The sequence below is a fragment of the Haliotis rufescens genome, unplaced genomic scaffold (assembly GCF_023055435.1).
Source record: "Haliotis rufescens isolate VD_foot unplaced genomic scaffold, xgHalRufe1.0.p SCAF_20, whole genome shotgun sequence".
Taxonomy (NCBI): domain Eukaryota; kingdom Metazoa; phylum Mollusca; class Gastropoda; order Lepetellida; family Haliotidae; genus Haliotis; species Haliotis rufescens.
In genome coordinates, this window is record NW_025963891.1 from 13,740,279 (window position 1) to 13,884,457 (window position 144,179).

A 144,179-nucleotide genomic window follows, 5' to 3' on the forward strand; every position below is an offset into this window, starting at 1 on the left:
AATTTTTGTGAGTGATCTAAAATAGTATTTTCTGAACAAATATTTTCTATCAACTCAGACAAAGCCTTAACTTAATTATTTTACGCTGCCTACAGCCACTTGGCATATTGACCAAAATAACTTGTCCAAGAAAATGTTAAACCTATCTGACCTAAGAAATACTGTCAGAAAGGAATACAAACAGTCCAAATGTATCAGCCTTTTGTTTGGGCATAGCTCAACAATAATAATTGTCGATCCTTACAGTAGCCAACAGCTGGGAGGTATACATGTTATTTCAATACACGTTAAATTCGGACTATCCTCCAACATTAAGCTGACATGCCACGATATAACTGTAATACTGTTAAAAGCTGTGTTAAACCCAACTCACTCACTCACTAATACACGTTAGGCAAACTAAATGCTTTCATGCAGAAAACCACCCTAATCACTGTGTTCAGAGATCGCATGAATCTTAAACAGAAATAAAGTGAGATTTCCCCTACAGATCCTTTTCCCTTTCAGTGCCACAATTTGGTACAAGGGCAGGTAACTCTAACCACACTTGAGTGGTATGGTGTCATGTCTGACAAGTGATCCATGTCAAGTTTAGTATTTCAGAGACAGATTTGGTCTGGACTGCCGGCCAAGTCAGGTTTGAGATATCAGGCTATTTTTTTTTAGACTGAAATATATGTCTTTTCAAAACTCACATACATCCTTGTTGCAGGGAATGACAGTCTTGAGACACCTATTACTTTCTCATTTTAGTTAAGTTTTCATTTTGTGGTGTAAATGAGTTGATGTCATACAAGTTCATTTGAACTGTGTTTGATTTCTAGGCTATCGTGTTGTTAATCATGTTAATAAATCAACAAGAGTGATCCCAAAATAATTCTACAGAAAGGTAAAATAAAATAAAATACTTAACACTAATGTTTAATAAATTTGTTTTAATGCCTTATTGGTGTAGAGCATTCATAAATGGAGCACTTAGGTACTATGAAATTTGTAAAAAATGTATGAAGTTTTGGCTAAGTAAAAGTGAATTTTCATATTCCTATTTGAAAATATTTATTATGTCTGGAAAGGATCGAATCAAATAAAATTTTATGAAACAGCATTCCAACATGGAATCTGCAGCCAGCGATTCATTCATGGGACTCCATAGTTTGAACTTTAACATAGAGGTAGGGCTGTCACGATTCATGGACGCATCCTCACTTCACCCAGCGTTACAATACATGAAACGCCTGACAATGTACTAATTCATAGTTCTGTATTGACTTTCACAAAGTAATATTTACAAAGCATTCTTTTGGGCTAGTCAATTCATGCCTATCATGAAACAAGCTGATGAATAAAACTGCAGAAACCAGCAAGAACAGAGCAGGTACATCCTGCCATGTAAACACGACCGCCTCTGTGGGCTAGTGGTAGAGCGTCCACCCGGAGAGCGGAAGGTCCGGGGTTCGATCCCCGGCTGCGTCATACCAAAAGACATTTAAAGATGGTACTTGTTGTTACCCTGGCGCCCGGCATTACGGGGCTAAAACAAGGACTGGTCGGCTCGGAATCAGTATACTGTGTCTGAGTCAGGTATCCATGTTATTGTTAAACTGCGGCATGGTATCTCAGTGTGCTAGCACTATAAATCGGCATCATTCCGGACAAGTACAAGCAGCCACACACACACACACACACACACACGTGCATGCACGTCGATATACAAGTGCAATAATCTTGGACGCGACATTAAACCCCATTTCACCTCACCTCACCATGTAAACACATTCATAGCAATAACCTCATTTGCCGGACCACAAGGAAAACGGAGAATTTCATGCAGAAATGGCACAAGTGAGTGAGTGAGTATGGTTTTACGCCGCTTTTAGCAATATTCCTGCAATATCGAGGCGGGGGACACCAGAAATGGGCTTCACACATTGTACCCATGTCAGGAATCGAACCCGGGTGTTCGGCTTGACGAGCGAACGCTTTAACCACTAGGCTACCCGACAGCCCCAGAAATGGCACAAATAAAGTATCACAATACTAATTGTATCTTGGCAAAAGTATCGTGATATGTATCGACATGTGAGGTCGCTCATCGTGACATCCCTACATGAAAGCACCAAGATGTCTCTCAGCATTGTTTTTCTGATCACAGTGATAAATACAAACAGAGAGAAATAGCATCAATATGCAACAGTTACCCAATATAACAGTTCAACTGTAGTACCCATGTTTCACATCTCCATGGTCTGTTTATGCCAATATCAAGGTAGACAGGAGGGAAAGCTTGACTAGAACAGAACTAAATGCACAATCTAACAATCCAAATTAAAATAATAACATTACTAGAAAAGTCAGCAAAAACTGTACATCTAGCATTCCTTTGTTCATCCTCATCCTCATCATATTTCAGTTGTACATACTCTCTTCATTTCAGATTCAGTCTTTCAGTCGCAGTAAGTTCCCTGACGTTGTCTGTACGCTGAAATCAGAAGCAATCATACACAAACAACTTATCAGCATGTCATGTGGATGTATCAACTCCTAAAATGTATAAAATTTACATTTGAAAAAGGCAAATTTTAGTAGTTAGTAACAGTAACAAGAGCAACCTTCCATTTAGAATTATATTACACCTAGTGATGTACATACTTCAATGAATTGTTTCAAAAATATTCATATAGTCTAACGATGTGTAAATAGTGCCACGACACAAGAGTTTAAAAAACAATGACACCCACTGAAAAAAAAATGCAGTCAGCATTGATCAATGTTTGTATTCAAATACTTTCTACATATTGGTAAAATCTAAAAACTAACCAAAATTAAATAGATTTTAGAAAATATGACGTCCTTTTATTTATAAGTAGAAATATACAGGCTCCCCTCATCTGGCAAATTTCTGAGAAGAAACTTACAGAGAAATGCATTTTGAGAGTATTTAGCAGCATAGTCAAAACAGATCGGGGCAGTCGGGTAGCCTAGTGGTTAAAACGTTCGCTCGTCACGCCGAAGACCTGGTTCGATTCCTTGGAGATGTTTACGATGGATGAAGCACAATTCATGATGCACACCGGACAAACAGGCCACAACATACGAGGGGTGTTCAATAAGTTTTGCAACTTCAATATAAGACCAAGTCGCAGAATATCTTTGGCACTTTTATTTTTCAATATAATCTCCATTCACCTCAATACACTTATTCCATTTGTCCTTCAAGCTTTTAATACCACTTTTATAGAAATCCCTCTAACCACGCCTCTGTGGTAGCCTTTATGTCCTTGTCATCCTGGAAGCACCTTCCACGTAGGGCAGATTTCATTTGCCGGAACAGGAAAAAGACACTGGGGACTAAGTCTGGGCTGTAGGGTGGGTGATTTAACTGTTCGAATCCACATTCACATATGGCACCCTGTGCAATTCTCGACTTTCGAACCGGATCATGTAAGGAACTTTATTCCAGCGCGTTGTTCATGTTTGAGAGAATCCATGATCGTGACCACCCTTAGGTGAATGAAGCCATCACATCTAACTTATTGTTGTGTCTGGATCTTGTTATGACACGTGTCAACCTGATGTTATGACTAGTGTCACACCTGCCACAAGTTGACATTGTTTGTGTAAACACAAATGCCCAAGTTGCAAAACTTATTGAACGCCCCATGTAAGCTCACTTGACTTTTACTCAGGTGAGTTAAAAATCAAGTTCAATAAATGTCTTTTCACCAACAATAAAAGAAGTTGCTTCAGAAACATATAATTTGTTTCAATATATTTATTCTATTCATATTAACGTCCTTACTGGATGAGTATCAGGAGAGGTGCATGTTTTGATAATGAAATGTTAGGTATCTCTGTATATGACAGCATGAGGTGAAGTGAGGTGAAATTGGGCTTAACATCGGACTGATGACTAGTCTAGACTGATGCCGATTTATAGTGCTACACTGAGATACCATGCCGCAGTTTAACATGAATACCCTACTCAGACACAGTATACTGACTCCGAGCTGACCAGTCCTTGTTTTAGCCCCTTAATGCCGAGCGCCAGACAGGGTAACAACAATCTTTTAACGTCTTTTGGTATGACGCGGCTGGGGATCGTACCCCGGACCTTCCGCTCTCCAGGCGAACGCTCTATCATTAGACCACGGAGGCGGTTATGTCAGCATGAATACCAAATACCTACTTCCAAATTGAGCAAGAACTTCCAAGTAAGTCAACAATTCTGATGACAGAGTAACACTTTTACGGCAAGAATGGGTTGCTGGAAGTTGTATGTGAAATCGGGGAGTAACTAGTGGGAGTAAACCTCTTCTCGTAGTGCGTACATTGATAGCACTATATCTGTTTGTTGTTTTACACCACACTCAGCGATATTCCAGCTATATGATGGTGGTCTGTAAATAATCCAGTCTGGACCAGTCAATCCAGGGATTGACATCATGAGCATCGATCCACGCAATTGGGATACGATGGCATGCATCAACCAAGTCAGCGAGCCTTACCACCCGATCCTGTCAGTCTATAAGTACAGTGCACTGTACACACAAACAGATGGAGCCATGGTGGCAAAGTCTAGCCCAGGTCCAGGGCCTGTGTAACTCATGGAGTGAGTGAGTGACTATTGTTTTACACTGCTTTTAGCTTTATTCCAGCAATATCATGGCAGGGTTCATCAGAAATGGTCTTCACACATTCAGAGATGAGAAGGGATATTTTCCATTTCAGCTGAAACATCTTTGCAATGGAGCTAGTCCATAATTTGGGAGTATTCAGGGGGAAGCTATGAGATTTTAACAAATTTGTTGTCACTAAAATTTGCGGATCCGCGGAATATTCTCACCCCTGCACACTGTACCCATGTGGGGAATCGAACCCGGGTCTTCGGCGTGACGGGCGAACACTTTAACCACTAGGCTACCCGACCACCCCTTGACTCATGGACATAAAGACAGCTGGTAAACATGCTCCTTAACTCATTAATTCAACATGTTCTAACTTGGTATGTAATAATGCAAATGACAACACCTATCAGTATCAAAATGGTAAGCCTCTCCATACCTCTCCACCAGGTCAGCTCCGATAACATCATGTATGTGATACAAGATCCCAAGGCGAGCCAGCTTTGGCCACTTCCTCTGTTCAAGATCCTTCAAAGTAAAACAACACAAAACATTTTTTATTTTTTTTCATAATGCATATCCACTTTGCATTGGTTAGATGTCCAAATTAAGAAAAAACAACAAAGCAATTGAAAAGTTTCTAATTATTTTTATGAATGTCATAACTATGATAACCAATCATTATCATAAAGTTTACAAACCTTTCAAAAGAGCTATTTAGTCCTTCATCATACGTGATGTATTGTTTCAGTTGGTAATTTATGAAAACCTTAACCTACATAAATAAACATGTTTTTCCATCAGTTTACCAAACAGAGTAACTGCCCTTTATTGAAGGGAAGCTACCTTAACCCTAGTCTATGAGACATCACGTCACAGTTAGCCTTTGTTGACAGTTGGCCTGTCCTACTATAGAAGTGCAGTCAGATGTAGAGACAGCGACAAAATGAAACAAGGTAATAATTCGGACATATTTCGTCCAAATCCAACTGTTTTGATTTGTTTAAAAGGTTCCAAGCCACAGAGCACAGACATGGAAACAGATCCCACTTGGCTAGTGTCCTCACAATTTGTATCTCCAAAGTTGCCAAAACTTGTAAAATGCCTTAGATACGTCACAGTTAGACACTGAAGTATATTAGACTATTCTTTTGATAATGATAGCAATTACCCCAGTAGTTTTTTCCAGATTCCTGTTGGTTGATTCTGACTAGATCGTTGAATGACAAGAGTGACGCCATGTTTGTTTATAAGCACTGAAAGTAGTCCCTACTTGACCTTTGATATTTGCATCTCTATCCGCATATCACCCCATCGGTTATCGTTTTTATCCGTTGGCTTCATACTGCTGAGAAACCTACCCATTATATGATAAACATAGATAACAGACAACATAATATCAAACTAAACTATGATCTGGGCTATGCAGTACAAGAATTATACAATCAAACATAACTCGAAACTTCTCAATATTCCCATGTTACTACATTTACATGTCATATCATATTCATATGTTCAGTCATATCATATTTATTGTGGAATAACACCACTGCCACAGGCTAATTTGCATATCACGTGACCGGACTTTTCTCTTGTTTGTAAACAAACGCGCTTTTTTAGAAATCAGTATAGAACAGACTAATGCAAGAATTTGGGGGCGCTTTACATATTGTTTTGCACAACTACATAGATATGCTACTACAACTGCGACAGTGAGTTGCATGACAATATATATTTATGCATCAAAGTGACCGTGTCGCTAGCTCTCCGTTGGGCTTCGATGACAGCACGTGGAGCCGTACAACCAATGTAAACATAGGATAACTACGCAAAAACAAGTAGATTTTTACGTATTTGCATACTTTCTCAATGAAAGTTAACCATTCTTTGACATTTGTTTATGAAAATGTGTAGACTTGTCAAACATGAAACGGATGAAAAGCATATGCAATATCTTGAATGGACTGTGAAAGATGTGACGAATCGTCACATTGCGCTGGCCTGTGGCAGAGGTACTATGGTAGCTGGCTGCCGGCCGAATGGAACTGTGGGTAGGAGAGTGCAAATTAATGTGTCACTAGTTCTCTTCAGCTTGTGTTCTTCAGCTTCAAATGGCAAATACCAACACAAGCCTTTTTCTTGTATGTCGACATATTAACATCTTTCCGAGGCAAGAGAGTTAACTAACTGTAAAAGTCCAGTTTCCACCCTTGTCGAACAAGGCTGGAATTCCTGGAGCAACTAGTGGCTTTTTCGAGTTATGTCCCTTCTATGCCTCTCCTATGGACCAATCAGATTCCACTTCTCGTATCACTTGCATTTGCTTCAAACAAAATGGCCGTGCCCAGTCAAGAAGATCTGATCGATAATCAAGATCTACATTGCGATAAAACGGGTCTTAAATCGCAAAATGCATCATGTGGGCACCTTGATTAAAAACATGAAAAGATTTGGAAAATATCTGTTGACAATGAGTTGGCGGTGCACATGCTTTGGAAATCCTGCATTTGACCAAAATCTGCACAACGGTTTAAGAGCCGGATTTTGATTTCAGTGCGGGATTTTGATTGCATAGACTCGTAAGTCCAGCCAAAATCTAACTCCACAATACCAGCCTAGTTCGGGAAGGGTGGAAACTGGACTTTTATGGTTAGTTATCTCTCTTGCCTCGGGAAGATGACATATTAAGTACATGGAATCCAGTTGACCTGTATGATTTGTGACTCATGGCAGATTGGTTCTGATTGGTACATTAAAAGCAAATTCATGAAATTTACACAAGTAAATTTCAATTGTGGGCAAGTGAAAGGTAGGGTTTCTCTTGCAATGGGGGCCAGTAGTTTTCAGAATTTCATACCCCCTAAGACAAGCACTAACAATAACACAACAATCAACTTGAATCAAGAAGCAAGGTTCGTACCTGTTGGAGTATTTCCCTGTATTTGCATTTGCGTATCATTGTCAACAGAGCTTTCCTTCCTCTCATGAAGTTCTTCATAAACACACCAGCATTGGGGATGGACAACCACCAGCTGCCAACATCTCGGACTGTGAGCACTGACGACTTGACAAGTTGCCTGGTGGGGGTGAGCAAATACAGACATCATTCTTCATACAACATACAGCTCCAACAACAAACACTGTACACTCGCATGAAGGATACAATACAATCCAATTATAACCTCTAAAATACATACAAGCATGAAAATGGGTGTTCTAGCATCTACAAATACAAAAATGTGTGGGCAAACCTGTTGCGGAAGTGTATGTGTCAATGAATGTTTCAATGATTAGTTTGGGTTGTTACTGAAGATATCAGTTTGTGGAGGAATGTGTTGCTAAGTCAGTGAATGTGTCAGTCTGTTGGCAAAAGTGTCAGTTTGTGAGTGAATGTGTCAATGAATGTGTCAATGAACGTGTCAAAGAATGTGTCAATAAATGTGTCAAAGAATGTGTCAAAGAATGTGTCAATGAATGTGTCAAGGTATGTGTCAGTCTGTCAGTGAAAGTGGCAGTTTTTTTTCAGGGAAGTCAGTGAAGAGGTATCAGTTGGTCAGTTAGTGTGACAGTTAGTCAGTGAATGTGTCAGTTTGTCAGTCATTGTTTCAGCAAATATGTCAATGAATGTGAGAATATGTCAGTTTGTCGGTAAAAGCATACCATGAAAACTTACGTGATTTCTTCATCCTTAAAGCGGAAGTCCTTCATCAATGTATCCTTGTCAAGACTCACATCATTACAGTTCTTCACAACCCGTAAGAATTTTTCTGAAAACAAATTTCCCTGTATGAAATAACTTTCCTTTTTGCCTTTCATCATGTAGGAGGAAGCAGTTTCAATTAATGAGTGAGTGAGTTGGGTTTAACGCCGCTTTTAACAGTATTCCAGTTATATCACGGCGTGTCAGCTTTGTGTGGGAGGAAAGCCCGAAGTGATGCAGGTCTCAGACGTTTACCACTTTGGTGAAACTCACGAGCACGGGTATGGTGCTGACAAACCTAGAAACATAATCGGAGCATACCGGGATTCGAACCCACGTTCATAGGTTTCTGGTGTGCCCAAAGGACGCAACTCTGCACAGGGAATCGCTGGGCCTTAGACGACTGGGCCACCCGTGCCCCCTTTCTATTAATGAATGTAAAGAAGTACATACCACAGCCTTGTGCGACTAAACAAGGCTAAAGGTGACCTGTATCTGTCTACCTCCTATTTCAGCTTAGACAACATACACAAGGATCAAACTAGGATTCCAAACTAAGAGCCAATTCAGAATATTTTTGTTCTTTTGTAAAAAATTGGGATTGTTTTAAATTTCCTATTTTCATAAAATTCAGACTAAGATTGTATATTAACATTAAATTCATTAATGTAAGACAAAGAATTAAAACCTGTTCCTTTTTATTGGTCCTGTTATCTGTGAAATACATGCTGACCCAGCCAAGCCATCACATTAGATATAACTACATCAACGCAAACTGAGAATGTTTATATTCCAATTTGGAAATATACTCAGACATTTTTTGATTATTGAGATTATACTTAAAAAAATTATGCCTGATAGTGCTTGAAATGAATGGTTTTGCTACTCCTTTCAGAATATGTATGTTTTGAAGCTCTGACTCTGAGTTGTGTGATCTATCAATTATTTCACATACGATTTCGCCAAAATGAAAGTAAACAATATTAAACATGTTGAATGAAATTTAGAATAAAATTCATAAAATAGATTACAAACATAAGTCCAGATACATGTATATACAATGAACATATTTTTATAAGCAGACAGTGTAAGTACATGATTAATTTGTGTAATTCAGTATGGATTTGTTGACATGCAGTTTCCTGAGTTACTAGCTCCAGTAATGTATTTGTGTTTGGGAAAAAACCATCAAAACTCTTCAACCCAGTGTATAAGGCGACCCTCCTTGAAAGCTCCCCTAATTTTAAGTATGAAATTTTGCCTTATACACAGTGATATAAGGTAAGTATTATGTCACAAACAAAAAACAAGAATTTTAAATGTGTAAGCCTTCATTCTCAACAAAATCAGATCTTTTACTCAGATATGATACCCCTCTGGGTGAAGATCTGAGGACAGCCCCATAGGTTGTGTCAGGTGAGCTTTCCAATCAGCCTCTCAGTAATGACGCTTCTTAGTTCCCGGTACAACTACCGAGCAAGGCATTCAGCCAAGCATATCGTATATCTTTAAAATGAAAATAATTGGGAAGCCCCATTTGCAAATTACTAATCCATGATAGTATCTATTGTGGATATGTTATAGATCCTGTGTCATTTTAAAGGGGCATGGCATCTCCAGAATAAATGGCGAGGGTTTGTAATATCTGTATTCTGTATGTCTTTTTTGGTTGCTAAGATCAAGATTTTCGAATCGTTTAGAAAGCTGACATTTGAATGGCTATTGAATCAAAAATTTGTTTGGGCGATCCAAGTTCAGTGAGGGTTTAACCCCCCAATACCTTCTATGACCATGTCCTTGGATCTTCACACAGAGAGTTATCATATTGAAGTCAAAGATTTGATTCGAACAAGATTGCTAAGCCTTATGATGTGTGTGAACGATCCACCATATTCTTACCTATTATATGATTATGTACATGCAGATCTTTCATGACGTGGAGAATGTGAGTTTCATAGTCATGAGCAAACACAACACACAGGTCGTTGGCATCAGCGCCCAGTTTAAACACTTTGATTTCCCCACTGCTTCGGAGGTCACCCTGAAGAGAGGACAATCACTCATTACTAAGTCACAACAGAGAAAAGTTATACGACTTGAACCATGCACATACCCCACTTACGGTTATTGATGATGATAGACCATACAGCATGATACAGTGCATCTTCCTGAGCAAGAGAGTTAACTGACTATAAAAGTAAGTTTCGAACTAGGCTGGTATTATGGAGTTATATTTTGGCTGGACTAACGAGTCAATGAATAGTTCAATCAAATTCCTGCAACAAAATCGAAATCCTGGCGTGCAGCTTTCGGTCGATTGCAGGATTTGAAGAGCATGTGCACCGCAAACTCGTCAACAGTTATTTTCCAAATCTTTTCATGTCTTTAATTAAGGTGCTCATATGATCTGATGCATTTCACGATGAAAGACATGTTTTATCACAATATAGATCTTGATTATCGATCAGATTGTCCTTACATTTTGTTTGGATCAAATGAAATGATACGAGAGGTGGAATCTGATTGGTCCATAGGAGAGGCTTAGCAGGGATATTACTGGTAAACAGCCACTGGTGGCGCTACGATCGATCCCAGGAATTCAAGCCTAGTTCGGCAAGGGTGGAAACTGGGTTTTTAAAGTCAGTTAACTCCCTTGCCTCAGGAAGATGGATACAGTGTGGGCATGATAATGTTCAGACCCAACACCTGTCAAACTGCATATTGATACATGCATAAATTACCAAGAGGGTCTAAAAGGGATTCTCGACCAGGACATGGTGTGTATCAAGCCATGTGGTTCCAATCAAAGAAGTGAGTTTTGTTCAGTGCCATTTTGAACAGTATTCAGTCATATCACTGTCAAAGTCAAAGTGATGTAGGTCTTTGATACTTACAACTTTGGTGAATTCCACGAGCATGTGTTTGGTGTTGACAAACTTAGAAAATTTCAGACCAAATCTGGAATTCGAACCTTTTAGATGGGTTTCTGGCATGCATAAGAGATACAACTCTTCACAGTAAATTGTTTGCCTTAGATGACAAGGTGACCCCCCTTGAATATCTTCAGATACTGAATCAATGTCCGTAACCTCCATACTTAAACTGCTATTCTCAGTAGTGATACTCACCACATGCTTATCAACTGTAGTCCTGTTTTTCACAATACTGTACAACTGGTGTTTGAAAATTATTGGTGGAAGACGGTCATCAAACTTGTCACCAGGAAACAAATTCTTCAGATAAAGTAGAGATGCTTCTGTATCCGTTGGCAACCCATTCACTGAAAACAGGAGTGTATATGTGAATGAGTCACTCATGCACCATGTATATCAAAACATCTTAAAGATCAACCGTTCCGAAACATTTTCCTGTCAGCTAATACGAATAGGAATAAACTGTACTTTTTATCCGTGAAAAATCTATTGGAAATTAACAGACCAAATTGTACATTTATCCAGTAAGATTATGTGTACAACATGTTTGTTTGTCTGTTGTTTAACGTCACACTCGGCAATATTCCAGCTATCTGACAGCGGTCTGTAAATAATCAAGTCTGGACCAGACAATCCAGTGACTGACATCATGAGCATCGATCCAAACAACTGGGATCCGATGACATGCAACAACCAAGTCAGCGAGTCTGACCACCTGATCCCGTTAGTAGCCTCTTACGACAAGCATAGTCACCTTTTACAGGAAGCATGGGTTGCTGAGAACTTCACGGGTCTGTACAACATGTACAACACAGGCAATCTATAGACCAGTGTTCGAAATACCTGCCTGCCCGACCGTCCGAGACGGGTTGATTTCAACTCGGGCTGCCAGATTTTCAAATCCCCATGCCCGACGGTCGGGTTATATTTCATATGTAAAAATATTCTAAATATTTCCCGATGATAAGCATTATTTACATGATGTATTCTAGCATATTAAATACAAATCTGACCTAAAAAGTGTTTGCTATTTCTTTTCTTGCATTACTTCATGTTCAATGAATTCGATTTAAAGTTTTAATTAAATTATCCTGAGAAACATATGATTATTGTGGGCAGGCAGGTTTTGGTCAGGGCTGGCAAGTATTTCAGCTAGCCAGTCCTGTGGTCTGGCTGAAAATTTTGGGAGTTTCATACCCTGTACAGACATGTCGATACCTATGATAGCATGTCAGCATTCTCTTACACCCATATATACAAGACAAGCTCTTGCAAAACCATCACGCTAACATGATTATCAAATATACTCAGCTTATATTCTGTTAACACACACAACACTATGGAAGATGAAATCTAATAAATACTTACTGAGGGCATTGTCACTGAAATCTCCATTTTCTTCAGACTGAGCTGGTCGAACACATTTTTTCTTGTGTTTGTATATATCTGGCAGAAGTGTTCTTTTGCGACTCATCTCTGAGGATAATAGAACATATATCAGAAATTATTATTAACATTGAAGTATTTTAACATGTTTTAAAGTTAATTATTTGGGGGCAAAGTATTTCTTTCTGTCAGGTCTCACTAAATTGGTTGGTTGGTTGGTTGGTTGCAATATTCCAGCTATATGACGGCGGTCTGTAAATAATCGAGTCTGGACCAGACAATCCAGTGATTAATATCATGAGCATCGATCCACGCAATTGGGATCGATGACATGTATCAACCAAGTCAGCGAGCCTGACCACCGGATCCCATTCGTCGCCTTTTACGACAAGCATAGTCGCCTTTCACGGCAAGCATTGGTTGCTGAAGACCTATTCTACCCCGGAATCTTCACGGGTCATCTCACTAAATGAACTAGTTCCATTGTCAGTGCTTCATAGTCTTTGATACAATGTTGTGTATACAAAACCATGAAGCATTGACATATGAGGGATGATGGAGGATTGTGGTGTATACAAGACCATGAAGCATTGACCATAAGAGGGTTGATGGAGAAATGTGGTGTATACAAGACCATGAAGCATTGACCATATGAGGGATGTTGGAGGAATGTGGTGTATAAAAGACCATAAAGCATTGACTCTAACATGATAAGAGGGATGGCAACGGAATGTGGTGTATACAAGACCATGAAGTATTGACCATAAGAGGGATGACAGCGGAATGTGGTGTATACAAGACCATAAAGCATTGACCATAAGAGGGATGACAGCGGAATGTGGTGTATACAAGACCATAAAGCATTGACCATATGAGGGATGATGGAGGATTGTAGTGTATACAAGACCATGAAGTATTGACCATATGAGGGATGATGGAGGAATGTGGTGTAAACAAGACCATGAAGCATTGACCATATGAGGGATGATTGAGGAATGTGGTGTATACAGAACCATAAAGCATTGACCATATGAGGGATGATTGAGGAATGTGGTGTATACAGAACCATAAAGCATTGACCATATGAGGGATGATTGAGGAATGTGGTGTAAACAAGACCATGAAGTATTGACCATATGAGGGATGATTGAGGAATGTGGTGTATACAGAACCATAAAGCATTGACCATATGAGGGATGATGGAGGAATGTGGTGTAAACAAGACCATGAAGTATTGACCATATGAGGGATGATCGAGGAATGTGATGTTTACAAGACCATGAAGTATTGACCATATGAGGGATGATGGAGGAATGTAGTGTAAACAAGACCATGAAGCATTGACCATATGAGGGATGATCGAGGAATGTGATGTTTACAAGACCATGAAGTATTGACCATATGAGGGATGATGGAGGAATGTAGTGTAAACAAGACCATGAAGTATTGACCATATGAGGGATGATCGAGGAATGTGATGTTTACAAGACCATGAAGTATTGACCATATGAGGGATGATGGAGGAATGTAGTGTAAACAAGACCATGAAGTATTGACCATATGAGGGATGATTGAGGAATGTGGTGTAAACAAGACCATGAAGTATTGACCATATGAGGGATGATCGAGGAATGTGATGTTTACAAGACCATGAAGTATTGACCATATGAGGGATGATTGAGGAATGTGGTGTAAACAAGACCATGAAGCATTGACCATATGAGGGATGATCGAGGAATGTGGTGTTTACAGAACCATGAAGTATTGACCATATGAGGGATGATTGAGGAATGTGGTGTTTACAGAACCATGAAGCATTGACCATAAGAGGTATGATGGAGGAATGTGGTGTAAACAAGACCATGAAGCATTGACCATATAAGGGATGATTGAGGAATGTGGTGTAAACAAGACCATGAAGCATTGACCATATGAGGGATGATGGAGGAATGTGGTGTATACAGAACCATAATGCATTGACCATATGAGGGATGATGGAGGAATGTGGTGTATACAAGACCATAAAGCATTGACCATATGAGGGATGATGGAGGAATGCAGTGTTTACAGAACCATAAAGCATTGACCATATGAGGGATGATGGAGGAATGTGGTGTAAACAAGACCATGAAGCATTGACCATATGAGGGATGATGGAGGAATGTGGTGTATACAAGACCATGAAGCATTGACCATATGAGGGATGATGGAGGAATGTGGTGTAAACAGAACCATAAAGCATTGACCATATGAGGGATGATGGAGGAATGTGGTGTAAACAAGACCATGAAGCATTGACCATATGAGGGATGATGGAGGAATGTAGTGTTTACAGAACCATAAAGCATTGTCCATATGAGGGATGATGGAGGAATGTGGTGTATACAAGACCATAAAGCATTGACCATATGAGGGGTGATGGAGGTATACAGTGTATACAGAACCATAAAGCATTGACCATAAGAGGGATGACAGCGGAATGTGGTGTATACAAGACCATAAAGCATTGACCATAAGAGGGATGACAGCGGAATGTGGTGTATACAAGGCCATAAAGCATTGACCATATGAGGGATGATGGAGGATTGTAGTGTATACAAGACCATGAAGTATTGACCATATGAGGGATGATGGAGGAATGTGGTGTAAACAAGACCATGAAGCATTGACCATATGAGGGATGATGGAGGAATGTGGTGTATACAGAACCATAAAGCATTGACCATATGAGGGATGATGGAGGAATGTGGTGTAAACAAGACCATGAAGTATTGACCATATGAGGGATGATCGAGGAATGTGATGTTTACAAGACCATGAAGTATTGACCATATGAGGGATGATTGAGGAATGTGGTGTAAACAAGACCATGAAGCATTGACCATATAAGGGATGATGGAGGAATGTGGTGTTTACAGAACCATGAAGTATTGACCATATGAGGGATGATTGAGGAATGTGGTGTTTACAGAACCATGAAGCATTGACCATAAGAGGTATGATGGAGGAATGTGGTGTAAACAAGACCATGAAGCATTGACCATATAAGGGATGATCGAGGAATGTGGTGTAAACAAGACCATAAAGCATTGACCATATGAGGGATGACAGCGGAATGTGGTGTACACAAGACCATAAAGCATTGACCATATGAGGGATGATGGAGGAATGTGGTGTAAACAAGACCATAAAGCATTGACCATATGAGGCATGATGGAGGAATGTGGTGTATTTAAGACCATGAAGTATTGACCATATGAGGGATGATGGAGGATTGTAGTGTTTTCAAGACCATGAAGAATTGACCATGTGAGGGATGATGGAGGAATGTAGTGTTTTAAAGACCATAAAGCATTGACCATATGAGGGATGATGGAGGAATGTGGTGTAAACAGGACCATAAAGCATTGACCATATGAGGGATGATGGAGGAATGTGGTGTAAACAAGACCATGAAGTATTGACCATATGAGGGATGATCGAGGAATGTAGTGTTTTCAAGACCATAAAGCATTGACCATATGAGGGATGATGGAGGAATGTGGTGTATACAAGACCATGAAGTATTGACCATATGAGGGATGATGGAGGATTGTAGTGAAGACAAACTAAATCCTGAAAAGAAGTGAAGAACCTATGAGAAATGTTTGTCAAAATTTATTTTGAATACTTTGAAAAATATTGTGTCGATTTTCAAAGGACATTTTGATGACAATACATTTTAAACGGCAGAGACGGGGTGTTTGTACCGTTACCTATTGTACAGTTGTCTGATTTTCGATCACGAACATTGTCACTACTTAATTTCGTTTATCCGACATACTCGTTAATCCGACATAATCATATGCAACAGTGTTAGAACTTGGCACTAGTCCTGTTGTCCTTGCAAAAGTGCCCAATAGTTAAGATATCATAAGGACTAGTACAAATTTGCCATTTTAAGGGTTTTGCTACATGTTATCATTATAAGGACTAGTGGACTAAAACAGTTAGTTTCTATTGCTGTGCAACCAATGATGTTGTATAAACGGAATTTGGCTGTATTTGGGATAACATTTTCTTCGTAAAGTACAAATTCAAGTACTTTTGTTTAGTTGAGTCATATCCAGGATTTGAACCCACACTCTAAAAGTGAGGAACCTAATCACCAGCACACAAAGTCAGCGATCTAACCCACTCAGTCACTGGGGCTTCCACAAAATGGAAGTTTGACAACTGGTAGTCTAGATCACGTACTTTATGTACGTCTCTGAGAAGTGTTAAGTGGCACAGCTCTCACTGCCGAAAGCTATGACCACTCAATGCTTTTTAGAAATGATCAGATGTAACAAATGTTATATCTGGGATAACACTTTATTAGTAAAGTGTAACAATTTGTTAAAATGATCTATGATATTTTACAATTTTTTGAAATATTGAGTGACAAGGTTAAACATATAAGGTCCAATCTCAATCGTATCTGTTGTCTCTTTTAGTTGTCATTTTCACCAATGACGTATGGGGTCGTTTTGAAAGCTAAAAACAGTTCCGTTTTGGCAAAAGGACATTTCAGTCAGCACCCAGAGAAACAAGTAACCAAGATCTGGATTATTCTTTTCAGAATATTTTGCCAGAACTGTCCACCAACCCATCCCATCACCCCATTTCTGTGATAAATATAATCAGTTTCAGTTCGACAACTATCGCTCAGATGACAGATTTGTTACTGCCTACACACCATGATTTTCAATTAGCCAAACGTTCATTATACGACGTAACTGTTTAAGTGACACATGACGTACAAGTCAACCAGTCAAATAAAACACACTTTGAATAAAGAGATTGTCAACAGATAAAACGCTGACCGAAATCTCACTTCTCCGCCTGATGCCCTCGACACAGAACTGTGCTAGGTCATTCTGTCACTGAGCTTGCGCAGACAGTCGAAGTAAATATGTTGTTTACTAAGTTTCAAAATGTGATAATTCATTCGTTCCAGAAACATAACAAAATAACTGCAGCCTTTGAAATGTGATCGGTGGTACAAACTTCAATTACAGACGAATATTTACGTAGTTTTGGGCCATCTGTTTAAATAAACTAGGTTACCGGTAAACAACCACTTGCTCAATTCAACGGCAACAGGAGGCTGACATCTTGGTAATAACTGCGTACAGATGATTGGTTAAGATATGACCTTAACCTTGTTCGCTAGTGTTTCCGGTTAACAGTATACTGCTTTCAGGTGCACATGTTAGCTATGATTTCAAAAGGACAGTTATGGCAACATTAATAATGTATACGATTTCGTAAAATAATTTATAAATGTTATCATATGGTACCTTTATACAGATATAATGTCGTGTACAATACTTATTAATTACGACAACTGTCATATCGCAATGTTATGAGACAATAAACAATTAGTTGTGACAGATGCAGTTTCTTTCAGAATGAAAACATCCGATTTTGTCATATGGAGGGTATTGCAAATGAAATGAACGATGTCTTGTGAATCCAAAGGAGATAACAGGACTTTAAAGCGTAGTACACATGCATTACACCGGATACCTACCTTTCATATTGGATTAGATCACGTGATATTAATATACTAGGATAATCACGCGCAAAAAAAAAGAGAAAACGAAAACGGAGAAAACTAGGTAAAAATTAACATCAAATTTGAGCTCTATGCACCACTTCCGGTCTAGTAAAACTAGATTTTAATTCTGTTGAAATTGAATAAAAACGAAAAATGTAATGACTTTGTATGTTTTTCTTACTGTGGAATTATGGGATGCTGAACATCGGACCGTGAGAAAATTCTGAAGGTAAGTGGTTCCTGATTTGTCAATTCAATTCTGACGTCAGTGCATAGTAAGTGCCTTATTTGGTAAAGCTACTACTCAGAGCTTACCATGAGCGTCTCTTTGACATGAAGCTGTTTGAACTATACGGAATAACGAGAGAAAAAGAAGTATTTTTTAGGTATTTGCGTGTAAATAACATTATTGGAAATTGGGACGGACAAATTTGTGCCAAGTGCCGGACAGGATCCTTTTATTTGTGCAAAGACAAATCATACAGTACCGACGAGCTCTGTTGGAAATAAAACAGGAAATCTTGTGGAAAAAAACTGTCAATAAGACACAATTCCTGGTTTGAGGGCAGCAAACTCAACCTTGCGAGTATGTGTGTGCGTGGCAGACGAGGACAGTGAAGTGATCGGTGGAGAAGGGAAGATTGTAGAGATAGATGAAAGCAAATTTGGGAAAAGGAAAGAGAGTTGAGGGAAAGTGGGTGTTTGGGGGAATTGAGAGAGACTCAAAACGTTGTTTTTTTCAGGTGGTCGAGGAACGTAGTTCAGCCACACTCATTGCGATTATAAAGAAACATATAAGACCAGGCACTGCAATCATTAGCGATTGTTGGAGAGCGTATACTTGTTTGAAAGATGAAGATTTTGAACATTTAACAGTAAATCACTCTCTCAATTTCAAAGACCCATTTAGGCCTACAGGCGCCCACACCAACACTATAGAATCATCGTGGGGGGCACTGAAGAGATCACTACCCAAAACGGGAACAACCACTGACATGTACTGTTCATATTTTGAGGAATTGTGTGTGCGCAGAAAATACTTAGATCAAAGACAAGATAAATTTGAAGGTTTTCTGGAACTTATTCGACGTGTTTATAACCCACACGCTAGAGATGATGAAATCATCATTCGCCGAAGGCCGCGAAACTTACCCTAACCCTAAAGAAGATAATAAAACGGGGATCCAAGGGCTAAAGAAGTCAGTGTAAACAGGTAAGGATACTTGTAGCGGCAGTTAAATGGCGGCGATAATCGAGACGCCTTGGTTGCTAAGGAAGTAGTTCGCGCACATTTTGTGACCTACTTGCGCCCCCTTTAAAAGATGGCGGAAGGTATCCGGTGTCATGCATTTCGCACACAACCAAGGGATCAGTTGTTCAATAAGGCTTTTCCTTTCTTCAGAATCCCCGAGGAATATGGCTACTTCTCTCAAGATTCTCGGAGACAGTTCCGGTCTGATAGAAGTCAAATACGTTTTTATGTTCCGCCAGCAAATATTAATCGGGTTAACTACGATCTTACACATGGGTGGTCCAATTTCATACGGAAGGATGAAGATAAGAAGGAATATCTTGACGACTTAATCAAGTGGGTCGTTGAAAACAAGATGAAATTCCAAATAAAAACAACAAAAACTAAAGATGCAGATCAAGACACTCAGTCACAAAGTATCACAAGGCAAGGTCGTAAACTACACATTGCACGACTTTTATGTAGATCTACCACAATAAAAACTGACATTAACTAAGCACAACCATGTACATTGGGAAGCATTAAGGTTTCGACTTTTTTCTTTTACCACCAATGCACTTATTTTTCAACCACATGATGCTTGTACATCTTATCATATCAGGTATATCCTTAAGGTTTCGACTTTTTTCTTTTACCACCAATGCACTTATTTTTTCAACCACATGATGCTTGTACAACTTGTCATATCAGGTATATCCTTATTATTTGGGATGGAGCTGTTCCTGTTTTTACATGTGATGCAAACACAACAGTGATAAACATAACAATTGATTGACTATAATTTGAGAGGAATATTAATATTATCAATGATCATGACATATTTATTCCTTACCTTTTACCAATGCATGCTTGTCTGTAATAAAGTCTTGATTATGGACTAACTTATAATGTCAAGATTTCCAATCTGAAGAGTGTCAAGATACATCATAACATGACAACAAAACTGACGATTAGACATTCATATGTTTTTCACATGACTGTTAAGGAAATGATGTAAGCACTGGTGGACTATTCATTTCGATGTTCCTGGTAAAACCACTGGTAACATGAATGTATGATAGTCAATTCTTAGATGTCATGATTGTGGAAAGATAGTCCTATCAAGTGTCTACTTCAGATGTTCTACAGAGTACATGTGCATCCATTCATGTCTGTGCAAACCAACAATAGCAGTAAATTGAAAATAAACATCTTTCTTCTTTTGACTTTGCACATGAAGAGTGATCATGGTGATGGACAAGCCAATATATTTTTTCAATTTTGATGGTAGTGAGTGACTTCCCTTAGATGAACACTATTACTGTCATCATGTGGTCACTGTCTTTCTTTTCCCGATGAACGTCAGTATGATGTCACGTGACGATCAGATGCATCATTTTAGGACGATGTCTTAACCTACATATATATGTACCTAAGTGTTATGATGATTCTGACATGGGCATTACCAAAATCATAGCACATATGCGTCATGGGCTCTACCCCTGCAGAAATAGCCGACTGGGACACTGAAGATGAATTGGCTACAGTGGGAATTCACCTTCCCCAGGAATATCTATGTAAAAACAGACAGAGGCGATTAAATTTTGCTACTGAGGATGAGGCAGACAATGTTTATGCCAGGGCACCAAAACAAAGCTTCTATTGAATTTACAACAGAATTTGCTCCACTTATCAAAACAAATGTCTCAGTTCTACACTGTCTTCTATTGCCTCGGGAAATCTCTCAACATTGCCACGAGCGGTAGTCCAAGTTAGAAACAGCTCATCTTGATTTTGAGTTTGCAGAAGTGTGTGGTTTTATTACTTGCATCAAATTGGCAAGGACTCATTCACTAGAGCATAGGCCCCTTTTGAGACATAGGGAATGGACGATTAAAGGTCTGGCAGTGTTATGGTAGGATCTTGCAAAAAATGTGTTTGCTAAAGTGTTTTCTGTATTTGATTGTTACAGTCTTAATACAGACTTCGTGTGTTGGCGGGGACTGCTGACCAGGCTTTTGTGTACACAATATGAGAGCCGGGACGGATGGATCATTGCTGTCACATTGTTCAAAGGGACATACTATTTATGTGAATTTGAGACAGAGGAGAAGAAACACCAGCGAGACACAACCACAGAGCGACAGGACCAGATCTGTTACGGGGGGTGGAAGTTTGAGCAGTATCTAACTTCAGGTACATCCATATGCAATAACGAATCAATGACTTGTCCTGATTATGATCCTTGGTCAGCTGGCAACATTCTGGTGCTCACAGTTTTACCAAAGTTATATACCTGTGCAGCACTCAGGTTTCCTCACACCAAAAACTAACATACCTTCACATGCCATGGTGATGTAATGAATACTGTTCAGTATGTTCAGTGCAGCATTAAACCCAATTAAGTCACTTGCTATGCATCTTCCTGAGGCAAGGCAGTTAACGTAATGTGAAAGTCCAGATTCCACCCTTGCTCGATCGTAGCGCCACCAGTGGCTATTACTAGTTATGTCCCTTCTATGTTCCTCCTATTGACTAAAATATGTAAGCCCATGATATTGCTGCGGCGTAAAACCATACTCAGTCCTCCTCAGTCCTCCTATTGACCAATCAGATGCCGACTCTGATTTCACTTGCATTTGCTTCAGACAAAATGGCAGCACCCAGTGAAGACCATCTAATCAATAATCAAGATCTAAATTGTAATAAAAAGGTCTTACTTCACAAAATGCATCCAATCACCTTTGCACCTTGATTAAAAACATGAAAAGATTTGGAAAGTATCTATTGACGCAGTTTATGAACTGGATGTTGATTTCGTTATGTGATTTTGATTGGTCTATGCATAGACTCATTAGTCTATCAAAATATAACTCCTAATTCCAGCCTAGTTCGGCAAGGGTGGAAACTGGACTTCTATAGTCGGTTAACTCGCTTGCCTCAGGAAGATGCTCGGTATGTAATACCCATAGTATTACAACGATTTGGTAATGATTACAATATTACATATATCGTGATAGTAACACAATACAATATTACATGTATCGTGATAGTAACACAATACACTATTACATCTATCGTGATAATAACACAAGACAATATTACATATAGCGTGATAGTAACACAACACAATATTACATGTATTGTGATAGTAACACAACACAATATTACATGTATTGTGATAGTGACACAACACAATATTACATGTATCGTGAATAGTAGTGAGAGTGAGTGAGTGAGTATGGTTTTACGCCGCTTTTAGCAATATTCCAGCAATATTACTGTGTGGGACACCAGAAATGGGCTTCACACATTGTACCCATGTCGGGAATCGAACCCGGGTCTTCGGGGTGATAAGCGAACGCTTTAACCACTATGCTACCAGAGCCTGGTGCCCCTTTAGAGGTACTGCATATATATGGGAATTAAGGAATCGTTGTGGCTTTGATTCTGTAGGTCCATAATGACAAAAGTTGGTTCCCATTCAACTGCTTTATTTATTCTTTATTTCCTCAATAATATGTCAACGACCACACTAGGTCACCCCGTCACATGATCTTTTACAACCAATCACTAAAGATAATCACATAATACATGTCATAATATGACATGTATTTTCCCTGTCCGGAGTTGATGCCATTAATGATGTCCGGTGCCTATTACTTTTTTAACGGTAGGTAGAGGTATAGTACTTTCTGGCATTGAGCTTGTCTCGTCAAAGACCTGCACCACTTTGGGCCTCCCTCCTATAATCAATCTGACATGCCGTTACACTGGAAGTGATGTCATTACAGCAAAATTGCATATGATTTTTGTGTTTAAGTGTTGGGAGGAATTGGAGTTTGTGGTTTCAGAAATGCATTAGGTTCTTTATTATTTAGGCAATAACCTTAATTTGGTTTGAGGTTGGAGTTGGCATTAAGCTGAAGGTATTTGTTTACTAGCATGCATGGTGTAGGAAAACTTCACAAGTTGTGTATGTGTTCGACTGTTTTGACAGATGTTGAAGGGGGCAGCCCAGACACCAGCGTTCCGGTTAACAACAATGAAGGATTCTGCTCAGTGGTGAGAACCAGGCTGAATAAACACTCACTAGGTAACTATGCATCTTAGGATCCCTCACAAGTGAGGAGACAATAACAGATGCCATCTTCCCAAGCCAAGGGAGTTTACTGGCTATAAAAGTCCAGTTTCAACCCTTGCCGAACTCGGCTGGAATTTTGTGGCTCGATCGTAGCGCCACAAGTGTCTTTTTTGAGTTATATCCCTTCTATGTCCCTCCTATTGACTAATCAGATTCGACCTCTCCTTTCACTTGCATTGTTTTTAAACAAAATGGCGGCGCCCAGTCCAGACAATCTGATCAATAATCAAGATCTTTATTGTAATAAAATGGTACATGTACATCAAATCATTTGAGCATCTTGATTAAAAACATGAAAACATTAGTAAAACGTCTGTTGACGCCCAGTTCCTAATACACAAGCTCTGCAAATCCTGCAATCGACCGAAATCTGCACGGCAGTCGCCATGTTGTTTGTGAACCGAATATCAATTTTGATTGGACAATGCAAAGACTCGTTAGTCCAGCCAAAATATAACTCCATAATTCCAGCCTAGTTCGGCAAGGGTTGAAACTGGACTTTTACAGTCAGTTAACTCCCTTGTCTCAGGAAGATGAACATTTGCATGCATGTATTGTGCAGTGAACTGACTTCATGCATAACAGGGACCATCAGGATACCAGTTATTACGAGGTTAGGCCATTTTGAAATATTGCTTTACAAGTGTTTCTTGACTAAGATAAGAAAATAAAAAAAATGAAAAAGGTGCACAGGATTGACATCAGAGATTTGCCCTTATTATGTTTCTAGGTTTGTCAGTATCATACCTGTGCATGCTGCATGTCAATGAGTTGTTATTTATTCGGAAGTGATGTCATTTGACTGAAAGTGCTTACTTAGGGTACCGAGAGGCATCGGACAAAATTGCACTGCAGTTGACACCATGGAAGATGACTAAAGCTGTCGCCTGATTTCAAAAGTCAAAATGGTTCATGATGCATTTTTCTGGTGGCAACTTTGAGACATTCAGGAAAAAAACATGGGCATGTGGCTGCTTCTGTTTTTGGATGTAATACAAACACCTTTCTAGTTAAAGGTGACGTGAAAGTTGAACAGAATACCATAGTTGGGCCTTGCTTTCTGTTTAAGAATAGAATTGGCCATCACATGAATAAAGAATGTACTGGTAAACCTGACAGGAATTGTTGCTGTGACACAGGTTCTTTGGACTAGACCCATGAAGATCTGGGGTAGAATAGGTCTTCAGCAAACCATGCTTGCTGTAAAAGGCGACTATGCTTGTTGTAAAAGGTGACGCACGGGATCTGGTGGTCAGGTTAGCTGACTAGGTTGATGCATTTCATCGTATCTCAATCGTGGATCGATGCTCATGATGTCAATCATTGGATTGTCTTGTACAGACTCGATTATTTACAGACCTCTGTCATATAGCTAGAATATTGCTGAGGGTGGTGTTAAACAACAAACAAACGAAAAACAAATCTTTGGACTGTATTTCTTTGTTGGCAGTATTCGGAGGAGAGGTGGACTGTGTTGATCCGACGCTAAGCTCCAAGAACAAGTATGTAGAGTTGAAGACATCCCGAGAGATGGACAATCCGAGACAGAGGGAAAACTTTCACAGGTTTGAATACTTGTTTTATTTCAACATTGTGTTTAATAAGCATCTGACAGAAGATTGATAATCGATAAATATATGTGCAGACTGTCAAGATTGAATTATTCAATCAATCGTTCAAGTCCTAACAATATCACGACCCTTGAAGATCAGGGATAGAATAGGTCTTCAGCAACCCATGCTGGTCGCGGTGAAAGGCGACTATGGTTGTCATAAGAGGTAACGAACAGGATTGGTCAAGCTCGCTGACTTGGTTGATGCATGTCATCGTATCCCAATTACGTGGAATGATGCTCATGATGTCAGTCACTAGATTGTCAGGTCCAGACTCAATTATTTACAAACTGCCGTCATATAGCTGGAATATTGCTGAGTGCGTCATTAAACAACAAACAAACAATATCAGAGTCCGATATGTGGTATAAGAGAGAACAAGGAAACATGGTATAACGTCCCAGTAGTCACACAGATGGCCTAGTACATGACAAAACACAGATTCATTGTTTTGAGAGGATACCTGGTACAACTTTGCATTGCCTACAATAAATCTCAGATGTCTTGTGTAACATTACAAAAGTCAGATACATCATTGTACATTTTTTTTGGGTACTGACATTGAAAGCCATGGCATAAATGGAGAATCTTACCTGAGTGTCTTTGGATGTAAAATATATCTACATGAGTCAATACAAGTTTGAACTCTGAGGCTTACTTTTAAGGAGTTTAAAATTTTGTCAACAAGTGTTGTAATGTAACCAGTGTTCCCATTTACTGGTAATTACCTGTCTTTTACCGGTACAATTAGGCTAACTCATGTGACTGCCAGTCCCTGTGGACTGGCAAAGAAAGTACCTCATAAATCTTTGTTTTTGAACAAAACATTGTCTATATTCATATAAGTATATGTTTCGAATCAAGTCAGCTAGTCTGTTACCATCAGGGTTTCCACTTGTCTATTTATAGTGCAAGCAAATCACATTTTGCTTTGTTTCGAGGTTAACTATATATTTGTAGCAATTTTAGCTTGAAAAATTTAACCAAAAAAAGCGAAAAATGTGACTGAACTTTATGTAAATGACATGTTGATGTAAGTTACTTCAGAGATGACGTCGTTGCATTGAACATGATGTTAAAGAATTAAAAACAGGTAGTTTTTTTATTTTTTCATATTTGCTTAAAGTTGGGACTGACAAAAATTAGGGGGACTTTCAAAAGTCAATGGGAACAATGATAACTGATATAAAAAAACAAGAGGGTTAAATTTTATCTATCATCCAAAATCTTTCTTCCAATTTTGTCAGTTTGTAAACAGTGTCCTAAGTGTAAAAAGTACAGCTAGCCATGTTTCAGTGGCAGAGAGGTTAGAGATGTCATTTGATTGCGAGTTGATTTGATATGATGTCACAATGGTGTTCAAAATGATCTCACACAAGCCATGTCTCCTGTGGAAGCCAGTTTGGGATGATTCTTGAGAAACGATGAAGACACGTTGCTACAATCCCGTCTGATGAGCAGTCTGTGTTCTTCCTTGTCCAGGTACAAGCTCATCAAGTGGTGGGCCCAGAGTTTCCTTGTTGGGATTGAGAAGATCATCTGTGGATTCCGAGATGATGATGGAATAGTTCACAGGCTTGAGGAGTTCCCAACACTAAAAATACCTGACATGGTGAAGGTAGAGTTTCACACTGTGTCATGTTCCCTACACATGCAGACACACACAGACACACACGCAGACAGACACAGAGATACAGACATGCATGCACACACACTGACACACATACAGACACATGCACCCACCCACCCACACACACACACATGCACACGCATGCACTAACATACACACTCAAACACACACAGACACATGCACACACACACACGCATACACACACACATGCATGCACACACGCTAACATACATACTCACTAACATACACAGTCAAACACACACAGAGACACATGCACACACACACACGCATACACACACATGCACACACACTAACATACATACTCACACACACATACAGAGATACAGACATGCATGCACACACACTGACACACATACAGACACATGCACCCACCCACCCACACACACACACATGCACACGCATACACTAACATACACACTCAAACACACACAGACACATGCACACACACACACGCATACACACACACATGCATGCACACATGCTAACATACATACTCACTAACATACACAGTCAAACACACACAGAGACACATGCACACACACACACGCATACACACACATGCACACACACTAACATACATACTCACACACACATACAGACACATGCACACACACTCACTCTAACATTACCACACACAGAGAAAGACACACATTACCACAGACATGCATGCACACACACTAACACACACACAGACACATGCACAGACATGCATGCACACATACACATGCATACAGACATGCATGCACACACATTTACATACACACACACATACACACATACATACACATGCACACACAGACATGCATGTACACACACACACACTCACTCACACACATTACCACACACACACAGACAGACATGCATGCACACACAAACATACAGACACATGCACAGACATGCATGCACACACACAAACATGCATGCGCACACACACACTCACTCACACACATTACCACAGACACACATACAGACATGCATGCACACACACTCACACAGATACACATACATTACCACAGACACACATACTGACATGCATGCACACACACTCACACAGACACATTCTGATATGCACACACACACACACACACACAGCCATACATTCACGAACACACACACACAGACACATTACCACAGACACACATACAGACATGCATGCACACCACTAACACACACATACAGACACATGCACACACACACACACTCTCACAGACATTACCACAAACACACAGACAGACATGCATACAGACATGCATGCACACACACTAACATACACGCTCACACAGACACACACACATTACCACAGACACACATACAGACATGCATGCACACCACTAACACACACATACAGACACATGCACACACACACACACACTCTCACAGACATTACCACAAACACACAGACAGACATGCATACAGACATGCATGCACACACACTAACATACACGCTCACACAGACACACACACATTACCACAGGCACACATACTGACATGCATACACACACACTAACACACACACATACAGACACATGAACACACACACAGATATGCATGCACACACACACACACTCTCACACACATTACCAGAAACACACAGACAGACACTCATTCTGATATGCACGCACACAGACATACATTCACGAACACACACACAGACACATTACCACAGACACACATACAGACATGCATGCACACACACTAACACACACACATACAGACACATGCACACACACACACACAGATATGCATGCACACACACACTCACACACATTACCACAAACACACAGACAGACATGCATGCACACACACTAACATACACACTCACACAGACACACACATATTACCACAGGCACACACACTGACATGCATGCACACACACTAAAACACACACTCACACAGACACACACATATGCACACACGCACGCACTCACACACGCACGCACACACACACACACATTCACGAACACACACAGAATAGCAGACATGGTCATGGCCAAAAGTAATCTGTTACAAGAAAACAAAGTAGCACTTCATTATGGATGTATTATTCTCACATCTGTCTTTGGAATTAGCAACATTTTAGGCACTGATTTAACCTTAATAATTTGACTTGGGTAACAAGAAGTTGTCCTATTTCAGGGAATTCGGAATCCATGGAATGCAGCCGTGTGCTTCAACTTTCTTGACAAGTTCCTTGATTTTGTCAAGCAGACAGTTACCACAGATGATCCAAGGTTTGTGTAGAAGCTGACAAAGATGACATATTTTCTTCATCCATTTTATTCCTCCTTTTATTACTCCTCACCTCCCAGTGGTTAGAAGTGAACCCTATCCTTGGCTGGATGCAGGTGGCATCTGAATGCATTGGCGGTCAGACTCGGAGACTTATTTGATTGCATGTCATCATCACTGTTGCTCACACTATCGATCACTGGTTGATTATTTACAGACTGCCGTCATATAGCTGGAATATTGCTGAGTGCAGTGTTAAACAACAAACAAACAATATTACCAATCATCAATGCTCAGCAGGTTTATATCCACTACATTCCTCTATCACCCGTGAACACATGTGACTGTTATGAAATGAAAATGCTATTTGTCACCTGGTGGCTGTCTACTCTACACACTTCTTCAATATCAGTGCTGTGTCTTGTGTCTACTCTACACACTGCTTCTATATCAGTGCTGTAGCTGTCTACTCTACACACTGCTTCTATATCAGTGCTGTGTCTTGTGTCTACTCTACACACTGCTTCTATATCAGTGCTGTAGCTGTCTACTCTACACACTGCTTCTATATCAGTGCTGTGTCTTGTGTCTACTCTACACACTGCTTCAATATCACTGCTGTGTCTTGTGTCTACTCTACACACTGCTTCTATATCAGTGCTGTGTCTTGTGTCTACTCTACACACTGCTTCAATATCACTGCTGTGGCTCTGTTCTACACACTGCTTCAATATCAGTGCTGTGTCTTGTGTCTACTCTACACACTGCTTCAATATCAGTGCTGTGGCTCTGTTCTACACACTGCTTCAATATCAGTGCTGTGTCTTGTGTCTACTCTACACACTGCTTCAATATCAGTGCTGTGGCTGTCTACTCTACACACTGCTTCAATATCACTGCTGTGGCTCTGTTCTACACACTGCTTCAATATCAGTGCTGTGTCTTGTGTCTACTCTACACACTGCTTCAATATCAGTGCTGTGGCTCTGTTCTACACACTGCTTCAATATCAGTGCTGTGTCTTGTGTAAACTCTACACACTGCTTCAATATCAGTGCTGTGGCTGTCTACTCTACACACTGCTTCAATATCACTGCTGTGGCTCTGTTCTACACACTGCTTCAATATCAGTGCTGTGTCTTGTGTCTACTCTACACACTGCTTCAATATCAGTGCTGTGGCTGTCTACTCTACACACTGCTTCAATATCAGCGATGTGGCTGTCTACTCTATACACTGCTTCAATATCACTGCTGTGGCTCTCTGTTCTACACACTGCTTCAATATCAGTGCTGTGTCTTGTGTCTACTCTACACACTGCTTCAATATCAGTGCTGTGTCTTGTGTCTACTCTACACACTGCTTCAATATCAGTGCTGTGTCTTGTGTATACTCTACACACTGCTTCTATATCAGTGCTGTGTCTTGTGTCTACTCTACACACTGCTTCAATATCAGTGCTGTGTCTTGTGGCTGTCTACTCTACACACTGCTTCTATATCAGTGCTGTGTCTTGTGGCTGTCTACTCTACACACTGCTTCAATATCAGTGCTGTGTCTTGTGTCTACTCTACACACTGCTTCTATATCAGTGCTGTGTCTTGTGTCTACTCTACACACTGCTTCAATATCAGTGCTGTAGCTGTCTACTCTATACACTGCTTCAATATCAGTGCTGTGTCTTGTGTATACTCTACACACTGCTTCTATATCAGTGCTGTGTCTTGTGTCTACTCTACACACTGCTTCAATATCAGTGCTGTAGCTGTCTACTCTATACACTGCTTCAATATCACTGCTGTGGCTCTCTGTTCTACACACTGCTTCAATATCAGTGCTGTGTCTTGTGTCTACTCTACACACTGCTTCAATATCAGTGCTGTGTCTTGTGTCTACTCTACACACTGCTTCAATATCAGTGCTGTGTCTTGTGTCTACTCTACACACTGCTTCAATATCAGTGCTGTGTCTTGTGTATACTCTACACACTGCTTCTATATCAGTGCTGTGTCTTGTGTCTACTCTACACACTGCTTCAATATCAGTGCTGTGTCTTGTGTCTACTCTACACACTGCTTCTATATCAGTGCTGTGTCTTGTGTATACTCTACACACTGCTTCTATATCAGTGCTGTGTCTTGTGTATACTCTACACACTGCTTCAATATCAGTGCTGTGTCTTGTGTCTACTCTACACACTGCTTCAATATCAGTGCTGTGGCTGTCTACTCTACACACTGCTTCAATATCAGCGCTGTGGCTGTCTACTCTACACACTGCTTCAATATCACTGCTGTGGCTCTCTGTTCTACACACTGCTTCAATATCAGTGCTGTGTCTTGTGTCTACTCTACACACTGCTTCAATATCAGTGCTGTGTCTTGTGTCTACTCTACACACTCCTTCAATATCAGTGCTGTGTCTTGTGGCTGTCTACTCTACACACTGCTTCAATATCAGTGCTGTGTCTTGTGTCTACTCTACACACTGCTTCTATATCAGTGCTGTGGCTGTCTACTCTACACACTGCTTCAATATCAGTGCTGTGTCTTGTGTCTACTCTACACACTGCTTCAATATCAGTGCTGTGTCTTGTGTATACTCTACACACTGCTTCTATATCAGTGCTGTGTCTTGTGTATACTCTACACACTGCTTCAATATCAGTGCTGTGTCTTGTGTCTACTCTACACACTGCTTCAATATCAGTGCTGTGGCTGTCTACTCTATACACTGCTTCAATATTAGTGCTGTGTCTTGTGGCTGTCTACTCTACACACTGCTTCAATATCAGTGCTGTGGCTGTCTACTCTACACACTGCTTCAATATCAGTGCTGTGGCTGTCTACTCTATACACTGCTTCAATATTAGTGCTGTGTCTTGTGGCTGTCTACTCTACACACTGCTTCAATATTAGTGCTGTGTCTTGTGGCTGTCTACTCTACACACTGCTTCAATATCACTGCTGTGTCTTGTGTCTACTCTACACACTGCTTCAATATTAGTGCTGTGTCTTGTGGCTGTCTACTCTACACACTGCTTCAATATCAGTGCTGTGTCTGTCTACTCTATACACTGCTTCAATATTAGTGCTGTGTCTTGTGGCTGTCTACTCTACACACTGCTTCAATATCAGTGCTGTGGCTGTCTACTCTACACACTGCTTCAATATCAGTGCTGTGTCTTGTGTCTACTCTATACACTGCTTCAATATCAGCGCTGTGGCTGTCTACTCTACACACTGCTTCAATATCAGCGCAGTGGCTGTCTTCTCTATACACTGCTTCAATATGAGGCAACAGTTAAACTGATTTGACTTCCTTGAGTAATAAATGGCCCCATTAGTACACTACATATTGGCTGTATGTACTCACGGGTGATTGAGAAACATAGTGCATATAAACTCATAAAGTACTGACAATGTTGATTACGTATTTTTACACCATAGAGTCAATGAAACTAGGGCTGTAACATAAATAATATTTAGTGATCTCTTTTTGGAGTGAACTAAAGACCCAGTTTCTATTTGAAGGACTTATAATGTGTTTCCTTCCTTTCCATAATGACTGGTTTTTCATATCTAAAATGAAACAAGAAACAAAGAAAAACATGAGAACTTTTCTGTTATTCCCAAGGCAGATAAATTAATTAAAAAGAAACTAACTTCTAGATTTTGGAGTCATTTTATGTGCAAATTGTTAAAGCAGATTTACATGTTTCTATTGTTTCAGAGTTGTCTATGTGTGTAGATGGCAACCGAGGCAGGATGTCAACTGTGAGAAAATGGCACCCAACTCGGAGTTTGTCTTTCTTCCAGACTGGTTCACCCATGATGAAGTCTGGGGTTGAAAGTGGGGTGGTGTAACACCAACTGTGTCAGGACAATGAGATAATACTAATGGAAAATAGAGTAAACCTGTTTGGGAGCAGGAAGTGATTCTCACTTTGCCAGCAGCTATTGTTCTAGTTTAAAAATCAGTAGCCCATGATAATCCCTACAACAATGGGGATTAACACTATAGACTGTTTCACTTTCACTGACTGACTAAAGCCAGACTACAGCCTGTGTAGGTAGATATAACACAAAACATGTATGTAGTAGTATAGGTTTTTATTAATTATTAATTAAAAATTACATTTATGTACAGATGTACACATTTTCAAGACAATATAATATAGCTTAATATCTGTTAAGCTGAACACAGTTCACTTCATTAGTTAAGTTTGGCTCACAGTGGGTCACAGCTAAGTCATCAAGGAGCTCAGATAATCAGAACAGGCTATAGTTGGCAAGTCACAGGACTGTACATGTTAATCTCCCCAGCCTGCTGGCAAAGTGAGAGTAAACCATTTTATCATGAGTGTTGCGTGTATTGTTTTACTCATTATCAGCAATGTCACAACTATTTTACAACTATTTTACAACTATCTGTATATAGGGAGGCTCTGTTGATTGATTTGTTAAACTCAACCAACTTGATGATCTATCTGTTTGTGCCCATCATTGATATAATTGAATGTGGATACAATTCTTTTAATTTGTACATAATAACATTAGGAGAAATAAACTCATTCATCATCATTATCCAACCATTTCTGGAATAATAGTCTTGAAATATCAAATCAAATCATTTGACTCATAATTACTGGAAAATTCAGACAAAATAGGACAAATGATTATGATTCATGATTGATGGGTTAGAATCGATTTGGACCCGTGAAGATCTGGGGTAAAATAGGTCTTCAGCAACCCATGCATGTTGTAAAAGGCGACTTGGTCAGGCTCACTGACTTGGTTGATGCATGTCATCGTATCCCAATTGCGTGGATTGATGTTCATGGTGTCAATCACTGGATTGTCTAGTCCAGACTCGATTATTTACAGCCCACCATCATATAGCTGGAATATGGCTGAGTGCGGTGTTAAAACAACAAACAAACAAATGGAACTGAATTGTGAACATTGAGTAACTGATTCCTAACACTGCCTGTAAATACTGCCTGTATACAAGAGCAGCCATCCACACCATTGATGTACAATGCACACCATCTGCCTGGTCAGACAATATAACAGGTTGTCCAATTGTAGCCGATCGCCTCTTTGTTGTAATCGATGGGGTATCTTCCCAGAGAGGGGAAGGTTGATAGTTTGTTCACTGGCCCATCATACCAAAAGATGTTAAAAGATGGTTCTTGTGTTACCCTGCCTTGGCATTAAGGAGAGACTGGACTTGTTGGCTCGGAGTCAGTTTAGTGTGTCTGAGTTTGGTATCCATGTTAAACTGTGGCATGGTATCTCAGTTGGCGAGCTTGTACTAATACAAGCTAAAACACACACACACACACACACACACACACACACACACACACACACACACACACTATCAATTCAATTGCCTTGAATCTAACATAAAACCCCATTTCATTTTAGTATGGGCAATAACAACAGGTGGCTGGTATTTCCTGATGTCAATGGCCTCTTGTAGTTCCCTTTGTCACCACTTGTTGGTGTTGGACAGGACTTGGTAGCTTCCCATATGATGGTATGGTCTTGGTTCCCTCTAATGCGTTCGGAAATTGTGGATTTCTGGTGTAGTTTAACAGAGGTCTGATGCTTTTTGTGTCTGGTGTTGGGTCTAAGGGTTTCTCCAACGCATTGGTGTCCACAGTTGCAGGGAATCTGGCATATACATGCTCTGGCGTTGTTGTGACCCTTGCTCTTCATTTTTCCATTGCTTATTACCAGTCAATGCTTATTTAACACTCGTCACGATATGGCTGAAATATTGCCGATGTGACGTAAAGCATAAACTCACTCACTCACTCACTTATTTAACTCTAGTCCAGCGCTAATTAACTTTTAGCTGCACTTGTTGATGTTTCAACCTATGTTATGTTATTACTTTTGTTGTTTTTACATGTATATATACATACATATATATGCTCTCAACATCCTAACATTCATTCCCCTCATGAAGAATTAATCAAGAAACGTTCAGTACCTCATAATTACACAAGCTGACATCAATAATTTCTGTTATATATATATATGTGTATCACTTCTAAATGCCATTCAAAGACTCTTAATCTGTTGTTAGGCAGACTGTCTCTCTGTGACTAGTGCTTCTGCAAACGCGCAATGCGGTATAACAACACTTCATTCCCGTCTGTGGTAGAGACCACTGTGATTATTAACAGATTTTGCAAAGTAGTACTTACCTGCTTGATTTTATCTGGAATTAAGTAAATATTGTAAGTGGACTTGGGGGAGTATAGACAATCCGGCTCCATCGTTGTCTGTCATCTGCTCAGGGTGAAGCAAGTTCCAGATCCCCCTTCCTACTTGTTGCTTGTGCAGTGACTTACTTAATTGACATCTGTTTTGGGAAGATGTTTGAAAAGCAGACAAGTTCATGGTGTCAGAGGTAGGTAGCTGTCTGACCATTTAAAACTTATCACAAACAAACAAAGTGTTGTAGTTTTTCTCTTTCATTGTTCCGTAAGTTATAAAACCACAAACGTGATTGGTAATGAGAATAAATTGAATGAAACTGTTTGTTTTTTTATATCACTCTAATCCATGCCTATACCCATAATTGGAACAATCCATTGTTTCCAAGAAATGGCTGCATTTATTCAATCTCAAGAAGTTGATGGTGATAAGATACAGCTATGGAAATGCATTGAAGTCAGGCATTGTGTGCATTAATATCTATTCAAAGTAATTTTCATGGTAGCATGAAAATAACCTGTATGTTTCTGATCTAAGCTTTCAAACCTCATTTTCGAATTCAATTTTGTCAGATTTTATTTTTGTAGCTAGGAACTCGTATACCACTAAAATTGAGATACATTGTCACAAGGCGGCTCGGTCCAGTTGTTTAAATAAGTATCTTGGATATTAGCCGACTTATACTTTCTAACAGCAGTGTTCCAGCAGCTCCTGCCTTTAGTGTTTACATTTCAACACTTTTCAGATCTGATCTGTCCCAAAATTTGTTTTATCATGGTTCAAGACGTCAGTAAAGAATTCAAAACGTTTTTAAATAACAAAAAATAAAGTCTGATGCAATTTTGGCATATTTTCAGGCGTTATTACAGGTGAACCATTGACCTGCCTTTGCATGTGTTTGGGACAGGTGCCACCGGCGGTGCAGGCTATACTCCCCTTTTCACAGAAACCTTGTTTCTTCACTATTTGAAAGTGATTCATAAACACATGCTTATGATGTAGTCTGATTCGTGCAATGGACATATTTCTTGTGGTACTGAGGTCCCCTTTATTTAATAAAAGCGTGCCCATTAATTCTATACACGCACTGAAAACAGACTACGATCATGTAGAAGAGTGGTAGACTACAACGGTTTTGACTTTCTGAAAAGTCTATACTATAAAGTACAGGCATTTCACTGGGATGGTGATATACAGTCTGCCGTAGTGTAGCTGGTATCTCTGGCCAAAACAACTGTTCGCTCTCCAGGAACGAGTTGGTTCATTATTCAATTGCTTGTCTTAGAAGGTGATTAAAACCTGAGTCGGTGGCTTCAGGATGGTGGAGATGTGCCATGATGGTATGGCCATATCTGACTTTGTGGCTTGAAAATTCTCTGCTTTCTGTTAGCTGTACTTGACAGCTAGGACATCAGCGGTCACCATCGCTGGGATTGTCCATTGCGGCAGTCGCTTAGAAACGATCGTCATCACTCGCCCCTTCCCGTAATCTGCGAGAAGACTCGTCCCCCAATCGATGAATGTTATGTGCGATAATACGACAAACTAATCAGAAGGCGCGTATGGCTAAGCTCTTTAATCAAAGAATCCATCATGAATAATTTTTCATTTTGCATATGTCTTGCATCTAAAAATACGCCAAAGAGACTGTTATATGTGTTCAATCATACTGTATAATTATGTGAGTCCTGATGTGTTTTAAATAGCATCTGGAATACTTATGAAATATGGGTGAAATAAACGTGAATCATAACGCAAAGAGTTGACATTTCTTTTAGTTATGCCTGATTACGCTTAGACGGAACCCAGTCGCAAAAACCGCCACGAGAGGGGGCACGAGTCGCAATGTGTACTTCAACCATCACTGACTAAGATAGACATCCTGTAGACAAAGATCGCAGAACCAACATGACACATTCTTAGGAATTAGACATTTATTAATTAATTAACAGTTTAGCCGTTTCTTAAAAGTATCACACGGAAACAGACTTCTTGTCATAATACTCATTACCACACACATAATCGAGTTTCTTATCACAGGCTTGCGGAGATTGACCATTTAAGTCAACACGTTGTCTATGTACATTAGAAGCAACTTTCAACAATAACAACACAGATAGATATATCCACTGTACATTGATCTCTAACGTTAACACAATTATACCTGTAACGTCAACACAAAGAACAGTAACGTGGTTAGCCACAGTATAAGCAGTGAACATGTTCGGCAGGGCTCTACATAGGGACATTCATCGGAACAAATGTACTTAAATCTTTAATTTGTTTCAAAAATTTTCCAAATAATCTTAAGTTTGTTTGTTTGTTTATTTGTTGTTTAGCGCCACACTCAGCATTATTATGCCTCAAAGTCAGATTGACCAATCAGAGAGCAGAACTACTGACCCCACATGAGCCCGTATACTGTCAGTAAAAATACAAGATGGTTGTCACAGACCTATTATGAGACCGTATACCGTAACAGCCATTTTGGATTTTCCAACACCCACCTATTTCACATGAAAGTTCTGGTACCGAAATTCGTTATTTGACACTGTTTTGTGTTTTACTATCATTAATTGTGATATGCAAGGACATTAATCTGTTGTTGTTTTAAATCACGTTCGTGACTTTATTGATAAAGATTAAAGTTAAAAATGTCAACAAGGTTTGGCCTCTAAGGTTTGAAAAGTAGTCTCCCTTTGACCCTTAACGTCAACGTACGCTTGTAAGTGTCAGGTTTTCATTTTGACATGACGTGCGATGTGGATACCAGAGAATGTAAAGTTTTCGGCATAATGATGTGTTATGGTGTCTTACGTTGCCGTATACGGTGTCATATTAGGTTAACAGAAAAATATATTTCTGCTAAACTAATATAACACCGTATACGGCAACTAAAGACACTAATGATATTCTGCTGTAAGTGATCGTTGTAGGCATGGATTAAGGCCAATGCATCAAGAACTGTATATGCCTGTAACAATATAAAAAAAACATTACGATATACTAGGATAACCACACGAGTTCCTGTTTTGAATTTCTAAAACAGTATTTCACTCCTAATATACAAAGTACAAACACGTAAGAGATATACCAAATATTACCGTTATAAAATAATCCTCGCGTACTCTTTCTTCAGATCATTTCCGGACGATTAGAATAACCAACATTTGGCTATTAAACTTTATATATCTTTAAGCTGAGACTTTGCGGATTTCTTATAGTACAGATCAGTGGAGTGGGGAGGGAGAGGCATCCAGTAGTTGTTCCCATCTAGCGGTTCTGGGGAGAAACGGTCAAGGTCATTCTCTGCGGCCAGCCAGCGTTCCACGGGTACTTGAAGGGTGTCTGTTCTATCCTTGACTTTCTCCTTTTGATCTGAAGTGACAAAAAAGAGAAGTAACAAAACGGTTCACCAAACAACGTACTTCGGAGAAAATCACGCTCCCAGAACAGGGGACCCGTGAAGATTCCGGGGTAGAATAGGTCTTCAGCAACCCATGCTTGCCGTAAAAAGTGACTATGCTTGTCGTAAAAGGCGACTAACAGGATCGGGTGGTCAGGCTCGCTGACTTGGTTGATGCATGTCATCGATCCCAATTGCGTGGATCGATGCTCATGATATTAAACACTGGATTGTCTGGTCCAGATTCGATTTTTTACAGACCGCCGTCATATAGCTGGAATATTGATGAGTGCGGCGTTAAACAACAAACCAACCAAATCCCAGAACAGGGCCGATATCACTGGGAACGGTACAGGCCGGACAAGTTTTAATTCCTGGTATTTTACAAGATTAAACTTTCTTTTTAAATGTTTCCATTGAAACTATTTAACATTTTCGTGATAGAGATATTTTATATTTTTCTATGATACACAAAACTGATTTTCATTATGTATCAAGTGTATATTGAAATACATCTGACACAACTGATTATCCTCATCAAAAGTTGAGTAGAATAGTTTGAAATTGCCAATGCTGGCTAAAATGCGGTTTTCGAGATGGCAACTGCAAAATCATAGTTGCATGCTGTATAATGAAGCCATGCTACTTGTATCCTCATACTCAGTTGTTTCAGCAACCTATGCTTGCCGTAAAAGGCGACTCTGCTTGTAAGAGGCGACTAACGGGATCGGGTGGTCAGGCTCGCTGACTTGGTTGATGCATGTCATCGTATCCCAATTGCGTGGATCGATGCTCATGATGTCAATCACTGGATTCTCTGGTCCAGACTCGATTATTTACAGACCGCCGTCATATAGCTGGAATATTGCTGAGTGTGGCGTTAACAAACTAACAAACAAATCCTACTCAGACGCCAAGAATTTGAAAGGCCTACCATTTGCTGCCTGTGAAACACCGATGATTCTCTTTAACTCATCAAACATGAATTCCACCATCTTAGGGTCATCGGGACGACATCTCGTGTCCAGTCTGACCTCCGTGAAGACCTCGTTGAGGATACTCAGCAGCATGTTGAGGAGGATGAAGACAACGACGAGGATGAAGGTAAAAAGAAAGAGTGGTCCGAGGATGCTGTTAGCCATGATTACCTCTTCAACGTTCACCTTCATCAACAGCATGGAGAACAATGTTTCCAAACTGGTGAGAAATGAGAAGTACTCGCTGCTCTGGGGGCCGAACACAATATATGCAAACTGAGTGAAGGCAACGAATACAACACTGAAGACCATGAGGAAGTTGACGACAGGGCCAACTGACTTTTTCAGTGTTGTGCTGAGTTGCGTGACCTTGGCATTGAATCGGATGAGACGAAGTAGTTTCAGCATGGCGAAGAAGAGCAGGAAGCCCTGCATGCAGCTGAACACTTCATCCCACAGGACGATACGCTGAAAGTTCACGAACTCACCTGGAAATGGAATTGGAAAGATAGAAGGATACAAAAAAAGACATTCACGGTGAGCATCTCGACCCGAAACCGCTAGGTAACACAGACTTACGTAGATCTTCAGATCGTTATACTCTCATTGTCTATATACACATAAATGCTACAAATTGTCCTCAGGACATTTAATGATGTCTCGCATTCAAAATCAATAAGATTACTGTATTGATTTTGGTTCTACCAAATGAAAAGGTTCCAAACAAAATGGGTGTGTCGAATTCATAATATTTGTTTTCATGACTCAAGTACTATTAAAGGGCACAAATACCAATGTTTTACTGGCTAAATCTATCCAGGTAACAAGTGTGTGCAAGGGAAATGTTCATGAGTCAAGTATATACTCAGCGTCATTGTTGACGGTTCACGCAGATAAGACAACAAACATATTAAAATAGATTGTATTTACAACTGCCAAGAGTGCAGCTCCATTGCGTCTGGAACAATTTTATACCCACATATACTTTGACTTGTCATGTATTGCAAGTGCGTGGACCTTTCCACTGGTTGCGTTTTGGCGTACGTTTTGGGAAGCATTTTCTAATACCTCGAATCTTGCACTTTTCATTGTCATTAAAAGTCATTTTCCTTTTGTTCCCTGTTTTCACAAAATCAACCAATCAGTGTGACATAGGCATAACCAACGTGTTCTTCAGCTGTTAATCACCGTTGCCAAAATCATCAGACCTATTGACGCTAGACCCTTCAATAATAATGGTGCTGAGTATAGACACTGAATGACATTAACACATCATACATTTGAGACTGATGTCAATGCACTAAGGAAATACACCTTGATGAAATTATTTCAACTAACCTGGATGTTTTTGGAAGTCAGAGAGTGTTAGAGATGTCATAACAAAGTGCATTCCATAGAAAGCACAACAGAGTATAGCTGCCATCACAATCAGGAACTCCACAAAGTTCCAGAAGTCGTACAAGTACTTTCTCCCTCTCACTTTCATCTGTTGAACGAGTTTCACTATGAAATATATTGTAAATGCCACGAATATAAGATCCGTCACCACCATGAATAGAGCGCTTGGCCCAACATACCTATACATTCGTAAAGGAGAGATACTTGCATAGCTTATTGCACTTCCGGTTGGAGGAAATTCAAGCATGAGTGATACAGCACAGAATAAATTCACATAGGGGTTGTACACATTGGTTTCAAGAATTACTGCCCTGGTTTGTCGATCCAACCAGCGATTTTCTTTTAGGTGAAGCAACATATTTGTTGCTGTGACGTCATCGTTTCCAAGTACAGCAACATAGCCACCGCCGCCATATGTTGCAAAATACCCAACCGATGGGATGCCGTTGAGCTGTGAGACTTCCTGGTAGAGCCAGGGCCCAACTGGATTGTTTGTACCGGATGTGTTCAGTGGAGTCCATTTGACGTCATAGCTTACGTCATCATAGTTCGTCAATCCATATTCGGCGATGCAGGTTTTTATGAGACGATTCAAAGGGGATTGTGTTTTGCATGAATCTGAAACAAAAATGTATAAAATATCAGAATAAGCGAATTTATGCACAAAATGTTAATCTTAAACACCAACTTTCTGATGACATTGCTGCACGAAATGAGTTATTTTGTTTGTTTGTTGTTTAACGCCACACTCAGCAATATTCCAGCTATATGACGGCGGTTTGTAAATAATCGAGTCTAGACCTGACAGTCCAATGATTGACATCATGAGCATCGATTAACGCATTTGGGATACGATGACCACTCGATCCCATTAGTCGCATCCTACGACAAGCATGGGTTGCTGGAGACCAACTCTAACCAGGAACTTCACAAGTTCTTCAGGGAATTGGGGGCACGGGTGGCCCAGTCGTCTAAGGCGCCGCTATTCGCTGTGCAGAGTTGCGTCCCTTGGTGCGCCAGAAACCTATGATTGTGGGTTCGAATCCCGGTTCGCCCCGATTATGTTTCTAGTTTTGTCAGCACCATACCCCTGCTCGTGGGTTTCACCGAAGTGGTAAACGTCAGAGACCTGCATCACTTCGGGCTTTCCTCCCCCATTTAGCTGACACGCCGCGATATGACTGTTAAAAGCGGCGTTTAACCCAACTCACTCACCCACTTCAGGGAATTTATTATCACATGGTGGAACACAATTCTGTATTTTTTATAATACAACTGCAGGTGCAGCAATTCAGTACACATGATCTAACGATATGTTCGATGTTAGAATATACGGCTAAAGTATTTTTATCACATTCAGAAGGGTACCCAACCTACCCGGCAGAGCTCTAGCTTGTCGGAGTCGCGGAGGTCCAACCCTGTAGTGTACGTGGTCACTCAGGAGAGACAGCTTATTGTGTGTGACATTGTCACCATTGAAGTTGGTCTTCAGGTACAGGGCTGGAACCAGGCGGTCGACTGACCAGGACCAGAACTCCTCAAACGAAGACACCTGGGAAACACGACACACACCGTTATACTTCATCACTTGCTCAACAGCTGCAGCTGTACCATGGAACTGCCAGTATTATGAACATACAGTCGAACCCCGTTATCTCGAACCTAACGAGACCGTGTGGTAACTTTGAAATATCCGGACAACGAGGCATGAACATTGAGACAGATCAAGTTACAGTATGATATATACATAGCAATATGATTGCATACACAACGAATTAAGAACACTTATGTATATTTACAGACTTGTTTATGTATTTATGAAGCCAAGATTCGATCTTATCCAGTTTGCATTTAGCGGTATGGATGGCACAATTTACTATGCCGAATTGTGTCCCTGGATCCGCTGAATCCGTATCATGGTTTTTCTACCACCTGCGCCACTTCGGTCTTTACTTCCATATTAAGCCATTGTATGTTGAGTTCACAGAAACGTTAAACACAGTTCGGTCATTCAATTGATTGGAGGTGAGGTGAGGTGAAATGGGTTTAACGTCGCGTCCAAGATTATTGCACTTATATAGCGATGTTTATACACGTGTGTGTGTATGTGTGGCTGCTTGTACTAGTCCGGACTGATGCCGATTTATATTGCGTGCTCACTGAGATACCATGCCGCAGTTTAACATGAATACCCCACTTAGACACAGTATACTGACTCCGAGCCGACCAGTCCTTGTTTTAGCCCCTTAATGCCGAGCGCCAGACAGGGTAACAACAAGTACCATCTTTTAACGTCTTTTGGTATGATGCGGGCGGACGCTCTACCACTAGACCACGGAGGCGGTCTCAATTGATTGGACAAGAAGAGATATGTCCATTACTTTGTTGTCAGGATGCAATAAGGCAACGGTTCATAATGAAGAAGGGGCACGGGTGGCCCAGTCGTCTAAGGCGCCGCTATTCGCTGTGCAGAGTTGCGTCCCTTGGGCACGCCAGAAACCTATGATTGTGGGTTCGAATCCCGGTTCGCCCCGATTATGTTTCTAGGTTGTCAGCACCATACCCGTGCTCGTGGGTTTCACCGAAATGGTAAACGTTTGAGACCTGCATCACTTTGGGCTTTCCTCCCACATTAAGCTGACATGCCGCGATATAACCGGAATACTGTTAAAAGCGGCGTTAAACCGAACTCCCTCGTTCATAATGAAGACTATTTAAGGTGTCAGGCAGACGTTTGAAGATACATATCCACTCACCCCCTCAAACCCCCTGATGAAATTAGTCCCGACCATGTGTTTGTCCTTCACCATCATGTTACGGATGTTGTTCACTGTGAGGAAGGATTTCTCATCTCTGTTTTCATAACAGATGATAGCGATGATGACAAGATAGAACACGTAGCTCCCAATGTCCTTGAGGATTTCTACCATACGGTTCTGCTTCTTTCTGTACTTTCTCACTTTGTCCACGTTGGAGAAGTCCGGTGGCTTTTCAACATAAGGCCGACGATGTGCTGAAACAGATGTATACTCTCTGATGATGCATCACTTATTCCAGTATCTTTGTGCTAGCTCTCTTTGTTTTTAACATAAAATGCACATCTGTGATAGATTGCCATCAACAAGTATCGAAGTAATGAAAAACATGAATTAAAATATATATCATAGGTAAAGTAAGTAACTGAGGTTGGTTTTCTGCCACTTTTAGCAATATTCCAGCAGCATCACACATTTTACCAACGTCGGGAATCGAACCAAGGTCTACAGCGCGACGAGCAAACGCTTTAACCTACTAAGCTAAACTAGCGCCTCATATGGATGGACAATCCTTTCCTATATATTAGAATAGATTACACTTAATGAGGAAGGAGATTACACTTAATGTTATTTGTCTATTTGGAAATCTCTTTCGGCAGCTTAAACATAATAAAGTAGTTAAATTTGACCATACCTGGTTTCATCGGGCTTGCGTAACTGGAATAGCTCCTTTTCCCAGACTGGCTATACTGGGTTATCTCCCCCTGTAACTCTTGGGTTGGCGCCTCCTCCATTTCTACTTTTTTAAAGATGAGAGCCAACACCATTGCTACAGCCAGGACCTTTGATTTACAAAATATACATTAAATTCTCTAGTGACATGTAAACAGTAAGCAACCCTATTATTCTAGTTCATCAAATCATCTAAGTCCTTTCCTTTTATGTGCTATGTCCTTTCAGGCTATTTGATGAGATAAGAAAGGGAGTGAGTACAGTTTTGGATCGTGATAAGCAATGTTCCAGACATATCATAGCGTGGGACAGGTTTCACACACTCTACCCATGTGGAAATTTGATCGGAATCTGGAATAGTTTCGTTTGTTATTATTATCCATAGATAAACATTGTAACTTGTATGTATTTAAGAGTGTATATCAACTATATTCTGTAAACTTATTGTTTGTGTACTCCAAAATGAAATAATTTGGTTTTTTTTAAATTGAACCTGAGTTTCAGTGTAACAATTGGTCAGTCCACCTCCTTGCAAGAGTGAAAAGAGGTCATGAATATATTTTCTATATCATTCTTCTAACTCTTGAAAATTCAAATACAAGTGTAGAAACGTCGCTTCATACAAAGTTGCTGATATCTACCTTGACTGGTTGAACGAGCAGGACTGACTCTACGAATGACAGGACGAAGCTGGTGAGCCAGCGCGATGACTTGTCAGCTCCCCACTCGAGACTGTACAAGACCGTGAAGAAGGCCGGTGCAGCGATCGACAGAACGACCAAGAACCAGGCTATGTATGTGAACCAGTACGGCCACACACAACACGATTTCTTTGCCTCAGGAGTTCTGGTTACCACTTTTGGAGACTTTTGTTTGTCATGTTCTTTCTGGATAGGTTCAACGGTAAATATTCCATCAGAAGACCACTGTTTGGATAGATGTCCTGTTTTATTCGTATTGTAAAGAGCATCACTGCTTTTGTTTTTCTTGGGAGGCTTGGGACCAGCCTTTCTGAAAAGCGTGACAATCAGCAGGTTAATGGGCACCACGATCAGGCTCATCATAAGACTTGTCGTCAGCTCCTGAGGGGAGAAGGTGAAGGGGCCGAGATGGACGTCCTGGGTTCCCTGGGAGGGAGTGGTTCCATACCACATAGCATTGGCCACCATTGTGGTGAAGAGCAGCGACAGACAGCAGGACAGCCTCTGGACTCGGGTGAAGGTGCTCCAGGTAGGGCGAGATAGTACAGAAAACCACAGGTGACCATCTGTGAGGTCTTGTCGAGACTTGAAAGCAAATATGTGACCGAAAGATGCAAGTTCTTCATCAGTGGACACGGGTATGAAACGTTCTATAAGACCATCATCCTTGTCGACAGCCATCCATCGATCACAGAGAAACACATGCCTGTAACAAAGGAAAACAATCCGTGTTATGTTGTATTTCGATTGATATAAGTTTACGTAGCGTTGTAATATACATGAAGTACTCAATTTTTGAAAGGGTTGTTTTGAGCAATATTCCACCAGCTCCAGTCTTTGGTGTTTACATTTCGCAACTTTTGAGATACAATCGAGCATGATCTCAAAGTCATACGACTCTTGCTCAGACGTTGTTTGATTAAGGTTACAACGTTCAATGCCTCAGTAAAGCTTTCTAAACGTTTTATAGTGGACATGTGGAGGATATTTCCAAATTTGACGCATCAGTGACAAAAATTATGTCCGATGCAATTCCCTATTTTGACTTGTACCATATGTGCCCATGTTTTTTTAGGTGAACAGTTGACTTGCCCTTGCATGTGTTTGTGACGGGTGCCACCGATGGGGCAGCATACGCTCACCTTTTCGCGAACACCTGGTATCATTACTATTTGATAGTGATTCATAAACACTTGCTTATGATATAGTCGGAATTGTATAATCGACTCTGCTTTAATGCAGATATTTCTTCTGGATATGGAAAGGGTTTTGTCACTTTATTGAATGACAAGGCTGGGGACCGATATGTAGTCATATGAAAGATATTTGTTTTTAGCATTTCGGTTTTAGCTTCAACAGTCAGTAAATGTGATAGCGTGTCACTGGACTGTCAGGTCCATCACAAGAGTACTGCTGTGTGGTGTCTGACAACAAACGCATTCATTTTTATGCAAATTGTGTGAATGGCGGGTGCAACTTGTAGAGCAGGGCATGCTTAACCTTTTCGCGAACACCTGGTGTCATCACTTGTTTTTAGAATCCATTCACACAAATTAACGAATACCGGGATTCACATAATGTTCACCACAATCTCATTAAAATCATATCTTAGTTCTCGCTACCGCTAAACAAAGATCTGAGGACATCCCATTACGGGTCACGTCAGACCGACCTATGGAATGACCAATCAGAAGGCAGCTTTCTCGTGCTTTACGGCACTAATTTCAAATTGGCGACTACGCTTCGAAACATATTTTGACAAATTCTCGATTACAAATTTGAAACCTGAACAAAAAAAACATTCTATAATGGCTAATAGATGGTGTAGATTGTACAGATTTAGTCGTCAAACCCGTAACTATCGTTCGGAATACCCAATGTTAAAGTTTTCGAGGCTGCATGATTAGAAATCACATTCCGACTGTCACTTTCATAATAAGCTTGATATCAAGGTACAACAAGAGTTTGCCACTAACGTGGCTATATCCCCCGCCCCTGTTGCAGAATTTATGACATAATTAAATCTAAACAAACCCTAAACTTTTTTAACCGAGTAGGAACTTGTCATGGAAATTGTTAAAAAAGAAGAGTTTGGAACCTAAGTCCATCTTGTTGCCATGGAAACGTAAAAAATTATATTTAAAAAATTTCTAAATAGCAAAAGGCACCAGTTCAACATGTACATGACAGACCTGCAAAGTTTCATGAACATTTTTTGAACGGTTTCTGAGTTATGCTCCGGAAACGAAACGATACGGACGGACGAACGGACGGAGCCCGTTTCTATATCCCCCGCCAACTTTGTTGGCCGGGGGATAATTAACCTTTCTGAGTTGTTATCCTCTCAGTATATCATAGGATGCGTAGTATACAATAATGGAAAAATGAGGCTGATGTTGTACTCGGGAAATGAGATATCTAAAAGTTGTCAAGTAAAACTATATTAAGTAAATAGCCCAAAATATGAGTCGTACTTGATGTCAGTCTGTATATCCTTCACAATCACCATATTGAGGTACCAGTCGGAGTCTATGCCTTTCCCAGAGTTGTCATGCCAGATTCTCAAGAACAACAGTGATCCAAGAGACTGGGGCACACTAAGGACATAGCTGTTGACGCTGCCTCGGTCCAGTCTCTGAAATAATAATGTGGTAAAACACAGTGATGTGGTTATTAGTTTGCTATAAAACGATGTACACTGTCATGAACATGTTTGTTTGTTGTTTAACGCCGCACTCAGCAATATTCCAGCTATATGACGGCGGTCCCTACATAATCGAGCCTGGACCAGACAATCCAGTGATTGACATCATGAGCATCTATCCACGCAATTGGGATCGATAACATGCATCAACGAAGTCAGCGAACCTGACCACCCGATCCCGTTAGTCGCCTTTTACGACAAGTATAGTCGCCTTTTACGGCAAGCATGGGTTGCTGAAGACCTATTCTACCCCGGATCTTCACGGGTCACATGAACATGCAATGGCAACTTACCAAAACCCTATTCTCATCTATATTTCGTAACATATACACAAAAAGTGTTTCAGATGGCCGAACTATATATTTCAAAAAAGAGGATAGAGAATAACAACACTTTCATTATCAAGGAGAATAACGTGTGCCAGATACTAGTGCTCATCTGAGAGTGTTTCTTGTCAAAGAATAGTTAGCGCTTACGTATGTAGTGATGTTTGAAAAAATACATTGAAGAAATAATACATCTGTTAGTTTAAGATATTTGCGAAATTCAGACAGCACATTTTTTGACCCGATAGATACAATTGGTATCTAGATTATATTAATGGAGAGACCACTCACCCGTTCCTTCTCGTCTTCTAGTGAGCGTATCTCCGTGTCGCCGTGTTCGCCTCCAAGAACCAGATACACCTGGGACTTGGTGCCAGCATTCCGCCTCAAGCCAGTGAACACAGTCACCTGGTAGTGGTACACGTCGGACGGTAGGTTGTCTCTCAGTGGGACAACACTCCACTGGAATAGGAAGTTGATCATTCTCATCTTTCACAACTTCATTCCTAGAGAGTCCCAACATTACAACTCAATTGAAAATGATTAATTGTAAAAAAGGATTAAATCCGTAGTATTATAAGAAGTCATGGTGTCATGATATTCTTTTCGAAAATACAGTAAACTACGGTGAAAACGAACACGCTTATAACGAACTGACGGATATAACGAACTTACTTTTTGGTCCCGACTATTTGCTGTAGTTATGCTGTATATATGCATATAACGAACTACGGTTATAACGAACTAAAATTAGTAGACCCTTTGAGTTCGTTATAATCGTAGTTTACTGTAGGTGTATGGTATGATATTTCTGCGATTGACAATATATTGTCTAAATAATTACACTTTACTAAACCTTAAACCGCCAATATCTATCAAAAACTTTTCCAAAACATGACGCGTAATAAATATGAACTGTATGAATTTAAAGTCACATATTGCCCTACCTTCTCAACATCCTTCTTGTCCGCCCTCCGGACAAAGAAGACGACAATGAGGTACAGGACGATGACGACAATGATGGTGGAGAAGACAGCAGCATTTTCTGCAAGGTTTGCAAACTTGGCAAACACGTTCTTAAAGTCAATGGTGTTAGGCGGCACGAAGAAGCTGGCCCCAAAGGATGTCAGATGGCTTGTCAGGCATTCTATTTTCGTTGCATCCGTCTTTTTGCCTATCTGAATTGTGAATTGACAATATGCAGGATAAAAAACTTCAAATCAACGCAATGGCCAGCAATATTCCAGCTATACACACAGGCTGTAAATAATCGCGTCTGGGACGCAATATCATCTAGGTACAGGGACATGTAAACCACTAAGTTAACCCATCCCATCACCCAATGAATGGATCCCTGGTGGGTGTTGTCAACATTCCTTACTCTGTACTCTTTGCTTGCTTGAAGATCCGGATTAGAATAGGTCTTCAGCAACCTATGCTTGCCATAATAGACGTCTGTGCTTGTCGTTAGATGCGACGAACGGCATCGGGTGGTCAGGCTCGCTGACTTGGTTGATGCATGTCATCGTATCCCAATTGCGTAGATCGATGCTCATAATATCAATCACTGGGTCGTCTGGTCCAGACTCGATTATTTACAGACCGCCATCATATAGCTGGAATGCTGTTGAGTGCTTCGTTAAAAAACACACAAACATACATCAAGGCTAATTAACCCAACTGGCTTTCATTTGTCCATTGCTAATTAACAACCAGTGCTAATTAACCCCTGCCTTTTTTTTCTCCATTGCTTATTACCAGTCAGTGCTAATCTAACTCATGTCCTCCATTTGTACAGCGCTAATTAACTTTTAGCTGCCCTAAAAATATATGGATGAGTCACAGAAACGCAGTGATGAAACCAGGGCCCACTTGCACAAAGCGATCTTAGCGCTAAGATCATCGTAACCCCCATACTTTAACATAGGCTTACAATAGTTGTCGCACTAAGATAGCTTTGTGCAAGTGGGCCGAGGTCTTCGCCAGGTGCATGCTTGTAACTGGGATGGTTTTCTTACATATCCATCTACATGGGGGTCAGTATGTGACGGGAAAAAACTTATATTTTTGGTGTTGTTAGATTCAGTTGAAATTGGAAAACAAGGTTTCTTACTTTCAGTCCATCATGTTTCCAACTGCTAGACTGTGAGTCATAATACTGACACCCAGCAGAGAAGATCGTCACGTTGAGCACCGAGGATGTCACATTTGTATCTGTTCAAACAAAGCATATACAAATGTCAGCTTTTCTGATTTTGATATTTATGTATGTTGGGAAACTATTCTAGCAACAGTAACTGGGTATCTTATGCTGAGAAATATCCTCTACTATTATGGTCAGTGTAAGTTATCATAAGCTGGGCAATGAGAATACTCACCGTGTAAGGGAACGATCCCAATGTACACTGATGGCTTCATCTCTTGGTTTTTCCCGTCACTATAACTGGAAAATGATGTGACGTCGAATGTCAACGCCCACTGTTTTTCAGCCTCCGTTTGATCTTCCAGTGGCATCGTTCCATTAACTTCACTACTCTGATTGGTTGGTACAGAGTTATAGCTTACGAAGTATGCAAATGAGGCGTTTTCAGCATCTTCGGGCTTGAACTGAGCGGCAACAACAACATCTGGTCTTTCTAGAGCGACCTTGATGTAAAATGGATCACCAGTGTAATTTTCAGCCACATCTATTGTATCAGTGGCAACGTCATTGGTTGGGTACACATACACACTGATGGCGTCTGTGAGCTGGTTGATGTCTATCTCGTTGCCATGGTTATACAGAGTGACAGATGTTGTACGTGTCTGGACACTGTCCGTATCATCTATCTGTAGTTTGCTCGATTCCATCACCTTAAAGAAAGGAATCAGTGATCACAGCTTATGTTTGTTTGTTTTTTAACGCCGCAATCAGCAATATTCCAGATTTATGACGGCGGTATGGAAATAATCGAGTCGGGGCCGGACAATCAAGTGATTGAGCATAAGCATCGATCCACGCTACTGGGATACGATGACATGCATCAACCAAGTCAGCGAGCCTGACCACCCGATCCCGTTCGTCGCCTTACGACAAGCATAGTCGCCTTTTACGGCAAGCATGAGTTGCTGAAGACCTATTCTACCCCGCATCTTCACAGGTCTCACAGCTTTTGTGGGCTAGTCTAAGTATGTTACAGACAAAGGGCTATAGATATTATTCCAACACAAAACTAAGGTATTCAAACAAGTAAGGTAACGTATAAAACATAACTGCATTTTTAGAATTGAGCTATTATATATTCATTCATGAATGACACAAAACGTTTGTACGTGCGGGTGACCAATATGTTGATAGATACTCTCTGAGTTCATAATATTAGAACTATCAGGGTATTCGCTGAAGATAAAACCATTATTGTCATGTATTACTATTATGTCACAGGAATATGGCAGCTAAATATTATAATTTAGTAAAAATAATATGCTTGCAAATAAATATATTTTGGCTAAGTGTACGTTTATTCCTTTTCAGTACAATCATCTCCGTGACATCTGCTTCTTTTTAAGGAAATAATACAGTCGTATTTGCTGAAGATTTCAACATGGTTCACAGTCCTGCTCCTCCATTACTAAATTCTTTTATGAACGTCACACTGAACAAATGTGGACGCAATATAAAGTGCCACGTGTTAGTCCTACGCAGTCTGGACCGGACAATCCTGTGATTGCTATCATGAGCATCGATCGACACAATTGGGATCGATGACATGCATCAACGAAGTCAGCGAGCCTGACCACCCGATCCCGTTAGTCGCCTTTTACGACAAGTATAGTCGCCTTTTACGGCAAGCATGGGTTGCTGAAGACCTATTCTACACCGGAACTTCACGGGTCCTGTAGGCTAGTATTCTAGTAATATCCTAAATTTAATATCCAGTGAGAACTTGTGTAACGTTCAGTGGCTTCATCAGAGGTTATTGGGAATGTGCGCAGACATCCTCTGGGTTGCAATACATTACACAGAAGGATGGATGTACCATTAAGAATACCCGGACCTACCTCCACGTCTACACTTGCAGCACCCGCTTTCATCAACGCTGCTGTGATGTTGGGGAATGATGCTGCCTCTTTACCAGATCCGGTGCCAGTGGAGGAGTTCAACATATTTGATGCCATTGTCCGCTGCAACTTGTAAGTGAGATCACCGCCGGTGCTGGTAATGATTGTTGCTTCCTCGCCAGCAACACTTCCCTTCAGCAGCATCTTCACCAACGAGTCCCTGGCTTTGAACACGGACTGGGTCGAGGCAGCCTGAAGAAGAGGCAGAAGGCGGGGATGATGATACTAACCCACATAATGGTATTGGTTACGGCTAAAATTTAATTCGGTTCTTAAGATCCAGATTCAAGTTGACCTCGGATGGAACATACCTATACGTTTTGCAATAGTATTAATTCTGAATAAGTATAGTTTATCTCTTGAAACAACCAAATTGTAGTTCACTTGAGAGGGTTAAAAACATTTTTTTCACGACAAAACGTATGTCATTTTATCATTTTCGTTCAGCTGTGGTCATTTCTTAATTTTACCAATTCCAAGCAGCATCCAGTGAGTGAGTGTGTGAATGAGTGAGTGAGTGAGTGAGTAAGTATGGTTTTACGCCACTTTAAGCAATATTCCATTGATATCACGGCGGAGCACACCAGAAATGGGCATCAGACATAGTACCCCTGTCGGGAATCGAATCCGATGCTTTAACCACTAGGCTACCCGACCGCCCCAAGTAACATCCAGATACCATATTTGGGCGAAAACTCCAACATATATATGATAAGACACAGAAAGAACCATAATAATAACTCTCTATCAGGCATGTACTAGAGGTACGTTCAGCAAGTGAGTAAATACTAAACAAAGGGATATATGGCGTGACCCCGTGGTCACAATGGTTTCTGAGTGTAAATAGTCCGAGTGACCACTGGGCAGGATTCTCAGACGTCACTTGTCAGATTGTAATGGTTCCCGCAAGGCGCTCATCATTGCTCATGCAAGCTGATAGCCCGCCATGATAGCCTGGGTATGATGGTTTGTCATTGTGACGAAGTAAATGCAACCATTAATTAATCAGCTTCCTGAAGCATAAGTATATCGCAAATATAAACTATATCTTCTAGGCCTTCAAGGGAAAGCGAGATGATGTAAGTCATATGTACCAGAGCCTTCTTGTTTTCGCAGTCAGTCTCACACGTCGAGTTGAATGTGTTGGACAGCATCAGATCAAAAAACGATTCGTACAATCCTGAAATGTGACAGATTTACTGTTTGTGATTTAATTGCAAACTGAAAGCGTCATTTTATTTTCTATTTTTGAAAGTGTAGAACTCAAAATATCAACACAGAGACACAGTACTCTGTAATAGTGATAAAAATTCGCCATCTAGTGTAAATTACAAACATCACTTGTATTCTCACTCAGATAGTCATTTGTGTCAAACTGATTCTCAAAGTGCGGGTAGCTAGAAGATGTTAACAAATCTCATTGAGAATTTTTTAGGAATTGTGTTACGACATTACATAAATAATATTTCACCAAAAACAACCAATATAACACATATACCCCAACTAATTGTAGTTGTGAAAAGTTATTTTAATATAATTATGCCTATTGTTGTACGCAAAGTTGCCATGGCAATGTGATAGGCAAGGTCAAGGCCATAGGCGAGACGAATCTAGGACTGGAACTATCGACATTTTGACAACATGGCCACCCTTGCTCCTCTCTTCATGAAGATAGTGGAATCATTTACTTCCCACATATGTGCTGTTTTGTCTATCAGTCAATCATTACCTACACACATATGATGTATCAAACTGTAGTATGTAGTATCAAACTCACTCACCTTTTGCCACTCTCTGCTGTGTGACGGTGTCGCTGGACTCATTGAAGGCGCTGTCTAAAGAGCCGAGGAGTGTGTTGTACACATGCACCGCCTCTTTCTGGTTAACAAAACATTGGCCAATAGCCACGGTCAAAAATATTCAATTGACAGAGCATAACAGATCCGCGTCGCTACAATAATCTTGATTTGATTTGTGTTCCTCATAATAAAGAAGTTGACATCCATAAATTCTCTTCCTGATGTGTATCACTTCCAAATGCCTTTCAAAGACTTAATTTGATCAGCATAATTTATGGTACTCAAACAAATTGAAATGCACAAGTATTCATCAACATATCCCGAAGGTGAACTACACTGTATAGGGCATGTTCTCCAATATATTCATAAGATAATTCATATTAAGATATCCCCGAAGGTAGAACTTTATATGGAATCCAAGCGGATACAAGGGAATGGCAGTAAAGGTGTGTTCTTACTCTGGAGCTGACAGAGAGTTCCTCGGGTTTCTGGATGACTTCCGTCAAAACGTCAGAAAGGAGTTCCACCTGAGAGGGAGTCTCCACCCAGTCTGCATGCCGAGATATGTGACTTACGACGTTCTCACGCATCTGCAGCCAAATTATGGTTTATTTGGTTTTACGACAGTGCACATGTTAGTGATGGTGAAGATTGGATTTGAAAAAGGAATGTTATTCTAATCAAGGAGGCAGGGTGACTTGGTATCAGTCCAATTATCACCATATATATTTGTTTTACTTATTAGGGGTGACTATTGTTCTGAAATCACTATTGCGATAACTATTGATATTGTAAGCAACTATTGCGATAAATATCGATAATTTTCAGTGTATCATTTTATATGGATTTTAGAGTTGAATTAAACCTTGGAACTGAAGTTTTCTTTGAATGTGATAACCATGACAACAAATAAAAAGTAAAGTTTGAGATATGCCGATTTGTTTTTTTTACAAAAATAATTTAAGAAATAGAAACTTCCACATTACGATGTGTAAATAACTACCAGTTATGATGAAAAGAAAAACAAATTTGAACAGCATTGCATGTATTTTGTTGATATGGTAAATACAATGGAAACTATCGATATTCCTAACTGAAATCGACACTATTCATTAGACACGGATTTAAGAATCGATTTATTGACTTTAAGTGCTTACCAATAGCAATATATCGATATGTCGATTTATCATGACACCCCTAATATATATATTACAAAAGTAATCACATTGTGACATAAAAAGCTGTGTTTTCTTTGAAAACATAGTTTTTCTTCATATGACATTATACAAAAAGCATCACGATTACAAAAGTGTACCAGTTGTGTCCAGGTGTTAGTTACAATATAGACAATATTGACTACCTGTACAGTCACTGTTACAGATGAACTGGCGGGGGAGTTCACCTGAAATACAAGCATGCTGAGAACGTGAACAAAACAATACCATGCAGTGCCATGCCATGCCTCAGACTACACCATGGGTTTCTTATTTCCACCTAGTTTCAATGATCAACCTACAGAAATGACATGTTTCTAAATATGTATGGTTCTGGTTTCGTCTCTTTCTTAACCACAGGATAACTTCTAGGTGTTTTCTTCCATTAAGCATTTTCCTGGAAAGAGGCAGGATTTAAACATATTAAATATCCGCGATGGTTGTCCGGTTTTCGATCATATTTTTCGGAGTGTTTTTTTTTAAATGTTTGATTAAATCTTTACGCGGAAGATGACTTTTTCCGAGGACTACTGTTTTAAAAAACGCGATTTTCCGCGTTTCCGCGGAGATTTCACATCCCTGATATTTTGTATGTTGATTTGGTGCTAATATGCCAAAATAACTAAAACATTGTTAGTATTTCTTTTTTTACATAACTTGTACCCATAATCATCTAAATTACCCTACTTTCATGCTGTGCAATACCTGAAAACGAACAAAACAATGAAAATCGGAAATTGCATGCAGGAACAAACATTATCACACGACAAGAAAGTGCTCATCAATCATATTAACATGCACCACTTTCTCAATGTATTCATGCGACAATGTGAGGGGAGGTGAAATGGGGTTTAACGCTGCGTTCAAGATCATTGCACTCCTCGTACCACCTCGAGCCACACGCCGATCAGCAATGTCTTAAAACACCTTAGAGAACTTTATATCCACAATTTGAAACCACTATGCTTATGACTGAAACACTACCAATCCGGCTAGCATAACCTTTCACATGCTCAGGATATAGATGTAATCGAGATTTCTATTGAATATGAAAAGGATTTTCTTGCTATACTTTCTCCATCTGTACTCTTAATTACACAGGTTGTAAATATTTCTTGTGAGAGAGACAGAAATGTTCAGTTTACTGAACTGGCTTATCCTATTTAAACATATATGAACGTCACACTACCAATAGTTGAGGAACAATCTAATTGTCGACGTAGGCTTCATGTGACAATTACCACATTTCGTAATTCGATTCGTGCACATTAGACTTCTCTCTTGTCTTAACCCATTGATGGATATGCAAGAATGTAGCATACATTAAGATTACAAAATATATCAAGATGACATCATTCATTGTTCATGACGTCACATTAATATTATATGGGGGTATAAGTTATCGGCGTGGACATAGAAGTTAATATTGATTTTGTTAGCTGAGTGAAAAAACACATAGAAACCTGTTCTCAGGGATGTTTTTGTACGGAATGATGATATCTACAAGTTCGTTTTGGCTCCTCTCCGATGTTATAATAATACGACACGTGCTAGTTAAACTGAGCATACACACTGACACATATAATGAGATTGATGGATAAACGTACAACATGCAATCATCGCGATGAGACCATAATCCTTCACGATCAGTGAGTACACCTGTACAGGGGCGGTATTCATAAAGAAACTAAGATTTTTCTTAAGTCTAAACTTAAGTTTTAGAAATCTGACTTTGCTAGTAGTCTCACCTCGTCTAAGCTCTCCATGACCCCCAGGTTTATGAGCAATAGGGCGGAGATGTCTTTCTCGGCTTCAAATCTTGCATAGGTGTCACCACTGTGAACGCTCGCCACGAGGTCGATATTTGGGATAACCTGAAATGTTTATATTTTTTCAGTCATATACATTTTTTCATTTGGGCACTAAGTTATCGCACGAGATCCAGTGGTAGCGCTTGCTGACTTAGTTGATGCGTGTCATCGTATCCCAATTGCGTGAGACGATGCTCATGATGTCAATCACTTGATTGTCTTGTCCAGACTCGATTATTTACAGACCGATGTCAATTAGTTGGGATAGCGCCGACAAACAAACAAACACACAAACAAACGTTTGATTAAAATATATGTTATAATAACATTTGTGGGTCGATTCTTAGCTAATCGTTCTTATTTTGGAAGCTTAGTATATATTTTTTCGTCTCATTAAAAAGGAATTTATGATGATTTTCTGTTGGCGTATAGTGTTCATTCCAACCATTTCCAAAACAACTATAACACGACACTGGTTCACATCTGCTACAGTTACTACTTCCTTTCGTCTCGTACAACATCATCATCACCATCAGGGCGGTCGGGTAGCCTAGTGGTTAAAGCGTTGGCTCGTCACGCCGAAGACCCGGGTTCGATTCCCGACATGGGTACAATGTGTGAAGCCCATTTCTGGTGTCCCCCGCCGTGATATTGCTGGAATATTGCTAAAAGCGGCGTAAAACCATACTCACTCACTCACTCATCACCATCAACAACCGAGACAACTTAGAAGTGAACCTTACCTATTACATAGTAGTTTCAAATCCCAATACCTCAGCACAATGCAGTAAAAATGTGTTTTTAAAACTTGAATACCTTATAGAAAGTCTTGTACCTTATATGAAAAAAAATCTGCATATTCGTCAGTATTCCTGATAAAATATCCTTGGCTCGAACTAAAGCTTCTCGTGCACGAATAGACCATTTGAGCTGATTTTATAAAAAAGGTGAGGTAAGGTGAAATGGGGTTTAACGTCGCGTCAAAGATGACTGCACTTATAAGCGATGTGCATGCACGTGTGTGTGTGTGATAGACTGATGCTGATTTATAATGCTAGCACACTGAGATACCATGCCGCAGTTTAACATGAATACCCCACTCAGACACGGTATACTGACTCCGAGCCGACCAGTCCTTGTTTTAGCCCCTTAATGCCGAGCGCCAGACAGGGTAACAACAAGTACCATCTTTCAACGTCTTTTGGTATGACGCGGCCGGGGATCGAAACCCTGACCTTCCGCTCTCTGGGCGGAAGCTCTACCACTAGACCACGGAGGCGGTCGATTATTGGAATAACACAAGATAGATATTGTGCGTGTCATAAACCATTGCAAAAGAATCACACATCTCCAAGATATCAATTGCACAATAGGGATTCCATTTTCATATCAATAACGCTGAATGATAAGTCATTTGCTTAAAAGAACAATGAATCCATAGTGCTGACGATTCTACATCGCTCGAAATGTTGAGATAATGGGAGGTTGAGTTAATGAACATTAATTAGGGACCAACCTTGATAGAAAGCGTAGTGACATTTGAAGCTCCACTGCTATCTGCTACTTCAATATATAGGTCAATATGATGATCCTCTTCAGGTTGTCCACTTCGAAAAATCACTTCGGATGTGTGTACGTTGGTCCCGGTCACCTCATAGAACACATGGGGTCTGGATGACAAACCTCGTACTCGGTAGGAGAATTTAAATGTCAGTGGTTCCTTGTATCTGCTGTCCTCCAAAGGGTCTGGGGCTGGGCGATCACCTTCGTCTAACCAATCTTCGCAGAAAATCACAAACTTCGTCGCAAACTCCATGCCTGAAAATATATTGGTCATACATACACGTGTCCCACACAGTGGTCAGTTGGTCAGCATGTTAGAAGGCCTGCTTTCAACGAGGTAGCCTAGTTGGCGCTTCACATCTAATCAATGAATCAACCCATGATATTCACGAACCAAAGGTGTATCCACAATGGCTCAGTAATTGCGGTCCAAAACGTGTAAAATCGTCACCTAAAGTGTTTGTTGTTTGACGCCGCACTCAGCAATATTCCAACTATATGACGGCGGTCGGTAACCAGACAATCCAGTGATTGACATCATGTGCATCCACCTACGCAATTGGGAAATGATGTATCAACAAAGTCAGAGAGCCAGACCATCTGATCTAAATAATAAAGTCTGGACCAGACAGTCCAGTGACTGACATCATGAACATGATCCATGCAATTGGGATACGGAGACATGCATCTGCCAAGTCAGCGAGCCTGAGCACCCGATCCCGTTAGTCTGTTAGTGTTGCATCTGTTCTTTAGAAGCATGTAAAGACAACTTTAGCCATTTGGCTGTTTCTATTATCAGTCAAACTTGGGCTGACGGTGGTCTGTAAATAATCAAGTCTGCACCAGACAATACAGTGATTGACATCATGAGCATCGATCCACGCAAGTGGGCTATGATGACATGCATCAACCGAGTCAGTGAGTCTGACCACCCGATCCATTAAGTCGCCTCTTAGGACTTTTACCGCAAGCATGGGTTGCTGGAATATGAACAGGTCTACTGACCCAGTTGTTTATCAGCGTAGCAGTGTCCGCCATAAGGAGGGAAGTTGATGCTGACGTGTCTCTCGGTGATCATGTCGTTGGACGTCAGTCTAAGACGGTAGTCAACTCCAGGAGAGAGAAGTCCCGGGTTCAGTGCTAAGTTGGGACCCTCGAAACCTGGACATATCACAATAAAAAACATTGTAGACTATGTGAAATAATTACGCTTTGGTTGAATGCAGCTAAATTGCTTAAACCCGCAGAAGTAGTAAACAGAATACAGTGGGAGAACGAGAGAAAGATTAGGAGAAGAAAGGAGAAGAATGGCCAAGAGTTCATTTACATGAATAATATGCACATGCACATATTTTCTTACAACAAACGTTCATATTTTTATACATTTGTAGTTACATAGGTAAATGTCTTTTTACATATAGGGACACGTTTTTAATAACAGAAACTTTTTCTGGTATTTTGACGTGATTGTAAACTTTGTATATATGTCCGTTCTTTTGTGGCCTCGACCCATTTGCCACCATATTTTCGTTTGGTTCAGATTTGAATTATCTGACCCTAAAAATAGCAGTTCAATCAAATTACACTGTTCTGTCGTGATTGAAATAGGCAGCGTTATAACGAGTACCTGACTCGCCATGTTGCCTGCTGTCTCTAATGCAGCTTCCCGTCTCATCTTAATACTCATGAAAACAGCTCTGAATGGGAAAATCCTTTTTAACTGTCTTCTGAATCGATAAAGTATATCGAGGAAATCTCCCCCGTCACGTTCATTGTGTCGGCCATTGAAGTCCTGTATTTTGATGTAATGTATTACAAGCGCTGTCACTGTGACTGATTTAATCTGGTAATCATTTTCATCAAAGATGATATTATTTGAATCTACTCGTTGCAACCAAACTACAAACAAAATAATTAAAGTATACATACACTCATGCCATCTCTCCTTTTCAGGAAATATTTTATTCCTCGTTACCGCTTGTTGTTGCATGTCAGTCAGTGAAACCGTGAAGTCACACGTGCTAAAGATCACTAGATAAAAATGTGGTATACCTTCGAGGTATAAAATAGTGATATAGAAATTTATAAGAATTGGCCTTCACCCTGTGACAGTTCTTGAACCCTCACACAATGAGGGCCAAACTGTTTGAACGTCGTCTCACGTTTCCGTTTCCAAGCTCATACAGTTTGGCCCTCACTCTGTGAAGGTTCATATTTCACGAAAAGAAAGTCAGTTCTTAAGTGTCAAGTTCGAAACACTAGATCATGCTTGTAAAACATCATGCAATACTCAAACCAATACTTCATCAACCATGCAAAATACCTGTCTGTTCCGCGACTGTTGTTTTTTCACCTGTACAGAAATGGTCATTGTTACACTATGCATATGTAACCTAGCACATGTGATATTTGAGTGAATGTTTGCAGAAAACAATATTACAACGATGTGAAGGCGGCCTAAGGATACTCGACTTCAGCCAATATCAGCCAGTGGAGACATTGTATCCACCCGATACTCATTAAAGTCGGATTAAAAGACAAACTTACCTTCAGAAAGATAACTATTCTGAGCTGTTCTCGACACATACTACGATAGCAGTAGTCCAGCTATATGTAAATAATCGAATCTGGACCAAAGAAGTAATTGACATCATGAACATCGATGCAATTATGATTCACGACATGCGATCTCTGAAACTGATGACATGATCTATTTAGTCGCAGCTAACGAGAAGCTGCATCTGTCGGTTGCTTGACGCTCAGTGTTCAACCCGCGAATGTCAATTTTGTCTTTCACAACCTGGATTTATATGACCCCTTTGATACATTGGGACTTGTATGGAACCATGCATACAATCTCCATAATAGGTCTATGTCACAACGTCAATGACGTACGTTTCCTTTTGCTCGATAGTAAGACATAGATAATTGTTTTGCTTGAATTAACGCTTCTTGAGGAATGAGGTAAAACTCTTAATTTTCTTCACATGGAGATGTGTAATTATCATGATATCATCACTGAAATGATCAAACAAGAACAGCACTAAGGTCATGGGGGAGTAAGAGAACTTCGATAGTCGCTCTGCCACAGCCGCATTGAGTCATGGACTTCTGATCATATGTATATATAGTTGTTAAGGCCAGCATCGGAACAATACACGAAGAACTATATATTATTCACCTATCACGGCCCACGAACTATATATTATTCACCTATCACGGCCCACAGTGTGATGTTGAGCTGTTGGTAGTCGTCCCCATCAAGAATGAAGAGCTCCCAGAGAAAGGGTAGGTCCAACTGTTCCAGCTGGGTACACACGCTACAGACACTCTCTAGTCGCAGCGGCTGGTTCGCAACTACCTTGGCGCCACAGTTGTCAAAACACCTTCAAAACAAAAACATTGGGGGATCTTGAAGGCATGATTATGTGTGTTCTGATTTATTTGAGGTATCAAGGGTGAGGGTAAAAGTACTTCTACGTTAGTTTCTATGCGCCCCGGATGTGTCTTCAACCGAAACGTCCTGGAAGAAGTAATATATTACAAGAATTCATCCCAAATTCTGTAAGGTCAAAGTCAACAGCTCGAACGTACAGTTTTCGCGGCAGTGAAACCCCAGACATCTGGGTGTTTTTTTAAATATCTGGATTATCGAATCAGGGTTCCGTAAATATGCCTTATATATGTGGTCGTACTTACACCAAATTGGTCAATTCAAAGGGCCCGGAACATAAGGTATTTCACTGTATACAGAAAATGAACGAGACAAAAATATCTTTTCCATTATCATTAGCTCTACTAAAGGGTAAGCTATCCTGCCCTACCGGTGTCACAAGTCACAAACACATCCAAAGGCAGACCAATAATTCATCTGGGGCATAAAGGTCAAAACAGGGAATTGCATCGGACATACATTTGTCACTGATGCGTCACAATTTCAGCGGAAAAATAAAGACACCCACTTACCGCATTGTAATAGGATATATTCTTGATCCGACAGTTTTCACTCTGTGTTCTCCATACATCACACGACTATCTTTACTGATGACCAGGCCGAATACATACACCAGGTTCACCACCAGTTCAGATGAGTTCAGATAAAGTCTTTCGGAGGTCTGGTTAAGATATCCGTATCCATTCCCAAGACACCCAGGACTGTCCGTTGAAACGCTGTCCAAGGGGACGCTGTCATTGTCAGTGATAAAAGACTCATTCAGCAGTCGACAGAACCACTTGTATTGTAATCCTTCAGTGGTGTTACCACTGTGGTCTGGATCATGGGATGCACTGCCATCCACTACCAGATCATCGCCTACATACACCGTTCGGAAATAGTCCCCCGATATGGAGAATATGAGCTGGGAAGGTACAATTTCTATGAATGAGTAATCAGTTGTTTTAAATGGGGAACCCTTTTCATAGGACACAGTAAGGGATATTTTGTACACTCCATACGGTAAATAGTTGGATGGAACGGTTATCGAAGGCAGGCCGTTTGTTGGGCTGATTATTTCTTGTATGACATCAACCACCTGATGTGATTGGTTGCCTGATACGGACACCTTTTCCATGACCCATCTGTAGACTGTGTTGACTGGAGGAACACACTGGGTGTCAATGTTAGCTGACAACTCAAACCGTTTCGACCGTTTTATGGTGACTGGGGAAAATCCGTTCTTTGAGAGACCTAGTATCTCAACCTGTGGCTCAATACAGAGATACTCCAGGATGTTCACTGACAGCGATACAAAGTCCCATGATACTTCGTTAGAGCTGTTCACTGTGACGTTGTAAGTGCCTTCCAGATAGAACACATGAGTGACAACCAGCGGTGACCCCAGGTTTTCTTCAAAAGTGATTCCGTTATACTCTGGACGGGATGGACAGGAAGCTACTCCATATAACATTTCAGTCCCGTCATTGAAGTCAAACACAAAGCAGGTGTCTGTTCCCGCCGACACCATCGTCAGAAAGATAGTGACAGTGGTGTTGATTCGGACTGGAGCATTTGACGTGAGGATGAGTCCCTCAACCCTCTCCTGCACATGGACCATCAGTGTTTCTGACACATTGTTGAAGCTATTGGATGCCCAGACCGTGACTCCATAGCCCACAGTGTCATTGTATACGTGTTCCACCGTATCTACAGCAGTCGGGTAGGATTTGGTATAGTTTCGCGTAAATGACGTTCCATCTCCCAGATCGTAGCTATATGTGATGAGCGACCCATAGGCTACATCTGCTGATGCGATGAGTGGTGAGCCAAACGGGATGAACATTCTATTTATAGCCACTGTGAAGTTAGATATGGGACCACCAACTTTGAGGTCTTTGAACAGAGACTTAGAACTGACATTATTTCGAATGGTAACGTTAAGAACAAAAACACCGTGCGTTACATACTTGTGTGTAATATTCTGGTAAAGGTTCTGAATGTCTGAATTCACATGTGACAATGAGCTTAAATCACCGAAATCTACATCAATAATTGCATTAGTGGGGATTTCTGACTCATTAAGGACCTTGAATATGACATTAAGTTCAAAGTCAACCGGATTTAAGACGTCATCTGCAATGACGTCAACACCAATGACAGACACTTCAGTGGTGAGTGTAGACGCTGTACTGACAATTCCATGTATGTTACGCACTGTAAGGTTGATTGTTTTTTCTCCAGCATAACTATAGCTGTGTTGGTATGAGAAGACATGGTTGAAGCTGTTACTGGGTGATGTCAGTTCCACGCTCGTCACCTCATCCAGCTGTAAGTCAATAGTCAGGTTGGAACCTTTTGCTACAGTAATTTCAAAGTTGATAACCGCGCCCACAGCATGGAACGTTCCATTGGGTACAATGGCCACCTGGTCAATTGGGATTTCAATGATGACACTTGTGTTATAGTCTTCCTGAGATACGAGATTAGAGGCTACAAGAGCTAGAGCATGTTGTCCCGTCCAGTTGTAGAAGTCATGTGGTATTACTGCAGATCCAGACAAATTACTGAACATGTAGTTTTCAAGGTTTGTCTCTGTACCATCGAGAAGAAGGGTGAATGTTACATTAGTTCCCGTATCGAGTGACCAGGACACGTTGAGATCGTCTGGGTAACGAACTGGGTTGTCGCTTGTCAGCTGGACGTTGCTGATGACATCTTGGATGATGATGGCGCCGATGTCAGTATGGTGAGAGACGTTGTTGTGACATGTAATATTGATAGCATTTACCCCTGCAGTGGAGTATGCGTGACTGAAGGAGAATGGAACAGCGTCATCCATTTTGAACAAACTGTCGCTATCCCCATCTCCAAAGTCTGCCTCACAAGTGATGTTAGTTCCATTTAGGACTGTTACAGAGAAGCTTATCAGCTCGCTTGTCTTTTCAGCACTTATATAATCTGTGGCTATACTTGTTATAGGTATGTATACATAAATATCAGTCAAATAGTCCTTATAACTGATTTCATTCATGGCTCTTACAGACAGAGTAAATCTGCCAACTTTATCCGCAACAAATGACGCAGTATTAAATCCTGTAAAGTAATCTTCATCAATGGCTTGTGTTGAGATGAAATACCCTGCATACGTGTCGTTATTAACCTCCATTGTAAAATTTATAACTTGACCCATAACTAACACAACACCTGGTGTCGTGGTCACGACAAGCGTGTCTATCCCAACAGTCGGTGCTATGAGAGGTTGCAGGCTTCCGGTGTTATATACGGAGACGGCGTTATCTCCGCCACACGTCTCAGACACGACGGTGGAGCAGTTGATGTTACAGCTGACGTCAGGGATGGTGGGCTCGGTACCCAGATCGTCACTACAGAAGCACTCTGTTCCATTGAAAATCCCAGCAAACTGACTGGCAGCCTGGTGGCACAGCTGGCGACACTCCTCCCAGTCGCTGACATTTCCCACAGTGGTAAGTGCAGATACAGCGGTGTCCGCTACACATGACGTGAAGTAGTCTGAAAGAGATGTATACATTATACCTGACACCTTAAACAATAAACAATTATAAGCAGTTAGGTTCCATATACGTGTCCGGTGTCCATTTGGATACGTTTTATTGACACATTTTTACGGTTCTTAAATTTTTAGATACTTTCCTTTACATTTATCATATTAACTATCTATATATATTATAATATATACTAAATATCTAAGCGCTTAGAGCATGCTTATGCATGGAGTACAGCGCCATATATATGGGCTATTGTCATCATTATTATTTTGATATTTTATGGGCCTTAGAACAAATCGAAACTTGGCATCAGTCTGAAGATGTAAAGATTTTAAGAAAGCTATTTAAACCAAATTTTATACAGGTGCAAACGTTGTAGCTATAAAATAACAAACAAAAAAATTAAACGTATTTGGTACATCGCATCACTGTACTGAACATATCTGAATTGTGTCGCACGAGCTTAGCGTATCAATGTATGATACAACGTAACATGTGCATCACCCTGTCACAGTAAATGTGCACCAATGACAGGATATTTAAACAGCTTCAGGTGTGAGCTTAGCGTATCAATGTATGATACAACGTAACATGTGCATCACCCTGTCACAGTAAATGTGCACCAATGACAGGATATTTAAACAGCTTCAGGTGTGAGCTTAGCGTACCAATGTGTGATACAACGTAACATGTGTATCACCCTGTCACAGTAAATGTGCACCAATGACAGGATATTTAAACAGCTTCAGGTGTGAGCTTAGCGTACCAATGTAGGATACAACGTAACATGTGTATGACCCTGTCACAGTAAATGTGCACCAATGACAGGATATTTAAACAGCTTCAGGTGTGAGCTTAGCGTACCAATGTAGGATACAACGTAACATGTGTATCACCCTGTCACAGTAAATGTGCACCAATGACAGGATATTTAAACAGCTTCAGGTGTGAGATTAGCGTACCAATGTAGGATACAACGTAACATGTGTATGACCCTGTCACAGTAAATGTGCACCAATGACAGGATATTTAAACAGCTTCAGGTGTGAGCTTAGCGTACCAATGTAGGATACAACGTAACATGTGTATGACCCTGTCACAGTAAATGTGCACCAATGACAGGATATTTAAACAGCTTCAGGTGTGAGATTAGCGTACCAATGTAGGATACAACGTAACATGTGTATGACCCTGTCACAGTAAATGTGCACCAATGACAGGATATTTAAACAGCTTCAGGTGTGAGATTAGCGTACCAATGTAGGATACAACGTAACATGTGTATGACCCTGTCATAGTAAATGTGCACCAATGACAGGATATTTAAACAGCTTCAGGTGTGAGATTAGCGTACCAATGTAGGATACAACGTAACATGTGTATGACCCTGTCACAGTAAATGTGCACCAATGACAGGCTATTTAAACAGCTTCAGGTGTGAGCTTAGCGTACCAATGTATGATACAACGTAACATGTGTATGACCCTGTCACAGTAAATGTGCACCAATGACAGGATATTTAAACAGCTTCAGGTGTGAGCTTAGCGTACCAATGTAGGATACAACGTAACATGTGTATGACCCTGTCACAGTAAATGTGCACCAATGACAGGATATTTAAACAGCTTCAGGTGTGAGCTTAGCGTATCAATGTATGATACAACGTAACATGTGTATGACCCTGTCACAGTAAATGTGCACCAATGACAGGATATTTAAACAGCTTCAGGTGTGAGATTAGCGTACCAATGTAGGATACAACGTAACATGTGTATGACCCTGTCACAGTAAATGTGCACCAATGACAGGCTATTTAAACAGCTTCAGGTGTGAGCTTAGCGTACCAATGTATGATACAACGTAACATGTGTATGACCCTGTCACAGTAAATGTGCACCAATGACAGGATATTTAAACAGCTTCAGGTGTGAGCTTAGCGTACCAATGTAGGATACAACGTAACATGTGTATGACCCTGTCACAGTAAATGTGCACCAATGACAGGATATTTAAACAGCTTCAGGTGTGAGCTTAGCGTATCAATGTATGATACAACGTAACATGTGTATGACCCTGTCACAGTAAATGTGCACCAATGACAGGATATTTAAACAGCTTCAGGTGTGAGATTAGCGTACCAATGTAGGATACAACGTAACATGTGTATGACCCTGTCACAGTAGATGTGCACCAATGACAGGATATTTAAACAGCTTCAGGTGTGAGATTAGCGTACCAATGTAGGATACAACGTAACATGTGTATGACCCTGTCACAGTAAATGTGCACCAATGACAGGCTATTTAAACAGCTTCAGGTGTGAGCTTAGCGTACCAATGTAGGATACAGCGTAACATGTGTATCACTCTCTCACGGTAAATGTGTACCAATGAGCTTAACTTACCGAGGTATGGCAACTTGACAGGGATGAAAGTGTCACACGTGTCTGTGTTGTTGAGGCTGGACGCCGTAAGTTGGTCAGGAATCAGGTAGCAGTTCCCCAGCTCGACGTGTGGGCAGAAGGAGAAAGTGTTGCACTCTGTGATGTTGTCCTCACTACACAGGCTGTAGCAGTCAGTCAGGGATATTCCTTCAGATACTGTCGACCCGGTGCGGTCAATATCATAATGGACAAAATGCATCCAGGCCTCAACTGTTTGGACAGTGAAAATCAACGATGTAGTAATATAATAGTCAAAATGAAATCACTTCCCGGAAAACGTCTCACAAACAGTCAAAACACCCACTGTAACCAACTGAACCCCGGTTTAGTCTGTTTTAAACACATGTCCCCATGTTTCACAACCATGGCGACACTTTCCGGTTAAAAAAGCCAATCACACAAAGTTATCGCCAAGTAATATATTTTTTTTTTTATATTGATGTCAAACACGATGTTGGATTCTTACCTTGTCCACTTTGGGAACCATCCACTGCCTTGTCCCACATATCGATCTGTCCAATTTCAAAATTAGGCAGCTCTGTCACTTCAACACTTGATCTGCCAATCAGTAAACGTCTATCGACGCCTGAAGCAAGAGTCGTCCGTGCCTTTCCATTGTCTTCCCCTGCAAGCTGCTTGTCTACAAACACCTTCAGAGACACGTTTGGGTGGAACTCTGCCACGACATGGCTCCATTGTCTATATTGCATATTGAACAGCACAGAATACTCCTTGTCTAACGTCTTTGCTCCAAGTTTGAAGTACCTTCTGAATTGCATTGACTGGTTGTTAGGGACAAATTGTAAAAATACACCAGTCCCGTCATCAGTATCTCCACCCGTTGTGAGGATCATCTGATCGTGGTCATTTTGGTCCAGGAAACGGACCATTACGCTTAGCGTCAAACCGTGAAGACACGAACCGCCTTGAAGATGACAGGATCCGCTTATGACCTCTGAGGTCAAGTTGAGGTACTGTGAATTGTCCGTCAGGGTCAAACTGTTTCCAGGAAAACCGGAAGAGGTTGTATTCCAGTGGAATGGATTTTCAACGAAAACCGATTGTACTGTAAGAGAAATCAGACACTACAAGCAGTGTTAACCAAATCTATATATCACATCAAGGCATTACTTGCTTCACCTAAGAATAGAATCCAAGTGTCAATTAAAAATATTTCACACTTCACATACAAATTCAGTTATTACTGTCACATGAAATATATGCGGTAAGGAGAGGTAAAATGGGTTTTGATAGACCGTTCAAAACTACAACATATATATAGCGACTTCTATGTACGTGTATGTGTTGCTGCTTGTACTAGTACTCATTAATGACGGTTTCATAGTACGAGTCCTTTAAAATACCATGCCGCATGAATACCCAACTCGGTATACTGACTCCGAGCCGACCACTCCGTGCTTTATTCCCTTAATGCCGAGCGCCAGGCAGGGTAACAGGAGGTACCATCTTTTAAAATATTTTGGTATCACGCGGCCGGGTATTGAAGCCTTCATTAGCCTTCCGCTGTCTGGACCGACGGTCTATCCACTAGACTACTGACATATATGAAAACGTTAAAATTATTTATGGGTACACTAGATATTTCTGAAATGGATGTTGACGTCAAAACTTAGCCCAGCCCTTCTATGTGATCTACATTCCGTTTGGTTGCTTCTGAGAAATGATGGCAGTGTGGTAGCAAAGTGGTTAAAGCGTTCCTTTGACACGCCGCATTGTTGGAATGTCACTAAGCACTGCTTTAAACAAAACTCACACACTTAATCATGAATCACAACATTCATCAACTTACGATATAATCTTACAGCTTCGACGTCTGTCAGAGACTGCTGCCAAAAGAGGAACTCATCGATGCCACCAGTGAATCCATCAAGGGAGGTCACTCTATCATCAGCTTTGCCTAAGTGAAACCGGGTGACAGGGTAACTATCATCGGAGAGAACACGAGTTTCATCACTCGTCACTAGGAATCCATTCACAAATAGATGCGGCGAAGCATCACGCCAAGTCAGCAGTAGATGCGACCAGAACCAGTCGCCCATGTGGAAAGGGATGTTATGCTCTGTTTTCCCATCTCTCACCGTCAGCCAATAGGATGGAGGGTAGTGTACGTATTGTGGGTGGGAGGTGTGGTATGTTATCATAAATCCCCGATGCTCATTGATCGCGGATGCGATGCCAAAGTCCGTTTCTGATTCATTCATCTGAGGTTTTATCCACACCACAATGGTAAATCCGTCATCACACAGGTCAAATGAACCAAAACAGTCGAAAGTGAATTGTCCTTTATGACTGACTGAATCTCCCGAATCGATGTATATGGCGTACCCAAACTTTCCAGGCAGTCTCTCTGTGGTTGGCTGCAGGTTCAGTACGTTATTGTACTCAAAATTGAGTTCCATCTGAGTTGACTGTGAATACCCCGACACTACAAATACAAACAATCGTTCATTTGTCTACATAGGAATATATCTGAAAATAGCATTACATGATTATCGATGCACATGGACAAAAATGCACAGGAATAAGATTGTACTGAAAATGACATTTCTTTTAAAAACAAGAGTCACAATCTGGCTGAAAAAACACTAATTGGAATGTAATTTTCATGATGATGACATAAACAATATTCTCCGAAAGGACTTACCCTCTTTAAGAAGTTTCTCTGGTTCTAGAAGTATGTGTTCAAACACCTCAATCTCATCCATCCCACCAATAATCTGTTCTCCACCCGTAGGAGTGGCACCAATGGATAATGGCACAATGGTTCCTATATCTGGAGGCGTACACGAACCATTAAGTCTTGTGTTTTCTATATAGGTATTGTTCTGACCGTTGAAGGAAACGTATATATTAGAGGCGTTGGCGATGGATATGTCCATATGTATCCATGAGTAGGTGCCCATTTCATATCTTGTACTTGTGACAGTTTCACAATCACTGACCACAACATTCATAAAGTAATATTCATCAATATTCTGCCCATAGACGATAATTCCGTGATCGCTGCCTTGCTGCCTGGTGGATAACACAACTTGTCGACCCGTGGAGTTGGTGATTGGTTGAAGGTTGAACCAGGCTGACAGGGACCAACCGTTGTGGCAGAACCTGAAGTTGTTCAGGCATTCATCGGCGTAACTAGCTGCAGCATAGGTCAATGAGAAGTTGACGGTAGTGCCAATAATGCCTTCTACATTGTCTGTACCTGATGCAGTTGACAAGGTGGAATAGTTGAAACTCGGCATGTCCTTACCAAGGTATGCCTCTTTGTTGGGCAGCCCTGAAATCAACCGAAGGTGTATTGATATAGCAGTCTTCAGCATCGTTTTCTCCTTTAGTCTGCGCGAACAATTTTTTTATGTCAATACCTGTAACCAATGATTCCAATTGGCATAAAGGAGGTGGACATTTTTAAAATTTACAAAGCAATTGCAGTAGGATGAGCAGTAGATAATACTGAAGGATAGTCAGTCAATGTCTGTGTTACTTATTACCGCGTGTTGAGTGAGTGAATGAGTATGGTTTTACGCCGCATTTAGCCATATTCCAGCAATATCACGGCGGGGCACACCAGAAATTGGCTTTCCGCATTGTACCCATGTCGGGAATCGAACCCGGGTCTTCGGTGTGACAAGCGAACGCTTTAACCACTGACATCGCGTGTGGAAGATGTACCTAACTACACAAAGAGGTTAAGTTAGTACCAAAACCAAACCTTTTTGTTTACTACAAAGACTCTGTGTAATACATAAGTAACTGATTCTAAAACATCGTGGCTCCAGTGGTTATTACAAGTTACGTCCCCTCTGTCCCTCCTATTGACCAATCAGATTCTACTTGTCATATTACTTGCATTGGTGTCGAACAAAATGGCGATAATCAGAACTGTATGGCAATAAAACGGGCCTTACCTGGTGAAGGGCATTAAATTACTTGAGTACCTTGATTAAAGACATGAAATGATTTGGAAAATGTATGCCAACGCCGAGTTGACGGTACACATGCTTCACAAATCCTACAATCGACCGAAATCGGCACGGCAATTTTCGAACTGGATGTCAAGTTTGCTAAGCGATTTTGAATGGACTATACTCGTTCCTCCACCCAAATTATAACTTTAAAATTCCAGCCTAATTCTCCAAGGGTGGAAACTGGACTTTTCATAGACGAAGTTAACCGACCGCATATACAGAATGACATCGGATACAGAGAATTCTTGTATAAATTAAGCAGATTGTACTCAAATAATGCTACTATTATACCTTAAACAATAATGCGGTTACTCAAATGCTCAACCTGATAAGAAATGGGTTTTTCAGATGATTAGTCACGTTATCAAACAGACTGGCAAGGCCCATAAGAACCCTTACTGTAAGGAGATCTTTGACACAGAGCTGCCACGTGATGTTCGCAGTCCACAGCAACATGTCTCCAGGTGACCTGCTCCAGCATCACACAGAAGGCAGCAGCAGCAGCAGGTTTATCCATGTTGTCTGGGAGATGAGTAGCTCTGGTTCCATCGGACCATCGGTACGACCCATCGTTGCCAGTCTGTGACAGTCCAATGTGGACACCCATCTCGATACCACCTGAAGAATACATATGAAATTTGAACATCATATTGCCATTTTCATTAATGTCAGACTCGTAAATTTAAACGACACAAATAGTTCTAGACTTACTTGGACCAAGAACATTGGTAACGAGCCATTCATGCATAGCAGCATCTTGTTCCACAGCAAGAGTCCCTCCATCACTGTTGCATTGGATCTCTGCTTCTGACTGTGACCAGTAGGTGGCGCTGGCTGTCATGTTGTAACACAGGCTAGTTACATTATTGTATATCCAACCTTCACCACACACCGACACATGACCTGTTAAATAGAAGCAGTTCAATTAATATTCATTAAATGAACATCAAAATGTAAATGGCACAGGTTGAATGCAATCAGAATATTCATTTCTAATATCATATTTTTCATATATAATCATAACATCAATGAATCATCTGACTACCTACCTTTAGCTATTAGTATAAAGATCATCATTATTACTCTTTATAAAGAGGGAAAAAAGACATATTTATGGGAACTTGAAATAATCGAAGCTTAAATGAAGCTTACCATAATGTTCCCGTGTCTCACTGACAGTGATATCTCGCTCCACCAACCAGATGTCATCCAGCCTCCAAACTCCAACACTATCACTGGCTGTGGCTCCTATCTTCAGATCCTCAGGAACAGCAATTGTTCCTAGGGTCTGATTGTACATGACAGTCGCATTGACCCCTAATCTCTGGATGTCCAGCCCATTAAGATACACGTTCAGCCCCCGCTGTGGGTTCCAGCTGATGGACACGTGTATCCAGCGCTTGATTTGAACAGGGAACTGTAACGTCCACACAGTAGAACCTTCTGCTGCTGCAGCCACACAGGACACTCGATCAGAATCTGTTGGGACAGTCTCACACTTGAGGCTCAACCCAGTGATGTTTACCTCAGGGTCCCCCCCTATCTGTACCAGCTGCAGTTTACTGGATGTTGTTGGAATGCTTTCTATGGATGTCCAGAGAGTGACAGAGACACCAAACGTGCAGTATGAGATGTCTTTGAAGCAGGTCGAGTTGATTCCTCGAAGGCTGAATCCGGTTTTGTTTAAGATTAATGCCAAACCGTTAAGACCGCCTTCGTATACATGTGTTCCAAATGAATCAAAGTCAAAGGATATCCCGGGATCTGTCGCGTTCTGCATATCCCCCTCCTCCATGGTAACAACAAGGCTATCGTAACCTGTCATGTACAAACAAATCATGTTATAAGAAGTCTTTACTGCTAACAAATCATACATCATTCAATGGACATTTTATTTCAATAAACAAGTACTTAAAGGATAAACATGTTCACTAGGTTCCATTTAATATGACAAGTTTATAAACTAGTATGCCCAGATACATCATTAGTAAAAACTACTGTTCTCACCGCTGGCGTTTAAGACACAGATGATGTTATTGATATCGCCGTTGTCAACTCTTAACAGTTGACGACCTCGGAATCCAGCTAAGTGATATTCCTTGCAGGACCTCATTGCTGTAATAAAAATAATATAAAAAGTGACTTTCGCTCCCGTTTTCGCATCATTGTTTAACTGTCATTTGATTACATACAAACCATACATATCCATTTTGTCTCATTAATAGCGCAATAATTAACACAGAAACGTCAAAATAGTTTTTTTTCTGAATGAGAGAGATATTCACATATTATTTATATACTTATAATATCATTCATGTCATTATTAATATCATTATTCATATTATTCTTAATATTATTCATATTATTCATATTATTATTATTATTATGAATATGCATTTGGTTGCTACAAACACTTCCATGATGAGCATCATTTAGGTCAATGGTCCTTACTATAGAGCTCCCAGTGCTGCTTCACGGCAGCATAGAACTGTATGTCATCTATGTCAAACACCCCGTGGGTTCCTATTTCCAGGTACGAGAAGGGCTGGATGGGGTCCTTGTGTGTCGGTACGTGCGAAGTCGTCAGGTTGTCTATCTTCTCACCGTTCACCGACAGTTGACAATCCTCGCCAAAGCTAATCAGGAGGTGGGACCACCGTAGGAAGTCCATAGTGAAGGCGAAATCGTACTCGAGTTTGCTGTGGCAGATTCGGAAGTGGAAGAAATCTTTGTTATTGTCGTACGACACCTTCAATGAAACGGTTCTGTCCCCCTTCATGGTTGAAGGAGTGTACGCAGTGATGTAGGTTTGCGGGCTTTTGAAGGCGATGGGTCGCAGCCAGAAGGATAATGTCATTGGCCCCTTGCAGGACTCTGAAACATACACAGAATTTTGAGGAGGAAATATAACTATTTAAAAAATCGGCAATGTTTGAAGCTACGAGGTGACGCTGTGAAATCTGAACATGTCTTCAATACAGATTGTCAACATGTTTTATCATTACAATAAATCAGTAACCGTTTAAAGACGGGTCCAAGTGGGCATACAGGCATCCGTATAGATCCCCCCAGAAGCAGAGATGGATGATCTTACTGGTCATGAACACAGTAGATGTGTACAACGTGACAACTGTACTCCCTCGTCCTCGTGACCTACCTATCCTGGTGAAGCAGTTCCTCATCTGGCCTGTAGAGACGGCGGCTGGGGCGGCCTCGCCACCATTGGAATTGTTGACGTGCATAGCGTTGTAGAAGAGGGAGTTTCTCCACACAAATGACGTCACGGTTTTATTCCGTATGATCGGCAGGTTATCCCATTTTGCTCTGTATTCCTCGTCAAATGTTACACTATATCTTAAGTTGACAGCATCTGCACAGACCATACAATTGTTGATGGAACGCAATATATTTGGTGATTACACACAAACACATACACTTGATATAAATAACTTATGAATTTTTAAATGTGGTGTAAATATTCTTATATCTAAAAATACAAACAGAACCTTTATAGTCATATTAAAAGGACAATAAGTCCATTTCACCATGCATGATTATTATTCTTGTAAGGTTAAAATGAAATAAGGGAAATTGCCATCCGAGTGAGTGAGTACAGTTTTACGCCGATTTCAGCATTATTCCGATATTATCACGACAGGTAACACAAAGATTGCCTTACCTACTGTTCCCCTGTGAACAGCCAATTGAGCCAATGATTTGACTACTTACCTCCCCCCACTGCCAAAAGTAAGATCATGCAAGACTCATTTGTATGTGGAAGGTTGTCTCTACGTATTCGAACTTACCATATGCCTTTTCAATCTGTTCTTGAGACCACATCGACTTGGATGCAACGAGATCCTTCATCAATGCTGTAGTACCATTCATGTGGTAGGCAAGGCGCAGCTGACTGGGGATGTTGACATCAGAGAGATATCCTAGAAGGGGCATGCCTGTTGTGTTGGTGGACATCACCTCGGCATTGACATACAGGTACAGCCCCAATGTCTCATGCCAGGTCACAGTCACATGCGTCCAGTCGTGGACGGGGAACCATGTCCGGGTGGACCATTCAAAGTTAGGCTCCGTTGCATGCACAGATAGCATCCTGTCAAGACACATTCCATATATTTATCACAAAACATTAATATGACAAACCATAAATGCATCTGTAAAATTTACAATAATACTTTCGTTTGTACGACAGATTGTCGAACAAACCTGCCTTGGTGTTCAAATCTAAATTTTCAAGATTTACTTGAATGAAATGTGACACAAAGGCATAAGCAATAAAAAAAGGTTTAAAGCTCAAAGTCAACCCCTTGTCTCTTGAAATAGTTTTAATAATGTAGAAGTCACCGTACAACTAGCATCATACCTTTTTGCATATGTGATTGTCAGTCCATTGTGTTTGCTTGTGTTCGAATCAAACAGAACCGACTCAGTATCATTCGACACATAAACCCAGAATGCACACGTCATCCCAAGTTTGGATCCAGCGATACCGAATGCGCCCGGGGTTGTCCACGTTGCTCCATCTCCTAATGATACAGTCTGTCTTCCGAGTGTGTCCGGTACTATTTTCGCCTCATTGGTTACCATGGTGATTGCATTGATGGTACTTGCATTTGTGACATTACAACTAATGGATGTTGATGAGATAATGTCATCTGTGTTCATGGGACAACTCAGCTGGTGTTCTACAAGACCCTCTGGAAAGAAAGATTAAAAAACTATAACAAGCCCGCTTCTTTGGCAACTGATGCAACAAAGTATGACATCCTCTACTAAGTCAATTCTCAATTTTACCCAGGGGTATATCTTCTTATGATTTATGTGATATTGCGATGTGTCTATGATGTGTAGAACTATTTCAAGTGTGTCCAGGTGTCCCCATCTGGGTACCGTTGTACAAAACAACCTTACGCTGCGACTGTCGTAAGTCTATGTTCAGGTGCGGGAGTTTTGATCATTTTAGCGCTAAGATCGCTTTGTACAACGGCACCCAGGTCGGGTGCATCATAAATCACAAAGGTATTCTTCATCAGATGACAAATATTCTTTAGGGCCAAAGACAATTCCTCGTGAAAATAATCCATCTCGTCGGCTTAAACCACACTATTATATTCCCGTCAACATTAAAGGATGTGATATCCATCAGCCCTGTGGTCTTCTCTGATATTACAGCCAGTAATTCATACTACAGCTTAGTTTAATGCCACATACCTTCACGTGAGAGATTCCTGATTTCATCTGATGATAGAACTCGTTCATAGAAATGAACATTATCAACAGAAAAGTCTGCCTGGAGGTCTGAAATGAAGTTATATTTGTAAGATATTTTCATTGAGAAAAGCAATAACATGGATACACCCGATACTAGTTACTAAACACAGATGACTTAAACTGCAGGGCAAAAGAAAGCATACACGTACATTTTAAGGTAGCGAAAAATAAAACAAAAAAGAAATGGTTATTCGATGGTGAGATATTTAATATAGGTATCATAGTTGTTTTTGTGGCCTAAAGTTTTGCAGTGTTTCGAGACTGTTTTCAAGCTATCAACATTATAACGTTTGTAATGTTTCGGTCAAATCCAATGTTCAAATGTATATTTTTTTTTGTCCGGCAATATATTTCCATCGTCTCGTTGACGGGGGTATATAATAACTCTACTTCAAGCATTATATGCAAAATCAAACTGTAAAAAGGATTGATGAATATGTATCTTAGGAACAGAGCCCTATACCTATCACATTAATGCTAATACCTTTTCTCTTACGGAAACAAAAACTATTCAAATAGTATGTGTGTCCATGTGTTCATAATTGTGTCACTTATCCTGTTCCGTGTATGAACACCGTATATTAACTTGCTATGCTGATCATCATAATTAACTTGCCATTTAAAGAGGTACTTACCCTGTTGGCATATGATACAGTCCGTATCACACAGTGGACTCACACCATGGGTGGCAGTGTGGCCAGACACCACAATACATGCTGCAGACTTGGTAACAATGTCTTTATCGAAGAATGCTCTATCCCCACCCGTGCCCCAGGTGTATCTGCCGTTAGATAATGTAGCACCAGTCAGACACTTCCGGTCTCCTGCAAGAGATAGCATCAAGCTTAATAACCTGTTCAATTTGTTTTGGCAATAGAGTGGGTTTTCTTTGCTTCAAACGAACAGTTTTGATCATGCCATTATGGCTTCCCTGGTGAACAGATATAAAGTTATCCGTCCACTGAGATATTACATCGCGTTATTTCATTCCAAGGCGATCAAACAATGAATGTTTCAAGGTGTTTTGCTTTGTATCGTGAAGTCTGTTCGGAGTCTCCAGGTTTGTATGGAAGTCACATGACACTTTAAGTACACACTGTACTGGATATAGTCAGTGAGTTCCAATACTTTGGACAGTGTGTCAGTTATGTCATTCCGTGTCAGTGTGGGAGGAAAGCCTGACACAATGCAGGTCTTAAACATAAGTGAAGTAATAAATACAATTTGGCATTATTACATAAGGGGATCCGTGAAGACCCGGGGTAGAATTGGTCTTCAGCAACCCATGCTTGCCATAAAAGGCGACCATGCTGGTCGTAAGAGGCGATTTATTGGATCGGTTGGTCAGGCTCGCTGACATGGTTGATGCATGTCATCATAGCCCACTTGCGTGGATCGATGCTCATGATGTCAATCACTGGATTGTCTGGTGCAGACTTGATTTTTTACAGACAACCGTCAGCTGGAATATTTCTGAGTGCGGGTTAAACAACAAACAAACAAACAATATTGCAAAAGGGCGCTAATGGACCTTTTTGTGGCCCAAGTTTGACTGATAACAGAAACAGCCCAATGGCTAAAGTTGTCTTGACATGCTTCTAAAGAACAGATGCAACACTTTACTAACCAATGTCAAGGTCGTGTATGAGCCTCTCCATGTGAGTGACATTCTTGATGACCACTGCAGTATGGCCAGCCTGTTGACAGTGGTCAGTGGCGACGGGGCCACCGGACTCGACATGCTTGTAGTAGCAGGCTCCCTCGGACTGAACCCAACCCGGGCCACACCGTGTTCCTGTTGGGAAAAGTCATTGATAAAGGTCGATCTCATACTGATCCAGGATTTGCTGAGTGTGCAAATATTATAAACAAATACGATAAATCTACGATGAATGAATACGAGAGTGGGTGGTGAGTAGGACAGGTTTCTTCCATCACGGACCCGGCAATGTGCTTCTTCCGAGCGAAACATTAGGCTACCCCACAGTGACCCTTTTTGACAGATGCAAAAATATAATGTGTAGAAACATAAAACGCATATACACAAAACACACACACACACAAACCCATATGTACACACACACACACACACACACACACACACACACACACACACACACACACACACACACACACACACACACACACACACACACACACACACATGCACACACATGCACACACACACAAACCCATACGTCACACACACACACAACATATGTGCACACACACACACACCCATACGTCTGACACACACACACACACACACACACACACACACACACACACACACACACACACACACACACACACACACACACACACAATATTACCTGCATTTCTTTCCACCGCGACCCCTTTTGATACATGCACAAATATAATGTGTAGAAACACACACACACGCACGCACGCACGCACGCACACACACACACTACACTTAATGTTACCTGCATGTCTTTCACAGATGTAGTATGTTGCATCTGTAGTGCAGGAGATGTCGTTATAGTAACACCCGCCGCTGGAACACTTCAGCTGGACACACTGGTCACTGGTCAGTGGCTGATAGTTCCAACTGTCCCAGCCCGGGGTCTTCCAGTTCCGATTTACAAACATCCCCCTCCCGTCAGTCATGTTCTCATAGGACACACCTACGATTGTGGACTTTGTGATGGAGGAGCTGGAAACACAATGGGTTTTGTTAGCGATGTTTGCCAATCCATTTGAAAAAATCCAAAATTTCTAAAAAATACATTTAACTACCATGTATAAATACCACAATAATTGATCCCTACGTTACATCTGTTGTGAAACATTGTACACAGGTATTGAAATAAGTAAGCTAATCTTGTTAACGCAGTAGTCAGTTATATTCCGGCTATATCGCGTCGGCCTGTAAATACTCGAGGCAAATCATGGCCTGAGCGACGATGCATGCCTGTTGGTAGAGTCGATATTGTTCTGAGAGTTGTAAGCATGACGATATTGTCCTGAGAGTTGTAAGCATATTGTCTGGAGAGTTCAAGAGTTCTAAGCCCATCACTATTGGCCTGAGAGTAAGTTCACGTCGCTATATGGCTGAAATGATGCTGATGCGAAATTACTTTTAACTCACTCACTCTAAGCCTGTCGATATCGTCAGGATAGTTCAAAGCACATCGATATTGTCCGGCGAGTTCTAAGGCTGTCGACATTGTCTGGAGAGTTTTATTAGTGTTTAGCTGATAACTATCCAGAAAAAAAAATCCCAATCAAAGCGAAAATATCACAGCAATCTATAAGTATTTTTCATCAGTCTACCTGTGTGTAAGATTGGCCACAAATCTCAGTTCCTCTTGTGAGTCGACCTCCACAGGGTAGGCCCAAACCTCCGCACATTTCTCCTGGGCAGTCACCGCGCTAACCGTGCTGGGTCCCATGTGTTTGTAGCATGAACCTTGGAAGTAGTGCCAGCTCACTGGACACGCGTTGACTACAGGAAACTCTGCAGACAGAATATTCTGAGATGAACAACGCCTTCATGGAGTCAGATCCTATGAATCCACTTCAAGGTCCTTCAGTACCCTCCATTGCAATCATAGTCATGTAAATTATGATCACATTCAATACGAATGTTTACGCCTGCGACTAATGCTCCTTATATAGTGTGTCATCTTGCCTCCTCGTGTAGATAAATATTAAGTTTTGAAGGTTAACATTCACTTTTGCATTCACGACACCTTCAGGTCAGATAGGGCAATAGGGTAGCCTATTGTTTAAAGCGTTCGCTCGTCATGCCGAAGACCCGGGTTCGAATCCCCACATGGATACAATGTGTGAAGCCCATTTCTGGTGTCCCCCGCCGTGATATTGCTGGAATATTGCTAAAAGCGGCGTAAAACAATACTCAATCAATCAATCCGGTCAGACAGGATGTAATACATTATATTTGAATATACATAGTAAATTGGTAACGGGATCGGGTGGTCAGGTTCGCTGACTTGGTTGATCCATGTCATCGTATCCCAATTGCGTGGATCGATGTTCGTTATATCAATCACTGGATTATCTGGTCCACACTATTATTTACAGACCGCCGTCATATATCTGGAATATTGCTGAGTGCGGCGTTAATCAACAAACAAATAAAATAAAATAAAATGTATATCCCGGAGGTGAAAAAAACATAAAAACCCGTAACATACTTCACATTACTCAATCGTTTTATTCCTACCGAACAACTATTATGTGGGGAATCGAACCCGGGCTTTCGGAGTGACGAGCGGACGCTTTAATCGCTAGGCTACCCCAACACCTCATCATTATTTTGACGTTGATGATGATTATAATGAAGAGTGAAGATGTACCTGTTTGAGTCAGCTCCATCTCATACAGTGAGGGAAGTTGTGTTCCGACCCAGTTCTTCACCGTGCAGGTTGATCCGCTACACACAAGTTTCCGGTATCCACCTTCGCCCAGATTGTCTGTCATATAGGTCTCGTTCCCACCGGGCACGCGTACAAAACGCTGGGTGTCAGGCGCTTCCTCGTAGTGACCCAGCATTATCTGTGGAATGCTGTACAAAGGAAAATGTTACTTTTTACATTCTAGGTCCCAAAGCAGTGTCAAAATAGCCAAGGTCTCTTGTAAATTGGTCTCCAATCTGTGGTTTCAAAATGATGAATTTCATTTTGAATTTTGGAATATTTATGTTTTTCATAAGGAAAACATAACAATTACTTTAGTCCAATGGACATGACACTGAAACCTTGACATGGTATATAACTAGGACACATTACCTGTTTTCAATCATCAAATCCTGCACAAACTGGTACTCTTCATCTGAATTTATGTGCACATGATGAGCCCCGACATCCTTCGACAGTCTAACATTGGTCCAGAAGGGGGCACTAGTTGTTTTCAGATAGTAGCAGGATGACCCAGCATGAAGCCAACCCAGGGGACAGACAGCTGGAATCAAGAAAATACAATAACTCACTTGAATGAAACACAAATAATGAACATGAGTTAGAGAGTGAGTATGGTCTTACGCCGCTTTTAGCAATATTCCAGCAATATCACGGCGGGGGACACCAGAAATGGGCTTCACACATTGTACCCATGTCGGGAATCGAACCCGGGTCTTTGGCGTGACAAGCGAAAGCTTTAACAGCTAGGTTACCCGACCGCTCCTTAATGAACATGAACAAAGTTTCGATGTTGTATATTTGATGAAATTTTAACAATCATCCAAACCTTAGATTGTTTAATGCAACTTAACAGGTACTACACTCAAACCCAATCGCACTTTTTCATAGCTCACCTTGTCCTATGGCTAATGAAGACTGAGCTGCTACACCAGCAACACCACTGCCAGAACTCGTCGCCGTTACAGCTACCACTCCGTCTTGATACACTGTTAGGCCCAGTGACGTGTCAAACGTCAGCGTGATGTGGTGCCAGGTTCCAGAGCTGATCGAACTGACGCTTGTTGAATACGTTCCAGCACTTAGAACCAAACTGACGTGCAAAGTTTCATTTTCCATTGTGACCTTCAGACCTTGTTCCCCACCAGGAACGTCTCCAACGGTTAGAATAGTCATTGGTTTGGGAGAAGATATGCCTACATTAACCCAAAAGGCGTATGTAAATGCCCCTGAACAACTATGCAATTTGTCTGCGCATGTGGTATTGACAGACAGGAAAGCGACTGAGCCCTGTTGGTTGAATCTCAACCCCCTACCATCAACACCAGGATCTGGAAGAGTCTTCCTTGACATGACAGTACTTAGGTCGTCCTCCAGCCAGTGAACGGAACCTGCCGCTGTCTCTGGCTTGTGATCACCTGCAAAGATATTGGTCAAGATCAACAAAAGTCGATGATTGTTACATCTAACGTTCGTTATAGGCGTTTGTATATGTAAGTATTACTTACTCGGTGTTCGGGTAGGTGTCATCTGGTCATTAGTCCGTAGAATGACGATCAGTCAATGCCATCAGGTTACCATTTAACTCTGTCATTACTTATTATCGGTTTAACCATGTGTTCCTACGTGTAAACAGTAATAGGACAGAAACAACCGAGTGGCTGGCGCGTTTGCACGTCATGCGAAACTCTTTCTTCAACATAGATACATCTGTGATGTCCCGATATGATATTGCTTGACTATGGCAAAAACTGCGCAGCATCTTACCAATTCTATAGTCCGTTTGCTGCAAAATCGTACCGATGAAATGCAAAATAGATATAAATCGGAAAACAACAATTCGTCTTAAATGGCATGAAAGTTGTTTATTTGTCAATACCAAATCGTCACCATAATTTCAAGTGGAATTCTACAAAGACCCCTTTACTGGTCAAGTCAGTATCACTTCAAGAAAAAACTTACGTACGATCAATCATTTCTTCATGATACTTTTGGCTTTTAATATGTAGAAATACTAAGTATTTGTGATGAATCAGCGCGAGTATATTCCCATCATTATTTATAACGAGTGAGTGAGTATGGATTAACGCCGCTTTTAGCAATATTCCAGCAATATCACGACGGGGGACACCAGAAATGGGCTTCACACATTGTACCCATGTAGGGAATCGAACCCGGGTCTTCGGCCTTGACGAACGAACGCTTTAACCACCAGGCTACCCGACCGCCCTTATTTATAACGAAGGAAGGAGTACTTAACGAAATGATGCACGATACAGCAAGATGTCTTTATTTAAATACAAAGGAAACTTACCATATAAATTGTTGTTATCATTCCACATCATCTTCTGTGGCTTAAAGCGGACGTCGTTTAACTTGAAGCTGCTGTTAGGTGCAGTGACATCATGCCAGTTGCCAAAGAGCGTATTTTCATAGATCATGGTTCTTGTGAGAAACGTCGTCAGCAATGTGTCGTCATGAAACGTTTGAGTACTTCCACCATCCAATTGGACATACATCGTAGCCCCTCCATCAAACACGAGAGCCACATGGTGCCAGGTGCCCTTAGCTACTGTCAACTTAGCAACCTTGTTGAAGGTCTTATTTGTAGCATCGTTGATGACAATTTCATTGGATGCCGCTGCATAGTAGACACAAACACCTACACTCACAGCATACTGCGATACACAGTTCCCTGTTGACAGTATTTCCATGTCTGATGTGACTTGAGAGTCGATGAAGATCCAGAACATGAGCGTGAATCCTTGGGGACAAAGTTCATGGTCATTCAGACAACCGAGGTCAAGACCGTCAGCATTAACCTTGGTGTCATGGTTGAAGGTCATGATGTTTCTATTAGCAACAACATTCGTGGTGACACTGACGGCTGTGGATGCTGGTTTTTCTTTAGTTGCCTCTAGTCTTCTCCAGATATTGCCTACAGACATATTCAATACTGATGATTATTTACATTCACTGTTTGTCTAAATATTCCTGTTTATTTTCCAAAGAAGACATACATTCAGAAAGCACCACAGCACGTCAAACGTACAGTGAACTTATCAACGTTAAATCGGAGACACATCTTTATACACTAGGTTTGATATTGTCCACATGGCACTCGGGTGTACGTTAATGACAAATGTAATTGGTTGAAATTGACCTGTGATTAAAACTGTACTTATTGTTTGAAGTTAACGCCGCACACAGCAATAATCCAGCAATATGAAGGCGGTCTGTCAATAATCGAGTCTGGTACTCAGACAATCCAGTGATTGTCATCATGAGTATCTACCCATTCAATTCAGATACGATGACATGCAATCACCCAGGTCACCGAGCCTGATGATCCATCTGTCGCCTCTTACGAGAACCATAGGTTGCTGGGACCTGGGTCCCGTTCCACAAAGCGATCTTAAAGAATGGGAGTTACGATCGTCTTAGCGCTAAGGTCGCTTTGTGGAACGGGGCCCTGTATTCTTACCCTGAATCCCCACGGGTTGAAATTGTATACAGGTATATTAGTTAGAGCTGAAGAGTAAGATAAATCTAGCACTTTACGAGTAAAACATTTCCCACAAGCGTTCTATGTACAAAAGGCACATGTTCGTTGTGTTGATGTCATCATCAAGGCTTTATATTTCCCGATCGTACAAAACCTACATATATACATTTAGTAAACAAAAAATACAATTACATACACACGCACGCACACACGCACGCACACACGCACGTACGCATGCACGCACCCACGCTTTCATTAAATACCACGTCGCCTTGAGACCTACCTGTTAGCGTGCGTCCTTTCTGTTTATATTCACACACGAAGTTACTCTTGATGCTGGCATTGTCACACCTCCCATGAATCCACTCTCCTGTGTGTACGTTGCTCATTGCACAGTCGAAGTCATTCCAGTTGTTCTGAGGCGGAAGTGAAAAGGTAAGAATCAATAAGAAACTAATATTAATGTCGAAAACAGGAATTCTGTTTCTTTCAGAAAAACACACTGACGCTAATCACACAAAGTTGAGGAGATCATTCAGTATTTGTTCTGCTAAACTGCGACTGGGTCTCCATACATTTCATGTTCAACACATACGATTTCAATATGTTGATAATCCGTTGCATCCAAGATTACGAAACAATCACGTTGGCTCCTCCATATAAACCTTCAGTCTCATCTCCATTGGACGCATCTTCCCGAGGCAAGGGTTTATTATTCAAGTCAAGCGGAAACTGGACTTTTATGGTCAGTTTACTACCTTGTTCCTCGGGAAGATGCATCAGACTATTCACAGAACACGGTGGGATACTGCGACACCACAAACTAACAAGCATGAAATACTCATATCCCCCGCCAATATGACATGTCCGGTTGTGTACAGTGCATTAGCTCCTGTGAACTATGTTCACTGGACCTTTTGGTAAATGGCGTAATTGCAGCACTAAAAAAGTTATTACTGGTGTTGTTTTGCCATCTGCAGTTTATGATAGAATACGTAGCTGTAGTTGTAATGAGTTGTGTTGTTACTTAAACAATAATCAGAGAAGTAGTGAGTTCTTACTTCACTTAGAGATTAATGAGAGCAGGGGTCACCATGAGGTGTACTGAGAAGTACAGCACCAATCATCTGATGATCTGAGTAGTAGACTGGAGTCTGGAATGCTACAGCACTGGCATGATCAGTAAACAACAAGTCCAGTGTAGCTCAAAGACAGTGAGTTGGAGAATGAATGAGTTGAGTCATTTTCCGCACATTAAAAATATCTTCAAGTTTCAGCTTTTCACTTCGATCACAGTTAAAATTCCCAGTGACTAGGACATGTTCACATTCATGCTGCTTGGAGAGATCCTGAAACTTCTGCATGAAATGAGTAGGTGAAAGTGACAACCGTGTCCATGACACTTTTGGAAGAACATACACACAAGCAATGCAGAACTTACCAACAACCAAGGAAATGTATTCAATACTGTGAGATGACATTATATCACATAGCTGGACACTGTTCTTGAAACTTGTTGAAACATACACAGCAATGTGTAGTGTAGTGTCTCCTGGATAGACTTGATATTCTGGCAGGTCTCTTTCAATGAAATCATTGATGTGTGTTTCTGCGAAACACAAATCATCAAGCACACCAACAAACTTACACTACGAGGGAGTAGGCTGGTTCGGGTGCCCCTGCTAATGTTACTGGTACCCTGGTTCAGGTGCCACTGTTCATGTTACCGGCATGCACTGCGAGGAAGTAGGCTAGTTCGGGTGCAACTGTTTATGTTACCACCATGCACTCCGATGAATTAGGCTGGTTCGGGTGCCACTTGTAAATTGGGCCTTCACAATAATTAACCATTTACCTTGACCAAGTTCCTTTGTCTAGTGATATACATCTCAGTTATGTAATTATGGTAACAGTTCTCAGACAACCCTGCGTAGATGTTTTTGTAGAATATGTAAACGGTTTCCGAGCTATGCTGTTGCTAAGGAAACATTCGTAAAAACTCCCAAACTATCAAAAGGCACCAATTTACCGCTAGACCTATTTATATGCCAAGTTTGGAAGAAATATTGTTCGGTTTTCAAGATCTGTGTCAAGTTTGGTGATTTTCAGTTTAAGTCAAAGTCGTTGCAATGGAAACTCGAAAAAATTATTTTTTTTAAATCCCAAAGTATCACACGGCACTAGTTTTCCACTAGACCTATGTATGTGCCAAGTTTGGTGAAGAAATATCGTACGGTTTTCAAGATCTGCTCCGGAAACGAGGATTACCGCCATTTACAGCCTAAGTTAAAGTCGTTGCCATGGAAACTCAAAAACTATTTTTTTCAAACATCTCAAACTATCAAAAGGCACCAGTTCACCACTATACCTATCTATGTGCCAAGTTTGGTGAAGATATCTCTCATGGTTTATGTACTCTGCGCCGGAAACAAAATGTGACGGACGGACGGAAGGACGGGACAGAAGGACGGAAAGACGAACGGACGGCACCAATTCCTATATCCCCCTTCCACTTCGTGGCGGGGGATATTAACATGGTAAAAAATTACTTGATTTAATTATTCTTTGAAAGGCATTTAGAAGTGATACACATAAGGAAGAGAATTTATGGATGTAAACTTCTTTTTTAATGAGGAACACAAATGTTCCTCATAATAAAGAAGAGAATTCATGGATGTCAACTTCGTTATTGTGAGGAACAGTAGTGTTCCTCATAAACACTAATTTTCAAAAAACATTAATGTTCCTCATAATTAAGAAGAAAATTTATGAATGTCAACTTCTTTATTATGAGGAATACTAGTGTTCCTCGTAATAAAGAAGTTGACATCCATAAATTCTCTTCCTGTTTTATTTATATTCTGAACTTGTGATGAATAGATGTCCACATGTGTAAAAGCATAAACTGTACCTCGTTCCAATTTGTGAAGAAGTATTTCCAGCTGGCTGTCACGTTGTTGTCCACGTAGTAGTAGTTGAACTGTCCATCGTTCTGCTGATACACCCCTAAAGAGACACTCCCCGCTAAGCTGGAAAAAAGGTGCAAATCATATTAGTATCCAGCATAACAGGAACAACAACTATGTTACCATAAATGACAAATACGAATGTCGACTCCAACTAGGTCAGTGCTGAAATAGCTGGTTCATTTTAGTGGATTTTGTGAGAGTCAGAAGATATTTTGCAGAGAAGGACACAAAGAATTGGCTTCACATTTGGTATCTATTTTGGGATTTGAACCAGGGCCTACCGCGTGACGGGCGAATGATCTAAGCACTGGGTTATAGCCATTTCCCAGGTCGAATTTGAAGTAAGTGTGTGAGTTGGTTTTACGCCGCTTGTAGCAACATTCCAGGCAATAACAGCTGAGGAGACGAACCCATGTGGGAATCGAACCCTGGAATTCATCGTGACGAGGAAACGCTTAAACCACTGGGCTACCCCACTGCTCGATGGATTTTGAGACTCATGTCGGTAACGACCATACTCTGTTATCAACCTGTAGAATGGTGCTAGATGAACTAGCTGTAACCAAAGAACAGGACTTAAACTAAGGGATTAGATTACCATGGCAAGATATTTGCAATAAGCGAAACACTGAATGCAAGGCCGGATCCAGTATTTTTAAAGTGGATGGGTCCAAATATCAAAATCTTCTCTCAGTCAATTTTCCTGCCTACAACATACATTCGGTTGTCAAAAGGGGGGAGGGGGTCACTGGACATGACACATTCACATGACAGGCATATTCATACGCATTCAATAAGAAACATAAAACATCATGAATACAACACCAACAAGAAGGCAATAACAGAACCATTTCCATTTTCATGCGCACCATCACTATATTTTCGCGTTATAATTTAGAAAGAAAAATATTTGTAATTTGCGAATATACAAAGTTCACACACGCTTTCAAGTTACATAGGTCGGCGGGTTATTATAAAAAAATGCGCTTTACATATTTCTCAAACAGAAATGCTCCGGGTATTCGCAGCATATTAACTGACCTTCCAGGTTCAGGGAAAACATTCTGCGACAGAAACGCCTGTTTCTCAACACTCTGGATGCTGACGAGATCTCCTCGGTTGCGTCCACACGAGAAGCGGCCCGTATACCAGTCCAGCTGGTGTAGGGACATGGTGTAACAGTGCAGGGGGTCTGTGGGGTTACTGGGCATGGTTGCACTACACACAGCATCTGAAAGAGTCAGCAATGGAGGTAAGACATCGACATGTGAACTTGTGACAGTGATTGTTTCGTTGTGACTGAATGTTCTGGCGCTACTGTCAGCAATATTATAGCACTATCACGATGTCTGGTACTGGACGTGATCGAGTCTGGACAACTCAAGAAGTTATTGAGAGCAATGAGCAAGGTTTTGTGTACAATGTGTAAGATGACTACTGAGCATAACTATTTGTGACCGTAGAGGTCATAGTGGACACAAACTAATCGTTACCTGATGTTCTATAGATGGAGTGGTAGGATTTCCCTCCACACATTTCTGAATTGTCTCCCTTGCATGGTAAGTTGCAGGAACTCTCGGGTCCACGAGTGCCCATGTTCACAGAGTTGCCACATGTGCATTCAACTGCCAACTGCAATGTACATGATACATGTTTTACAAATGTATATATTAGGCATTATGAACAAATGATACAAACTACAAATGCTATAATTCCGTATCTATTTCGAAACCTTGAAATTATTGAACATATTATTAAATATTAAGGAACATTGCAAAAAGTTAGATATATTCGTTAAATTAATTTGTTAGTTTGTTTGTTGTTTAATGCCGCACTCAACAATATTCCAGCTATATGGCGGCGGTCTGTAAATAATCGAGTCTGGACCAGACAATCCAGTGTTTGACATCATGAACATCGATCCACGCAATTGGGACACGATGACATGCATCAACCAAGTCAGCGAGCCTGACCACCTGATCCCGTAAGTCGCCTCTTACGACAAGCATGCGTTGCTGAACACCAATTTTAACCCGGATCTTCACGTGTTATTTGTTACAATTTCCTTTCCATGGACAATAATCAATCTCGTCATATGTAGGTAGTAAACTCTGTACATCATATACTTCATATGTACTTGATCATTTAAATTGGTAATTAATGTTTAACAAAATAACACTTCCATACCGATATGATTTAGGAATTAGTCATTGATGATGCATTGGTCTGGTACTTACTTTAGCTGATGCATATCTGAAGCCAAGGTTTAGGCAGTGATCTCGACATGTTTTTATGTCCATGTCCACTGACAATGTTATTTTGTATTTATTGGTAGGTGGGAAGGGACTGGCGGTTTGTGTAAAACATCCTTCGTAATATGCTGAAAGAGACGAAACAAGCATGTTTATGTTCACGATGCAGCAGCCTGTCCGTGGGATGCAGAATGACCATATCATGATGATCATTGACTTCCCTCGGGTTAAGGTTTTAAGACTGAGACTCCTAAGATGTGACAATGACATGTATCAAACAGTGCGATAGGTGATTGAATTTGACAACATTTAGACAACATACAACCACAATTACCACATTGATATTTATATGAATTACTATGGTTGGAGTGTCAGGTTTATCGGGGCCGTCGGGTAGCCTAGTGGTTAAAGTGTTCGCTCGTCACGCAGAAGACTCGAGTTCGAATACCGACATGGGTACAATGTGTGAAGCCCATTTCTGGTGTCCCACGACATTGCTGGAATGTTGCTAAAAGCGGCGTAAAGCCAAACTCACTCACACATTCAATCCAGATATAATGATTAAGCAACATCAGAATCCCAATCAAAACTCCAGTGCCACCCCCACCCACTGTTTTCAATATTATGTTTTTAATGATTTGAGTTTTTGTCCGTTAAAATGTAGCATGTGTCTTCCTAATTTCAGCACTCATCCAGGATTATAAATGCTTTCTTTAGATTTCGGGAGAATACAGCTCGTTGTCACCGCACAGAACACACACTAAATCAACCACAATGATCGTGTAAGCCTTGACCAACACCATGTAGAACACACACTGAATCAACCACAATGGTAGTGTAAGCCTTGACCAACGCCGTGTAGAACACACACTGTATCAACCAGAATGGTAGCGTAAGCCTTGACCAACACCATGTAGAACACACACTGTATCAACCACAATGGTAGTGTAAGCCTTGACCAACACCGTGTAGAACACACACTGAATCAACCACAATGGTAGTGTAAGCCTTGACCAACGCCGTGTAGAACACACACTGTATCAACCACAATTGTAGTTTTAGCCTTGACCAACATCATGTAGAACACACACTGAATCAACTACAATGGTTGTGTAAGCCTTGACCAACTTCAAATTGGTCCTCGAACTATCTCAGTGCTATCTGCAAATGTCGTCATTTACTTGGTTAAAACAGTTTTGCCAAGGAATCCCCAGGGTGTACCATTTGTCAACATATTAACAGTATCAGAAATGTCACATACCTTGATTAGTGGACTTGTTTGTGTGGACGTCCACCTCACATATATACGGGTAACTGTAATTGCAGGCCACACTCATCCAGACACCAACAGCATCCTGCAGGCGCGAGTGGACAGTGCAGTCACTCCCAGTTTGAGGGTGTAAATTTGCCCAGCGAGTAAATTCAGTCTCGGAGACATTAGTTTTCAGTCGAGAATTTGTAGCGTAGCTATCATAGCCAACCCAGAATCCACGTACTGAGTTAAACTGCCTAGAATAGAAACGAGAAAGATGTCATTTATATCATATGGTCATCGTGTGTGTATTTTAGGTATTATTGTGCACCTAGTGTCACCATTAAAGGGGCCAATGTGAAATACTTCCAAAGGTACTGAACTTAGTTCCAAGTACACACCTCTCTGATAGTTCCATCCATCCATTATTGTCTGCCATTGATCCAATAGACGCCACTCTCCCGCCAAGTTTCCCACACTCCGCTGTTGCCCCGGCGTAATTGTCCTTCTTGTCGGAGATCAGGAAACACTTCCCCCGTTCATACCGCATCGAGGCAGGGCAATCTGGATTAAATAATTTCAATAAATGTATCAACCCAGAAGAAACACTTGCTACTTATACACAATTTGGGCTTGTAATGTTGTATTTCGGAGGCAGACCAGGTCCCTATTCCACAAAGCGATCGTAGTGCTAAGATGATCGTAACTCCCATACTTTAACACAGACTTACGATAGTCGGATCGCTACGATCGCTTTGCGAAACGGTGTCCAGGTCCCCTGAATCCTATGCTTGTCTTAAGAGAAATGAATTGTGTTTATGCTGTCAATAATGTGTCTCCTTTATGATAATAATTACAATTTACAGGTCCAAAGGGGCCACGTGCTCCTATTCTTAGTTAGTCAAACCGAAGAAGGTTTTGTTTGGTTCCCCACATGGGTGCTTTGTGTGAAGCCATTCCTGGTGCTAGAATAATGCATAAATGGTGTAAAACTCACTCACTCATGCACTACAGATATCATTTCTAGTACACTGTTTATTGCGGCGTGAAACAACATTCACTCAATATATTGTTAATCATTGACAGAAACACCAGCTTGTTGTTGTTCTTATAAAATCTAAAAGAAAATATTACACATTATATATCCTGACTAAAAGTACTGATAATATTACTACTGCTGTGTCAGTTCACAGATGACCACAGGTGTGTTACCAGGGTGTCTGCACGTGGGTGGGATTATGGCTCCTTCAAGGAAATGCCCGATACACTTGAGTCCAGCTGCTTCACAGAAGTGGTCAGTAACACAGGGGACCCCACTGTAATCCGTGGCCACGCCCACCATTGCTGTAACACAAACAGTTTCATCACTCACGTATAAATCTAACATCGTTCCAGGTCTGCTTTTATATAATGACCAACACCCGACATTATAATAAACAGTTTACGATAGTGTCAATAAAAATATCATAATAAATAGGTGGCAAAGCCATTTCCATAATCACAAAAAAAATTCATGGAGCCTTTGGTACTATTCCAAGTATATAATAAGCACGTGTTCGTGAATCACTTTCATGAGTGATGTTATGCGAAAAGGTGAGCGTATCCTGCCCTACCGGTCGCACCCGTCATAAACATGCATAAAGTTATTGGAAAGTATACACAATGTAGGTATCTGATGGCGAGCACTAGTTGCAGCAACAAAGTGATGGTGGGAAGGACATCGTCTTCTCCGGAATAAGAAGCGTGCCCCTGTTTGTCTTATGATATGATGGAGGCAGGATCAACTGGCGGATTTCAACTATTTAATATGTACTATAACATTACCATTTTATATAACGTCAACAGAAGAAAATAATCAGTCTCGATTATCTGTTGAAACAGATTCCATTGGACGTAAAAGGTAAAACAGTTTTGGAAATTATATGAATGGATCAATAACAGTGATGACACCAGGTGTTCGCGAATAGGGTAAACTTTCCTACTCTACCGGTAGCACCCGCCACTCACACAAATGTGCATAAAGAAGTATGTGGTTGTTCGTTGCTTAACATTGACACTACAGGTTTTGATTGGTGTTCATAGATATATTACCCAGTGGTGCTTGACAAATGAAGCGTCTTGATTCTGTGCAGGAGGCTACACTGACGCCATTTGCATCAGCCAGGTAGCACATCTCATGTAGAAGGTCTCCAGCGACCCCCGTTGCATGCTTCCAGTCGTTGATGGAACCGTCCGCGTACTTCCAGTCCTCATCCGCCGGCCGCATCAGGCCCATGTAGGTATAACCCAACACTCCAGACAGTTCACTGAAAGGAATGTTCATGTGTTCTCTGAATGAGTACCCTGGTAGCTAGCTAAGGAGTCCGGTGACCAACTTAATATCCAGTTGTTTGTCAATCTTATGTGCTTAAGTAAGCGTAACGTGGAGGGCAGATTGAAGACAAATGCGTAATAACGTTTACCACCTTGGTGAAACCAACGAGTGAATGAGTGAGTTTATTTCAGTAAAGAGGCCACCGGCCCATTATACAATATGGATACAGTGGATTACAACAATAGCAGGCGCCAGATAATATGAGGGGAATACATAGTGAAACAATTGAATTATTGCATACATTTGAAAAACTCTTGTCGTTTCTTAAAAGCAAGAAAAATATATTTAGCTAATTTATTAATAACATGTTCATTTTGGCAAGACATAAGAGTGCAAAATTTATCAAATGAAGGTTGGGAATGGTAATACTTAGGTATAAGACTATTTCTCAGATCTGAGTAAAATTGACATTCAATGCAGAAATGATACTCAGTTTCAATTACGCGGACTACACAAAATGGACATAAGCGTTCATCTCTAGAAAGACCAATTTTTCTACCTTCTTCAAGCATTAGGTTATGGCTAGAACAACGGAAAGAACTAAGAGCAAATTGATATACTCTAACAGGTATTGATGTTAAATATCTTTCTAATACAATGCATGGTTTAACCAACGAGTCCGTGTTATGGTACTGACAGACATTATCGTAAGGGATTCGAACCCACGGTCATTGGATCATGGTAGCTAAGGACCTTCTCTGCCAATTGTGGCCACCCATATCCCCACACATATACAACTGTGACTTCCCAACACTTTACGACATTATAAAACATTCATAATCTCTTCAAAATGTTTGACACAACTGATCAAGCAACAACTAGACTATTGGTTTCTGCGCTATAGGATTTCAAATGAGTTCACAAATGAAATACAACATTTGCACATTGGGTGCATCCAAATTAAACATTTTGTCCTTGATATTATTTTACGACAACACAAATGTCTTACACTGTCAACTTGATGGCGTCCATGTCGTGGTCACTGTGAGGTGTGACAAGGGTGTATCCCTGGTCTGCACACGAGGTCTCAGCATTTCCATACGAAGCAGCGACGGTGGTGGGGATGTGGTAGCAGGTGTTGTTGAAGTAGTACCAGTCATTGGGACAACTTAGTTCTGGAGAATAGGACTAATTAATACCGTTCATATCTTATACAAACATAAAGCGCATCACATGTTGTCAAATATCTAGAAATGTAATGATGAATCAGAGAAACCGCCCAGTTATCAATGAATTGTTATTAAAATAATACCCTTTCGCTTCAAGGTTTAGAATTCTGAAAACATTTACAACATTCAAAATTGATACCAAATACTCGTGTGTTTGTAGTCCAAATGATCAGGCTAATAACATAACCATCATTGGGCTAAGCCGCTTTAATATCGGAATTTTATACTCTAAATATATTAATAAACAAGCTGTGTGACTTTAAACATGTTCGTACTTGGCAGCGCTTTCTTGCACACATATGCCGCGGTGTCTGTGAGAGTGTTGAATCTTGTCAGTGTATTCGCAACAACATCAACAACTATGGCTGAATCAGGTTGGACGACCGGAACTTCCATGCCCAGTGCCCCCGTATCCCCGGTATACCGCGCTGCCCATCTCCAGGTGCCCAGATCGCTGTACAGTCCGAGCCAGAATCTCGTGTCCACCATTCCCTGGTCCTGTCTGGAGAACAACACTGGGGTACTCGGCAACGTAGTTGAGAGTGGGCTCAAACGTTAGGGAACAGTACTTGGGGTACTTAATTTATCACATAATACACACACAATTGTTATTGAGTTCTTACGGATACATATACAAAAACACAAAATCAGATTTGAAACATATAAGAGCATTTAATGTTGAACATGTTTCAAATTATGGAGTGGACGTCTTGTTTTAATATTGTGGTGGCGTGGCCTTGACGTTAAGGGTTGACTCCTCCGAAGACACCTATATGTGAGGATCATTCTCGGTGTAACATGCCTTCACATTGCTTGATTATTGCTTAAAGCAGCACAGAACACTGATCACTCAAACGTCGTAGAACACTCACCACTCACAATTAGAACATTGGTCAGTCACGCGTAGAACACTGGTCTCTCACACGTAGAACACTGGTCGCTCCCGCGTAGAACACTGGCCACTCAAATGTAGAACACTGGCCACTCACCTGTAGAACAATGGTCACTCACCTGTAGAACACTGGTCACTCACCTGTAGAACACTGGTCACTCACCTGTAGAACACTGGTCATTCACACGTAGAAAACTGGTCACTCACCTGGAGAAAACTGGTCATTCACACGTTGAACATTGGTCACTCACGAAAAGGACACTGGTCACTCACGCACGTGTCAAATAAACATTCCAAAGCATCACCTCATGTTTATCATTTCTAAGTACCGAGAACCCCACCGTTTCACACTAAACAGTTTTCACGATAAAACATATTACCGTATTTGATCTGTAAAGTTGAGTTCGTAGGCAGCCTTCACACTGAGCAGCGCGGCATCTATCTCGGTACACGCATTGTACGCCAGATTGAAGGTGCGGGGCGACTCATATACCCGGTAACAGCTTCCGTTCCAGTAGTACCACCCAGCCTCACACAGATCTGCACGTAACAGAGGGAAACATATCGCAACTATTTAGAAACAAGTCACCATTATTTAGAAACAAATCACCATTATTTAGAAACAAATCACAATTAATTAGAAACAAATCACCATTATTTAGAAACAAATCACCATTATTTTGAAACAAATCACAATTAATTAGAAACAAATCACTATTAATTAGAAACAAATCACAATTAACAATAAATATCCCTAACAATCGCACGAGCAATATTATTATTGGCATTCAGTAGGAAGTACAATTAACGTTGAAAAAGTTGTCAACTACAGTGAGAAAATCGCACTCACACAAGAGTAGAATGAGAACAATCGTTCTCATTCAACCATACTGTTCTCATTCAACCTACTCTTCTCATTCAACCATACTGTTCTCATTCAACCGAAGTTTTCGTTCAACCGCACTGTTCTCATTCAAACGCACTGTTCTCATTCAACCGCACTGTTCTCCTTTATCCAACTGTTCTCACTGAACCTACTGTTCTCATTCAACCGCACTGTTGTTATTCAACCTACTATTCTAATTCAACCGCACTGTTCTCATTCAACCTACTATTATCATTCAACCGCACTGTTCTCATTTAACCATACTGTTCTCATGCAACCTACTGCTCTTATTCAACCGGTGTTGTCATTCAACCGCACTGTTCTCGTTCATCAATTCTGTTCTCATCCGGGCGGTCGGGGAGCCTATTGGTTAAAGCGTTCGCTCGTCACGCCGAAGACCCGGGTTCGATTCCCGACATGGGTATAATGTGTGAAGCCCATTTCTGGTGTCCCCCGCCGTGATATTGCTGGAATATTGCTAAAAGCGGCGTAAAACCCTACTCACTCGCTCCGTTCTCATCCAAGCTACTGTTCTCTTTAACCTACTGTTCTCATTCAATCGTATCATTCCTATTCAACCTACTGTTCTTATTCATCCATTCTGTTCTCATACATCCACACTGGTACACTGCTTTTACCACAGATTATGTACCTACCTCTGCCACCTGTGATTATGTCCACTTTACATTATGATTAAACTGTATGGGGAGTTTGCTTACAGTTAAATATATTCCATAATAGATAAATTGTGCCTGGAAAGTGGTTATAATATCTCCATTCTACATACTTCTACAGGTGGGACGCCTGGTCCACTTGCCCCCTTGCTGACAATGGACTAGTCCATCCTGTAGTTCTGTGAAATCCTCTCCCAGATTGGTACACCTGTACCGAAGCTGATCACCCACGCTGTACCTCCCTGGCACCTTTCGTATCACATCCGATGACGTCATCCCTGACACGGATTGGGGGGTGCCACAATCTAAAGGTTTAAATGAGCCAGTGCGAGGAACACATTGATCAGCTAGATACGACTCTTATTATTTCTAACCCTGCAGACAATGTTAAGAAAATATCTTTGTGTTGTTATCATTGCGTGGAGTTAATAAGAATAATAAACAATAATAGACACTCCATACAGTTTCACATAAACAGTTTGCGTAAATAAAGTACTGCCGTTCAACACATGTATTTTGATGTTTTTTAAATAATAGGAGGGCACGGGGTCCAGTCGTTTAAGGTGACGCAATTGGCTGCGCAGAGTTGCATCCCTTGGGCATATCAGAAACCTATGATATCTCGGTTCGCTCCGATTATGTTTCTATGTTCTTTGTTAGCGCCATACCCGTGGTCGTGAGTTTCACGTCTGTGGTAAACGTCTGAGACCTGAGACCTACATCACTTTGGGCTTTCCTCCAAAATCAAGCTGACACCCAGTGATATAACTAGAAAAATGTTCAAAGCGGTGATAAACTAAACTCACTCCTTCACTCAATAATGCGTCCTAAGTGAGCAAGAAAGTATTGAATTGCTCTTATTCGTTACATTCTCCGTATATGTAGGACACATTGTGGAATACTGTATTTAACGTTTTGTAAAATGCAAACAATGGAATATATCTAGGTATACGAGAATCGTGAAAGAAACAACTCACCCAGGTGTCTCTGAAACACATAGAAGCCTGTGTTCATAAGGACGAGGTTGACCTGTGACGCGTCGTACAGACTACAGCTGTAGTTGGCCGTGTCATACACTATCCTCAGACAGTCAAAGGATGCTGTCTGAAGACAGGCCTGGGCGCACTCCTCCATAGACTTCAGGGTCAGATGTTCCGTAGGTGTTTCCGTCAGAGCCATATTGAACAGAGTATGGAACTCGTTCAAGTCGGATTCTGAAATCGAAAATCGTTATGATAAAGGTTTGCACCAACAAAAGAAAACAGTATATCTGGAGCTATCTATCTGGACAACACCATAAATATACATCCATGACATGATTCATACAAAAAGAGTCTATAGAAAAATCTAATTTTTTTAATCCCTTTTACCAATATGTCAGCTCAGTTATAGGATAAGGATAAGTTTTATTCCATACTGAAAGGCCTCAGGCGCATTGTACAATTCTGTTTTCGGGAGTTGTTACAGATCCGTTTAACAGGTCATATTCTAATTAACATAGCATGAAAAATGAACATTAATAGATTTTTAGAGTATCTTTTTCAGTTGTTGACATGATCGATATAATTTGTTTGTTGAGTGGGATTTACATAAAAAGGCAGATCAATATATTTTCTTCTTAGGTAGTCGTATTTTGGACAAACTAACAGAAAATGAAACCCATCTTCAATCGCAGTTAGTAAACCGTTATTTTTTAACATTGCCATTGGTTATACAACAATATTTAGCTAATGTATGGCACGTCCAATATACCTGTTAGCTCAGCATAGATGCTTAACGTGGACGGTTCTGCCAAGCCTTCCCTGGAGTGGTTGTGGAGTCTGTTCATGTGCAACATGCAGTCGCCGTAGTCGTAGCTGAGAGACAGACAACGGAACTCTGTCTCCGTGATACACTTCATCTGGCAGTCTGCGAGGGACTGGATGTTGTAGTACGTCTTCCTCTTGGTGCTGGAGAACCATTCTTCAGTGGCAATCAGGGAGGTTTGGAATCGATCTGAAAGTCAGTAAACGCTGCAGAAACATCCAAGACACATATATGTCACTTGTAACAAAAACGTTACCAAACTGCAGACACAACACCTTGGTGAGACTTATCCATTCTGTGATCAATAAAATTCCACAAATCATTTAACTTGCATACCGTTACTTTCGGTATACATACGTCGCGACATTTGTACAAGATATTGTTTTGTCAATACACGTTACACTCCACCAATAACGCTAATCTAGACTGGTCTAGTGTGCACTGTGCATCTGTCAATATGTGAAATGTTTCAGGAAAGGTCATTATTTACAGACCGCCGTCATATAGCTGGAGTATTGCTGAGTGCGCCGTTAAACAACAAACAAAGATAATTACTGAGCGTGTTTCATTTATAATGGGTTTTCATTACTATTAAGCATAAATTATTTTTCAGGGCATGATTATTTTCAGAAGACTGCCAGACCATCATTTCTAGCTATAATTTGTCATAAACAATGTGAGGAAACCAAGTAAATTGATTATAACAGTCAAATAGCATACTACCAAGGGGATAAGCATAACTGCTCACGTGTTCTTATCAACAAATTCTGAAGTTTTGTCAACGATCGCAAGTGTTCCGTACATAATTAAAACCTCCTCATTTTACTTTAAAAATGACCCGCGAAGATTCGGTTAGGATTGGTCTTCAGCAACCATGCTTGTCGTAATATGCGACTGACGGGACCATTTGGTCAGGCTCGATGACTTGCTTGATGCATCTCATTATATCCCAATTGCGTAGATCGATGCTCATGATGTCAATCACTGAATTGTCTATTCCAGATTCGATAACTTACATACCGCCGTCATAAAGCTGGAATATTGCTGAGTGCGGCGTTAAACAACAAATAAACAAAGACAATGTTAAGATTTAAAGTGTAATTGTGTTTATTTAGGCTGAAGCCTACTGTGTTCTCTATGAGGTGTAAGCTTTATTGCCTTGGAAACTTTGCCCTCAATTCAATACCACGTCTCCCGGGCACACACCTACTTACCTCCCTTTGACCATAAGGTCTGGGAAAGGGTTAAATGATTATCTCCCTTTGACTAGTCGGAAGCTGGGCGGGTAAAATGTAAAATAAAAACGACGTTTCAGGTTTCGTTTTTCAGTGAGTGAGTGAGTATGGTTTTTACGCCCCTTTTAGCAATATTCCAGCAATATCACGGCGGGGGACAAAGGAAATGGGCTTCACACATTGTATCCATGTCGGGAATCGAACCCGGGTCTTTGGCGTGACGCGCGAACGCTTTAACCACTAGGCTACCCGACCGCCCCCGTTTTTCAGTCAAGGCGGTTATCAAGCTAGTGTAATATGCTTAACAGGTAAATTTGCTTTCGTTTCAATAAAACACAATGCTTAACAATGCTTAACTGCACCAACGTTCGGCGAGTCTCAGGTTATTGCCTCAGGTTGTCTACATGGAAGCGTTCATATATGTCATCTACTAAGTTATGTCATGCGTATACACGAGAGTGAGTGAGTGAGTATGGTTTTACGCCGCCTTTAGCAATATTCCAGCAATATCACGGCGGGGGACAAAGGAAATGGGCTTCACACATTGTACCCATGTCGGGAATCGAACCTGGGTCTTCGGCGTGACGAGTGAACGCTTTAACCACTAGGCTACCCGACCGCCCCTAACACGTGATGAAAGACACATAAATACTGGTACGATATGCAACATTAGTTTTTCGTGACAGTATGGAGAATAATCGAAATATATTTAGCAAGTTTCTTGATATCTTTTAGTTTTGTAAGTCATAACACACGTTTATATTAAAATACGCTTGGCCAAGTAAAATCTTTCCCCCGTAAATACATACATGTATGAGAGATGAATAAAGACATTTAAGCAGATAGTGAAAGTCACTATCACAAACGGCATGTCAGCCTTCACAGGGCAGACGATGCCATCTGCCGGTCTCTATCTTTGGGTATCCTATTCCATCCTTAGGCGGACACAGGTGGCTCAGTCGTGTAAGGAGCTGTGATTCGCTGTGCAGAGTTGCTTCCCTTGGGCACGCCAAAAACCTATGATTGTGGTTTCTAATCCCGGTTCGCCCCGATTATGTTTCTAGGTTTGTCAGCACCATACCCGTCCTCGTGAGTTTCACCGAAGTGGTAAACGTCTGAGACCTGCATCACTTCGGGCTTTCCTCCAACATTAAGCTGACGCGCCGTGTTATAACTGGAATACTGTTAAAAGCGGCGTCAAACCCAACTCACTCACTCACTCACCATTCCATCATAACACATGACAATAAAAAGTGACCTGAGAACAGACCGATCATTTTCTATTGACTATACCTCCCGATCAACTCACCTTGACAAACTGGAAAATCCTCCCACAGGCCATTGTCTTGACAAGTGACGGACAGACTGCTCCCTGGCTTGATCCGCCCGAGGGTTGTACAGGCATAGGTCAGCACACTGCCCACTGCCCGGTCAGTCCCACTCGTCAACACAGCGTTACTGACCACAGGTAGGGTGGGGCATGCTGAAATTAGGAAGACACATGCTACATTTTTTTAAACAAAAAATCAAATAATTAAAAAATAATATTGAAAACAGTGGCTTGGGGTGGCGTTGTGAATGGAAGTGTGACGCTGCTGAATCATTATACCTGGATTGAATGAGTGAGTGAGTGAGTATGATTTTACGCCGCTTTTGCAATTCCAGCACTATCACGGCGGGGAACACGGGAAAATAGGCTTCACACATTGTACCAATGTGGGGAATCGAACCCGTTTTAACTACGAGGCTAGCCCATGGCCCCACATCTAGATTAAAACAGACAATATCTCTTAAAGCTTTAATTTAATTCATAACTATTATGAAGAAATGTGTGTGCGGGTTATATACTTAGGAATCATTACCAGAATAACGTGAATGCGAATTTATTTTTTTTCAATTAAAAATTGAATGGAGGTAGTGGTTTTCAGATGAATATTTATCAATCGCTATAAATACATCATGTATTATACTATTATACTATACGAAATAGTATTTCATTGAAAATAAGCAACACACAAAGCCCCCCTTTACTTCCGGTCTTCATGTTTAATTTAAGTAAAAGAAACAATAGTTCCATGCCAACTATGTGGTAACAGGGACCTTCACCCACGACGGGTGCTACGGGCAGGGTAGGACATCATGAGTCTCATTGACTCATCGTTGACATTACAAGGATTCTCCGAGTGGTCCTAATGAACGTGATGTCCTCACGTTGTTTTTATTTCACACGACTGAGATAGAAGTATTAATACACAAGACTAACATTAAATCTCTGAATGAACACATTTTACGGATAAAAACAGTTGTTTGATAACAGTTATGAAATATAAAAAAGGAGCCCGGTGACTCAGAGCCAGAGGGGGGTCCGCTCCCCCCCTTTAATGTATGTATGTTGTATGTTGTATGTTTTTCTATGACAACATATGATATATCCCTTCCACGGTGTGAGGACCTGACATACCTATCCTCTTCTTCACAGTGGCTCCAGCAGGGATTGGTAGGAAGTCCGTAGACAACACACCGATGGCTGTGTAGTGTTGACAGCTGACCCCGGCGAGGCTGAAGGCAACACAAGCCTCTCCCCTGCTGTAGCACGTCTCTGCACACGTCTGTATGTCGGCAGCATCCACGGCTGGGGTGACGGACAGGCCGTATCCCTCGGTTGCATCACCAAACACACTGTCCACCAATGCTGAAATTAAGATTCATTTGACACACATGTAACTTGACGTCTTTAATTGTCTCCCTACTTCCGAAATATCTCCACAAATTATAACAGAAAACAAACAAACCAAATACCCTTCAGTGAATACTTTTAGGGATGGTCATATGTCGGTTCCTCCCGGGGAGTACTTTAATTTGGTCATGTCATGTGCAGCGTCAGTAATAATTTCAATGGTGAGATTGAAGTAGGAAAAGGGATTTAATATCAAATTGAATGTGTGTGTGTGTGTGTGCGTGCGTGCGTGCGTGCATGCGTGTTTGTATCTACACAATGTTTTGTGCATGTGTCAAAAGGGATCGCATTGGAAAGAAATGCAGGTAGCATTATGTGTGTGTGTGTGTGTGTGTGTGTGTGTGTGTGTGTGTGTGTGTGTGTGTGTGTGTGTCTGAATGTGTCTGTGTCTTGCATGGGTCCTTCTTGCACAGATTTAGTTATCATTCTGGATAAAGACTCGCTGCAGATCGCTGCATTTACAAAATTCGTATAGGGAACAAAATTGTCACTTACAAACACACGAAGGAGGTGCCTCCCATATTGATGCTCCAGACGTAGCCATGGTAGGCTGACACACAATCCTCCCGGTGTGTAGTCCATCAATGACGTACCCAGATTCACATTCGTATTCGTACTCAGTACCCACGGGCAAAAACTCATCCAATGTTTTGTTGACCGAGTTGGATACAGATGGAAGAAGGTGGCACACTGAAACAGAACAAGGTATGAGTAGCGAGTATGGAGCTGGGAGGAGGGAGTAGCGAGTGTGGAGTAGGGAACAGCGGGTTGAGAGAGCATCGAGTATGGAGTAGGGAGTAGCGAGTATTGAGTTGCGAGTTACGAGTATGGAGTAGCGAATATGGAGTTGGGAGTAGCGAGTATGGAGTTGGGAGGAGGGAGTAGCGAGTATGGAGTTGGGAGTTGCGAGTTACTAGTTACGGAGTATGGAGTAGCGTCGTCACCATGTCACACGATCAGCCAAGGTACAGAGTCTACCGTCACCCTTTTGGTAGGCTAGAGAGTATGGAGTAAGGAGCAGCGAGCTGGGAGTAGCGAGTATGGAGTTGGGAGCTACTAGTTACGAGTATGGAGTTGGGAGTAGCCAAGGTACAGAGTCTACCGTCCCCATTTTCGTAGGCTCTTACGACAAAAGTCTGCCTCTGGGGGTGCTTCTGAACCAGAAACCCCACACGGTTCATAAAGGAGAGCGTTGTTGTCCAAGGTTTTGCCGTCTGGTTTCTCTATGACGTATATGTTTGTAATGAATCAAGGATACTCACATTTAGGAGTGGCACAGACATACGACGATGGAGAAGCGGCATAGCAGTCATCCTTGACCCATCCACCCTGAATACTGAGATAAACACAAGTCTGGTTGACCAACAGGTTATCGCCGGTCCCTTGTCGGAAGTTTGTGTAGTGGCTAGCGACGTCCAGGACTGTACCATCGGCCCACCGTAGCTCACCCTCCCTGCCGTGAAGACTCACCCACTTGTTTGAGCGCGACCTGGAAAACAATGGAGCTTTGGCGTCATGTGTGAAATGTGTTACCTTGGAAGCATATGGCTTTGGATTGGATTGGTAACTTAAGGAGTTTGGTGCTATATCGTACAGCAGCATTCCTTTCACATCACGGCAAGAGACACACCTACATGACTCCATATACTTTGATTGAACGAGTATTTATGCATTATCCCAGCCGTATGACGGCGAAGAGCACCAAGAGATGTCTTGACACGGTGTGCGTGGCTCTACTGTGGTCTTACCTTTCTTAAAGAAGGAGCGTGGCATCGTGTAAAAAAAATCAGACAAAGGATGTGTTTAGACAACGATATAAAGACGCCTTTGGGTTAATCATAACTACTCTATTTACCCCAACAGCAGAAGAAAATCGTTCAGATTCTGATCGACCGGTGACGCGAGCAGCCCTCCTGTCTTTATACATTCCTGGTCCGGGTTACGGTCAGTTCCTCTCGGGCCCAACAGCTTGTAACATTTGTTGCCGTATGCTCGCCAGCCATCAATACACCCAGGCACACCTGAAGCAAAATGTTTAATGATAAGGTTACACCAGTAACATGTAAAAATTGTCTGGCAACGCCGCCCACTTTTAAAACCCATCTGCGATGTCTGAGTGACCATCTCGAAATGAACACCAAGATGTCAAGGTGAACTCCATCTGAAATGTCCCTTAGTGATTTTCCCAACGGATTCAAGGGACGGTTCAAGGAGCGGCGGTATAGCCAAGTGGTGTTTGTAAGCATATATCCGAAAGCACAAAGGTTCAATTCCTTTCACGTGCGTGACGAGTACATACTAGTCCAGTCTCCACTTCAAAGTGAAATCTTCCCATAAGTATTGGAGTTATTTTAATATTGACGTCAATTCTAACCTGATTCACACGTGGTAACAAAGCTGTTGTCTTGACCGTTCTGGGTAAGCGCGGAGGGACATTTACACGTGTCGCTGATGCAGACTGACTCGTTGAAGCAAAGGTCATCCCTCGCCTTGCAGCCCGTACCACCGACTGGTTGAACTAAATGAAATAACATATCATTAACACCATTATGTTATAATAAGTACTTGAAATGAGTGGTACTATCAGTTGATAAAAAAGATAATTAACATAACAACATATATTTTATGAAGTATGTACAATAAGACGTATACAGCTATGACGTCGTTTCTAGTGTGACGTCATTCCGACCTCACGCCACAATAAGATTCGAATGACGTCAACAACGCCGTACGGATGACGGAAACAATACACTGTTGTTTCGTGACGTGATATGAACCCGATATGTTTGTCCTCCTAGGTAATAAATATATATATTTTTCACCAGTTACAATTAATACCAGTTACAATATATGTCACGCCTGACGATATCGTGTGTATTATTGTACTTAACTGCCAGGCAAAAGAAAGTATGAATCCATGTCTGATGATGGCTAAAATTACACAAGCAAGAAACGGTTATGCCATGTTGATGTATTTGATATCGGGTATCATAGCTGTGGCTTGGACCTTAAATTTGAAGTGTTTCAGCATAGTAATGTTTTGATAACGTTTGTAAGTTTTTGGTCAAATCCAATTTGTAAGCGTATACTTTATATTGGTCGAGAGTTTATTTTATAAAGTGAAACATGGTGCATGCACTGGAACGCCTTCGTGATTCACGTATTACCCAGGTCGCAAGTATTAGCATCACACTGAACAGAGTAGAATGGTATATGAATTAAACTAATACTTCTTGCTGATGTCGCATGTGGTACTGTTATATTGATAGGGGTGGTATATTAGTTGTTATAACATTTCTTTGTCACACAGATTCGATCACCCAGATGGGCACAATGTGTGAAGCCAATATCTGGTGTTTCTTTGTCATGACACTGCGGAAGTATTGCTGAAAACGGCGTGACACCATGCGACTGACTGTTAAGTTGGCAAATAATGCAGAACATAAAACGACCACCATGTCTTACTGAGATCACATATGGCATTGTCATATCCATCCAGGCCTGTTTGTCTGTGTGTTTCATGCGGACATAGGCATCGGTCGTTGATGCATTCTGCAATTGATTTACAAGGGGATTCCGGATATGCCGCACAGCCTGGGGAGCCCACATTGAACACTGGAAATACATAAACAGCCACCATAGCAACACAAAAACACAAGGCTCGTTCATAGCTTCAACATTTGGTATGAATTGGTAAAAAATGCACACATGATAGAAGATAAACTAAAATATAATCCTGTATGTGTTTTGTCAGTGGGGCGTTTTTTATGATCAATATCGTCTTCGACCATATATCCTATAAGTATATCGTGTTCTGATTGATCTAATATTTGTGTTTGTTTGTTTGTTGTTTAACGCCCGCTCAGCAATATTCCAGCTATGGCAGCTTTTTTTTAAATAATCCAGACAATCCAGTAATTGACATCATGAGCATCGATCGACGGAATTGGGATACGATGACATGCTAAGACAACTAAGTCAGCGAGTCTGACCTCTTGATCCCGTTATTCGACTATTACGACACATATGGGTTGCTGAAGACCTACTGTAACCCTGATACCCACTTGGCTATCTAGCCTGGATGGGCAAGTTTGGTTTAACTCGGAAGGATGGCACTGCATCACATTCTGCCAGCTGGTGTGACGCTCACCACGAACTGAAACCCCAAGGCACCGGTAAGACGCCGACAGACCATAGATCATAATTGGACAGACCCTAGGGTTCGAACCCACGATCAGCAGATCCTGATACAGCTAAGAAACATAAATCTGCACATCAATTGACCATGCTATAGATACACGGACCACCGGTATCCCTTCAATGAGTACAATTCATAGAATCTACAACCGATGTCACATCACATACACATGCAAAAGCAAGTTAATTGTTTGCACGTCACAAACACACGCAAAGGCAAGTAAACAATAAACTATTTTACCCTTAGTTTCACACAGAAAAGCTTGTTGCTCCGTACAGTTTGTGTCACTGTAGTAATGTCTATTAGCGTAAAAACCATCGTATTCCTTTCTCAGCTCTATACAGTCTAATTTTCCCAGCTTGTTATTGATGAAGATGTACCCAGTTGGCTCAGGTGGGGTGATCCCATTTCCTGGGAACCAGTCTAGTACTGTGATGTCTGTGAATGAATATTGACGCCAACGGTACCAATGTTGCTGAAACGAAACAAACTCAAATAGACTTGATTGTCCACATACATGTTAATGTGTGGTATTGAGCAGTTCTCTTTCAAAATATTTTAAAAAAAATTAAAAGTACAGTGACACGGATACAAATGAGGGGGACAGTCAGCCCTGGTCGTAAACTATACTAAGTCATACAACGGGAATCACATATATTATCAGTCCATACGACGTCACACAATATGAGTAATATATTATCAATTCATGGTATGTCACACAATGGCAATTACTTATATTATCAGTCCATACCATGTCATACAATGGGAATCACATATATTATCAGTCCATACGACGTCACACAATATGAGTAATATATTATCAATTCATAGTATGTCACACAATGGCAGTTACATATATTATCAGTCCATACGACGTCACACAATATGAGTAATATATTATCAATTCATAGTATGTCACACAATGGCAGTTACATATATTATCAGTCCATACGACGTCACACAATATGAGTAATATATTATCAATTCATAGTATGTCACACAATGGCAATTACATATTTTATCAGTCCATACCATGTCACACAATGGGAATCATATATTATCAATTCATACCATGTCACACAATTGGAATCATATATTATCTGTTCATACCACGACACCCACTTATAATACCAGTCCATACCATGACACACAAGTGGAATACCTACCAGACCAATGTCGTTTCCTCCAGTCCACACTGTTAAATCTCTATCGAAGTCCAATAAGTTGACAATAAACTGTCTTTCATCTTGATCGTTGATCTCCACCAGGTAACCATCCCTGCCCTCACAAGCCGCAGCTGCAGCTGACCAGCTCAGAGCCTCCTCCACGATCAGGTAACATCCGGTGCCTCGTCTCGTCCAGTTCTCAGGACAAGGCCGGTCATCTGTGAGGAAGACATTCAAACATCCGGCATTGAGCTGTAGATTCAGTGACCGCCTCCGTGGTCTAGTGGTAGAGCGTCTGCCCGGAGAGCAGAAGGTCCGGGTTTCGATCCCCGGCCACGTCATACCAAAAGACGTTAAAAGATGGTACTTGTTGTTACCCTGTCTGGCGCTCGGCATTAAGGGTCTAAAACAAGGACTGGTCGCCTCGGAGTCAGTATACTGTGTCTGAGCGGGGTATTCATGTTAAACTGCGGCATTGTATCTCAGTGTGCTAGCACTTTAAATCGGCATCAGTCCGGACTAATTTCAAGCAGCCACACAAACACACACACGTGCATGCACGTTGCTATATAAGTGCAATAATCTTGGACGCGACGTTAAACCCAATTTCACCTCACCTCACCTGTAGATTCAGTTCATTTCCACGATAGATTTTCCTTGGCTAAGGTTATATTTTATTATACTGTATATACATGTTACATATAATCTCAATATTCAGAAGGGGCGGTCGGGTAGCCTTGTGGTTAAAGCGTTCGCTCGTCACGCCGAAAACCCGGGGTTCGATTCCCGACATGGGTACAATGTGTGAAGCCCATTTCTGGTGTGATATTGCTGGAATATTGCTAAAAGCGGCGTAAAACCATACTCACTCAATCAATATTAAAAAAGACAGTAATATTATTAGTTATGGTGTCTTTAGTTACTGTATACGGTGACCTATTAGGTTAGCAGAAAATATTGGGCTCAGCCCACTTACAACCGGTATAAATGACAGGACCAGTACATATGTTTCTGATACAAGGCGTTAATGTAAACATAAACGTTAACACTGGAATAAATAATGCACTAAATGTGAACGTTTAAACACGTATTATAGCTATAATGGCTAGAATTATCATAAAAATTTCCCGCATGTTATCAGAAATGTGAGGGCCACTGGAACTTGAACGCTGCTATCTTTTCTATTGCTATGTGACGTCATTGGCGTCACGTTTCTTGTTTGTGACGTCATCCTATATTATGTTCTATGACGTTGCTATTTGTAATTCAGTGACCTCCATTGTGAGCTTTTTTCGCTATAATTTTTAATAATAAAGTAACGAACGAGGTTTCCTTAACAACTAATGTCATTGCACATCACAATTAACGAATTTCTGTTCAAGATTTTTTTATGTGAAATATGTGAGGTGGGTGTTGGAAAATCCAAAATGGCTGTTACTGACGGTAAACTAGGTCAGTAACAACCATCTTGGAGTATTATTGATGGTATATGGGCTCATATGGGGTTATTATGGGGCATAATAAAAGAGAATACACGAGAAACCTTATTAAATAGGTATTATTTTTCATCACAATGTATTTGTTCCTCTATGACTAAGTGGGCACGGGTGGCCCAGTCGTCTAAGGCGCCGCGATTCGCTGTGCAGAGTTGCGTCCCTTGAACACGCAAGAAACCGTTGATTGTGGGTTCGAATCCCGGTTCGCCCCGATTATGTTTCTAGGTTTGTCAGCACCATACCCGTGCCCGTGGGTTTCACCGAAGTGGTAAACGTCTGAGACCTGCCTCACTTCGGGCTTTCCTCCCACATTAAGCTGACACGCCGTGATATAACTTGAATAATGTTAAAAGCGGCGTTAAGCCCAACTCACTCACTCACTCTATGACTACGGTACGGCTGCAAGAGTACATGTAATTTGGCGTCATGGACACAGGTCACGCAGAGAAACCAAGCACTGTATGGAGTTTTGGGATTCTTGGAAAAAAGATGCTCGGGTGCTCCGTGAGCTGAAGCGTCTGTACCTACCTGGCTGACACATGGGGAGCTGCGTCCACAGCGTGTTGCTCTGACACGTGACGCTGACGTTGGCTACGTTGACAGTGAAGTTGTTACAGCTGTATGTAACCTCGGAGTTTACAGCTGTAGATCCTGACCCCACGATCACGGTGCCATCAAGTACCGAAGTAATTGGGGCACAAGCTGAAATGAACATTGGATCTAATGTCAGCACAATGCTGTCTCTGTATGAATTAATACACTTTGTTGAATCAACATTAAGAGAATATAGTGTTCCCTCATGACACCACTTATTGCGAGGACCGCCTCCGTGGTCTAGTGGTAGAGCATCCGCCTGGAGAGCGGAAGGTCCGGGGTTCGATCCCGGCCGCGTCATATCAAAAGACGTTAAAAGATGGTACTTGTTGATACCCTGTCTGGGGCTCGGCACAAAGGGGCTAAAACAAGGACTGGTCGGCTCGGAGTACTGTGTCTGAGGCGTGGTATCTAAGTGAGCTAGCACTATAATTCGGCATCACTCCGGACTAGTACAAGTAGCCACACACACACGTGCATGCAGGTCGCTATTTAGGTGCAATAATCTTGGAAGCGACGTTAAACCCCATTTCACCTCACCCTTGTTGTGAGACAGGGATCACAGGGTCTGAAGCATAGTTTGTGCCGCAATAGTTTGTCATTTTCAAACTGTCAGCATAGGGGAACAAGTGGTCTATGGCTCCGCTATCGTGTAGAGTTGCGTCCCTTAGCTATGCCAGGATCGAATCACCGGGTCATGGATTTGCGCATATAAGGACCATTGGATTATATAGACCATTCCTGTGTTGGTGGTGGAATGTCTATACTTATTCTACTTTTGGCTTTCCTTAAACATGAAGCTTACATTCCATTTGTTTTGTGTTTGTTTGTTTTTTTAACGCCACACTCAGCAATATTCCAGCTACATGACGGCGGTCTGGAAATAATCGAGTCTGGACCAGACAATCGAGTGATTGACATCATGAGCATCGATCCATGTAATTGGGATACGATGACAAGTCAGCGAGCCTGACCGCCAGATCCCATTAGTCGCCTCCTACGACAACCATGGTCACCTTTTACAGCAAGCATTGGTTGCTGAAGACCTATTCTACCCCTGATCTTCACGGGTCCTTACATTCCGTGATGTACGATGCTTTTCAAAACGGCTTTAAATCAACTAACTCTATCACTCACTCACTTACTAAAAAAAGGCCTTGATTATCTAGAATTCAAACAGAACAGGACAGTGTGACTCACTATCACTCAAAATCAAGACTCAAGTACCATAAGGTTTCCTCTTCCCAATCTGTAACTGATTTCGTTATTCAACACAGTATTACCCGATCGTGTCCAATAGTCCATGGTGGTTGCAACACCTGTGCCAGCCGTGTCATTGAACAGCTGACATGTTCTGTCCGACGTTGTAAATCCGTATGCTGTACACCGAGTCTGGCTGAGGCACTCCGCTCCACACCAGTCACTTGTACTGGTCCACAGGGTTTGCATCGGCTCCAAGGATATGGATGCGCCCACCTGGACCGTTGCGCGTTCAGGGCCTGGAATAATGAATGTTGCGTAATGTGCTGAGAATGTGATGGAAATGGTCGTTCTGAGAATCTGGATGATTTCATTATTTGTGGACTGAACTTATAACACCTTTATGAAACACAGGACTTATCATCAGTCAGTTGACGTTATTAAAGAATAAACTATAACCATGAGGATTATAGGTTCCGAATGTACGAATGTATAATGTTGTAAGCACCGCTTTGCTTGTTTGTTTGTTGATTAACGCCGTACTTAGCAATATTCCAGCTATATGACGGTCTGTAGATAATGGAGACTGGACCAGACAATCCGGTGGTTGATATTGTGAACAACGCTCGACGCCGTCGGGATACGATGACACGCTTTCAACCTAGTCATGGAGTCTGAATCCATTTTGGCCGCGTCTTACGACCAGCATTGGTCGCTGGGAAGCTATATTAACCAGGAATCCTCACGGAAGCCCCGAATCTAATGAGGTCAGTACGTCCAATATGTAATGATAAACAATAGACCTTGGCTAGACGTGTTTACTTACTGTTGACCTTTGAACATAGAACCTTTTTTTCGGTTGTACACATCTCTTTGAATAGCTTAGCCCCCGCCTTGCTGACTTCAACCATAACACAGTCGCCTGCTGACGAGAACCCTAATGTCTTGCTACGTCCAACTCGCCAGGGGAGATGCTTCTCCAAAATGTCGTCAAATTTAGCAATGCCGCGATCTTCATATTTGGACATATTCTTCACCAGACTAGACCAATAATAAATGCCTGAAAAGATTGAAACCGTCAACACATGCTGGCAGGCATACGATACATCTGGACATGGAAAGCTGAAGCGTCTGTAGAAGTCGAACACCCTCGAAACACCCCCATTCTTTCCTGCCCGCCATTGTTCTCCCTTCATCCCGCCTCTCTCCCTTGTCTTTTATATTTTTTCTCTCTATAACTCTTGGTTTCTCGAAACACCCTCATTGTTTCCACTCTAACGCCTCTCCACCCCCCCCCCTCTCTCTCTCTCTCTCTCTCTCTCTCTTTCTCTCTCTTTCTTTGTTATATCTCTCCCTCTCTGTATTTCTCTCTCTGTCCCTTTTTCTCTCTATCTGTCTAACGAGATTTCTACTGTCTACTATCTAGAACTACTGGTTCTCTGTTTTCCTTTCTCTTTTCTACAACTTTGTTTAAGAATTGATCCCAATACCTTCGTCGTAGCCTCGTCTTGAGTAGAACTGTCTGAGTGCTGAGTCCATCATCACAGAGATTGGCGCCACGAGGACACCACCCTCCCTCTTGCAGGCTGCGATGGCTATATCATGGGGCAGCGAACCAGGAACCTCACTTAATCCGTAGCCATTGTATAATGCCCAGTCTGGAATATATACGTCCATGTTTCCTAATAAAAACCTCAACGAATTCAACAGAATTATGTTTAGTCACTTGTGTCAGGTTTATCTTAGTTTGTATCCAAATTTCTTCATCACGACTTGTGTTTGACATAGATACGTTGATGAATACTCTATCTTGATCTTGATCCAGTGGAATATTAGAGCTTAAGGCGTACATGTTGTTGTACTTGTATTCCATTTTTTACTTGACGTACCTCTATCACAGACAGCGGCAGCGTTGGATCCCACCTGTTGGTTGTACGGGAACTGGCATCTGCATTGAGACAACTTGCAAGTTGACCTCCCTCTGCACCAACTGTCGTCTTCACAGCCGTCTCCCACATACTGCCCTGATAGAGTCATCCATACACTTTCCATGATATCACTCGGTTCGTGGCAATTTCTTACATAACCTCGAATTGCACGAGTGGATCCATTATATGTGCACTAGTTTTACATACGACTGTCATACTGCACGAAACAATCTAGCGAGAGTCATTCAACGTATATAGAATAAGTCTGCAATTTTGTAAGCATGGCGTGGCGGTAAACAGATTACAGTGAAGTCATGTTATCACTACTCCGTTGTTCAGTGAAGCCATGTTATCACTACTCGTTATACAGTGAAGCCATGTTATCACTACTCTGTTGTACAGTGAAGCCATGTTATCACTACTCAGTTGTACAGTGAAGCCATGTTATCACTACTCCGTTGTACAGTGAAGTCATGTTAACACTACTCCGTTGTACAGTGAAGCCATGTTATCACTACTCCGTTGTACAGTGAATCCATGTTATCACTACTCGTTATACAGTGAAGCCATGTTATCACTATCCGGTTATACAGTGAAGCCATGTTATCACTACTCTGTTGTACAGTGAAGCCATGTTATCACTACTCCGTTGTACAGTGAAGCCATGTTATCACTACTCCCATTACACTGCCGTACAAGTATTCGGGCACATAACATCTTGTATTCTTGAATTGGAACCCTTGCTAATACCATTTGGCTTACATTGCTTTTTCATTGTGGATTTGAAAGACGTGTGTTTTCTAGACAACATTATTTTCCAGAGTAATAACGGCATAGTACAATGACAAGATATATATTTTATATAATTTTCACTTCTTCGCTTATTTTACACAGGCATCCTGTGGTATATGCGAATCGTACATTAAAAAGATCGTGAAAATGTATTTTCATGATTAAATCAACTCACTGCCTATTTCACAGATATAGTGTGTAGGTTGCGAGCAGTTCGTGGCGTCAAAGAAGAACTTCCCCTTGTCCGTGACATTCCACACCCGCTTCAGTTGGACGCAGTGACCCGAAGGGTCGTCGGCTACACTGTGCCATCTTGCGTACGAGATCTCGTTGTACTCTCGTGTCCAGTGGAACCAGGTGTCCTGAAGAGCGTGTACAAAGAACAACAGTTACAACACTTTCCAAATAAGCTGGATATAATTTGGATTGATGTTCAGCATTTCTAGCTTAGATGAATGAAGCTCAAAACTGTTGGCATACATCACAGGGAACAATCTAGGTGAGTCCTGTTTTAAGCTGCATTCAGCAATACACCATTTGAAGGGCGCACTCTTAATTCATCTCGATGTTTCTTTCACTGTGATTTGTGCGCATTGTTGTGAGAATGCAAAATAGTAACTGTAGCAAAGATCTGATTTGTTGGGAAGATGAAACTGACCACAATCATTCATTTCTGGAATATTTGACTACATGGACACAAACGCCAATTATCAACCCTTTGAGAGCCGCTATAGAATATGTTCGCCATTATTTTCATTCAAGGATCCAAGGGCGAAGGATAGAGTTGGTGGTACCTTCCTTAACTCTTAACACAATTGACCCTAAGGATCGGAGAGACAATGGGAATCAGTGAAGCGATACGAAATAATACTTCTTGTGATCTAGTTTTTTGGATAGTTTTTATGCGAACAAATTCTATAACCATCCTTTGTTTACCGCCCCGCAGTTACTTGCAACATCGCATCTAAGAACCGTGAAGATCCGGGGTAGAATAGGTCTTCAGCAACCCCTGCATGCCGTAAAAGGCGACGATGCTTGTCGTAAGAGACGGCTAACGGGATCGGGTGGTCGGGCTCGCGGACTTGATTGATGCATGTCATCGTATCCCAATTGCATGGATCGATGGTCATGATATCAATCACTGGATTGACTGGTCCAGACTCGATTATTTCCAGACTGCCGTCATATAGCTGGAGTATTGCTAAGTACTGCGTTAAGCAACAAACAAACGAAACAATCAAAGCCTTTAAGATTGCAACTAAAACTGCAACAGTTTCTTTACCTTTATTTCATCGGAGGCTCCAGTCCAAAACGTCTCATTTTCTCTTCCGAACAACAGCTTATCCACAACAGTCATTTTCGCTTTGTCTTTGATCTCAAGTAAGTGACCTCCAAGTGATTGGCAATCAAGAAGTGCATTATGCCACGTCACGGGGCCGTCCGAAAACTGGTAACATATTCCTTCATAGGACACCTGACCTAAGAGGCAATCGCGGGCATCTGCAGCAAGACAAACATTTTTATAGGAGCCGCACACACATTTACCGAAATCAGTATACTGTGCAAAGGGTACCACCATGGATAATGTTTCAACAAAAGTATCACGTGAGTGAGTGAGTGGGTGGGTGGGTGACTGAGTGAGTGAGTGGGTGAGTGATTTAACGTTGCTTTAAACAGTCTTACAGTTATAAACCTGAGGGTGATGCATGTCTGACACACTCTCCCGAGCACGAGTCTGGTGTTAACCAGAACCACCTCAGGTCAGTAGTTTCTGGCATTCCTTAGCAACGCAGCCCAATGAGAATTGGGGCGTCATATACGATTGGGCCACCCTTTCCCCTTCAAAAGTAAGAGCATGTCTGGTAAATGAAGTACATGGGTTAGCAGGCGACTTAAATGGTCTTAGAAGCCTACAAGGACGTGGGAAAAACAACACGCTGCAGTCTGGCTGGGATTGGGGATCGATATGTAACAACTCCCCCCCCCCCTTCCCTAGCCTACCCCAACCCCTCCTCCACGGCGAGCTGCCTTATCGTGTTATAACCGGTGGCGTGCAATGACTGAGATAAGGGTGACATTGACATTCGCAATCCAATCCTACGGATTTTCCAGGGTATAGACTGCAATAGAGTTGTTGCTAATGGTCTATACCACCTGTGACATAGCTACCGCTGATGTATGGATTTACTCATGTTCATGAACTATAACTCAAGGTTAACAGGGTATATTTACGTGCAAATCGTTTCATTTCGTTTGACTTTTATGCTCTAAGAAAACGAATCAACTCATAAATGCTTTAGACGAAGATGATCATGACTTATTTCGTTTTGATCAAATAAACCCGAGAAAATCAGCCTAGGTCAAAGACTTGCTTATGTTACGAAATTAGAAAACAGACTTCCTGAAATAATCAAATTTCAGGTTTTTTCTCTCATTTTAGCATCACCGATACAGTTGAACAAAGTCCAATTCCATGATTTGATATGAACACATCTCAGAACCATCATAAGGATTTCTAAAGGTTTTGCTAATTTCTTTAAACACGAATATACCGAGGACCGAAACACGGCCCTAACAATACCTTGTCCTCTAATGAGCTGAAAATGTCAGAAAATGTAGTTTTGGCAAAGTTAAATAAATACTACTAATTTGCCTTTTCTCTGATATTCCGCTCATGAGTTGAGTGTATAATCGCCCAATAGTTCGAATGCATGCTTGATTTTTGGGCTAACATTATATGTTTGACGATTAATATTAACACCTAAGTGGTAAAATGTTACTTTTGTGCTAACTATTGTGAATGAGCGGTCAGCAATATTCTACCACACCACAACCGGAGACTCAAAGACTAGACTTCACACCAGACTTGTGTACAAGAAATTATCTCTTTTAAGTGTCGAGGCAAAGCTTTGACTACCATCTACTTCTAGCATTTCATTCCTAACAATATAAGACTCCTTCCTAATTATTTCATGTGTTACATCACACAAGGCAACAGCTGGAACTGGAAATCTGGGTAGTGACGAGACATTACAGCACCAATTGTTGGACGAAGAGGGATAAGAAAATGAAACACGACATTACTCTCTCAATATTATTGGGCTTAATATAACTTTTTTAAGCCAAAGAATGGATTGAAACTGCTTGAATTACGTTGTCACTATCGTGTTCACCCATCGTTTTGAGTAAAGTTAAAAGGATAATGTCTTTATCATTTGCATTAAAAAACTGGCATGTGTAGGATAATCTAACGAGGAATCCTTGGACACCTGAATCCACACGTATCGTTTTATCTTGCATGTCTTTCGACTTGTAAATGTTGATTTAAAAGCTGAACTTGTCTGAACAATAGGAGCATGAAAACATATTGTCTTCAACGAAACTCTGACTATCCAGTTGATTGCCGATGGAGTACATGACTTCAGGAAGGATATAGTGAGGACACTCCAGCCTCGAAGGTAGACATGACTGTACACACATTAAGTCTACTTGGAGTAAAACATTTGATCACGTTGAAGAAACTTAACATTTTCTGATGATAAAGGTATTGCGTGTATGTCATCAATGTATAGGATTGTAAGCGAAAACAAAATTCTACTAAATAACTTCCTGGGGCGTCCGGAAACGTCCGGGAGCGTCCGGGCAACTCCATGGAGCGTCCAGGAGAAAGATACTAAATAATAAAGTGTATTCTATACAATTGTGTTCTTGTATTAATTATAATAGAGTGCCGTCAATGAGGGCGCCAACCCCCTCCTCCCTTGAATCACGAATACCGTCTAATCTTTCTCTCTTTCTCTAAGTCTCATTGCTCACCCCTTAATTCCGAATACTAGCTAACACAAATCTCAAAAGCATTGAGGAAAAGTTTGCGATCTGAAGTTAAATTACCACTGAAACAAATATCGAAAAAATAACACAGAGCAAGAAAATATTTACATACATCGCTATTCTTTTTAAATGTTGAATCTGTGAACCAAAGGGTAAACCAAGTGACAATACAAGGGAACATCCATATTGTGTCAGTATTGCACGCTCATGATGTATGCATATCAAATAGTCCCAACTATGTTTCAGTGTAGACGTGTTGGCTGTTATAGTGTAGTATTAAGTGAAATGAAACTACGAATGAAAAAACAACAATGATTTAAGACAGTAAAAGAGTAATGATTAAAGACAGTAAACAACAGGTATTGTCTCAAGCAACAACTGAAAAGACATATCTTTACATTATCTTAAAAGGGAACAACACATCTATACGCACTAATAACTTGTCTTTTAGAGTCATGACTCAGAGTCAATCGAACGATTCCGACTCTATCATAAGCATGTGTTTATGAAAGACTATCAAAGCTGTGTGCCCAGGATTGTCACAGGGATAGATGAAATATAAAACATAAACTTAAGCGAAAAACCGGTCTCGATTATCCGACAAAACAGATTATTATTTATCGATGGGTAGTATTTTAAGGTTCATAATTCCAAACAGTGTTATTGTGAGTCAGGATAAGAATTTATGGATGAACAACTTCTTTAGTACAATTAAGAGCGACGTTTCGGTGTATGTTCTAACACCGTTATCAAGCAAGTTAGAACCAACACCGAAACCTACACCGAAACGTCGCTCTTAATTGTAATAAAGAAGTTGTTCATCCATAAATTCCTATCCTTACTTAGTACTCCAACTTCTTAATGCCTATCAAAGAAGTGTTATTGTGATTCGCAACCTCTGATTGGCCAATCAAATTGAACAGTTGGTAGGTTCAGAGTAGTAAATTTATTTTAGGATTGTTGAATCGAACATATGCATTGTGCACTCTGAAAACCTTGTTGTTACATGTATTTTGTCATTTTTGTTTTTAAAAAAACTGTTAGAAATATCGATCATAAGGGACTACAAATTCAATTATGCATGAACTTTGTGAGTTTATCAACTTTTTCCAGCATAACATTACTATGATTGCATAACATATAACAATTAGTCAGGATCAATATCCGTCTTTTGACGGGATGTTATTGTCCAACTCTGTCAGTGTTACTCCGATAAAGTGTTTATTATTGTTGTACATTATCGATCGTGTCACGCCTTTAAAGTAACCCGACAACACTATCGTCGTATGCGGCAACAATAATGGGCTTCGCGATCTATACTGGGGGGAGGTGAGGTATCGCGGGCATACATTAGAACCACTGAATTGTCATGTCTGCCAGAGGCAGAAAGGCATGATTGTTCACGTTAATCATGTGCATGCAAATTAGTATTTTATGTGCACTATCTATACCATATTTAGAATGTATTTACCTGTACACTGTCTCTAATAGGAAAGTGTCTCTGTTTGAGAATTGGTATTATGACATAACCAAACTGCCTCGTCAGCATACACCGAGTATATCAGGCGCGAATACAATTTTAAACAATGCTGGAACTTATTTATGAGTTTTGTTCTGTTCATTTACCAGAGTTTTCAGTTTCCCCATTCCTGCAAATTCTAAACCTTTGACCATGAACTCCTCGAGGTGATTTTTTATGTATTTTTTGTGTCGCTTTTGTCTACCAATTCTCAACACTGTAAGAGTAAACAGGAAGTAAACAATGTGTGTGCCCTCACCAGCGATGCATGATGGGTACGCCGACCACTTCCCGTTCTGCCGACAGGACACAGTCGAAGGTGTTGGTGTAAAGTCCGCCTTGCAGCTGACGTTGTGGACATCTCCGACGTTGTTGTTGAGGTCATTCATTTTTACGCTGTTGTCCGGAACAACAAGTGTTGCACATCCTGTATGTGAAATGGTAAAGTTAGTCCATAGCATTGCGAAACGCACTTACAACTGTTTGCCATCAGTTATTTTAAGCGGTGATTGAGCTCGTCACGTTTAATAACGAAAATGGAAGCTACTTCCATGGATGTAGAAGTCACCATTTTCAATGTAAGAGTATGTGCGTCATCAACTGCAAAAGAAGTGTCACTTTGAAGAACGAAAGCAACGACTGTGTACGTCACTTAAGCAACGAATAGGTACTTATATTTAGCAAAGAAGGCGTACGTCACTTTCAGAAGCGATTTGGAACGTTAATTTGAGCAAGAATATTATCGACGGTATGAGTGTGAACGTCACTTACATAGCGAGGACCATGCACGTCAATCTCAACATCTAATATATGCGTCACCTTTATTAACAACAGTTCAGGTCATTTTCAGAAAAAGGTTTTGGTATGTCAAGTTTGGTAGCGATTTATGACTTAAGTTGATGAAAGCTGCTATTTCCGAACACATCCTGAAGAACCGAAACCATAACATGTGGGAAGCCACTTAAGTCCTGTCTACCAACAACAACTGGCGTCAAAGAAAACTACAAGAAGCCATTGACACCAGGACACACCAGCCAGCCATGAACCGTGACCAGGGAACCTATCTGCCTAGTGCTTGGACTTAATGAGTTGATCTTTGTCAGTACTAATTATCTAGCTGGCTTCCATTCTTTCACCCATCAGTGCTAAATACCCCTGGCCTCCCGTTTGCCCATTGCCTATTACTTTGTACTGGCTTCCACTCTATCAGCGCTAATTACTGTAAAGTATTGGCTTCCACTGTATATTGCTAATCACCTATCAGCGCCAATTATCTGTTGGCTTCCCTTGTGAGTTTCCACCCCTTGTGAGTTTCCACCTTTTGTTATCTTATTAATTTTGTTGTCCTTACATGTACATACACCCTTCTAAAAAAGAAACGCACAGGTAGTATGTCGTTCATTGAACTTGGCTACACAAAAAATTCGGTATATAAATTGGATATATGTTATTGGAAAATGTTGGTGGCCTGATATTCGACACACAGTGCGTCAAAACGCAGCCATTGTCGATTTGCAATGAATTAAACGGCATTGTTTTCACACTTGTTCAAATTGTCATAGAGGAAAACAGCAAAGCAAAATGCACGTGCAAGTTGAGGTATTCGTAACTCGTGGTAGTGGCTATTAAAAGGCCAGCCAATACTTTGTCATTCAATCGTCAACATTTTTCAAGTTCGAAAATGCTGTGACTCAGCGCTGCCGATCGGAACGTCACCATAGGACCTATCCAAAGAGGGGAATCGCGGTCTTCTTTGTACGCCACTTCAACGTCCACCACAGCACCATTTGCCGCCTTTGTGACCGATACACACAGTTCAATTCCACTGCAGACCGTCCGAGAACCGGCCGACCAAGAGTTACCACCCCTGCACACGATCGCTACATTCGACTGTTCAAAATACGTCACATAAATTCAATTCTTCCCTCATACATTCGTCTGACCCGTGAGGTTTCGGTAAGGCAGCCTAGTTGTTAAAGCATTCGCTCGTTAAGCGCAATGGTCGTGTTTGATTCCAATTTTACGGGAAACCGGGGTCCACATCGTATAATACGTCGCTATTTGTTGTACAGAGTTGTGTACCTTAGCTATGTGATGATCCTCTAATCTTGGGTTCGAATCCTAGATTCGCTCTGATAATCACCTTGAGCCTGTCAGCTCCATACCCATGTTCATTGTGTGCTCAATGTGGTAAACGCCTATAATCTGCACTACTATGAGGTTTTTTTCAAGGTTCCAGGTTGTGATATAACTGACATGCTGTCTACAGCGACATTCAACTCACAACACTCAAATCACGCGAATCATGCCCTAGGGTCCTGATTAATTAAACAACACTCACTTGCAACTGTCTGGGTAGTATTCTTATCCGTCTGTACCTTGTGGATATTAAAGAGTCGACATGTGTATATGTCAGACAGGTAGGTGAACGTCACACACGTGTTTCTCTCCAAACACTCATGTGCACAGGACGCGGAGGTGTTGACACCCCTCACTTCTAGGATTGGAGAAGCTGGCGGAAGATCGGGGGAAGGGTCTTCATAATCATTAAACAATACTTGGGCTGAAATGACAAAGAATATAATTAGAAAACCGTATTTTTATTTATCATTTTAATGAATTTACTTTCCTACCCCACTAAAAGAGTCTCGGAGTTGGATCTATCAATGTTGGGAATCGATACATGGTATGTAGGTTTGGAATTGACACATTGTATGTTTGTTTGGAATCGATACATGGTATGTTTGTTGGGAATCGATACATGGTATGTAGGTTGGGAATCGATACATGGTATGTAGGTTGGGAATCGATACATGGTATGTATGTTGGGAATCGTTGCATTGTAATGTAGGTTGGGAATCGATACATGGTATGTAGGTTGGGAATCGATACATGGTATGTAGGTTGGGAATCGATACATGGTATGTAGGTTGGGAATCAATACATGGTATGTAGGTTGGGAATCGATACATGGTATGTAGGTTGGGAATCGATACATGGTATGTAGGTTGGGAATCGATACATGGTATGTAGGTTGGGAATCGATACACGGTATGTAGGTTGGGAATCGACACACTGTATCACTGGTGGGAATCGACACACTGTATCACTGTTGGGAATCGACTTACTGTATCAATGTTGGGAATCGACTTACTGTATCAATGTTGGGAATCGACTTACTGTATCAATGTCGGGAATCGACACATTGTATGTATGTTGGGAAACTACACATTGCGTCAATGTTGGGAATCGACACATTGTATCAATGTTGGGAATCGACACATTGTATCCTTGAATATATGTTGGGAGTTGACACATTGAATCTATGTCGGAAATCGACAAATTGTATCTGTGTTGGGAACCGACATAAAGTGTCTATGTTGAGAATCGAATCTGGGTTTTCGAAACGATGAGCAAACGTTGTAACCACTGCAGACCACTCCACCGTGCCGACAACCAAATAATGTGCTTTATCCTATCATAAAATATTGTACAGAGTCATAGTGATTAGTTATCACATACTTAAATAGAGTTTGGGTTTTGTATTTTGTTTTTAGCGTACTTATGATATATAGAAAGGGTCTTATCGCTTTTATTTAAACGGTTCGTTGAAAATCTCACATCAGGACAACAATACGTTTACATTTATATAGTTCGTAATATGTTATCTAAAGTTGTGTAACTATTTTTTTATATGTTCGTTCATTAGTCACATTCTAAAAGCTTGCGGTATAAATAAATAACACTGTAAGTATTTATTTTTCAACCTTCGATCGTGTGTATGACCGTCACATCAAGTCTGTGTATGTATGTCAATCTCTAGCTTTACGGTATCCGGCATATTTCAGATTCCCGGGGCATTATATTACAGTTATATTTAATTTGATACTTGGAAAGGAAACGCTCTTTGCGCCTTTTTATAATTTCAAATAATGTCTTCTATATTGATAAAATATAAATAAAAATGGTTTGCTATTTCAGAGACATCTAGGCTGCCAGAGAATGGGTGCGGGGCAGCACATCTTCAGCAGCCATTTTAGAGTTACCCATCCAATTTAATCAAATCTGAATTTGTAGCCACTTTATGGAGTATCGTACAATGTTCTATATTGTATTGCTGTATTCCTGGCTAATGGTATCCCAGGGTCATAGGAATTTCATTAATGTCATGCTTCATCTGAACATTTCCTTCTACGAAACTCAACTATCATCGATGTAGTTCGACCTTATCAAAATGATATTTACAAGGTTGTTTATGCGACCAGGAAACAAGCACGCATTGCGGTTTTGATCATGAAGCCCGGATTCTGGTCCTGTTTGGGCCATTTTGCATATGCGTGATCTGATCACAATCGGGTCCCTAGGGTGTTCACGCCTACAAGACAGCGGGTGTTTGTATTTGGTTCATTCTCTTGCACTGACAATTTTAATTATTAAGAGACCGCTCTGGTCGTATACTTGTTGTATGCCTTGTATTGTATACAAATATCGTAACACTGTGTTCATAACCGTATTAGCTGTATCTATGTGTTTTCAGCTTGCCTCTTGAGAGTTTCTAGGGCTTTGGTGGTCCTGCCCTACACTGAAGCACATGCAACACAAGTGGTGTGTTCTAGGGCAAGTGACTTTGTTCGAAATGTGCCTCTGATCACCCAGCACTGCATGAGTATTCGGTAGGATGAATGGCAATGTGTTGTTGTCCTTCTTGCTCCTCTGTTGTTGTTGTATTAAGTGTTTGCCTTCTCCCTAAGCAATTTCGGCTGACCTGTCCCTCTTTGGGACTCCTGTGTGTGAGTATCATCTCTCAGAAATTGAGTTAGTTTGGCCGTCGCTATTGCATCTCTTGGCTTCAGGAGATCTATGACAGATAGCGGATCTAACTGCAATTCTTGTTTTAACATAGCCCGGGCTGGGGCATGGTCTTGACATTCTAGTAACACGCGAGCAATGGTTTCAGCCTGATTGCAAGATGAACAAACCTTGCCATAGTGCTTTTTGTGACCGAGCCTGAGGCGTAAGATTGCAATTTCAATTTTCCTTTCATTTGAGTATGAGTTTGGCTTTTGTTGGACCTTGGTTTGAATTTTCTATAGCCATCTGCCGATTTTACTTGCGTCCCATTGGGCTTGCCATCTTTCTGCTATGGAGGCTTTGGTTTTGCTTTTTATCTCTAGTTTACTAAAGGGAATAGGCTGTGCTTTGTCTAGAGCTAGCCTCCTCACAGGCAGCTTGGGTTATATACTCCCGAGGGAGATGAGGGTTGTGTGCGCACTGATCCATTGACCGGGGTAACAAATGATGTTTGCTTTGAGCATGCCCATGTGGTGTGGATATGACGCATTATAAATAGGGATTATTATCATTTTTTTATCATTAACTAATGCATCGGGGTAAAGGTTCAAATTGAACCTTGGAGATAATATTTCGGAGAAGCTTTAATTTTTTTAATTTGAAGTTCACACGATAGACCGCTTTTCCTCTGGACAAGAGGTCGGTCACAGGACCGCGAAATTGGCGTTCATGCGTGTAACCGCCACAGGTTCATTACCAAATTCCGAAATCTCTCCCGTGACGTTTATCGTGTCGGCCATCTTAACGTTTTGTTCTTTATGTAAATATATTACGACGCGCTGTCATTGTGACTGACTGACCGAGTTAGTTCTTAACAGACATGTCTTATCTAATGAGGATATTAATTAAAAACATTTGTTGCAAAGAAACTACAAAAGTTGTTCCTGTAAAGCATGTTGAGCATACATACGTTCACGTCACCTCTCGTTTTGAGGAACTATTTTATTCCGCGATACAGCTGGTTGTTGTATGGCTGTCAGTGTAAACATGAATTCACATGTACACAAGCTCTGACGTTCATACAGTTTGACCCTCACTCTATGAAGGTCCATACTCCAACGAACTCACACAAAGTTAAATAATGTTTTGTAAAGGGCCATTCAAATATCAAGATATCGAACTCTTTGGCTGTGGACAGTTAGTGTGACGTGGCGTGACGTGACGTCACTTTTTAATTGTGGCGTCATAAAGGAACCTCGCCTCTCCTACACTGATCGATTTGCTCTATTTATCAGGGATAAACATTTCGTTGGACTTGTGATATTTTATTCATGTCTACGTGTTCATGCAATTTAATACAAAGGTAGTGTGTTTCCAGTACTGTTATAGTTCCCGTACGACAGGAGGCCACATGACTATAGTACAATTTTCATGAATATACTGTCTGGTAATAGACTGCTTATGTTACAAATATTTATTTTCTGTACACTTTTGCATGTTTAACATGTTTCTTGATATAAGTGTGTTAAGACTTTTCGACAAACACAAAAATATAAATATAAATCGATGTTAAGTGTATTCAGATGGTGTTAACTTAATTCTAAGCTGAAAATAGGATGGCCTCACAAGCAGAAGATAATATTTGTCTTCAATTCCAGATTTCGAATTACTTATCGCCCACCTTCGATTAATATCACGCGTATGTGTGCGTGTGTGTGCGTGTGTGTGCGTTTAACCATTTTTTAAATACAGAAAAATATTGGATTAAGATAAAGGCTGACACCTGTTTTGCAAGTACATGTCCTTTATTTTTGTGAGAAAGAGTTTATAATATGAGAATTAGAATAGAATAACATCCACAACAACGTTTAAATAATGATTGTCTTACGGTTGTAAACCAATTTAATGGGTTCAAGTTAATGTAAATGTAGATAAAATGATCAGGTTGAGAAACAAAATGCATGTCCACCGTTGTGCCTCAATTAATTTCTTGAATTCCTATCTGGAATATATCATTATCTGGATTTTCAGAATAAACACAATGGAACTAAAATATCTCCTTCGTGACTTTTGATACCAAATTTATCAATACTCGGCAAGCCTCGGAGTGTTCGTAGTTTGATCGTGTTCATAAACTGACGACCAAAAGAAACTTTACCACTATAAGAATAAAATTGCAAAAATATAAAAACACAAGTTCAAAAAAGTTCAATGCAAAACATATCGTCACAACAATGCTATATGCAGAAAGTGACACACGTCCGCGGCACGTTTTTGCTTTATTAAATGCGAAAAGGTGAAATACTCGTGCCCTTGGGCAGCCGAAACTACACGTGCAATAAGGGAATATTAATTATACGGACGGCATGTCAGACACACATATTGCTAAAAGAAAACACCACCGAGATGCCACGACTAACACCCGAACAACACGAGCGGGCCCTGGGTATAACACAGATGGAGGCCACCTCTGCCCACATTGCTGGAACGTTTGGTTGCTACCGTGTTGCTGTGACTAACCTGATGCAACGTCACAGACAGACCAGGCAGACGGCAGACAGACCTCGAACAGGTAGACCAAGGGTAACTACGCCCAATGAAGACCTGTACTTGCGTACTTTGCATCTCCAGAATCGATCCTGACGGTGACGTCATGGAGCGACGAATCGCTTAGGGCATATGGTTAGACGAGAGACAGTGGCCAGGGGACTCAGGCTCAATGAATTAGGGCTTTCAGACCTGACAGAGGACAGTTATTGACAGCGCAACTTTGTCGTTAGAGATTGAGATGGGCCCCGCCTGTATGACTGACAGAGGGTCGTCTTAACTGATGAAAGCCGGTTCTGTCTGTTCAGAGCTGTTGGGCGACATCCTGTTTACCACCGAAGGGGAGAACGAATGGCGGCATGTTGTGTTGAGGAGGTCGTGCCTGGTGAGGGGAGGAATTTGTGACAGAAGAGAACACCACTGGTCATCGTTAACGGAGGTTTTACACCTCAGGGTTACATGGATGCCATTTTTTCTTCCGATTATCCCACCATTTCTAGAATAGCTGACACGTGGTGTCCTTTATCAGCATGACCCCATACAGCCTGAATCGTACATAAGTTCCTTGCAGCAATCAACGTGTTGCCGTGGCTTGCACGCTACCGAGACATGTCCCCCGTAGAACACCTCTGGGATATCATGGATTGTCGTGTTCGACAGCGACCACATCCTCCAGCCAACCTACAAATACAGATCCAGGAACTCCAAGGAGAATGGCGACGTATCTTACGTGATGTCATCGGAGATTGACTTTGTGCGCCACAGAGTTTTTGTGAGCCTTTTTGTGTGCCAATTAAGGATGCTGTATAAATATTATTCTAAATGTTGATTTTAAGATTTTGATCTTTTCAATACATTTTACTTTATGTATATTTCTTTTGTGGTTTATAGCCAAGAGTGATTTAAAACTATGGCAAAGTATTTTTGGGCCGTCAGTTTATATTTGATATCAAAATACTCTCTGATGAGAATATCTGACAAGACAGGTCGTATTTCTATTTCCGTTAACTTTAAAGAAAACTTACATGTGAAACCTAATTTTAGTTCATCAGCCTGCGGGAGTGAATTATTAACTCATAGGACATGTGAGAATACAGATTGGTTGGATAAGAAATGGATTAGGTGTTGTGTCAGAAGGAACAGGGCGATGTAAAACATACAAATTATTCCTGAAAAAGTCTATACTTGCCGGCAACAGAGGAAACTGGTGTTCTTTCTTCCCATTTTGTAAATGTTTCATTCGAAAATGCACATGCAGACATCTGAGGCTGACATGTATGTTGGTAATTAATTGTCTCGAAGAAAGGGATTTTTAACTTGTTCCAGGGCACATATGAACGTGTCGAGTGATGCCAGAATATCGGAAAACATTCATCAGATTGGGTTTTGTTCATACACTGGGCGGTTCCAGATCACAGAACAGGTTCATCCATAAATATTCAGTAACTGAAGGCTGTTGAGACGTCAACCACCATCCATATTTTAATACTAGAATGGGCGTTATTTCGTGACCAGGATGACTAGGTACATGGCTATGACGTGGCAGTTTAGCTGTATAGGCTTGATGTCACAACCGATACAAAGTGTACGGTAATAAGAGTGTTACTGTCTTGGGGTTTTCCGACTGCTGGTTTTAACGCAGCTTTCGCCAAAATTACATTTATATCACGGAGTGACAGCATAATTTGGGAGGATAACCCCAATTGATGCAGGTCTCAGACGTTTGTCACTTTGGTGAAACCCCTGGCACTGATTGCTGACAAATCTAGAAACATAATCGGGGCGAACCCGCATTCGAACCCACGATCATAGGTTGCTGGCGTGCCCAAGAGATATATGTATCTGTGTTCACTGTCGATGTGACCAGAGAAGTACAACATGTATCTTTGCTGCACCCGATGAAGTAGTTACCGTGTATGTAACCTCAGTAATATTGCTTCAGTCGTCGTCGATATAATAAAGCACTTAGTTAACCTAGTTGGTTACCCCTGGAGTACTAGTAAACATTGGTAATACCGTACAAAGTGCAGAATACTGCCAGGCGTACTTTTATGAGCGACAACTCGTCATTTTACAACCAACATTTGCAAAGTTTAGTACTTTAAACTGCTAAATGATTTGCTGTCTTACAGGTATTTTTTCTGTTCACAGTGACATGAATCAGATGTGTATTATTGTGATTTGAAACCTCTGATACACAAATCAAAACGGTTGTGTAAAGGCGTGGTAGATTCAACATGAACATGCCTTAAAATAGCGAACACACTTTACCTCCTGCGTGGATGTTACTTTAGCACTATATTATTCTAGAAACAATTTCTGATATCCTATTTTTTCCTATTCCACGTAACCCTGTTAGCCACGCTAACTGAAATTTGCAACAGTTTGAGTAATAGTATAATACAATCGTAAATACGTCAATACAACAGAACGCACTTGGAGTTTCGGGGTCGTAGGTTTGTCTGAAAGTAGCATTTTGTCTCGAGAGATTTTGTCACATTTAAACAATAGTGCCACGTGTATTTGTTATCAGATAATTGTGATGTGTAAGCACAGGGTACAATATTGTGATTAAATAAGTAATGTGCCTGGATGTAAAAATATTTTTCTAACACGTAGTCTGACAAGATTGAATTCATGAGGGAAGGTTGAGCCGACAGATTGTATCAAGACAAACAGTCTGGTAATCTCAAGGGCAGGGAGGGAGATAACTAATCCTATATAAACATGACAAAACCAACCATACCTTTTCAAGTTACCTTTTTATGACCTCGTAACACTTACAGCAGCTCATAAGCGAACAGAATTCAATGTCAACTCATAAGTTAATTTCCGTAATTTACTCCATTGCGTAGTGACGTCTCAGTTAGTAGATCATTACAACCACACTGACTGCTGTTCTAATTATCAAGTCAAATTTAACTGTGTAACTCTGGGGACCAAATAATTGTTCTTAGATAAAGCATTTTTCTGTTTAAAGGTTGTTCTTAGCAGACATAAGCAGACAACAATCAAATGACAATAGCAACGGTACTAAACGCCTTAAATGATTTACAAACCTTTAAAGCACTAGGCATACATCTAATCAAAACAGGACTAGTTGGCCGCATTTACAAATAAAAGAAAGTGTCTACATAGCATTGTAAGGTTTCTACTGCGCACGAGAAGTCACTGTACTTGTTTTGTGCTTATAATGAAATTTACATATTGTGTTGTTTACTCAACATTTGACATTTATGTTGTATTGATTTTAAACGAGTAAATTAACGGTATATAGATTTGGAGAACATTCTTGGTGTCATGAATTTTTCAAGCTAGTACTGGTACATATATAAGCTTGAGGGTCAGTTTTCAGTAATTTTTCCAATGAATAAAAGCACACAAAACCCTTTCTATATTCATAAGAAATCTCTACGATCTGTACGATTTCAACTATACCATGAGCATGTGTTTATGAATCACTATCAAATAGGGAGATACCAGGTTTTCACGAAAAAGTGAGTGTATTCAAACACACGCAAAGGCAAGTCACTTGTTCACCTGAGAAAACAGGGGAACATATCGTACAAGTCAACATAGGGAATTGCATTGGACATTTATGTCACTGATGCGTCAAATTTGCCTAGCATAAAACTATTTGAAAGTTTTACTGAGGTCTTGAATGTTGTTACCTGGATCAAACAACTTCTGAGCAAGAGTTCTTTGAAACCTTGGTAGAAATATGTGAAATCTGGACCTACATGAATATTGCACGACATGATCATGAAGGGAAAGTTGACTATTGGAAAGTTGAAGTCATCACAGAGTGTTTTGTCACGCTGAATCTTTAAGCATAGATCTAAACATGAAACAGATAAAGCGATCTCACTGGTCTCCTTTATTTCTAGTTCAGGTGAGTAAATCAGTGGAAGGGAATTGGCTATTTGACGGTTATTGACCGATAGCAGATCATCGATATACTTGAAGCTTAAGTGAAACTCCTTGGCCAAATTACCTTGTTTTGAGTTTGCCAATCCGAGCAGAAATTCATATTCATTCTGATGCCTAAAGAAACAGATCATCAAGAAATGGGCAGAGAGAGGTATCTTATAAATCTGTCATCTGATTGATGAGAATGGTGAATTTTATTCCCCAAAAGAATTAAACACAATGTATAAACTCAATGTGTCTTTTCTTTATTATCATGGTGTTCTAAATGCATCAAGGTTTATCTGAAGCATTTACATAATAAGGTTAAGAAGAAATCTTTATTCATGCACAAAAGGGTCTAAAGCATATTATAACACTTTGATTTCTGTATTGTTGATACGCCAGGTCACAATTATGTTTATAAGAAATATTTTAACACAACACAGGAAACTAAGCTTACATAACTTCGTACATAACGACTCTTGTTCAGAAGTTGTTTGATCAAGGTTACAACGTTCAAAGTCTCAGTGAAGCTTTCAAAAATGACACCAGGTGTTCGCGAAAAGAGTAAGCATGCCCTGCTCAACAGGTGGCACCCGCAACTCACACAATTGTAATTAAAAGAGTAAGTAGTAACCATCATTTATCCAAAGAATCGGCTAACATGGAAAAGGTGGTCAGATCAGGTGCTTTCAATCACTGGTTTACCTGATCAAGATTCGATTATTTACAAGTCGATTCTTATTAGCCTTTGCATGTGTTTATGACAGGGGTCATCGGTAGCGCAGGATACGCTCACCCTATTGCGACTGCCTGGTATCATCATTACTTGATAGCGATTCATTAAAACATGCTTATAATCGGAATCGTACAACGAATTCTGCTTCAAGCAGCAATTTCTTATGATTATGGAAATGAATACATGGCACTTTATATGTACAGCAACTTCTTTTCTTCTTTGTCAAAGAAGAAATGAAGTTGCTATCAATAAAAAGTGCATTCATGTTCTTCCAAATTTTAAATGCCTATCAAAGACGTCATTATGGAAATGGTTTTGTTGTTTTCATTTACCTCTCGCTGACACAAACTCATGACGGGGATTTATGATTGGATGTCTCCAGGAATCACTAGGTAGCAATGAAACAATATGTTATACATCCCCTGCTTGGCATTATTATTTTTTTACGTACACATAAGTTGAAATAGTTCACAACAAACACAGAGCGCATATAAACTTAAATTCCGCGCGCTCAGGGGTTATTTAATGCAGATTGAGGTAGGTGTGTACGGGCCAGAGTTTGGGTAAAGCAAGATACAAACATCTATGCAACTATCCAATAGTTTTCCCCTAATTCGTGCTTATGGCAAGTAGTTGTTTATTTGCTTAACTTAAGATCAAAGGCCAGTAGTACAATGAATGATGTACACAAGTTGCGAGAATTTACAGCAGCTTATAAATTCATTTTGACATGTTTATACGAAATGTATGAACTAGTGAACAAGTGTGAAATTTGGCAGGTATGTACATATTAGTAGGATATTGTATTCACCTTTAGTATTTTTACTGTCTTCATTTAAATTGTTTGATAGGAATTTCTTAGAATCTGACGGATGACAAAGTAGACACAAATTATGGATAACAACTTCTTTAATACTGTAAAGTTACGTACAACATGATGGACAGAGAACACATAGGAGGAAGCCATCCTGTTAAATTGGCTTCATGTCTCATTGGCCTCTATCTGTGTGTTCTCTGTCCATCATGTCGTGACAGTATCTTATCCCTCTGCTGACATAACCTACTCATGTTATTCCACTCACGTATGCAATTGTTGTTACTGTTAATCCTCCACCTACTACATATATTCAATACATTGTTCCTCATTCACGCATCTAAAAACACAATAACTCACCAAATCAAAATCACATAAACAAACAAACATCCACCATACCCAGCTCCCTTAGTTCTCCTCCCCAATCCCATCGGCATCTATTCCAAATCTCAAAATTCCCAAATTCTATATAAGCAACCCCTAAAACCCCCCTCTTGGGTTGCACAGACCACCTTCGCCCCTTTCGGAAACACATTAAATGGCCTGGCCGGGCCCGTGTGCGAAATACGCATCAGTCGGAAAGCGCACGTTAAATCTCCAAAGTAAGTAAGTAAGTAAGTCCTCATTCAAGGGGGGGGGGGGGGGGGGGGGGGGGGGGGGGGGGGGGGGGGGGGGAGAGATGCTATGATACCCCGCGTCTCCATAAAAGGCAAACCATTTAAATTCGAGAAAATCCGCAATAATTCTAGGGGTGACCCTTGATCAACATCTCACTTGGCGCAAACATATAGACTATATGGAAAACACATGTCAAAAAGACCTGAACGTACTACGGGCAATTTCACGCACAACATGGGGCACATCGAGGGACACTCAGCTGGACCTTTACAAATCACTTATCAGATAAGAAATACTATGGTTGTGAGGCCTTTCACTCAGCATCAAATACTGTCCTGAGCCGCCTCGACAGATTACAATACAAAGCCCTAACGCTGACCACAGATGCAGCAACAGGCACTCCACTAGAAGCACTACGAGTAGAAACAGGAGAACTCTCATTGAAACTAAGAAGAGAGCAGGGAATGTTATCGTTCTTGGGACGAAGATCAAACCCTTTGGTGAAACATATATGACAAGACAAACAAAACGAGATGAAGCCCTAGTTCGGAAAAATCCAACTGGGATATTAGTACGAGAACTCATCCGAAGTCACAATTGTGATGACATTCAGCCACCAGAAAGTCACTACAAAGGACAATTATATCTCCCAATGTTGACACTGCTTTAACATCAGAAGTCACTAAAAAGACAACTCAACCCTACTACGATCAGTAGCTATCAATAATATTCAAACTACCTGGGACAGCTTGGCCCATATATACACTGATGGATCCAAGAATCCCATCAACAACAGTGCTTGTTACGGGATCCATATATATCCACAGCTCCAAACCCCAAGCACATTCGGTTCGCCTGCCTGATGGTCAGCCAGTATTCACTGCTGAATTGGAGGCAATTCACCATGCACTCAAACTCATACTACCGGAAGCAAGGGCAGTCGTCCTATCAGACTTGCTAAGTGCACTTCAAGCCATCGGCGGCAGAAACTCAAACTCCAGGCCAAACACAGTCAATAATATTCTAGACGAATATACAAAACTATCGGACCAAGGGCAACAGGCGGCGCTGTGTTGGATCCCCTCTCACATAGATATTCTTCTATGTTAAAAGATACTAAGATTTAAAGCAAAATCAAAGCCTCTATAGCCCAAAGATGGCAATCCAAGTGGGACGCAAGTTGGATCGGCAGATGGCTAAATAAAATTCAACCCAAGATTCACCAAAAGCCAAACAAATGAAAGGATTCGGTCACAAAAAGCACAATGACAAGGTTTGTCCATCTTGCAATCAACCTGAATCCATTGCTCACTTGTTACTGGAATGTCAAGACCACGCCCCAGCCAGGGCTCGGTTAAAACAAAAATTGCAATTGGATCCGCTCTCTGTCGTAGATCTCCTAAAGCTAAGAGATGCAAGAGCGAAGCCCAAACTAACTCTATTTCTGAGAGATGGACAGCTACTCGCACGTATATAAACAGATAAAAAAATGATATCAATATATGAAAATAGATATCATATCAATACAAAAACAGAAATTATGTGAATACCAAACTCACACTAGATATGTGTACCCTACTCACACACAGGAGGCCCAAAGGGTGACAGATCAGCCGAAGTTGATAGGGCAGAAGGCGACCTCTTAAACACTTATAACAACAACATCCTCATTCAGTCTTACTTGACAACGGTATAAGGATCTATACCGAAACGTCGCCTTTACAGTATTAAAGAGGTTGTTATCCATGAATTGTGTCTACTTTGTGTCTTCGATTAGTTCCGTTTAGGGTGGCGTAAAGCATATTTCCATGATACATCATAGCAACCACACCGGGATTGCGCCAATGACATGCTCAATATTCTGATATTTACAACCGTACTGTGTATACAATGAATAGGGGGACCAAAAGGAAGAGCGGAAGATCGGTGGTTCGATCCTTGGTCAAACCAAACGACGTTAAAAGATTGTACTTGTTACCCGGGCTTGAATATTTTTGGCTAAGAAGGTTATATTATAAACTCAGGCTGGAAATTGCCAGATTAATTTCCTGGAAAATAACATACATGATTTTGTGATGAAGAGACCCCAAGTAGGAAACTTTTGTAAATGCATTTTCAGATCTTGCGAGGCTCCCGCAAGTTTTTGATTCAACATTTCGAGTTTTGCTTAAATTTACCTGTAGTATCCAGGTATCACAGTTAAACTCCAACACAACAATTGTCTTTTGGAGTCCAATTATGCTATAAGAGAACGGAACCACGTCATCGGAGAACAGTGGAGGAACTATTTCCAATACAGCTGGGAATAGTTGCAAACATTTTGAACAATGTAATTTCATTCACTAATTAATTTAGTAAATAACTCGAAGTTAAACAAAATAGTTCAATATAGTTATAAGTGAATCTCCTCAAAGTTCAATTTATCTTTCAAGACGAAACCGAAGCATGTTTTTAATGACGGGGGATCAGATATTTACTCCGATATGACACCTCTGACAAACACTCCATTGAAAGTCTCCAATCAGCCAATCAGCGTCGAGGCTTCTTAATTCCCCATATCCGATGTCAGCGTCTCGAAGACAAACGGGTGGCACCGATGGAAACGTAATATGCCATCTTAATCGGCATCGACTGTGTAATTATATATACATTGACATTCATTTTGTTGGGATTCCAACAACGCCATGAATTACAGAAGATGATAAATGGATGGTGAAGCCAAGACTTTGACTCATTTGAACAATCGAGCAAACATAGTGTTATTTCAGTGAGCAAAGTCCCGTTGTGGTGCTTATTTGTTAAGAAATCTTCACGTTTAGATAACTTGTTTTCTTTCCTTATTAATATTCCGGTCTTAATACGAAGCAATATTATTTGTTGTAATTGAAACATATATCCATCAATACAATTTATCATTTCCGTGTAGGCCAGTGTGCAGAACTAAGTTGTGTCAGGGTCCACAGATTCCGGAATCTGGTCCCAGGTCTTCCTGATTATGACCCTTTCAGCACTATAATCACTTGAATGTCACTTGTGTGACACAAGTTAGCAATCCGCATCCGCCCGCACTTAGCTGACACGCTGATACAGAGTTGAAAACTGGATTATGCCATATTCTCTCACTGCAAAGAATGTAGATTTGAACTTACCATTCGCTGTCCTGCAATAGGAGAAGAGCAGTGTTGCACAGTCCTCGAGGTAAAAGGAGACCGACAACTGGGTTACTTCTACAGCAACGCACGAATTGGTACTGGTTCCGCCTGGTCTTTCACCGGGTTTCCATGGCAACGGAATTTGTGATATCCTTTCATAAAATCCTATACCTTTCCATTCCAAAACTTCGGTAGAATCGTTTGATGCCTGTAGACTGGTCCAAAAGTGTTCAACTGTAACAATCAACACTCACAGTAATTTAACTCATTCAATTACAAAAATTGAAACAAACCTTATTTATGATAATAAGACAGATTGGTGAATTTTGTATAGAAAGTCTTAAAACGGCACAGTGTTCAGAACGTACACATTAAAAGCTTTTATATAATATTCTTGATGAAAGGACGCAAACTATCACCATACGTAACACATGGTGAAAGTACGTAATTAACCATCTGTGTTTGTAACACTCTGTATAAAGGGGGAGGGGGTGGGGGGTGTATACTTGATAGAAGAACGCAACCTACCCGTGTTAGTAACACTGTGTGAGGGGGGTGGGGGTGGGGCGTGTACACGTGATGATGGAAGAACGCAACCTACCCGTGTTAGTAACACCCTGTATGAGCGGGTCGCGTAGGCTCTGCTCAAGAGGATTGAGGACCTCATCCCCGCCATCCTTACAATACTGGATTGAAGCGTTCCATGTGTGAGGTACGGCTGATTTGCGTTGACCTAATGTAGCAGAAGCTGTGAAAGAAAACATAATGTTATACCACATAGATATTCTACTATTAATACATGCCACACCTCAAAGCCTACACCACCGCACCTCTCACTACCCTACCCTCTTCATTCCGACCGTCCATTTCAGATGATATAACTTACACATATACTGAGGGAAACAAATAAGGGAACACATGAAAATACAAGTGCTCCTTTATTGTTTTCCAGGTTTTGTTCCCAAGCTATGGATGGCAAGCTATGGATGTCACTGTGGGTAAAAATCTGGGAATAAATAAAGGGACACTGCAATGAAATGGTGTTCCCTTATTTGTTTCCCATAGTATATCATTAGTATCATCATTCAATAGATATGTTTATCATTGTTTATCGTAACATTTTGTCAAGATTTAATTATTGTTCATTGTTTCTTCTGGAACAAACCCATGTCGATTTATTCAATAAATATATTTTAAATATGGTAAAACAATTTCTCCAATACATTGACTGAATAAATATTCCTATCGCATAAACGCTTTGTTTAAAACAGACAGCACCATATGTGTCTACCTCAGTTCAGCGTGAACGTGAATGTTCTCTCAGCACACTCTTAGTATGTTCATAATAACAGGGTCAATTCCTTCTGAAGAGTGTTTCACTTTACACAGACCAAAATATAAAAATATTTATATCAGAGTTGGTTAAATTAATTAGTGAGGTGAGGTGAGGTGAGGTGAGGTGAGGTGAGGTGAGGTGAGGTGATTATTGCACTTATATAGCGACGTGCATGAATGTGTGCATGTGTGCACGTGTGTGTGTGTGTGTGTGTGTGTGTGTGTGTGTGTGTGTGTGTGTGTGTGTGTGTGTGTGTGTGTGTGTGTGTGTGTGCTTTTACTATTCCGGACTCATGCCGGGCTAGCGCACTGAGATACAATGCCGCAGTGTTAGCCCCTTGATGCCGAGCGCCAGACAGGGTAGCAACAAGTAGCATTTTAAAACATTTTTGGGTATGAAGCGGCCAGAGGTCGAATCCCTGATCCTTCGCTCTCCGGGCGGACGCGCTACCACTAGACTACGGAGGCGGTCTAAATTAATCAGTAGCCACATCGATGAATGCCTTCACTCAAATCTTTGGCCAGGTTGAAAAGGAACCAGCTTGAATTGACTCTCGGTCCGAGGTTTCGTCTATACCATCACTAGACATTTGAATAAATGCTATCGGGGTTGGAAGGAAGAGTTTTGCTGTAAGACAATACAGCTCTCAAATTCACTAAATTCACTGTTCAGCCCACAATAATTTTCATTTGAAAGTCAACTTGTTAATGTTGCTATACGGATTTTCTTTGTGAAATAATGTTGCCAAATAATTCACTGTTCGATATGCAAAATTTTTATTCTTGTGCTTCAAGGTATTTTGCAACAGGGTCAGCCAGAAAAAAGGTTCCTGATAACATGAAAGGGCATGAAGTTGACTTGGAACGCCGTTACGAAGAATAAAGTAGTTGTCATCCATAAACAAGTGCCATGAATTCGTGTTCTACTACCTTCTAAAAGCCTATCAGTTGTTTTTTTTGTTTGTTTGTTGTTTAACGCCGCACTCAGAGACCACATTCATTCGTTAGGAGTATTTGCGCCGAAGGAAATTGGTTATAAATATGGTTGTGGGTCATTAATCACAAGCGAATCAGGTTTGTAATTATCATGACTACATGCTCTTGTATAGAGCAGTTGGGTACAAATATGGATCTTGGTTGCATCATAACAACTAATAAATCAACACATGACGTCAAACTTATGTATGACGTCATCTGAAAATATTTAACATAATGCTCTAATATGACAATTGAACCATGGGCGCGACTGAGAACAACCAGCGGGAAGCAACTTTTCATTTCTCCTTCGTGAAAATTACCGACAACATCTTATATAATGTCCCTAACGTAAAGTGAATAAATACCCATAGGCACGCCAACTACAACTGCTGGTTCTAGATGTGTGCCCATCTGACAAGGTCACCACACACGAACAATGTGTATTCGGAATAAATAAATATCGTTCCCAACGGATCGTGTTTGTTTGACTTTCTGATGAAGTTGACGACAATGCAAGTACTAGTCCGGACTGATGCCGATTTATAGTGCTAGCTCACTCAGATACCATGCCGCAGTTTAACATGAATACCCCACTCAGACACAGTATACTGACTCCGAGCCGACCAGTCCTTGTTTGAGCCCCTTAATGCCGAGCGCAAGACAGGGTAACAACAAGTACCATCTTTTAACGTCTTTTGGTATGACGCGGCCTGGGATCGAACCCCGGACCTTCTGCTCTCCGGGCGGACGCTCTACCACTAGACTACGGAGGAGGTCTTAAACAGTGTAGAGTAATAGTAACAGATGATAGTAACATAGAACTATTGATATCAATAGCACCTGAAATATACAAAAATGTTCTCAAAACACTCAGGATAGGTTTGGGTATTACAAATTAGAAACATATTTACATACAAGGAACAAACAAATGCATGATTTTTATACTAATAGTTGGTTGGAACAAGATACCATGAAATTCTTGGGTTTCTTTGGGTTTTGCAAAATCTTCAAAGAACGAGTGACACAAAATGTACAATAAAAGCTTTATGAGCGAATGCGTTTAGTGTCATGTTTGAAGTAAAAGTGTCAGTGAGTGCGTTTGATCCTTTATAATATCTTCATGTATGACGTTTGGTGCTGAGCCTATTTTTTGCAGGTACTTGATCACTGTACGTGCCTCCAGTTTGTCAATTTTCCTACTTATATTACTGACACAACTCAGCCTCCGAACTTATTAATCAATTTTAATATTTCATTTATACCATGATTGTAATACAAATGATTCTCAAATATGAATAATGAAGATATTGACATTTCATATGTACGAACAAAACGCACAATTATTATGTGGAAAATCATAGATATATTATAAATGTTTCAAACTTACCGAAATAATCACCGGCAAAGATGAAGAGCAAAACACAAAACTGCTGCGCGTTCATGACTGTCCGAATCTAGTGTTGCCCATACCTTTCTGGTTGGACCAGAGTTCTGTAAGATGCTGGTTTACGCCCTGAATATATGCTGTGGTTGATACAATGGTATTCTCGGAGCAATCAACAAACTTTCACCCAATGAAGTATAATGGTAGCCCACGGAGAACCATGAGAGCAATCTACCCGAGAGCCCGAAGTATTGATTAAGCAGAGCCACTCGCACAAAAGGGATTAAGTGACAGGTTTCTATCATTGTTCCAAACTGTTTCGCGGCTTACAATGGGCATTGATCACTCCATCTGTTCTATCCTGAAATCCACTGGGTACCTGTTAGATCCCCTGAAACCATGTAGTATTGGGATGATTGTCTAATGTTGAGTTTTGACGTCATTGCTTATCAGATCTGATGCGTGACTTTTCTACCTTTTCTAATGAAATTGTCTTACTGTACATAAACTTTTTCTATTTCATTTATACTTTGGATCGATTTTATTTCTTTAACAATAAGTTAAAGTACCTGTATTGTAATGTTCACGTTATATCTTATAATAAGGTTAATAGATTTATGGTTCAATATGTGTGTGCCATTACACATTGCAGTGCAATCCGTGCAGAATTTATTGTTTATGTTATTAAGCATCATTGATATTCTCAGAACACCAAACAACTGTCGTTACATCCATTATAACAACAAAGATAACGGTTAAAAAAATCTCAAATCTCATGACCATGCTTTTAATAGATGTACAAAACGAAATACATACTGTGGATAAGAGTTGATTTGAACTGGATAAACCTACTTAAGCCTCAAAGCACCCTGAAATGTTCTGTAATTTCTTTAAATGTCTGGTCCTGGACCAAGCTGTGAAATTTAAAAAGCTGTTGTTGACACGAATAGTATTGTATGCACGTGTATGTTTGCTATTGATCTTGTTTGGTTATGGAGGCACATGTGACCCCGATCTGTACAGAGTTGCGACCCTCAGTTAGCGTTAGAACCATAGCGTTGAATATCAGATGCACCCCGTAGACGATCCTAGATTTGACAGCAACTGACCTCTTTGCGTCCATCAAAAGGATGAATGTTCGCGATTTGTTGAATTTGCATTAACCTGGTACGCAGTGATATAACTCAAAAGCTGTCCAAAGCGGCATAAAACGAATACACTGATCACTTCATTGTTTGTCTTTTCCTTCAGCTATAAAGTTGCAGCAGGAAGTAATTGTTTACTTATTTGACAATAATCGCATCTATAACAACATTGTAACCCTATTATCAGTGAATAAAGTGAAGTTGTTGGACGAGTAACAATGAACCCTATGAGTCGTTCCTCCTGATATATTTTTTTGCCAATATATACTTTTTCGTACTTCTGGTGAGGCATGATTATGTTCAAGTAGTTAGCTAATAAAATTACATGTAAAACCCCAATGCTGGAGAAAATACAGTCTCGATATCTACCAAAACTGATTCCCTTGGGCGTACAAGGCCAAATAGGGTTGAACATTACATAAGTGTGTGAGTTTTTCAACTTGGTTTTAACGCCGCTTTGAACAATATTCCACATATATCATGACGTGTCAGCTCGATGAGGTAGGACAGCCCGAAGAGATGCAGGTTTAAAGACGTTTACCACTTTGGTGAATCCCTCGAGCACAGCTATGGTGCTGACAAAGCACTTGCTCATCTATATTTCTATATTCCTATAAAGAATCAAGCCTGGGTATGGTATGGTTGACAACATGAACAATGTCTAATACCGACGGGATTCGATGACACGTGATCAATCGTCACAGGGCCTGACCTAGCGATCTCCATTTCAGATATTAATCTTTGTCGACGTTATTCCATATATGGACATTGATAAATGTGATGCAAGCGTCGCACATATGACAGCTATGTCTGACTAAAATGTAGCACACATACTGGTATAAATATATAGTCACATATCACATATTTGTGCATATTTGTACAGGAAGGCATTGCTTTAACTTTAGATGGTAGTCTTCGATCAAGAGCCATAGCAGTTCTGGGTTGTAAAGGAGTATTATAAAAAATATAGGTTAAATGAATGTAGAAAATATAACTCGTAGTTAAATCAATAAAATGGTGGAAAAATCTTGAAAGATATAACTACATTATGAATGAAAGGATGCTGACGGATATAACACCAATCCATAAGTTATTATTTGTCTTGTAGACTGACTTTGGTAGGAGGTAGGAGCCATGCATGCCACGAGATCAATACTTGGGTGTAGTTGGGAGGAATGTTACTTCCAATCCACCCAATGCATTTGGCACAGTTGGAAGGGATGTTTCTTTCAATCCACTCCATGCATTTGGCACAGCTGGAAGGGATGTTTCTTTCAATCCACTCAATGCATTTGGCACAACTGGAAGGGATGTGTCTTCCAATCCACCCAATGCATTTGGCACAGCTGGAAAGGATGTTTCTTCCAATCCACTCAATGCATCTGGCACAGTTGGAAGGGATGTTTCTTTCAATCCACTCAATGCATTTGGCACAGTTGGAAGGGATTTGTCTTCCAATCCACTCAATGCATCTGGCACAGCTGGAAGGGATGTGTCTTCCAATCCACTCAATGCATTTGGCACAGGTGGAAGGGATGTCTCTTCCAATCCACTCAATGCATCTGGCACAGTATGAAGGGATGTGTCTTCCAATCCACTCAATGTATCTGGCACAGCTGGAACGGATGTTTCTTTCAACCCACTCAATGCATTTGGCACAACTGGGAGGGATGTGTCTTCCAATCCACCCAATGCATCTGGCACAGTTGGAAGGGAGGTGTCTTCCAATCCACTCAATGCATCTGGCACAGTTGGAAGGGATGTTTCTTTCAATCCACTCAATGCATCTGGTACAGGTGGAAGGGATGTGTCTTCCAATCCACTCAATGCACCTGACACAGTTGGAAGGGATGTTTCTTCCAATCCATTCAATGCATCTGGCACAGTTTGAAGGGATGTGTCTTCCAATCCACTCAATGCATCTGCTACAGGTGGAAGGGATGTGTCTTCCAATCCACTCAATGCATCTGGTACAGGTGGAAGGGATGTGTCTTCCAATTCACTCAATGCATCTGGTACAGGTGGAAGGGAGGTTTCTGTCAACCCACTCAATGCATCTTGCACAGTTGGAAGGGATGTGTCTTCAAATCCACTCATGAATCTGGCACAGTTGGAAGGGATGTGTCTTCCAATCCACTCAATGCATCTGGCACAGTTGGAAGGGACGTGTCTTCCAATCCACTCAATGCATCTGGCACAGTTGGAAGGGATGTGTCTTCCAATCCACTCAATGCATTTGGCACAGTTGGAAGGGATGTGTCTTCCAATCCACTCAATGCACCTGGCACAGTTGGAAGGGATGTGTCTTCCAATCCACTCAATGTATCTGGCACAGTTGGAAGGGATGTGTCTTTCAATCCACTCAATGCATCTGGCACAGCTGGAAGGGATGTGTCT

General features: G+C 40.9%; 4 protein-coding genes across 5 annotated transcripts in view; 1 reads left to right on the plus strand and 3 right to left on the minus strand.

Annotated features, from left to right (window-relative positions):
• Nucleotides 1-1,642: 1,642 nt before the first annotated feature.
• On the minus strand, nt 1,643-17,791 carry LOC124132054 (serine/threonine-protein kinase 19-like). 2 transcript variants are annotated; one of them, XM_046495661.2, is made up of 8 exons: nt 17,730-17,791; nt 12,624-12,731; nt 11,451-11,602; nt 10,222-10,363; nt 8,296-8,389; nt 7,543-7,699; nt 5,062-5,150; nt 1,643-2,479 (listed from the first exon to the last, which is right to left on the minus strand). In XM_046495661.2, the coding sequence occupies exons 2-8, from the start codon at nt 12,727-12,729 to the stop codon at nt 2,437-2,439; spliced, it is 783 nt and encodes a 260-aa protein (XP_046351617.1). In that variant the 5' UTR covers nt 12,730-12,731; nt 17,730-17,791; the 3' UTR covers nt 1,643-2,436. The 2 variants fall into 2 exon arrangements, with proteins under 2 accessions (XP_046351617.1, XP_046351626.1); XM_046495670.2 differs by having other exon boundaries at nt 17,693-17,772.
• Nucleotides 17,792-18,936: 1,145 nt separating this feature from the next.
• On the plus strand, nt 18,937-34,473 carry LOC124132033 (decapping and exoribonuclease protein-like). Its single transcript, XM_046495616.2, has 7 exons — nt 18,937-19,900; nt 21,426-21,649; nt 23,454-23,549; nt 25,048-25,162; nt 26,693-26,828; nt 28,998-29,092; nt 32,823-34,473. The coding sequence occupies exons 1-7, from the start codon at nt 19,545-19,547 to the stop codon at nt 32,938-32,940; spliced, it is 1,140 nt and encodes a 379-aa protein (XP_046351572.2). The 5' UTR covers nt 18,937-19,544; the 3' UTR covers nt 32,941-34,473.
• A 2,465-nt stretch (nt 34,474-36,938) lies between these two features.
• LOC124133430 lies at nt 36,939-80,908 on the minus strand. The gene is made up of 38 exons (XM_048401021.1): nt 80,790-80,908; nt 79,940-80,169; nt 79,120-79,287; nt 78,128-78,316; nt 77,433-77,519; nt 76,585-76,918; nt 76,013-76,314; nt 75,364-75,576; nt 74,658-75,080; nt 73,359-74,024; nt 72,918-73,109; nt 72,606-72,824; nt 70,883-71,515; nt 70,041-70,663; nt 68,684-69,191; nt 68,179-68,427; nt 62,778-65,778; nt 62,025-62,197; nt 59,817-59,972; nt 58,765-59,066; nt 57,186-57,311; nt 55,584-55,625; nt 54,682-54,813; nt 54,206-54,302; nt 53,519-53,604; nt 52,365-52,616; nt 50,702-51,176; nt 50,437-50,537; nt 49,271-49,501; nt 48,615-48,785; nt 47,768-47,928; nt 45,234-45,999; nt 44,555-44,702; nt 43,861-44,117; nt 42,482-42,656; nt 41,045-41,722; nt 39,664-40,194; nt 36,939-38,701 (listed from the first exon to the last, which is right to left on the minus strand). Exons 1-38 carry the CDS (start codon nt 80,906-80,908, stop codon nt 38,508-38,510), a joined length of 13,410 nt encoding a protein of 4,469 aa, XP_048256978.1. The 3' UTR covers nt 36,939-38,507.
• A 62,967-nt stretch (nt 80,909-143,875) lies between these two features.
• The window catches only part of LOC125382717 (protein app1-like), a 1,569-nt gene continuing 1,265 nt past the window's right edge, over nt 143,876-144,179 (minus strand). The window contains exon 1 of the mRNA XM_048401022.1: nt 143,876-144,179. This exon is cut by the window's right edge and continues 1,265 nt beyond it. Within this exon, the coding sequence (XP_048256979.1) occupies nt 143,876-144,179 (304 nt within the window).

Coding starts and splice junctions, on each gene's coding strand:
- LOC124132054 (XM_046495661.2), bottom strand. CDS start 12,729: ATGAGTCGCAAAAGAACACTTCTGCCAGATATATACAAACACAAGAAA. Junction 8,390..10,221: donor TGTACATAATCATATAATAG/GTAAGAATATGG, acceptor ATTTGTTTTCAG/AAAAATTCTTACGGGTTGTG. Junction 7,700..8,295: donor TTTAAGGATGAAGAAATCAC/GTAAGTTTTCAT, acceptor CACCCCCACCAG/GCAACTTGTCAAGTCGTCAG.
- LOC124133430 (XM_048401021.1), bottom strand. CDS start 80,908: ATGGGACCCAGCACGGTTAGCGCGGTGACTGCCCAGGAGAAATGTGCG. Junction 46,000..47,767: donor GATATACAGACTGACATCAA/GTACGACTCATA, acceptor CCTTTGTTACAG/GCATGTGTTTCTCTGTGATC. Junction 44,118..44,554: donor CGCAAGCCCGATGAAACCAG/GTATGGTCAAAT, acceptor CATCTGTTTCAG/CACATCGTCGGCCTTATGTT.
- LOC124132033 (XM_046495616.2), top strand. CDS start 19,545: ATGGCGGAAGGTATCCGGTGTCATGCATTTCGCACACAACCAAGGGAT. Junction 25,163..26,692: donor CAGAGGGAAAACTTTCACAG/GTTTGAATACTT, acceptor TTCCTTGTCCAG/GTACAAGCTCATCAAGTGGT. Junction 29,093..32,822: donor GTTACCACAGATGATCCAAG/GTTTGTGTAGAA, acceptor CTATTGTTTCAG/AGTTGTCTATGTGTGTAGAT.